We start from the raw sequence: 144179 nt of genomic DNA on the forward strand, positions 1-144179 counted from the left end.
ATTAAAAGTATAAAGAATGAATAAAGAAAAATCTTGTTATTGATTGGACAACAACATATCCTTTCTTAAAGGGATACTTCACCCATTTGCATTAATCTTTGTATCATTAGAAACCTGGTTGTATTTTTGAATGGTCGTGCATCCCACCCTTATTTTCCCCTGGGATGGGAAATCTTTAAGTATAAGTCTGAAAAGAAGCTTCCAGTGATGCAAAATGACTATTTCTGCGTCACTGGAAGCTGTTGCGGTTAGTGGGGTGAAACTATAATGCTAGTTCCTCATATTTTCGACCACTGAAGCTACAGACCAATCACAGATCAGTGGGTGGGAACTCACTCCCAGAATCGAAACTGAACGTCCACCATATTGCTTGGAAGCTATGCTAACAGGCTCAATGGAGAAAGCTGATAATGGCGAAAAAATATAAATATAGCGGCGAGACAGCTGCTGCGACAGGCCGGTCTTGTGCTTTGGCTGCTTTGGCCGCTGGCCACCGGGGCCACCACTTTCCGCAGCAGCCGAGAAACGAAACCGGCCTGTTGGCAGCAAGCGTCTCGGGGCTTTATTGCTATATTGCTGGCCCCTACCGGCCACTTCCAGCTCAGCAGCCGGGACATAAGGACTGCCTGTCCGCTGTGAGGACGAGGAGCCGGGGCCGGCTCGAGCTGGGGCGGACTGGTAGTGTCGGTGGACTCAGACATAGAGTCTGTTATCTGCCAGGAATTTCCAAGATGCTATCTGGAAGAAATCTCGGAATCAGTTGAGGAAACGGTCTTATGTGTTGAAGTAAACATGTCTGTAAACCTGACCTTAGTGGGAGTGGCCTGCGGTGCTGTGCATTCTGGGATTTGGTGTCTTTCATCAACATGAGCCAAAAAGACACTTTCTGCCTTTTCTTGGCCAAGAAGGCACCAACTTCAAAATGTATTTCACATTTCTAATACATATATGAACCAATGTCAATACAGATTCATGCTTCAACGGGTGAAGTATCCCTTTAAGCATGAACATGAAAGAAAAAAAGGACTGATTAAGAACAGAGAGACATGGACTCATATGAATTCTAACTGGACGGAGGAGAGCCACTGTTGGAAAGCACTGATGATCTCTTGACAGAGCGCTGCCTGCCAGCCTGCTGCTGCCTACTCAGAGAGACAAGTCAATTACTGCTTGTGGGATGGCACTTTGCCTCGAAACATTTCTTTAAAAAAATGTTATTTTCAAAATGCCTCAGCTATTCAACCACACTGCATTTGTGCAGTGCTCTGGATACAACCTATCCAAAATGTCACCACTAAACAAATTGAGCCGGGCTGACAGAGATGAATAAGGCTGCCGCAGGCGCTGTGTTCAGAGACACTGGGTTAATAAAGTACAAGTACATGTCTACCAACTGCACAAAAAATCATGTCTGCTTTTCAAACCAAACATGTACACCCACTGTGTAATGGATCCAATAACAAATCAGAAATGCTTTAATAATATGTTTCTCTTGCTGTGATAGACAAGTACAATTATATTATAAATTATATTTCATAGTTACTCTCATACACTTATAAACAGTACATGCCTTTAACAGACAATATTTGTTTTGTCTTTTAAAATCAGCTGCAGTAATTTGAACCTGTAAAACAGTGAAGATTATCCAAGACCCTCTTGTAAAAAATCTGCTTTTTTTTCTAGAATATGGCTTCATGTTGTTGCTGTCACCCTAAAGAGGAACAAGCCTATTTTCTCAGCATGAAATTGCAAATCATCTTACCTGCCTGTTCACAACTTACCTTAGAAGCATTATCCGAGCACTTGGTGTTAATTTGACCTGTCATGACGGATTAAAGAACAGTTTGATGTTAACAGATTCTAAATGTTCACTGATGCAGGATTGAAATTATTACTAGGGTGTATGTGAAAAAAAAACCTATAAGAATGACACAGCTTTCATAAAAAATAAAAAAAAATGTAGTGAATCATTTGGAGATTAATGAGATATGTTCTATGAACTTTCCTCTGCTGTGCTTGGTACTTAAAGGGATACTTCACCTGTTGAAACATGAAAGACAGCAGCCGCAGCAGCTGAGCCCGCTGTATTGTGGTTCATAGAGATAGCCACTAACATCCGATTCGACCACAAGACCTTCAAAATCCCCTTCATCCATATCAGTTTGAAGTTGAAACATACTTTTTTCCCCAATGTCGGTTCTTATCAGCTTTCTCCATTGAGTCTGTTAGCATAGCTTCCAAGCAATATGGCGGACGTTAAGTTTTGTTTCTGGGAGTGAGTTCCCACCCACTGATCTGTGATAGGTCTGTAGCTTCAATGGTCAAAAATACGAGGAACTAGTGATGTACTGTAGTTTCAGCCCTGCTAACTGCAACAGCCTCCAATGACGCAAAATGACGATTTTTGCGTCATCGTCGGAATTAAAAATACAAAGATTTCCCATCTGAGGGGAAAATGAGGGCGGGATGCACGACCATTCAAAAATACTACCAGGTTTCTAATGATACAAAGCTTAATGCAAATGGGTGAAGTATCCCTTTAAAGCAGCATTAATATTTTTTTGTCTACTAGGGGACATGAAGGAAATAACAAGGAAACAACAGAAGTTGACAGACACAAGACCGAGGCAAATTATTCTCTGATGAAATCGATACGTCAAACACAAATTAATCTTGTGGTTTAGTGTACACCATTTACCTAATTCTCTATGCATTCTCTCTCACTGATACCCGATAATGTATTTCAGGCTGTATCGGACACCAAAATGGATATTGGTATATGAATCATAACAACCCTAAATTGAATTGAATTTGAATTGAAGTTTATATTTCAAACATGTAAAATAAGATAAGAAAAGGAAACATACAACTAAGCAAACAGAAAAAGGTCATAGCTTATGTACAAACAATGAAAGGCATCATGTAAAAAAGCTTTCAATTCTTGATACTGTGAAACATGTCTGAAAAGTGGGAGGAAGTGCTAACTTATTTATTCCGAACCCTTCTCCATTAATCACAAATCATCCTGGCAGTTTATTATTTTTATACATAATGTAACGTTTCAGGGTAGCCAGACATGGAAGCTATGGACGAACGGAGAAGAGGCGAGGTACATGAGCTAGCTGAACTGACCCCAGTTTTTTTTTCCCTTGCCAAAGCAGCAGCTAACCCAAGGCTTTTTTTTCTTTTTTCTTTTTTTCACTGGTAACACAACAAAGCAGGGTGGCTAGCCTACTGACTCTCTGACTAAACTCTGTTTGAGAAAATGCCCTCCGTCCCTCAAGTCTGGCGTGAACCAGCCCTGATGCCCTCATCCACCCTGGAACTAACTTTCAGCTAATACCCACTACGGTATATATACTGCTCCCTCAATTAAAAACATCACAAGAACTTACCCAGCATTAACCTTCATATACAAACCCTTCATATTATTGCATTAATATATATATATATATATAAAACTCTAAAATGATAAGAATGAATTCAAAATGGTTGATATGAATGCTGTACTGATTTTCTTTCTTTTTCCGGTGATCACACTTCCTAGGTTCTTCCGAGGTAGTCCCCTTTGTTTCCTTTCATGTCCGCTATTATGTTTAGTCCTGGACGGGTTGTTAATAATGGGATTTGTGCTTGTTAACTGAAAACAGCTGCTTGCTTGTAGGGGAGAGGGGGTTGTTGAAATGAAGGGAATGAGTGTTACAAAAATGCCACAAAACAAGAATGACCAGAAAATGCAGCCCTGAAGGCTTTGTGACACTGCAGTACTGAATTATAATTCTCTGTGGGTTTTCTCTTCAAATGACCCTTTCATTTGAAAGGTGATTTTACTACATTTAACATGAAATGATTGGTTAATAAAGAGACTCAGACACTGTCATCCCTTCAGCCATCAGCCTGTTGAATGCTGAACAATTGTATGGACTGCTACTATACTCTTAGGTAACCTGTCAGGTCAATTCAGGTATGTATTTATTAGATACATTTCTGGCATTGTATTTATGAATTTCTAGATTTCTCATGTCATTTGGGTGACCTGTTCGTCTGTTGAAATGTTGTTGCTGACATGTGAATGTAATTGTCTGACTGTGTTTGTTTCCTTCATATTGTCTTGGCTTCTTTCGATGACTCGGTAGGCTGTGAAGATGAATTGCCTTCTGGGATTACTAAAGTTGTCTAAATCTGAATTATTTTTATGCTTTTTGAATTGTAAGTCTCCTTTCAAATATTATTGTGATCATTAGAAGTTACCACCCATATGGCTTAAAGACTTATGGTCATATGGCCGAATGGCTTTTTTTTCTTGTTGCAATAAATCATTAACCAGATAAAAACATTACGTCATGATTTACTCCCTGAAAAATCTCCAAATGTAAGGTTTCATCCCCTAAAGTCTCCAACTAGCCCCTGCATTAATTTAAGTGTGGTGCCATTCACTTTGAAGTTGTCTTTCCCTTCTACTAAGAATACCAATAGAACCGAAGTATTTGTTATTTTTAAACACCAGCATGTATGAATTTGAATTACACAGTTAGGCCGGAGCACTACTTAGCCTTCTACTTCAGATCAAAAGGAAAGGAAAATAAAATGCTTTGCTTGCAGGCAGCAGCTTTGATGTTGTTCTTCTACGTGCTCATTTGAGCCCAGGGCAATGAAGTACAGAGTGGACACAAACTCTACAGACAGCAAATGATTTTGTGTTTGGAATCTCAACGTCAGAGATCCTGATTGGCATTGGTCACATTTTTAAAAATGTTTTTGTTCTGCATTTGTTCTTATTCTTTAAAATGATAGTTTCAATTGTTCTCACATAAACACTGTAGTTATTCAACAGGTTGTGAACCTGTAAAGGTGTTACTTTGTTTTGTTTTGAATCATGAAGCTGGTTGAATGGTAATCGAGAGAGCCCACATGTGCCTTTGTCTTTTTAAGATCACTAAAGGGAGACAGAGCACAGTTCCCAGTGGTTGTGAAAAGCATGTAATTACATAGCTTTGAAATTCACCGAATCATAACTCACCGTCGAGTGCTGTTTTTTCAGAATGGGTCACTGACAAGCTATTCGCTTTGTCTGCCTTTAACAGGTACACAATGATAACAAAAGTAGAATAAATTGATATCATAACCATGGCATTTAAAGTTCCATCTTCAACTGAATCAGCACTGTGAACTAACGTTAACTAGCATCTTTGCACCTGTGAAACAGACACATTTACATGTCATTATCTTCTATTCATCCTGTTGGGGAGTACAATAAAACAGGAGCCCATTTAAGAGGAGGGTATATGGACTACTCAGTGCTTTCCCTTTACTCTGTATTGAGGCTATATTGGCCTTTTCAGGTCGTCAAAAAAAGAGTGCCACGAGGGACTAAACACAGGAGTGAAACTGTGACGCGCTGTCATTATGAATGACATCCAGATCCATCATTTATTCTTCCAAAAACACAACAAACTACAACCTCAGTTACCGGGTCGTAAAATCAACTTGAAATCGCAGTGAAGTGTGGCCTCACCCCCTCTCTCCATCTAAACCAAAACCAGATGACCAGGTGACTGCGGGCCCATATAATCACTGCCATCACCACGAGGTTTCCGGTGAACACACCCACCACCAGTAACAAGAAGATGGTGAACAATCAACAAATCAGTAAACAAGCCATGAGACCAACTACACAATCAACTTACATTGATGGCTCCTACACTGACTGTGCAGGATTACCATGGGCTGATGGTATCCTACAGACATATATAACAGACAAAGACTCCCTAATGATTCCTAAGAGACAACCATCACTCTCTCTAACTCCTCTCAAAACAGTATTCATTGTACAGTCAGTTTTTTTTCTATTATTTTTTGGAGGAGTGGGTATGGGGTGAGGGGTAGAACTTTTTTCTTTTTTTTACCAGAATAAGAAAGTTGCTGCTATTTGTGTTTTGTCTGCTTTACTGTTGTCTTTTCCTGCAAATCTACTAACTGATTGGCCCTGACTTTATATTTTGGGATTAGGACCCAACCATGACCTAAATAATCACCACTTATTCAAATTGCGAAAAACTGAATTAGTTGAAACCAAAGAAGTGTGTGAAATATTTTGGGACAAACTATTAATACTAAAAATCAAGAATATAACGATACGTTTAAGCACCTTACAGATATGTCAAAAAGTATTTGTGGGGTCTGTGGGTATCCAAGTCAGTTTGATTCAAGTTTAAGTAGGTAAGAATTCTAACATTTCACACAATTAGTCTTTCATTGGATTATTGTGCTGGGCAAAAGCTCTTCTGAGCAACAAGCCTAATGAGGCTACTTTACCGGCAGGAAACGCCAAACAGAGCATTTACCAGGGGGGTGGTTGAAAAACAAAACAAAAATTTTGTCTGAAGAAGGAAGGTAATTTCTGTGCTACACTATGCTGTGCGGTGTGAGGAGGGCAAATACCACAATACCTCTCCACAATTCCTCAGCACAAGGAGGGACAGTACCAAAGGAGCTGTGATGAATATTAGCTGGCTTTTGCAATGAGATTAAAAAACAGTCAATTGTATAAGGAATATAGCCTACTAAAACATATAGCAATACGGTAAAGTATCAAATATTGTGTTTATCTTCTAGGTATACATACAGTGTATGTTTTGATATATGTATGTGCATGTGATTCTATATGCTCTTATGATTACTCTGCAGTCCTTAATGAAGCGTGTTGTTTAATTGTTGGATCTTTTTTTAACAGTATGATGTTCCCTTTGTTGAAAACCACAAAAACACCACAACTGCTTTTGCTCAAACAGGATACTTCACCTTCATGTCATGTACCAAATACACGATACATAAGGTCACTACAAAGGACTGTGAGCCCCACTTGAAAATAGAAATTAGATTTTCGTCATCCAGCCCTTCATGCTGCATCTCAGTAAGTGGTTATAAAACACATGTCATATCGGCTGTAAAGTCTGGGAGGCTATGAGAGCATGTGGTAATTACAGTGTCACTGATTGAGTCTAGGCTGCTGCGAGAATCGAAAAACTACGTTGAGAGGGTCATATCGGGGAGTACTTCATCATTTGAACACGCAGTAGCCCTGTTGTGTTTTCACTATCAAACACTTAGGTCAGACTTTTACCCACTACTAACCAACACTTAACCTTATAGACTTATGATTGTTTTCACCTTTCCAACTTTCAGTAAGTACTGTATGCTACCTTCATATCACAGCATTGAAGGATTTTGGAGGAAGCGTGTAAATTATTATACACTGACATATACGACTGACATGTTTAACAGCCTGTGAGTCACTGAGGCATATGCCTCAACTTGTGACTAGGAATGAATAAGGACCACAAACTGCCATCAAATTTTCTAAATAATATATCTTTTTTATATAATTGCAAGGCTTTAGGACAAAACAATATTATATTATATTGTCTTATTTTTATTATTTTCAGTTGTATATTTTTGGTTCATAAATGAATGCTAAACTATTTATTTCTAATTCTTATTGCAGCACATTTATTCTTACTTTGTCGCCACTGAAGATTGAAAATGTTCAATGTCCAATTTGTATCATACTTAGTATTGTTCTTTGCCTGTTAACTCGAAACACAATCATATGGAATCAAGTGCAAAATAATAAGTCACATACTCAATCTAAAAACTGATGCATTTCTTTTTAAAGGCAGCATTGGGGGGAAAGAGGCAGGAATGCTGCTTGATTGGCTTTTGAAAAAGTGAAATGTGTCTGTATTTTCATGGTGCCTTTCACAAGTGCAACCCATTTATTTATTGTATATCTAAAGATATTTGAGTAAAAAAATGATAAAATATTTTTTAATTGAAATAAAAGTTGTAATACACATTTGTAATGGATGCATCAATTTTGGTGCCTTTGCATTGATAGTGATTTCTTTTTTTACAAAAGCGATTCAGAGTGATAACAATGTCAAACATTATATCCATGCTTTATTATTGACCCTTAAAGAAACATACATAAATACATACATTGTATAGATAAATAGATACATATATAATGAATATTTAAACAGCCACACTGTCTCAGTGAAGTCCATGGATGCTGAGTTTGACAGTTGTAGATGAGGTATGTACAGCTGAGGTCTACTACAGTTCATGAGGGAGAGGAGGCGTACAGTCGACACGCAGGTCCCGTTGCTTTTATTTGCATCGTGCTCTGTTAGCAGGAGGTGAACGTTTTCCAGAAGAAGTTTTTACAGGGGGCTTTGCGGTCACGCTGAGGCAGTGATAACCGGTTGTAGACAGCCCTCTCCTCCAGACGAGACTCCAGCGGCTCCTCCAGATCCATGTGGTTCACCTCATCCGGCAGCATGTTGGTGTCAAGAGCGCCGTCCAACAAGCCCGACACCAGCTTCAGGATCAGCTCTTTGCGCTCTTTGCTCAGCTCCTGAAGAAAAAAAAAGATAAGACAGAAAACATATTAAAAAGATGAGATCATTGGAAAATGTGACACTTCAACATCTTAAACTTAAATATTGAGTTTTCCTTCTTTTCTATATTGTATAAATTAAAAAGATGAATTGAAATGATTTTTGGGTATAAAATAAATGCAAATTCAATGAAATTCACTCTCTTCCCCCTCACAAGAATAGCCACTATTTTTGAAAATATAATTACGCTATGATAAAGTAATACAGATTTAACATATTAATAGCAAGCTAAATATGAAGAACTATTGTTCTTATTGTGAACAGCATGACATTTACACAATGAATTAAAACAAATATTTTAGGTGCAATGTATCAAATTTGATTTTCTTATTTCACAATCATTCTTTTGAAAATTATATTATTCCAACTTTTTTTTATTTTTATTTTTTTACTAAAGTCAACGTTAAAATTTTACAATAATAACATCTACAATAAAAATTATCCTGAAACTACATATGAACTATGAAAATCATCCTTCATACCCTGTTCACGTGGATGGGGCTCCTATCGTCCACAGGAAGCACGGATGCTGCCCTCACGCTGCACAGAACCCCCATGAGAGCTGCTAACACCACCAGGAGCTGCATGCTGTGACAGGAGAGCAGGTGACAGACCGGAGTTACAGTCACAAGAGCAGGAGACTCACAGACACAGGAGTGTGAGTGTGTGTGAGAGAGAGAGAGGCAGGAGAGTGGTGGAGAAAGTGCAGTGCACTTGTTTGGAGTCTGCTGGTCACAACTGATGTTTGATGCTGGAAACCACTGATGTTTCTTCTGCTCTACCTCCAAAGTCCCTCACTCTTTTATACGCCTCTCCCCCTTACTCCTCCACCACTGACGTAGAGGGTGGTGGGTGTACGTATGACGGACTGAGGTGGGCGTATGTGTCTACGTGAGTATGGAAGAGGAGGGGAGATGAAGGGTTCAGGACAGAACAAATGGAAACGTTCAACACTTAACCTTTTTGACAAATTGGGAGGTGGTTGAATTCATGCGATTCACCAGAGGCAACATCTGCAGCAGACAAGACGTCACAGGGCTAAAATCAGGTTCTGACATCAACATGGCACTAATGCATTGACTGTTAGGATGGATGATGTGGAACTAGACCCCCTGATGCAGGTTGACAAGCAATTCCTCAACTCATCACCTGTCAACTTAACACTCCTGTGGTAGCTATCAAAAACCACGGATAACAAACCAACTTATCACAAGATGACTTATCATTCATTTACCTTCCCATTGTTTGGCAGAGTACTTTTATCAGCATCTGATTCCTGTCACTATACTTTAATGCAGCTCCGACACCTGCAGATTAGAATTGAACAGTCTGACACTCACCATGACTTGAGGCAGTGTCTTTAGGAAATGCACTGCACCAATCGAGTGAGGTAAACATAGTCGTTAAAAAAGAAGAAGCTATTCTTCCCCAGCTATTCAGTGTGCGACAGAGAGCTTTGCTCTACGTTATGTGCAATAAAAACTACGTGTTTAGATCTATTCTCTCCCTCTATCCCACTTTTCAGCCCTCTCCATTGATGCAGATCGCTATCAACCATCAGTCTGTTTCTGCTCGAGGATTTTGAAAAAGGTCTTCCTTGCCCTGAGTGCTTTGATCATGGTGGATTAATGGGTCTTTGTAAATAATATAACCAAGAGTACAGTGTAGATGTCGGTGTTATGTGATAGTTTTTTTTCTTCCAATTTAGCACTATAATTGATTTATTGCTAGGATGATATTATCTGTTGTTCTATTTGTTACTTTAGTGTTCTTCTTCTTGTCTGTCTGATTGTTTGTCTTCATCTCTTTCTTTCTACCTCTCCCTCAGTGGAACTTTCTCTGCACAGTACATTTTAGAGGTTTCATCCTGTTCAAAATAAGTTTCTCCTTTTCACTGTTGTGTTTTTTTCTTGGTGGATTATGTTGGGTTCATCAACATAATTACAATAAGTCTGGCTATGATCTGCTCTTTCTGCCGTGTTTCATGAGACAGGCTTAACTTTTGCTGTGATTCTGAGCTACATCAGCAAACGTGGTTTGATTTTTTTTGTTAAATTTTATTTGATTGATTACTGTTTGGGATTGTTTATGTTTGACTTTATATTGTTTCCATTGATTTTGTTGACAACTTTCAAAGTTGAAGTCTCGTGAAGCACTTTGTGCTAATGTTCTATGGAACATGTGCTACAAAATACATTTTACCTATTGCGGCATTTGATTGTGGACAGCTGTTATGAGCAGGAAAAGACAAATGTGAGATTTCACCCAGAGGTCAAAAGCATGCTGCTTGTCAAACAAATAATTTTTTTCAAAGAGGTTAAACTATATCCCGACTCAGGGTATATACTGTATACATATATATATATATAAGTATACATTTAAAAAATGAATGGAAATCTATTTTGGGCATAAAATAATTGCAAATTCAATTAAATTCACTCTCTTCCCCCTCACAAGAATAGCAACTATTTTTGAAAATATAAGTACTGTATGATATAATAATACAGATTTAACATACTAATAGCAAGCTCAATATGAAGAACTATTGTTTTTATTGTAAACAGCATGACGTTTACACAATGAATGAAAACAAATATTTTAGGTGCAATGTATCAAATTCTCTTTTCTTATTTCACAAGCATTCTTTTGAAAATTATATTATTCCAACTTTAAAAGTCAACATTAAAATTTTACAATAACAACATCTACAATAAAAATGACCCTGAAACTACATATGAACTATAAAAATCATCCTTCATACCCTGTTCACGTGGATGGGGCTCCTATCGTCCACAGGAAGCACGGATGCTGCCCTCACGCTGCACAGAACCCCCATGCATGGGCGGTTCTAGGCAGGGGCCAACAGGGGCCTGTGCCCCTGTAACACTGAGCTTGGTGGCCACCCTTCCAAAAGGAAGAGACCCACTAATAACACATACACAGTATTTGACTCAACTTTCAAAGTTGAAGTCTCATGAAGCACTTTGTGCTATTGTTCTGTGGAACGTGTGCTACAAAATACATTTTACGTACTGTAGCCTTTGATACAGGACAGATGCTATGATCAGGAAAAGACAGAATGTGGGATTTCACCCAGAGGTCAAAAAGTATGCTGCTTGTCAAACAAATATTTTTTGTCAAAGTTGTTAAACTATATCCCGACTCAGGGTGCTGAATAAAGTTCAGTTAGTTGAGCGGGAGCCCCGTGATCAGTGGCTATAGCCCTCCTCTCACTGGTCCCAGGTTTAACTCCAGATCCTGACACTATTTGGTGCATGCCATCCCCAATTCTCTCTTCCCACATGTCCTGTCTATCTTCAGCTGTCCAAAAGCCCCTAAAGGAATCACAAAAACACTTTATCCCAACTCAATTCACAAAGAAACGAGACTCATAATGTTCTGTAGGGAATAATCAGTATGCAAGTAAAACCTGCTCCAGTTAGACATAATATCAGATTCAGGCTAAGCTGATTACATTCAGCTAGTTAGAAGTTAGAAGTGCACATTTTATAAAGACTTATTCATGTGTCTGAGTTCTAGATATTGAAGCCTTTTTTACATGTATAAAAATATCACTCAATGTAGCCCACAGCTTAAAACAGAGAGGTGTTATTGAGCTTCTCCTCAAGTACTACAAAACCAAATTAAAATGTTCTCAAGAGGTAAACTCCTTAGAAAAACTCATTATAGAGCACTGATTACAAACAAACTTTCAGAAGAAAATTGTTTCTAAAGTTTGCAAAGTTGCAATCAACCTCCAGGACAATCTCACTGAAAAAGCTGAAGTTATACAGAGTTACTTGTTGTTGTGATGTCTTTTAGATGGTGCCACTGGCAGGGAACATAAAGTTCTTTTACCCCAGTTGGTTTGGTTGATTCTAATGGATTTGTCGTGCCATCAATACAGTGTTTGAGTCATTTTCTTCATACACTGCTGATCTGAAGAAGGCCTTGAGCCAATCCAAAAATAAGCTGACTGTAGAAACGGCACACTTGGGGATTAAGTGTGTTTAAAGAATGTACAATAACAGGCCTCCTTAAAGAGGCATCATGCAGTCCAGCCTACAGAAGACTTGTAGATTTTTCCAGATTTAATACTAATGGGAATGGAAGTCTACATTTTGGCAAAACATTCTTTAAGTATGACCTCTAGCACAGCCTTTACAACTTTATAAAAGGTAACAGAGTTTAAAATCAACTGGTGACTTAGTGTGTAGTACTGAGGTATATCTGTATATTTACCTCCAAGCATTTCACTTGAACTTGAATATATATTAAATAGAGATAAGTGATACACTGCCCTAAAAGCTCTGTTGTAGCGTACACGTCATAGCAAAAATATAAATTAAATATTTATGGGAACTCCTTCTATGGGGTCATTGAAAAACATTCAATATCTGCGCTTTTTGTTGCACCAAACTGTGAAAAACAATGAATACTTACAACCTTGTAGCGCAAGGTCTGCTCACGTCACACACTGTGTAGGCGGTACAGGAATAATGTGCTGCATTGTGCTGCCTGTACACATTCTAATGTAAAACCAGTGACGACTGAGGTCTTCACAACAAGAAAGTTGATGCAACTGAGGGCAACAAGGACACTTCAAACAGCTGAATCATTGACCGACCTGAACAATGTAATAGAGCCGAGGGGCTTTTCATTCAATTTAAAAGGAAACCTCAAATACTGTAGTGAACAGTGGAGTTTAAAGGCATGCCTTCACACTTGTACAATCTAAGAAACTGGCTTTCATGTGTATAAGAGTTTAAAGGGTGCCACCTTGTGCCTGAATACAAAAACTGCACATGGAAGTGTTCATATGGTTAACCATGTGCAGGGAACAGCAGCTAAAACATCTACTGAAATAAATCACATATTAACCTTTGTTTGCGTGCACTTAGTACAGATAAAACCAAAAAAAGACGTTTTGGAAAAGGGGAGAAAGACCTTACAAAATGATAAACATATGACTCTTTCACAGCCCTTTAATAAGATAGTGAAGATATTTAAATTTCACTTACTAACACTGACCTGAAATTCAGTTCTGTACCTTGTTTGTTATAAAGAAGAAAAAGCCTGTGAGTAATAGATTAGACACCGATCTCAAATGAACTGTCTTATGTTACCAATTTATTACAGTTCTTATAAAAACACAAATCATCGCTCAGGTACGACACAATTTCTCAACAAACATTCAATGTGGATTGACAACGAAAGAGGTAACTTAAAGATTTTGACCGTGTAATGATTTCGGCATACATGCTTCCGACAGTACAAGCTCACTACTGGTAGTCAATAGACAATACTGAAAGTTCTGGTTGCATAATGAATTCACATTTTAAATACACTTTCTTGCATCGCCGAGCTCCAATGCTATACTTAATTTCATTATTAATATCATTACATTGAACTCTCCTGAATCAAAGTGATGGCCAAGAGAAGAGCCTCAACAGAATCATGAGTCAGAATTCCTTCATGTTCAGTTGGTGACAGCTCAGAGAGGTTATTTAATCAACTTGTTTTCCGAACACGCTGATAAGACACAGAGCAACTTTTCTTTATCAAGGAACAACCAATTTTAGGCACTATAGGGTTCATTTGTAGAGGACACATTATTTATCTGGATATACAGTCATAACAGATGGCATGTGTGTATTTTCCTATGACTAAAGGTTGCAATTAAACGTTACAAATAAAAGTACGGCAATAGATTACATATACAATCCCTATATAGTATGTAATATATTGCATAATACGTAGATGCAGTGAATCTAATAGACAGTACACAGTTTCAGTGTGAGGTCAGGTTTGACGGCAACGTTCTTCTCACTCAGCCCAGCTCATTAAACTGCTCTCCACAAAATGCTGATAAGACATTTACAGAGTAAAAATGACAAACCAAATACATCCTGTAAATAAATTAACACCCAGAGCATGTCAGACTGAAGGAAGAAAACATCTGAATGAACGGACACTTTCTCTTAATATATCGCCAAGCTCAAACTCACTGATTATTGTTTGCCCTCATTATAAAATCTTTAAGAGGCTTCTCTCGTCAGTGGCGCTGAACATGTTAAGGAGGTGCCGACGCCTCAGGACAGGGGGGGGGTTTGTCTGTGGTATCCGTGAACATCGAGGGCTGTGCATGGTCATGCATCATTCAGTACCTGTCATGGTAAAGAAGACGCAGCGTAAATAGAGGCAAAGCAGTTTTAATTTGCACTGTCGTACTAACTTAACAGAAGGGTAAATCTGAAAGAGTCAAACAACTTTTACCTTTCTTGCAAACTCAGGGAGAACGAACGATGCTTTGTGAATTTCAGGGTTGTAATATTTAAGGCTCATATTTTCCATTTCTGCTTTTGACAAGACGTTCACTGGCTCCTTGAAATTTGTCTCCTATTCAAAAAACAGAAGAGGCACATCAGTCATTTGATGGGCATTACCAATCAATGGGGTAAATGGTAAAGGTTATTGTGCTACAGAGTAGTTTTAAAATAAACCAGAGGCAATCTAACAGCAATCAGGTATGTAATGGGTGGCAAATAGACAATGACTGGCACACTTACAGGATTTTTACTGCACAGCATGAATCCAATTTGGCCACTGGGATAGGTTGGGATTGTGCCATAGGCATAATCCACCACAGGGAATAGGGTCTTGCAGAAGGTTTGCATCTCCTTTATCAGCTCCAAATGGAGCCACTGACACTCTCCTGAGAGATTGATTCAAGAGCAGAGAAAAGGGTACGTTCATTTCCTTTCTGATTTGTTCTGTTCTATCGACAATTGGCCGGGAGACGTACTGTAAAAATGAAAACATTACTCCTCAAAAAAATCCATGACTATTTCTCTTTTTTTTTTTGTAGACTTGAAAACAGCAGGTAACAGGTTAAATAGTTACAGGGTTGTTAATTCAGCTGCTAACACAATGATGTGATGTCAAAAGAAGCTACCCTGGGAACAAAGTATTCCATCGCTTCTCAGTGCTGCTTTCATCAGTTGATAGTAAGACTCCTTGAACAAACTCTCAGCAGGTCCTGCCGCAAAAAAAACAAAGTCAGAATAAGACTGCCTCAAGTTACAGCATGCAGAAAGTAACATGTTGAGTTGCACTTGCCAACGGGGTCTGAGGAATCCGTAATAATGATGTCAAAGGCATCCTGGTTCTGCTTCATGAATTCAAAACCGTCTCCAACATGGAGGGTGAGCTTGGGGCTGAAAAACCCTTTGGCCATCCCTGGGAGGTACTTCTTTGATACGTTGATGACATCCTACACAACAACAACAACAACAACATCAATACAATTTGACATTACTCAAAGCCAGGGTAGAGTGGGACTCTCATAAGAAGTTACATCTGTGTGTTCTGTACCTCGTCTATTTCACACATAACCACAGATTCCACCAGAGAATTCTTCACGACTTCCCTGAGCACACCACCGTCTCCTCCTCCAATAATCAGGACCTGTAAATGAGGAAATGTGCAGACTGTCAAGACTGTGTCATTCAGTGTGTGTGTGGCAATACTGCAGCTCTATGAACACACCCTACAACAGGACCTACCTTCTTGGGACATGGGTGGCTGAATAAGGGCAGGTTGGCAATCATCTCTTGATATGCAAACTCGTCTCGCTCTGTGCACTGGATCACTCCATCCAGCACCAACACATTGCCATAGGTTTTGCTGTGAAGAAGAGGCGCAGTGGCAAGCTTTAACGCCCTGCAGCTACATCGAGCCATGTCAACTTAGCCGAGTTACTAAATGTTGCCATGATTCCTTTTAACTTGTCAGTGAGAGCAAAATGTGTAATTCATCCCAGAGATGGCGCTTATCCTTCCAAAAACCTCATCATCCATGTCGTTCATTTGCTACCTAGCTAGTTTGGTTGTTAGCTCAAAACTTGAGGCAACAACTCAAGTCAGATGAAGAAACTTCTCATGACCCCACGAGATTCGGATTACTCATTCATTTTTTTTTTTTTTTTGTAACTCTACAACCGCGATAGCTAGCTACGTTAGCAAAGTTGTGATGCTAGAATTACTCACCTCTTGAAAACCATAACATCTTGAAATTTCGACTTCTTACGGTAGAGGACCTCTTCCACTTGGAGGCTCATTGCTTGCCCTGGCCATAACGTACACGTTTCTGTAAACCATCCATCTTTAATGTGGTCCATGTTGGCTACTAGCAGCCAAAAAGGAACCAGTAAGTGTGTGTACAAAGTGTGGCGATGAGGGCAACTTACGACAAAGATCTGACACTTCACCGTTTTCTAACAGCGAAACGTGATGTCTCATATGGTAACAAATGGCAGGCTGCTGACGTCGGTGACTGACTGTTGTTAGAGCCAATGGGGTGGCAGGACCTCCCGCATCGTGTATAGTTTGTTTGACTTTACACTCCCAGCGTAAGAGCATCGCCCCGCCTCTGAACGAGCCCCGTAGCTGGCTGTAGCCCACGTGAAACTTTAGCTAGACCACGTTAACGTAACGATGCGCATGCGCGAACTAGGAAACAAGGGCCGTATCCGAATTGCCAAGTACATACTCAATCTTTCAGTAGGCAGTAGGCAGTAGGCAGTACGTACTATCCGTGCTGTATACTGTTAGTACCTACTATTCAGTATGCACACACAGTAGGCAGATATTTGTGCCTACTTCGTCTGATTGATTCAGTATGGAAGTGACGTCATTTACGTTACCCGAATCGGCCGCATTCACCCGGTTTTTTTTGTTTAGCTTTATTCAAGAAGAGTAATGCGCGTATACAGTCAGGTAAAAAAAAAAAAAAAAAAACAATATTACAATGTAAATCAAGTAAAAGACAGATTAATTAACTAAATCACATACAGTACATAAAGAAAAGTACAAATGAAAGACAGTAAGATACGGAATATAAAGTAAAATAAACCAATAAAGACACATTTAAATAGTGAAATTATTATTTAAATAGAGAGGGAAAGGTTTTATAATAATGCAGACATTTGTTATATTTTCTGTTGTTAATTAAAAGTAGTGATTTCAGTCGGGACTTTAACTCTAGATTAAAAATGTATTCTATTAATCCACGCTCGTTTGTTTTCATTTGGAGGCGCACGTGACGTGCCGATTTACGTGAAATTTCGCACATCATTATGGGTGGTAAAACACAATTTATTTCCTGAAAGCACGCATCCAATCCATACTGCATGGATCCCGGAAGTTAGTATCCATACTGAAATGTTCAGTATACTGCGCGGACCCAAAAAATGCATACTGAATGACCACGAAAGTTCAGTATACTGAAACTCTATACTGAATAGTACGTACTGCATACTGAACTGTGACTATTCGGAAAGGGCCCAGAAGAGCTGGGGTACGTCATGAGTGGCGCTGCGTGGTGACCGACCAGACACTTTGCAAGTCTATAAACAAAAACAGGAAAAACAGAGAGCGTAGAGTCCCGTTATATTTACAAGATAAGCTTATCCTTTATGTTTCCCACAACGAAGACATTTATATATAGGCCTATGTTGAGTAGAACTTTTTATAAGTGCCATGGCTGTGAGTGAATAAAGTAAAACAAGCTTTTGCTACATGAAATCATGCAGTCATGGTTACAGAGAAGTTGCACAGTGCTGTCCCATTTGTATGTAACCACTGGAGCCCTAGCAGCCTGATGCACTCAATCACTTTCCAGGTGACGTTAATAAAGTCAGTAAGGATCAGGGCTCAGGGTTTAGGGCTCAGGGTTTAGGGCTCAGGGTTTAGGGAGGACATCGCGATTCAGCCAGTCATTTTTGCCATTTTTTAAAGATAACCTTCTATTTGAATTACTATAATACAGAGACATTTCAATTTCAGTTTGTGTAGTATGCACCACAGCCAGTGCAACTCACCATGCACCAGAATAACCACTTCATAAATAAGTATGCTGATTCTTTATTTAATTAATTTAGTATATTTCCTTTGAAAGTAGTACCATGTTGTGAAATGAATGTACTGTAAAGCCGACTACATTTTTTGCAAGTTAGTAACATTGTATTAATTAACCTTTAAGGACCGAAGTAAAAGTGATGTTGATACAAATGTGGTCGACAGTGACTGCACATTGCAAAAACATACTGATATTTTTTGGCAGAGCAAATGAGCTGTTTATTTTAATTGACTACATCTTCAAAATATTAAATGCTATTCTTTAAGTGATCATTTGGTTGTTTGGGAAAGTATAATTAAAATGCATTCCCTTAAGATCTGTCTACTGTGTAATAGTGATCCAACTATAGCAGTTTATTTGGTGCCATCTTGTGGCTGAATACAGAAGTTGCACTTGCACCTTGCTGGTATAATAACATCAATGCTCAAACTAACACCTGAAGAACCATGAGAAGGGTTGACTGTGTGAAATAGCAGCAAATGTAACTCTTGAATCACATCAGATACTAACATGTATTTGGTTGTTAAAGTGTAACTGGACAACTGTAATACACGTTTTCACAACAAAGAGTCAAGCACCAATTGAACAAATCATCACTGCGTTTTCCACATAACCTGAGTGGAACAACAAGAATCATTTTCCTGATGCAGTGGTTTTGTTTTTGTTTGAGTACCACTGTTGCCCTTGCAAAATAGCCTGTTGCAAGTTCCTTCTAAAGCTTGAACAGAGGTTTAGTCTCCGTGTAGGGATGCTGCTTGGTCATTCTCAATTGGTGTTTAAACTTACATTAGGCCTTTAAGTTTGATTGTCTGTAACTTTGTTAAAATAAACAAGTAAGAGCAGTGAACCATATTAAGCTAAAGACCGAATGGCTATCATTAAGAATATATGTACACAATATCTTTCTTGGCTTACCCTGGTTAGTACTGACCTGGTTAGTACAACTATTTAGTTCATCTCACTTTATTAACTTCAAAGTTATTTTAATCACAAAAAAGGAGGATTGCTGATTATAAGTCAAGTGTTATGTTGGCCCTTTTGGCTTTTATAACTCAAGGATAACATTTTACTAGGCCTTTACCTGGTAACAGTTCCTACTTAAATGAATTATGCTGCTTTAACAAGTATGACTTTAATCAATGTAAAAAATTCAGTAAACTCACTAAAGTGCCAAAGTACGTACAGAGCATGAGTACTGTATTCACAAATGGAAATACTGAAAAGGCTGGAAAAGCTAAATGCAAGAAGGAAGCTCTTAATGATGTAAAACCTGAAAGGACAATCAGCCCCCAGCTCATCAGCTCTGTAGATTGACAGGCCAACTGCCTCCAGTCACGCTCTTGTAAAACTGAGCAAAAGCATTCAACAAAACAGCGGCCTCTTAACATTTTAATGTTGGATAAGGAGGATCTAGCACTGAAACAGTGAGACAAGACACAAGGTCTTTTACAACCTGCTCTTTTGTAACATAACATAACAAAGGGGAAGGTCTTTTACCGGCTCTTTTGCAAGATAAAAAAGACAAATGCAATTTATTGTGCATTCCTCCCAGCCATATCAGCACATCTACATAAACAGTCATATCCTTTATAAGTCATTTCTACATAAATAACTGAAAGGTATGTTTACTCTTATCTATACTAGTGATCAATATTTTCACATCACAATGAATTATTTTGCTGTTTTTATATTTATCACTGTCATCATCTGTTTTTTCCCCTGCCTTTCTGAGCTGTTGGAACCATTCTTGACAATTCCTCCCTTCACCTCGGATTTTCCTTTTTTAACGTCACCAACTTTTACATATATTAAAATTTAAAACCAGAACTGGAAAAAATGCATTTAAAGCATATGACCTTTAAAAACAGTTGGTGGATTAATTAAAAGAAAAAAATAACCATAAAGGTATTACCAATGTATTACAGTTCTCATAAAAAAAATGAGGACTCAAGTATGACATTCAATGCAATGATTCACTTTACATGCTTACTATAGCACAAGATTACTACTGATAGTTAATACCCGGTACAGAGATCTCATGGATTGTTAACATAACAATACTTTATTTAGTATCTTATACATTGCATGATGTGTAGATGCAGTGAACCCATTCAGATTTAAAGAGCAAAGCTTTTTCTGAATCAGCACAGCCAATAAGTTTGTCATCACACAATGTTGGTAAGAGAAATAAAGAGTTTTTATTTAGACCAAAAACATCCCACAAATACTTTTAACATCCAGAGTACATAAGACTGGAAGGAGGGACTCTGCTGTCCTCAGTGGTGCTAGAGGACAGGTCTTTTAAAAAAAATCTGTGGTCTGTGGACTCGGGTAGATCATGAACATGCTGGGCTGTTGATGCTGTTCATTCGTCACTGAGTGCCTGTCAATGTTCAAGAAGAGATTGAGGGAAAAGTAGGAGTGTTAACATTTCTAGCCTCTTAAAGGAACTTAGTTCATACAAATCAAATGTCTTAAATTACTCAAACAACATTTACCTTTCTTGCAAACTCAGGGAGCACAAAAGAGGCTTTGTGGATATTAGAGTTGTAATATCTAAATGCCATGTCTTCCACTTCTTCTTTTGACAGGAATTCCTCTGGTTCCCTGAAATTTGTGTCCTGTATTAAAAATAGAGAAGGCACAATATTCATTTAACGGATATAACCGAGCACCAAGAAACACTGAACAAGTTAATGCACTACATGTCTTTTAGAATAAACCAGGGGCACTTAAAGGAACTCTGACCACAATCAGGTGCAATAGAGAATGACTGACACACTTACAGGATCTTTACTGCAGAGCATGAATCCAATTTGGCCACTGGAGTAACTGGGGACACATGTGTAGGCATAGTCCACCACCGGGAATAGCTTCTTGCAGAAGGTTTGCATCTCCTTAATCAGATCCAAATGGAGCCATTGACACTCTCCTGAGAGATTGATTCAAGAGCAGAGGAGAAGGCATATTAATTCCCTGTCAGTCCTTTTGGCCTTGGTAAGTTTTGGTTAATCAGTTATTCAAATCACCATTATTTATTCAAAACTGTGTTGGAATACAAAAAACAACATGATGTGTATATATCTAAATATCTTACCCTGTGAACAAAGAATCCCATCACTTTTCAGTGATGACTTCAGAAGCTCATAGTAAGGCTCCTGGAACAAACACTCAGCAGGTCCTACAACAAAAAAAGAGACCTCAGAATCGGTCCGTTTTACATTTCAGTTTGTCAAATAAAAATGTTATAACACAAAAGCACTTACCGATAGGGTCTGAGGAGTCCGTGATAATGACGTCAAAAGAATCCTGGTTCGCCATCATGAATTCAAAGCCGTCTCCAACATGCAGGGTGAGCTTGGGACTGTAAAACCCTTGGGCCATCCCTGGGAGGAAGTCCTTTGCTACATTGATAACATCCTTGATCAACAAACAAAATGTACATTAATACGAGCAAGCATTCAAATAAACAATGTTTGTAGCTTTCTGGAGAAAGATAAATCTAATCAGTTGTGTTTCTCGCACCTCATCTATCTCACACTGGACCACCGATTCAACCAGCGGATGTCTCGCAACTTCCCTTGCTACACCGCCATCTCCTCCGCCAATGATCAGCACCTGTGTAAAGGGAAAGGTTCTGGCAGTCAGGACAGAAAACATGACTCGCTGAGAGTGTTGTAATTCTGCAGATCCTTAAATGTAGAAAAATATCGATTTGTGTTTGATACCTTCTTGGGACATGGGTGGCTGTACAAGGGAAGGTTGGCAATCATCTCTTGATATGCAAACTCATCCCTCTCAGAGCACTGGATCACTCCATCCAGCACCAAGACATTGCCATATTGTTTACTGGAATAAAGACATTAAAGTGAAGTATGAGAGGTTCAATTGAAAGCATTTGCAACCTTGGGCTAAATAAACTCAATATACCTTATAATTCATATCTTAAGAGGATGCCACATCAGAAGCCAGACGAGTGTGCCACAAATATTACAAAACAGACAATGAGAAATTGCCGGATATAGTTAGTCTTCATAAAGCTATGCTCAAAATAACCACCTTGGATTTTAAATCGTTTTGGAAATTTATCTAAGTGATTTAATTGGTCAATTTGTTGCTTTTTGACACAGATATCTAATTTTAATGGAATGGTATCTTTCTTAGTCATTAAAAAGTCTAAAAACAGAAATCGTCAGGTGTCATCAGAGTTATAAAGTTGCTACAAACTCACCTCTTGAAGACCAGGACATCTTGATATTTGGATTTCTTGTGGTAGAGGAGCTCTTCCACTTCCAGGCTGGCCGCTTGCCCCGGCCATAACGGGGATAGTTCCGTAAACCATCCGTCTTTAATGAGATCCATGTTCGCTTCCAAGTAACAACGAAGATGCAACAATTGGCCGACGAACAACTTGACCCGAAGCTTCAATTTATAATCAACAGAAAGCTGCTGACGTCAGTTACTCATATTTACGCGAGCCAATGGGATGGCAGGATGTAGGAATACCTGTTTGTGTTGTTTGACTTGAAATTTGAATTTAGGCCTTGTATTGTTTAAGTAATAAAATGACATATGTTCCCAGCTGGAACGAGTTTCGCAAACAACTTTTTAAATGATCAGAACTCAAAATATTGTATAGATCCACTAGCCTACTTTATAGCCTACATTATTTCTTGAAGTGAATACTTAATTTCCCACTATTCCTTAAAATAATTTGAAATGACACGTGAAAAAAATGTGATGTCAAATCAAAAGAGACTATAAAAACATGAATGCAGTGAAAGTGATTGACAACTTAATTTTGTGTAGCCTACTTATCAAGGCAACATTTATCTTATTGTATATCTTAAGTTTTAAGCTGATTTGGACAAAAAGGCCCTGACATTTATATTTCAATGACAACTTGAAAAACCCAGAGTTGAAAATGATAATTTCCTTTATTGAAAACTAAAAGGTGATTGAAAAAGCAAAACAAGACTTTTAAATTTGTTTGTGTATTTTGTGGAAGTTGGTAAATGTTGACTTGTACACTTTATTACTAGTGTAGTTTTTAACACACTAATTCTGAATGCCACTCCATTGCCTTTAAGGTGGTTATATTCTATATTACACATTTACAGGTTTGTTTACATGATTTTTTTTCTTACTTACAAAGAGGCTGTTATGTCCAGGGGGTAAAGTAAGCAATAAGGTAAGTAAATTAGACAAAGTGGTAAGGGAAACGTGGCGCACATCTTTGCAGTAGAATGTAACAGTTAAGGGATGTGATCTTAAGGCCACATTTTCAGACAAATTCTGCTTTCATACAGCCACAGGTGTACTATTAGGAAGACTGGTTTTTGTACAATAATAACTGATTCAGGTGCAGTTGTAAAAAAATGCCAGTGGCAGTATATCTTTGAAAATAGTTATCTGGCTGTTATCCCCATCAATATCAAAACACATAAGCGACAACATTAAATCCAAACTGGAGTGCCCTGGTCTACTGTGTTGGGAAATAATTAACAAATAACAACTGTTAAGATGGTTTATTACAGCAACCAGTATCAGCTGAATAGTGATTTGTGCTATTTAATACACATTAATTGAGTTTTAACAAACTCTAAATACTCTCTCACTATGGATAAATCATTTTTGGTTATAACACCCCATTATACTGTATACATACATCGCGTTAAGGAGAAAAGTTTGGCTTAAAATGTGAATGTTTGTTCTTTTTTTGTTTGTCTGTTTACACAAGGCTGGGCTCAATGCTAACAGAAACCGTTCTAGAGGGGGACAATGTAAGCAAAGATGTAATTAAACTAGTCAAACTCTTCAGGGTAAAACAACAAGTACTTTAAAGGGAACATCTCCCTGCCATTCTCTACAACATTAAATAAATAGATGGTTCATCAACCTTTCATAGAGCAGACAGTTATAACACTGGTGGATGTCTGCAGTACACATCAATTTAAGATGCACATGATGACTCTATCTCTAACAGACATGGTTCTCTAATGCTGCTGTGCATGAAAAATAGGAGTTAAGAACCCATTTCAACGAGAACAAGGCAGTTAAGCCCTCTATTAGTAAGCTGTATAACAAGTCATTCTATTTCTGGAGAGAAACAATTCAACTAAAGTTCAGCCTATTGTAGTTTAATTTTTATAAACATTAACTCTAAAGCATGATATATTATAGAAAAAATTTAAAAAGTTTCACAAATATACTTAACATTTCACAAATGTTAAGTATAAAAGTACATGGTAGCATGACATCAAACTATGAAGTCAAACATGAAGTGAGAATTTAGCCAATAAATATGCATGCTTTTGGAATGTGACATTTGGCAATCACATTTGCATGTATGTAATAGTCTTATATCCACACACACACTTGTTCTGTGTGAACAGTGTTCATTCACTTCTGAGAATATTTTCACTTTATAGCACATATTCATCGTACTTCACATATCTCAAAGAGAATCTTTGCAATTTTTTGAAATTTTAGTAGTAAATACAAACTCACTCTTTGACAAACCTGAAAACATCTCAAGACATTCTGACATCTGTACATGGTGATATTTAGAAGTTTGAAAGTTAGCACTCCACATTTGTTATCCCTACTTATTACTCAGTGTGTTTAAGATATGACCTGAAGATCAGTGGTGATAAATGGTAAATGGACTTGAGCTTGTATAATTATTTTCTAGTCTTCTGACTACTCAAAGAGCTTTTACACCACAGGTCACACCTACACATTCACACCCATTCACACACTGATGGCAGAGGTTTCTATGTAAAGCGACCATCACTCATTAAAACCCTTTTTGGTTTGATTCAAACAAAATTGGCAAGAGCCTTTTCCTCTAAAATCATCTTTAATGAAGAGGCCAGTGTGTCCATATATTTACAGGCAAATGGTCCCACAGATAAAAAAAAAAAAGAAAAACCATTAAATCTTGAAATAACTCATTTCAATTGAAAATGAAGAAGGAGAATACTGTTTCTGTAGGATGAAAAAAAAGTAAAACAAGAAAGGAAAAGGGGATCAAAGAGTTTATCTTTTGGGCCAGTTATGCCGGAATCCTCTGTAAGAAAGAAAAACAAAGAATTTGTTTGACTTTGAAGAGGCAAACACATTTTTTATTCTTTACTAAATATGCTTACCTGTCAGATTTTCCAGCCATGTATGACATACTCCTGTTTCCAGCTGCAAAATTGGACTTTTGTCCCTTGTTGATTTTCTGTTTGATAAAAGATTGATTTTAACCAAGCACACATGAAATATATTTGTGTTTGACTGTCAAATGAATCAACTCTTTAATACCTTTTTCTTAAAATCTTGGGATTGCCGGTTTGGATCAAACTGTGTGTTGTCCTTTGCTTTGTTACCTGTACAAACAAACAATATGCAAATATTGATTTTAAATGTGAACACACATAGGATTATAAATGAATGATCTGCAAAGGAAGATGAGGAAAGAAATTGTATATGCATACCAGCAAAGACTTTGAGGTCTGACTGACTGTAGTCGAAGGGCTTGAAGCTGTCTTCGGGAGGTGATTCTGTTTTCTGGGGCTTCTCGGCAGATTTCATCAGCTTCTTACTCGGTTTGGGAGTTAACTCTCCAACCTCACCATCAACTCTCTCTCTTTTCTGTCCCACTCCTTTTGCAGATTCCTAAAGAAAGTCAGTGACATTTATTTCTGTGCAACACATGAATACATTTGCTTGAACTTTGTTAATGATACCGAATTTCCCTCTGGGGTCAAGAAAGTATTTCTGATTCTGATCCAGCAATAATAACAAATGGTGTCGGAATCAATGGGGATAATAAGTACCGGTATGTGTGTGCAGTTTTGTTTTACAAATGAGCATACAGATATGGTTCATACTTTAGTTCCTTAACCATACATATGGTGCACCATTAAATTGCATAAAAGAAAAGGACTGAAGAGAATTATAGAGATATTAACATTAATTCATGAAAAAGTATTTTTTTTGTTCGCTGCCTTTAAAGCCCCGTTATTGGCAGGCGATCTGGACAGCTGGGATCAGCGTCAGCCCCCTGTGACCCAAAATGAGATAAGCGGTATGGATTGAAGAAGAAATGTTTCTTTTTGCCTCACTCACCTACATACAGACCCTTCGATTGAATTAAAAAAATACTGTATGATCTCCTCAAGTCAACATTGTATTATCAGTTATTAAAAAGAGGGTTGTAGTTATCAGGCCAGCAGATGAGTGGTTTATGCTGCAGCTTCATGACAGTATTGATCAAACATCTTAACCAATGTTTTATCAAATACCTCTTTAAAGGGTCTCATTATTGTACTCTATCTACTGATATTATCTGAATATTAATTAACACCAGAGACAGGGTTTACTGAAGGCGTGTTGAGTCAAAATGCTTTCACATATAGCTTTAGAATCCCGGTGTAAAGGTGTTAGTGACGGTGTCTGCGTGACTCCCACATAGGTGTCACCTTCGTAATTGTAACGAGGCTTCAAAATGACATTTAATGGTCAAAACACATTTCCTTCTGTTGTAGTTTATACTCCTTTTATGTTCGTTTGATTAGAAGAAATGAACGATTCTTAATATGCACACGTTCTCATTAGCAGTTTTAATGTGCCGAAGAACCTTTATCATTGCACACTTTAAAATCATGTTTTCTTGCGATTTCACCTTTTTGAATTATTTATCTAACTTGCATAATTAGAACTTACTTATTATTACTTTTTTTTTTTAGTGCCTCTTGGTAAATATGAAGCAGGCAAAATAGAAAAACCTGATGAGGGTAGAGCCTGATCAAAGTCAACATCTTTTTTGATATGAATTCATGTTAGTGGAGTGAAAGCTTTTGAAAATCACAAATCTGTCTTTCAAACTGAAACAAGACGATAAAATGTGACTGCCAAAGTGCCGGCTGAAAGTGACAGCTAGCCAACAGAGCTGATATTTGCTACAGTTGGCAGCTGAGGTTGATGAGTGTTACTTTCAAGTGCTGCTGCCAACACTTCTGACTGTAATGCATGCCACTAATCAGACGCTGCCAACGTGCGTCATTTAAGCAGGGAGCGCCTCAAAAACCAAATTTCACTTAAGCCTTCATCATACAATGGATTACTGTGGTGAAAACCATTACTGTGTGCACTGCCGATTGATGGCTGAAGTCTCACACAGAAAGAGTCAAGAGGGGAAATGGTGCCACCTGCAGGGACAGTCACACCACGATGACCATTTTGCATGTTCTCTTTCAAGTTAATAGATGAATCACTGAGACTTTCGTCTAACTGAGCATTACAAAAAAAAAGTGAGGAAGCACCATATGGAGGCAAAAGCGTACATAAGAAATGGAGCAGGAGGGGTGCCAAGTGATACCCCAGAGAGATGGAGTGAGAAGAAGTGGGCTTTTGGGCAGACAGAAGCTTTTATTCTTCCCTCAGAGGAAAGAGAAGTGTTTGATGAGAGGAGGACATGTCTCTGATGCTTCAATCCCACGCGGTGCATCCTCCTTCCCCAGACACACCGCGAGACGGATAAAAATATTAAAAAGAGCACTTTCATGCTGCTCCTGCAGACTGGCAGCAGTGGTTCACTTGTGTGTGAGTCACTGTATTTATAAAGAGAAATATCTGCCATGTCTTGAGAAAATGGGGGGCATTGCAGAGGGTTAACATAGCTATTAAAGCACGGTCTTCAATATTCAGTACCAGGCTCTCGGGTGAATAAAACTCAAGATTTTCATGGATTTTTACTTTCCCTAACAGGTGCGTCAGCAGCGAGGTTGATAGGCTGCTGAACATGAAGCAGCAGGGAGGGAAAAAGCAGAACAAGAGGGCAAAATGACTCACCACTGCTTGCTGGCGAACTGTAGCAACGTTCTGAAGAGACTCCTGGTAGCTCTGTTTAGCCTTCTTTCTTTCCTCTGTACAAATCAACATTTAAATTCAACAAGTAACATGACTATAAAAAGTGGAACATGGTTTTGTCAAGACAGACTATTTTTACCTGACACTTTCTTGGCTCGTTCTTTTGCGTCTTGCTTGGCTTTCTTCTTCTCCTCCATCTCCTTCTGTTGCTGTTCTATACTCTGGAGCTTCCATCTTTTACTGATCTGTAAATTTGACAATTTTCCAATGTGAATAGTGAAACAAACGGTCAAGAGGACAAAAAAAAACAAAAAAAAGCTTTTAAAAACATGATTGTGTGGAGCGTTTTTGGTAACCTCGAAAATTTTGGAGGATGGGTCAAACTTGGCGTTCTTGCTGATGTGCACATCACTGGAGGGTAAATACTGAAATCACAGAAAAGCGGTTGAATACTATTTGTCTGGTTACATAAAATGTAATCTCATACATAAGTGGTCAGCTCGTACCATTCTGAATGGGTTTTCGAATGACTCGATGATACGTCTGGCTTTCATTTGAGGCACAGGGAGGGCCTCCTCATCAATGTGTGATTCCATCTCCTAAAAAAAAGAAAAGAACAATCTTAGGTATCATAAGCGAATAGAAACTGACAGGCAAATTAAAAAAAACATTCCATCCCTACCTCAAACAGTGTGATTTTAGCCAATGCCATGAGACCGCTTGTTTTCTGTACATCAACATCCATCCTGTGCTCATCGTCTGAAAAGAGCACCCCTTGTTTCACAGGTGGTTCTGAAAACAAAAAAAACAGGTCTTAAGGCCTCCACTATACAACCATTAAAATCAGCCTTACATCTATTATCATTAATAGACATATTACAGTGAATCTTAGAGCTGCTCATCTTCAACCTCTAACTAACATACTCAGTTGTTACTGCTAATACTACACATACTTTAACCATTATTACTGACATTGTAGCTAATAATCTATCTTATCTTCTGTAGTTATCTTATTCATTGTTGTTGCTCTGTTTGTCCCAATTCTTCTTCCTTCATCTCCCTCTATTTCACATTAAAACTCAACACAGATGGGGCAGATGTCTGTTCAACATGAGTCTGGTTCTGCCTCTTAAAGGAAGAATATGTGATTTTTCATACTTAAATGTAATAGAAATCAAGTATATCCTCTGAAAACAACTCTGTGAGTCATGACTGTCTACAATGGGTGTAACACCAGAGTCCCACTGTCTGTGATGCTTTCCAAGCTTTCCGAGCCGTAGCTACACTTTGTTTACATCGCCGGACGGCCAGCCGGCTCCTCCCCTCACGTATAAAAGTTGTTTAATGGAGGGACTAGAAAAAAGAAGAATAACATACTGTACTCACTGCTTAATTGAATGTCACGTAAGTTTTCTGGATCACGGTCATTTCGGGTAAACTGACACTGCAACTTGGCTAAATGTTGTTTAGTGCTCATGATTGATTAATGTTGGGTCTTTGTAGATTTTATAACTAAGAGTACAGTCTTTTACCTGCTTTCTGTAAAGTGTCTTGAGATAACATATGTTTTGAATTGGCACTATATAATCAAACATTGATAGATTGAGAATCATGATGAGAAGCATGAACGAGCATCAGGCTTACCATCAGTGGGAAAGGAGGGGAGGTCACTCTCAGAGACCCTGGATGTATCGTGAGGACCAAACAACGTGACTTCTGGCTGAAAAATTACAGAGGACCATATTTATTTTACTCCAGGCTTCTTCAAAAACTACTGAAGCAAAAAAAAAGAAAATAATCCATCTGGTATTGCAAGTGTTGAACCAACCTTTTTAACGGGTGTGAGTCCTTTCTTCTTTTGAGCTGCAATCTCCGCCTGTAAAGAAGAAAACACTGAAATAATGATTGAGTTCTGTGCCTCTATGTGATATACTATTTGTAAAGTTGTATTGTTCTTATCTATTTATTGATTTTAATTGTTTGTAATGTTGTGGGTTTTTTTTTTTTAGATCTTCCTGCACAAAGACAACATATGTTAATAAGCTTTAGAGTCAACTCTGGCCCAGCAGTTGTGTTGTTGAATAAACCAACTATAAACTAAACTTAACAACAGAAACATTGGAATTACATCTGTGACCAAAACAAATTAAAATCTGATGACACCTGTCTTTTCTCACCTTAAGGAGAGGCATTTCTCTGGCTTGCTGCACCAACAAATGGAGCTCATTGACCTGCTGCCTCACTAGGGGGGGTACAGGGTTACAGCAGGCAATGATGCCCTGAGGTTCTCTGAGTGGAGAAAGAAACAACTGTGAAATGGAGGCTCCATGATACCGGATACTGAAGTAGGAACACACAAATGAATTAGTGAGAAGTCTAATCCACTTACTTTGGCAGCTCCTCAGATACCTTGCTCATCATATGAGTAGGCAGCACATATCTAAACACACAAATAGGATAACATGTTAAGACAGATAACAAGAAGAGTATGACTGATTCTAAAAGTTGGGATACTGAAACAAAAACATATTGGTTACAAATTCTGGCTCATCACCAATTAAGAAAAAAAACCCAGCTAGAGCAGATTTCTCTGTCCATTTCCAAACAGCCTACCCGGTGCTTTCATCTTCCTGCCTGGCCAGCTTGTCCCTCCAGGCAAACAGCAGTCTGAAGGCAGCGAGCTGCTGGGTGTTAAAAGACCTTTTCTGCTTCCTCTGCAGCTCCAAATACGACTCCTCCGTGTATATGGGCTTCATATATTTCTGTATGAGAGAGGGGAGCGCATGGTGAACCATGAAAAATGTTGGAAAATGCAGTGGCTTATGGTGTGAAATTTGAAAAATATGAAAGGGAACCTCACCTTCAGGGAGATGTCCTTACTCTTGCTCCAGACACTTTGCAGCAGGCCAGGCTGGCCGTGGTTGAAGTCTAACAGCTGTGCCCGCATAGAGTCATAGATGTACAGGAGATAGTGGGTGTCTGTCCGAGCGTACTGCACCATCTCTTCTGGCAAGGGGCTACAGAGTCAGGACAAGAACATATTTAAATTCAACGGCCCAGAGTTCAGGATATTTAAAGAGGACTTTTGCAAACAATGTGTGCAAGCAATAGCGGAACTCCCACAGTCGAACCAAACAAATTCACTTCTGATTGAGCACCAAGAAGCCTGATCATGTCCGTACCGAATCCTCCAGTCGGCCAGCTGATAGCGCTTGTCTGAGTCCACACTGCAGAAGTGTTTGAGCAGGTGGTCGAGGGAATGTCTGGCCATGTTCAGAGCTCTGCTGGCCTGATGCGTGTCAAAAAGGTTGACGACGTACAAGCCGAAGTCTCTCTGGAGCCACTCGATGTCAGAGTCGGCGCCGTGAAATACCTGAATACAGGAAAGAAAGAGCATACAGCGGAGAGCCCCTCCAGTGAAGACCCAACTTATTATAAAAAGTAATTTGCTTGGATTCAGATAATATTGGAACCAAAAATATGAAAAGCTGGGGACACACCATGTGACATTTCTCAATTTGGCTTATTTTCACAGATCTCTCAGTGGTTCAATCCCACACACCACACATTTTCACAGGAATCCTACAGTGTGTGAGTCATAGTGGCTCCCACACAGCACAGGATACCGCTGACTTTATTAAACATGTTTGAAAACTCTGGGGCTCCGAGACACCTCAAAGACGGTCTGGCTCAGAGTTTTAGATCCTTACCAAGTTATTGTTACTAAAGTTTGTGAAGATGTTCTTGTATTCTTGTAGCTACTCATTCCAACAGAGGGCGATAAAAAGGTTTGGGTGTAATATGTTTATTAGAAAGCTTTAGCCATCTTCAATATCATCTGCTTGATTAAATAAAGATCTCCTTGAGGTCAGTTTAATTGTGAAATATGTTGATATGACGACACGGCTTTACAACTCAAACCAATCCAGTGTGAGGAACATGTGTTCACACAATCCGACCGTTTTTTCTTTAAAATATGCTCACTTTTATTTTACTTTTATTTATTTTATTTATAAAGCCAAGGGGATCGTCAAGTTCTGAAAAACACCTGTATGCACACAACTACCACATTTTCGGCTGCTAATGAGCTTTTACAACTGACATACTTGAACTTCGTCTTAGTTTTGTAACAAGTAGTTAAATTGATATGGGCTGTGGTGTATTTGCTTTGTGAATTTGACAATGGCGGAGACTGCGACACAAAACTAAAGTTGGACAAAGGTAAGCAAAGAAAAAAACAGCCACGAGAAAACAAGTCTGATCAGACACACTTACTCATCCTCTCTTTTAGACAGTGAAAGTAATAGAAAGGAAATGAGAACAAAAGCTTTGAGGAGTGGTCCTATTACCTTGACGATAGCTGGGTCAGTGAACGCCTCGTTCAGGACGTACAGCTCGCTGCGGAGCTCCAAGGTGTCGATGATGAAGTCCTCCTCTCTGGTGGAGATCTGCATCAGAGAAGTGAGGCCGAGGAAACTCCTGTAGGAATGGTGCTGAGATGGAAAACAGAGTGAAAATCACTTCATTTGCTCATTCGCAAGAACATACCGGTCTTAACAACATCATTTTTCCACAGAAATATGTCAATGCCTTTCTGATACAAAATGATTGGAATCAGAGGAACTTTTTCTATTCCCTTACCTCGAGGTCCACTGCAAATTCAGACAATTTGCACAGCTTCTCATTCAGAGCGACCAAATCCTCCAGTGAGTCGATGAAGGAGCACTTGGTATCAGCTATTGGTTTGTACATCTAAAAATAATCCCGAATGACACATTTAGTCGGGACCTGAATGCGTCTCAAACTCTTCCTATTACACAGAGGTGAAGCCAGCACAGCTGTCTATCATGATGTCACATCCCCATTCTCCTTCTCAGAGAAGTGAACACTTAAAATCAGCAAGATATGAACTTTCTTTAATGATGGAAACCATGTTGGAGAAAAATCACATGACCTGAACCCTGATATTATAGTCTGAACTATGTTCCATCTATTAACATGGAGGAGGCAGGGTAAAGACCAATACTGCAGCAAGACAGAAATGGGTGCTCTAAATGTTTTGGCTTCTTTTTTTTTTTTTAACAGTCTATAGGCTCAACCAACAGTTAGCAGGTCATATTTATATAATCACCATTACATACCTGGGGCTCTGGCTTAGTCAGAAGGCTCTCTGGAACTGTAAGATGATTCAGCTCATATTGGTATGGGTGTGCAAACCTACATGAATAAATAATAGAAGTTTTAAATGGACAATGAGACAAACATAAAGACAAACTTTTAAATATAAATACAGGAAAAGTCTTACATGTCTTCAACGTGCTCCTGAGTCCTTTGCTGGTGAATCAAATCAGCCAGGGCAGCTGGAACATCAAGATCCTCAGGTCTCTGCTTTCGGATTTGTTTGTTGGTGAAATCTACAATAGGAAAACAAAAAAGCAAAGTTTTACAAATGTCAATAGGTGGTTTGGTAGTAAGGTTATGAAAACAACAGCTGTAAAAAAAAAAAAAAAAAAAAAAAGAACATGAGTAGAAAAAGGATGTCTTACATGAAGGAAGAGGCTTCAGTGCATTGGGCTTGATAAAGATTTTTGGAATAAATGGTGTGTTGCTGTTGTCGATTTTTTCCTTGAATTTAAGCTGAGGCCTCGCAACATTCTTGGCGTGGAGCAGTCGGAACATCTCTGAACGACTGCCAGAGCCTAAACCCTGATCAATAAAGCAAAAGGCATGAAATACCAGTTAAACTATTTATCAACTGTTTGGAATAAAGAAAGCTTGAACTCAGGCCATAAAACTGGCATCTTCAGTATATGAGCTGACAGGTTAATTAGCCAACCTTGCGATTCCAGCTGGAAACAACGATTTTTGGAGGCTGAAACCCTGCAGGCATGACAGGCTGCTGGCTCCTGTTCACCCCATCAGCTTCATCAAGAAGAATCCCCTAGAACCAGGAAAAAAAAAGAAGAAGCTTGATTGGTTTGCAAAGGCCTTTTCATTATAAATTGGTATATCATCACAGCTGTTGGCCATACCGCTCTTTCTAGAATGACATCGTTTGAGTCCACAACCAAGTCAAACCGCTCCTCCACCCCTGTCAGCTTGTTCCGGTCTCTCATGTGGGATCTGCAGCCGTGGTGCTGCATTATCTGACTCATGCTAACACAGAGAAACAGGGAGAGGCATTCATTTATTGTATCACAGTGTGACAGATTATTCAGCAAACACAATCGTCTGTTTAAATGTTAAAATAAGGCTCTGTGAGGCTTGCTTTCAATATCACAAACCTGCCTTGCACTCAGCATCCAAACACATTTGTCTAGATTGTGACAGGTAAAAAAAAAGAAGTGAGACATCAGCAGAGACAGGCGTGAGTCTTACCAGAGTAAAAGCTTATCCCCTTGACTTTCACAGAACTCCTGGAAGCCGGGGAAGCTCCGATAGAAATCATATTCATCTCCAGCTTGTGGCAAGGCGGCGGACGCCTTAGTGGCAGATAACACAGCACCCAATCCATACTGCAGAGAAGACACAGGCTGATGTGTTAGTCATGCTTCTTAATCACATTTATGTAATAATTAGGATTTAAACAAATGAAAAAATTTTTAAAAAAAAATGCCAGTAACTACTCTTTAAAAGTAAATGTGAATACCACCAGGTTTAAAAATAGAAAACCCTGTTTTAAGTGATACATTGTGGTTATACAGTTGAACTTAGGTATAGGTATTCATCTTTAACAAATAAATAAGTATATAGTTAGCTGGATATCTTAAGAGAGTATTTTAAATACAGAAGTGTGCTTGCTCTTCTTCATTTGCAAGCTAACTAGCATAGATTGGGAGCAAGGAGCAATTTTAAATATCACTGACATAATATACAATATTTCGATATGTACCTTCTTATCTTCCTCTCTTACGACCCTTCATGAACTACCGACACACACATCTAACCGTGACATGCGCTCAAGTCAAATAAGTGCTCCACAGAAGCTCAAGTTTAGTGTCGCTGACCACAACCTTACCAATTACTGTGACAAACAAGAAGCGAGTCCGTAAGAAACAGATATATTCGCATGTTTTCTGTCGAATACCAAATTGAAATTGTGTCTGGGATTGTAATAAACACGCACGTCCACGTTGTCCAAGTGACTGCTAGCATGAACTACAAAAAAACTGCGTCCACTTTCAGGTTAGTTCACTCACTTTAACAAAGGCGTCTACGTCTTTGAAGCCGGGACACAGCTCGTTGTTCTCCTCGTCGTTGGTGTCTGCATTTGTATCTTTAAGGCTACTGATAGTGGAATCACTTTTCTTTACAGCAGCCATCATCTGGTTGTGTACATGTGAGACGCAGGAAGCGACACCTCCCCCCACCGTCCTCTCTCTCTCTCTCCTCAATGTTTTCTTTTGCTGCGATAGAAGCTGAGAGCACGACAGCGCCACCCAACGGTGAGGAGGAAACAGGTCGTATCAGGGGAGCAGGGCGGAATACATTTTCACCATGTTGAGATTTTATTAAAATATTACTGCAGGTTTAAAATACCAAAATGCACATCATAGCTAATTCCCAAAATGTCAACTTCAATTCTAGAAACCTGAGACATTTAATATTGTCTTTGTTTAATTCTGAGGGGTTTTTTTTTGGGTGTGAAATCAGATGTCGATTGATACCCAGATATGTCAAGAATGTTGCAAGTTTTCCAAAAACATGGCTGTGAATATCAATGTGCCCATTCAATGCAGTGTCACTGCAGACACCACCTTATAACCATTGGTTGGCTCACCCATGCAACCTGACCAGGGGGTTGCAACAGTTTGCTGATACCAGGAGGGGTCAGTATTGACATTTGCAACCTGCATCATTTAAGCTACAGCATCTGCACTTGTGTTGCGGAGAAATGTTCAGAGGTGATATACACCAATCATGTCGGAGGCTATATCTCTGTAGGAATCATCTTTATCCACAGAATTGAGCAGTTATCAGTAATAGAGATGTTTTTTTATACATAAATACCCTTCATTTAGAGTGTGGTGTTAAAAGAAGTTACAGTATCCTGGTGTGGTGATTCCGTGGTCAGAAGCATGTGAAGAGCCATTGCTGAAGTATTGACACAGCAGCTCATTATGGATGATCTGTGGTGTGTAGGGAGAAACCTCTCTTTTCTTCACTTCTCCTTCCTATTGATCTCTTCACAGGGTCCTCTCCCTCTTATTATCTTAAAAGCATCTCTGCAACACTGCCTCAATCAATATTTCACTGTAGCTTTCCATGTCATTCCGTTGTTTTAGAGGAGGGTATCTGAACTTCGGCAGATGCATGCTCTAATAATAATCCAAAGAAATACAGGTACAGTGCAAATTTCCTTTATGCTTGTTTTGGAACATTTGCGTTAAGTTTTCTTTTTTTTTTTTTAAAGCAAACTGCTTAAATCTTTGTAATGATAGCCTACTTATTATATAGCCTAATAAACCAATTAGTTCATGCAGCAAAAACCCTCTGCGAATGTGTTCTTCATCCACTAGATAGGACATTTATGCCTCATTTTGCTCTCATTTATGCAATTTCATAATGTTATGCATTTTATAGCTTTGATGGTGCCCCGAGGCGCCACTCAAATTCTTTCTGCGGTAAAAGACACTAAAACTGCTGATGCTGAAAATGACACAGTGGCACACATAATTCAAAAAAATCCAAAGGAGATTACATCCTCAGTGAATTGTTTTTATTAAGTCCCTCATTTAGAAAACACAAATGCACCAAACAATATCATACATGCACAGCTTCAGCATTTCAAGATCAGCTGATGACTTTTCAATGTGAAAACATTACTGCCACGATCTCACAGAGATCACCCGGACATCAAAATACTGAGGAGTCACAACAGAAAGGCCAAGCGTTGTCACCCAGAGCCCAATTGTATTTCTTTATCAATCGTAATAGAATCTTTAAATTTTTGTATTAATTTCTGATCGATTCTGCCTTTTCTTAGCTTGAAAGTAGCAAGAAAATTGTAAAGTTGAATTGGTAAAAAAGACAAAGAGTACTAGTAGATAGTAGCACTTGTATAATCTACTGTGCATTGGCTGACTACCTTGTAACAGGTAGTGTTTGTGTCACTGCACCAAAAGGCTGTGTGTGATAGCAGCTGCTAAGAAATGTTGCTCTCTGCTCATGTATTTTTCAGATTCTGGGTTTGACTGAGAATTACAATTGGGAAGTAGGACACCACAGTTCGGTCTCCCAGTCGCAGGTGTTGCTTCAAATCACAACAAAATACACACAGTATGTACAGAATACTGTATGAAGGCATGATAGATCTCACTGTACTGGCTTTTTGATTGGCCAATACTGGCTCTTGAGCATTATTTTAAAGCAACACTTGACCTTTGTGCAGCAGAGAAAAATTAAAATAAACAATCAGGATTCATATCAAACATTAAAAAAAGAAGAAAAAATCAATTCAAATTCTCCACAGTACTGATACATTACAAAACAAAGAGGTTGGCAATGCTTCTATGTACCAAAGACACAAAAAGCCTGTTGTAATGTAGTCTTTTTTCCGTTCATGAAATAGATAAATCAGCCAGAAAGATGCGTTTCCCGTGTAAACATTTGTTAGCTTAACAATGACATTCTGTGATGAAAGAATGAGTACAGATTAACCACAAGTAAAGCCACAAAAACAAGATTCAAAGACTGCTTTCAGACAGTTATTAACATTTCGTGGAGGACAACCTTTTATCGGATGCAAACTGTACTCTGCAAAGTGCACCTGACCTGGCCTTGGATTCTGGAGCGTTTGTCCTCTGTTTCCTTTGCACTTGCAATCTGATAATTTCATAGAAAAACAGCATTTTAACCTAAACTTATTTTATCTACCGCCAATATTAACCTTGTGTAACTCCTTTCAATGTCTGAGCATGGTTAGAAACTCAAAGCCCTCAACATGTTCAATTACAAAAAATGCATTTAAGCTTTTTTCCCCCTAAATAGCAGAATCATCCTGTTGAAGACAGTTTTCTATGACACACCACACGTGTGCACACACACACATCCTTAAATCTGCCTGGTTTCATCTCGATGACATTGTCCTGATTTAGTCTTTCCTAAATCCTGATGTATTAATCTTGGGTGGGCGTCATTAGTACCATTACTCCTATGCCCTTTCCCATAGAAGCCCCTCAGGCTACCTCTAATTTACTAAGATATTTTAATGTCTGCTTAATCATGGCACATTTCAGGCTTTCTATTCGTCAAGTCAGACGGTTAAATAGACCCTTAGGGCGTGCACCGACAGATTTGTGGTCTATCTGCTCTGACCTCTGTAGGGCTATCGAACAGTAGAGTGAAGCAGGTCTGAATACCTGAGCAGTGGGGTTTCACTGAAATACATAAATAAACAATGACAACACATAGCACATAAGAAAAGCCAATACAACTGACAAGAAAGGACAGATTCACAAAGTATTAAAACACAGCTGACCCAACATTTTGCCAAATAATGTCTAAGCTGGTGGCTAAATTTCAATTATCCGGCTGGCACAATTGGCAGCGCTTTAAGCCTCTTGTCTCGACTGCAATGGCTGATGATGCACATTAACTAGGGTGTTGCTCAGATGGATGTAGACTGAAACTGCCAATAATCATTACAAGTCGATCTAGCAATTCAAATGGAGAAAATATCGATTTTTTCTATTAGAGTGTCTTTTTTCAATCTAACCAACAACTGCTAAAAACAAACAAAAGATAATATACTATGTCAAAGAGAATTCTTGATTCTTATTGGATGGCATGTTGTTGTTTGGTAATTGGACAGATAACATGACATTCGTCACACTCCTCTTTATTTGCTATTATAAAAAATATGCACACACTTAAATAAATTGCTTGGCCAAAAGAAATCTCAACTCAATCTGAATTTAACATTCTGATTCTGATTATCTTTCCATTTTCCATCAGGTTATGATGTTTGCACACACAGTTGTGTTGGAGTTGTTGAGAGTAAAGCATGAAACATTGTTATCCATTACAAACTCAATTTACTGATGCTGATGAGGTTGAAAGCTCAGACTTCAGCTAGTAAATGAGCCCATTTTATGTTGTCAGACTATCGTTTCCAATGGCTAAAAATGACTGAAATCAAAGATTAAACTGCTTTTATCCACTTTATTTTACACTAGGATCTGACTTGTCTCATGTCTGTGCATCAACCGAGAAGACTTAGGACCAGGTTAAGGTAAAAATAAGCAGTTTGTAGACTAAGATGATATTGGACGGTGAGATTTTTAGACGATTCCAGAAGCCACAACAGAGGGTTATCAATGAAAGGTATTATTAAACTATGCTTATGTAAGAAATACATGAGTGAGCATAAGGAGGTGGTTATATCCCTGTTAACTCTCTCACATCAACACACCTGTCCAACAATCATGGCTTAAACTGGCTGTGATGGTCTGATTGTCTTTTTTAGGAAAGTTACAAAAATATTTAAACCGAAGCAGTTTGACCACCCAACACACACTTCTGATGAAGTATAATGGCGACTTACAGATCAAAGAAACAAGATACGAGCATTGAATATTGATTTTAAAGATGACTGCTGATCCATTTGTGAACTTCTAGACAGAGTCAGACTAGCTAGATTACCTGCTTCCGGTCTTTTAATGCAAAGCACCGACTACTGATACCTGCTCCAGGATGAATGCACAGATATGAAAGTGGTTTGCGATCTTATTATCAAACTGTACTTTATATTTCATGCCATAGGAAAGGTGAGATCAAACAAGTAACATAGGAAACTGAATAACTGATATCGTTAGTCTGTGGGGATGTGGCAGTGGTAAGATGTATGAATGGGATTCTTTGGAGGCAAAATGATTAGTGACAATAACATGCAAAACATCCACCTTGTTGAGAATGTTTTTGCCCCTTGATTATTGACTTAATTTGTTGTCGTATTATTTTCTGTCGATTGATGGTTCAAGAATATTGTGTTGAAAGAAATACTCTCAGTTGTATTACTCTCCCACTACTGCTGTGTGCAGACAGATGCCAGCAGTGTGAATGCAGTGTAAAGTCAGATCTATCAATCAACAGCCTATCACAATAACCAGTCTGAGGCCTAAAAAGCTGTAGGAGCCCTCATGGTACATTCAGCTCTCCACTATCAAAAGATAAAAGTGGCAAACACTGGCACTGTGAGCTTTTTTTTTTCTTTTTTTTTTTACGAGTCTCTACTTGGACACAACCAACTATTAAAGAAACACATAAAGAAGAAAGTTGGCTGCAGTATTTTTCGAAACACCAAGTATCATGGACTAGTGTCTATAAGTGATGGCGTTACAAGCATCTTCAAAGGCACAGGCACGGGTGAATGAACATGTTTTCCGACTCGCCAAATCAGACGTGGAGAGGAAAAAAAGGAGAAATATTCCAAAATACAACTTCTTAACTTCACCCTCTGCAAGATTCTCTGAGACATTCACTGATAAGAAACTGTGAGGAATAAAATGATGAAGAAAGCATGTAGCTATTTGCAATTACAACAAGAAGGCTGAAACTACTTTGGCACATGAATGGAAGTAAGGCATCTGTATCATTCGAAAAAAAAAGGGCTGAAATGGAGCATCGTTCCCAACCGGCAGATATGTCAAAACAGACCTATTAAAAAAAAAAAAAAAAAAAAAAAAAAAGCTCAAGCGTTTACCGTTAATAATAAGGTCTGACAGCACGCTCCACACTTGTGCTGCCTCATACCCGCAAACTTACACCTTCAAATACTATATTATCGCCTCCAAAAAAAAAACTGGAAAGAAAAAAAATCAGCAACTTTCACCAATTCAAGAAAAAATACCAATAGGAAGGTTGAAAAACAGTTTCTCATTGTGTCACGACGTTGACCTGAATGCTGATATTGCGACGGCAAGGAAAATGGAGAGGGGGCAGATGTCCACGCTCCAGGCTCTTGATCCACGGGCACTCATACCTGGAACAAGAAATACCACGTCAACCTTAAACCTGTTTGGAGGAGCAGACTCATGGCAGCAGTTTTCTGCATTTTAACACTGAAAACAAGTTGTCAAAATTCAGAATGACATTAAGACAAACATAATGAGTCTTAGAATAGATATTAAACTGGGTTTTTATTTTAAATCAATTCCTGCCATTCTTTTACGCCCACAAGAGAATGTTCCTGCATCTCTTGTCATTTCTTTCCCTTCTATGCACATGTTGGATGGTCTGCGTTTTTCACAAGTAGACTAAAACCCTGACATGTTCTCAATTATAAGTCTATTTCAGGTCTTTCGTATCTCTAAACCAACATCAAACAAATAGACCTATAGTTACTGCTGCTCCTTTTTCGAGGAACGAATGACAAAAAGACCTGTAATAACTTAATGAACTGGTCTCACTGGATGCTTTGACATCATTTTAAATGGCTAGCAGTGAGGCACATATGGCTGTAGATATTGTGATGTGTTTTTGATGTCAACACACATTTTCTGGTTTTCACCTGGTATATCATGCCTTTTGTTGTGTTGTAGTTATGCATCCTGAATAATTATTTCTGAGGGTTTATTTTGGGGCATTTTACAGCTTTATTTAGAGACAGGAATGTAGATAGAGTCAAAAATTGAGAGAGATAGAGAGAGAGAGAGAGAGAGAGAGAGCAAGAGAGAGAGAGAGAGAGAGTGGGGAATGACTTGCTTGAAAGGCGCCACAGATTGGATTTGAACCAGGGCCACCCGCTTTGAGAACTATAACTTCCATACATGTGGCACACACTCTAAACACTAGGCTACCAGCGCCCCTGCCCATCTTGAATTCTGTTTGTATGAATGGCTGATCTGTGTTTGTTGGAAAATGTGTCAACTTTGCTGCTGCCAGTCTTGACTAAGACACTCTTAAAAAAGAGAGTTCCAATCTTAACAAGCTTTTCCTGTTAAAAAACAATAAAAGTTACTCAAATTTCCAACATAAACTCCTTATATCTGCAACCGTCAGTGAAAGAGGTATGAAGGGAGCCAGTTGTGAAGGGGCAAGAAGCCGGATGAACAAGTTTCTCATGTATGATTTAAGAGAGTAAAAATAGCTCTTATAGATCACTTCATATTTTCCTGTTTGACAATATCCAATTATAAACCCTTTCCTGGAAAATACATTTATATTTATAATTGATGAGGGGAACAAAACTGCACCACCTTTAATGTTTTGCAGCTAGTAGCTTCTATAAACACAGCACTATGTTGTGCCTGCTAATGTGTTTTGCCCAAATCTTTTCTTAACGCTATCTCTAAAAAAAATATAGCAGCATTCTTTTTCAAACGATATTTAAAAGAAGTGCCAGCGCGGAATTCTATCTCTCTGAAGTGCTGTTTTCAGGGTTTCAACACAGAATATCAACAATGCAAATTAGCATTTAGAGCAGTAGAAGAGCCCCCCGCTGGAGTCCCACAGGACAGTAACAGCATCTAGTAAAAGTGGAAGTCAACCTCTGTGACAGAGACGGAGCGTGCTGCATATTTCAGCAAAATATATGTCGAGGAAAAGCCAAACAGGGATGGCTGGGGACATGGGTAATGGTGAGTCAACTGAGGACAAAATGTCTCTGTCAGGTTTAAGTGTGCTAAGTGACTTCATTTACAGGGTGAGTAAATAATTAAGACGTTCTGAGAGGCTGAGGTCCTGTTTGTCTGTGTTTCTCTTCAACAGCCTTGAATCAGCATTTTTCAACGGCTAAAGACTGTAAATTGTGAACGATGTTTTTTTCTTCCATTTCTTCCATGATAGCTTCCTTTATTAGCCACAAATACTCGTAAAACTGTCAGCAAGCTTACTTAGTTGGTGGATTCGTATAGGATCGGAGGCCGGGCCGAGCCCTCCTTCACTCAGCGTCCGAATGTGGATGATGTACTCGTCATCTTCTTCAGGGAGAGTCAGCTCAGCTGTTGAGTTGGCTGTTTTGAGAGTGTTCACCTCATTGTGTCTCTGTCTCCTGTATGACAACTGAATGGTTGGGTGACAAATTGGAAACACTTAATGTTACATTCTGACAGCTTACAGCGGACCCAAAAACAGGAAAGGTCTAAGCTTTCACTCAGACTGAAACCTGCTGCTGTGAGTCATAGTGAGGATGTAAAACTCACTTGGTATCCTGTAACTTCTGACTCAGATTCCATCGCCACCACAGGCTCCCAGAAGAGAGAAAGCTGAGAACCAACAAGGGTCCATTCTACATTCAGTGGGGGCTGCGCTGGGGCTGTATGATGTAAAGATAAATATACAACAATTAGTGCCTGATCTATGTGATTGGACAGGAGGCATTCCATTATTGCTGATATATAGAGTACATTATACAGATGTGTTTATATAGTAAAGGAAAGACGCTTTAAAGATACATGAGATATTTGTTTAAATAAACAAAATAACGTGATTACTGTATACTAATTTATATTGAAGAACTGTTGAATAAAGGCAATATCACACGTAAGGTAGAGCTGTAATACTGAGTACTTAGCACCCCTCTTATTTTCTTAAAACTAAATCCGATCTGTGCTGATATTCAGGACAACAGCACTCCCCCTACTGCTTCATTTATTAAGCATTTGGGTTTGCATCAATCTGAAGTTTCATCGTTTGAGTCGAAATCAAACACTTGGGCAGCAGATCATCTGGATGCAAAAACCTACGTGGCTTTTTGGTGGTGACATTGATTGCGGGGAGGAAGGGGCCGGTGCCAGCTGTGTTGAAGGCACTGACTGTCAGAAAGTACTGCGTGGTTCCCGCCAAGCCGCTCACTGTGACCGACGTCTGGTTCCAGGGCACCCTAACCTTCCCCATGGTCTCAGGTTTAGTGTCGTCTTCCCAGTACACCACCTGTTTGAGACAGAGAGCATATCATGTCGAATTGGATTTGAGCAAAAATGTCAACGTTAGAAGGACGAATTCTCTTGAAGGCAACACAAAAAGGAAGACAAGAACGCATTCTGTTTTTTTTTAAATCAAATTCAACACAACAGGGTATTTGTAGTTGTGTTTGATGTCTTGAGAGAAACGTGCTGTTGATAAATGATCACCTCTGGGTATATCCTCTTAAGTCAGATCACAGTTTTCTTTTATCTTTGTAGGACGATGTTTGATCTGATATCACAAAGCCTTTTGTTAACATGCTTTTACAACTCAGGATACTTTTACTTTAAAGCCAATACAAAAAGGAAGTCATGAATTATCTATTGCCAACATGATTAACAGTTTTCTTTTTAGCCATCTTAAAACAATGTCATTAAAATGCCAATAGTTGAAATAAATGGATGTTACAATTTCCAAAAGCCATCAACATTTGTCGAACCAGCAGTGGAAACACATGTATCCGTTTACAATCATATAAAAGGGAAAGCAGAAGAGGCTCACATGTTTGCAGTCAGCACCAGTTTTCTTTTAATTTTTGCTTGATTACTGAAACATTTCGTCAATTATCAAAATTAAAAGTCAAGACCTTTTTTTTTCCTGCTGGACTAATGGATTTCTTGTCTGATCGTTTCAGGACTTGCATGCATAAATCTATGTCGCCTCATAAAGCCTGTAATATCTATCGTTTGCTGATTAAAATCTAGCTTATTAAAATGCACTTTAAAAAAAAAAATGACATTACAGTTCAAACAGCGACTAAACATAGCATTCATAACATAAGGGACTATTTTGTTATCGCTCCTCATGACTGTCAAACTGCAAACATAAAACCTCAAAAATGACATCTATCCCCCTCCCATGCACCCTTCTGTCAACATTATAAAAGATCAGCTGGTGTTGGGATCCCTAATGCTACTTGGATATTTTACATATCCATTCCCAGATGGATATATTGAAGCAACGTTGCTTTTATTGATCAAAGGAACGACAACAGCATCGTACTTTAAAGCCCTTTGATCACCCTCATTACTCAGTGGAAAGTGTGCAGGTAAGGCAATCAGGCTGTCCCAGTTTTTGAGGGAAACATAGAATAAAATCAGCTTTAAGGGGTTGGAAATGTAATATTTTAATATTCATATTCTATTTAGGGAACAATTACAAGGCTGAAGATCGATTCCCACGATGCTGCAATGTAAGACTGTAAAAACAAACAACATTAGACCGTTTTTTGGTATAATCACAGTTTTTAGTTTCAAGAGGTCTGGTATGTTTTGCAGCACAGACTATCACGGAGCTCTGTATCATGATATCCTGTAACTGACAGCAACCTGAAAAGGCATGTGGACAGGCAATTTTCTTTTGTTCTCTTGAAAACGCTATGACATGTTTTCCTGTCGTGTTGGGACAAAGAACTGTATAATTTTGCCCATAACAGTTGCCCAACTGAAACAGCCATTACCATAGCGACGGTGAGTTTGGAAGTGTCAGCTTTGAGGTACGACAGGGGTGATGACTAGCATTTGAAGCCTGTTGTGTGTGTGTGTGATTTCAATTTCCATTTAAAAGGGTAAAAATGTACCTCATAGCCCAGAACCCTTTCAGGGGTGAAGGAGAGAGCCTGCCAATTCACCTCAATCTCTGAGGCTGAGACACTTCTGGCCCAAACTCCCGCTGGCATCCCACTTGGCTCTGAAAACAGACAACAGGAAACTGAGCAGTGCTGCTTTTCCTTCAACGGCACAGAGGCAAGCAGAACAAATCTCCTCACATTTTACATTTGTAACAGTGCGGCATTCTTGTTGATCTCTACATGGATGAATCATCACACACAGGTGCTGCTGGTAAATAGACCAGCACTACACTAAACACTGACCCCCTCTCAGCATGGCAAGAGGTAGCATAGATCTAAATGCCAAGCGATTTTCACTTTGGAGCAGCCGTTCAAGAGTGCTGATATTTGGAGGCAATCTGCCTCCCCTTGGATAAATTTGTCGCACTTTTACTCCCCATTTTTCTACCCTTTTTTAACATATGAATGATTTCCACAGATTTATTTTCCTGCATGTATCTTTTTTTTGTGATTCAAAAAGATAAAATACTGGGCTCTGGGTCTACAGGATGCAATAAAAAACTCTTTCATGATCTTTGTCCCTTTCAGAAACAGAAAAAGCTTTGTAGCCTTTGCAAAAGAAATCCCACGCATATTCACTCCCTTACCTATCTCTGCAGAGTAGATGGTGACCACAGGGCTAAAGGGACCCTGTCCTTTGCTGTTGTAAGTGCCAACCTTCACATGAAAAGGAGAGAAGGGCGCAATGCTGTCGTTGCGGTACACGTAGCGAGCCGCACCGGGCGCAGAGGTGGCCACGTGAGTCCAGCTTACATCTCCAAAGGCGCGGAAAGCAATGATGTAACCAAAGCTCTCACCATTCTGTAGTTCTTCGGGGACAGGCTGAGAGTGAAACACAAAACTATAGTGATATTAAAACATATACAAACCACTCGCATTCACCCCCGTCTGGGCAGACATCAACCACCATCCTGCTCTAAAAGGAACCACAAAAAAAAAAACATGTGTGACCCACAAATTGCTTCTGTGACCCACCTGACGAAATGAAATCAGCAGTAAAATGCCATTAAAAAAAAACTAAGCTCATTACAAAACGTCTGAGCAGCTTTTAGGATGAAAAGGTATTTCTAATTTTAATGAAATGAGAGAACTCAAATAATGAGAGAGCAGTAGCAAACTAATGACTTCTTGAATATCTACATTATTTTCTGCTACCTGACTGGTTTACTTCAGAGCTAGATATGAGCACAGTGGATTTGGCTGAAAAAAAGAAATTCAACCGCAGATCAAAGCCTTATTAATGACAATAACTGTCGGATTTAGTGTTGTGCTTGTGTGTGCTACATGGAGACACTTTAACTAAGAAATGACAGTGACTTCAGCTCCAGACTTAAATTAACCCCAAATTTATGACAACTTCACGCAAACAGAACTGGGGTCTAAGTTTAGTGCCCTCGCTCGAGTAGAGAAAAAAGATGAACTACGGGTACTTTGAATAACATACTAGAACATAAGACTGATGACTTACCTCCCATGTGATGACCAGCTCAGATCTGCTTCCACCTCCACCACCCACGTCACCTGGCGCTGCATCAGGAACTACAAAACACAGACCTTGTTCAGACCTCCATGAAAAAAAACCCCTTAAGGCCTCAGAGAGATGTAGAAGGAGTGATGGTGGTGGTATTTTTGCAGATCATAGTTGATATTTTCTATAGAGAAAGAAGGATTAAAACGGCTGAATGGTGGTACATTGTATACCTGCGTCCTCTGTCCTTGTCTTGACTGACACAGGGCTGGGTTCTCCAACACCCACACTGTTTCTGGCCAACACCCGAAACTCATATTCCACCCAGGCATTAAGGTCCACTATAGTGGCTGTGACTGTGTTTCCATCGATTATCTCAGGGACTGGATAGAAAAAGAGAAAATATGCAGTATATACTCATAAAAGCATATAAAGAACACATGGAGCAACTGTGTGCATGCAATAAAGTCAACAGGAAAAGCAAATGTATACACACTTCTGAAAAATTCAAACCAATCATGAAGACTAGAATTAGAAAGTCAGTCATTAAAGGTCACATATGATGCACAATACAATTTACCATGTTTTTCTAACACTGATATGTGTGCCTGTCTACAAACCCCCAATTATGAGAAAAGTTCATCCTCTCAGAAAATGTGTGCTCAAACAGACCGTTTGGAGATTTTCCCTTCATGACATCACAAAGGGCAGTAACCCCTCCCCCAGGTGGATGACACTCCCATTGGCTAGGTGTTTGTTCTGCCTTCTGAGTATGCCTTTCCACAGTAAACAATAGGACATGGTGCAAAAAAGTCCAAGCCACCCAAGCCCTTCCAGAGAGGGGCTTGTCAGACACAGCTCATTTACATTTAAAGCTACAGACACAGAAACAGCCTGTTCTGAGCAGGGCTGAAAAAGAGGGTTTTATATGCATAATAAAATACAGAGTCAGAGTGGACTTTTAGCAAGAAACTTCACAGACATGTTTTGGGGAGCTCTGAGACTAATTTAAACTCTTTGAAAAGGAGGATAATATGTGACCTTTAAAGACCATTTACAATTGTAAAGTTGTAATAACTTTAAGTTTCTTAACCTGATATCTCCTTGACCTTCCTAATGAAGATACCTTTAAGCAGCTACCACAAAGCTGAAACATTTTTTTGTATTTGACTGAAATGTTTGCCATAGACACTCCCTTCCTTACCTTGTGTTGTGACGTAAATTTGCAAAATAAACTCTGAGACAAAAGTGCATGTGAGGAGATGCTTCAAGCTGTAAAACCTCAGAAGAGGGCACTTGCTGTAAATGCTACTTGTGCTAAGTATGGGTGACATGCAGAGGACAAAAGGTAGGTTAAGTGGCTTAGCTGTGAGCACCTGCTGTCTGCAACAGTGACTTTTTTGACAGTTACACAGTGGGAGCCATTTTTTTTCAGCCACACTGGGGAAAAAGTCACACGCAACAAATAAGCAACATTTACAGATGATTATTTATCCTTTAAGTCTGAGCTGACCAGTTAGACTATTTTCACACATAAACAACTTGGAGCAGCAAAATAAGTCGTCTGGAGCCATATTGTCAGCTATCATGAATTTAAGTCTAGAACTTTCTCTTCTTTATTATCTCCGCGTTCGGTCTAAACTACCTCCTAAGGCAAAATCTGACTATTTAGCTGCAAAAAGCGCTTCCAAGATAACCAACCAGTGGCTTTTAGTTTCAAGGCCACACCCCAAGTATGATATTTTTTTCTGCCTTTTGTTGCTGTAGCCAAAACGCTTTTGGCAATAATGTGTGAAAGTGATAAATGGAGACCTTAAACCATATAACTAAAGATGAGAAAAGCTTGGGAGAGCGGGGGGCAACTGCTGAGTTGGCTGATAATTATCTTTGGGTTCATCATTACAAGCGACCTCTTTCACACAGTCATTTGATCCCTTGTTAATGAAAAATATTGATTATAGGAGCTTTAACTGGCTTTAACTTTTTCTTCTGCTTCTCTGTCTTACTTTCTTGCTCAGTAGCAGTTATAGCAAAACTGCTGTGTGACATATAGTGCTTTCACACTTGCAGAAAATTCCTGAAAAACTCCTGATATTTGCCGGAGGAGCTGTGTGTGAACTCAAACAGACACATTTTTCACACTGACTTCACCCAGAGTTTATCCTGCCAGCCCCCAAGTATTTTTTCCACAGCAAGTCCAAGTGGGCTGTTGTGAGAACGCAGCGGGATATTCTCCGGAGAATTCACCACGAGCGAGTGAGAGTGGGTGGTGACGTTTGTATCCTTTGACTGGAGTCATTGCATAGACTGTATGCATGCAACGGCTAAGATCTCAGTGCACGTAATTAAATGGCCGCATTGCATTTCCACAGTATGTTCTCCTCCGCTCTTTTGTCAATAATGTGATTCCGTAGCATTGATATGATGGCAAATATTCCCATTATAGCATTTTATAGTGGAATCCCTTCTTCCGCTACTTCAGCATCTTTTTTTATATGTCACATCTTACCTCAGGAGAACCCCCCTGCCCTCCCTCCCGTCTGACAGGGATAGTCTCCTGATGTGAGGTGTGCAGCCAGGTCAGGAGAATATCCAGGTCAGGAGAATATCTGGTGCAGTCCTCCTGAAATTTTCTAGATATTTTCAAGAACTATACTGTTCTTTTTAGATAGGGGAATGGGGGATGAAATGCACCCAATGGCTGTTTATTAGGAGTCGAACCAGTGATGAGTGCTGCAAGGACTGTGGCCTCTGCACAGGTGGAGTCTGCTCTCTGTATATATTATTCATTTGATCACAAATGAGAACAGTCCCTGTCAAATAATACATTAAAAATAATATATAAATTAATTTTTTCCCCCATTTTCCTGTTGCCCAAAGCAACTTGCAACACATTCAATCACTCTCAAAAGGAACAGGAGGTAAATATCATCCAAACTGACCTGACCTGAGAGGAAGAAAAGGATTTCAGCTGTGACCGAGGAAAGTGTAAAGGTCAAAGAAGTGGTTTTAAATGCGATCATATAAAAGCAGCACCCTCTAGTTCTCTCGAGTAAAACCCTGAATCCTTACCGTTTCCAGAGCCTTTTTTCTGTAGCTGACCCCACAATCTGACCTCCCAGCAGTGAGACAATTTCCCTGAGGGGATCCACAAATTATCTGACTAACATCACACGTGCTATTGGATGAAAATCCATCTCTAAGTGCTGCCTACCTGTGTTAACCCTCTGCCAGCCCACAGTGAAGGGAGTCCTGGTCTGGATGAGGTAATTGGTGATGGGGCTGCCGTTGTCTCTTCCGGGGCTCCACGCGAGCTGGGCTGTACTGTCTGTCACCTCCTCAACTGTCACAGAGTCTGGGGGGCTGGGGGGGCCTGTTACCATCACAGGAACACAGAACACTGTGAGGTAATTCCACATGCAGAGCCACAGACAGGACTACAGAATGTGTGTAGTCACAGAAACTGAGAGGAAAACATGAGAGTCAAATACATTTGCATAAAAAAAACATCCAGCACCGATATACTTCTACAAGACATTATGCTAACTTAAGATCCTCTATATTTGAAATAAACATTAGGAAGATTTTTTTTAAAGAGCTTTGAGTGTAAGCTTTGAGGAGAAGTTATGCCCTTCACAAGGAATTAAAAGTTAATTCAAGATTTATACTCCAATATTCACCCAACCTGTAATCCTTCCCTTTCATGCTCCTCCCGGTAATTGATCGTGGAAACAGCAGACGTAAGTAGGTGCAGAGGTTCGAATTAAAGGTAAAAGATGAAAAAGAACCTCACAGCCCTGAAGAAGCAGAGTTTTATCATTTATTTTCATTATCCCACCAATTAAGCTGTGTGATGTTTTACTTTACCCTCATCTGCTGCTTCCTGTTTCTAATGAATGTGTCAGCTCATCAGAAATAATAGACCACTGGAGAGCTAAGAGACACACCGCAGAATAATGACGCCTCGAGCTCTGCTTCACACTCCTGACTGGCTCTGAAGTGCTTTCTCATCTGAGGCAACATTTTCTAATTATTTAAATATTGAGCGATCATTTTAAAAAACAATCAAAACCATGATTATTTAATTACAGCTAATGCAGTGTTATCATACTGTATGTGCAAATGCATATATATACAGTATATATATATCAATATTTATCAGACTCTGCTTAACATGCATGCTATAAGTAGCTGAATTACATTTTTTCTCATTTACAGAAGCTGTAAATGAGCTGCCCACGTACATTTGGCCTTAAGACCCTGGCGTTAGAGGAATCGATCTTTGTAAAACTCATTAGCAGCTCTTGATAAAAAAAACCCAACTTTAATACACTGGCCTCATTAATACATATTAATGGAGCAGACAATCAAGGATCAATTCCTTATCCTCTTAATTATATTTCATTGGCTGAGGGAAGAGGGTGCTGTCAGTGACTTGAGTGTGTTCAAATAATCTGTTATTAATATGGACAGACTGTCTGGGCTTTTATTGTGAAGCTGGCAAAGGGCAAACTAATATTTGGGAATAAGTACTTATAGACACGGCCATTACAACACACATCATTTTGATTTAAACGTAATATTTTCTACATTTGTAATAAACGCTTACATTTCAGGAACTACAGGAATACACTGTTCAGTACTTGAAGTAGTCGTAGTGCCTGTGCTTTTGCCTACACACTGGCTCCTAGGATGATGATGATGATGATGATGATGATAATAATGATGATGATGATGCAACTGTCAAATAAGCCTGAGTGCTGAACAAGTGGTTTAAATGCTAATGACCATGATGTAATCCTTATAACATGACCTTCTACATAACCACAACCACCCAGTGGAGTGTGTGTGTGTGTGTGTGTTGGTGTGTGGCATTGTGGAGTGGCATCTGATTTTCTATTGTCACTGTAAAAAAAAAGAAGTGCAAGTGATCTTTGTGTCAGCAGCGATCATCATTGACCTTCAGTTATGGGAGGGGAGAGGAACGAGACAGGATCCGAAACAGCACCCTGCAAATGATTTTCAGCTGCTACTAATGGCTTATATTACACGATTGCAATAATGTGTTTAACGCATTTAACACCAATTATTGGTATCAGTGCCAGTATTCTAAATGTCTATGTGTGAAGCAATGATCACACTCATTTCAACCTTATCACGCTGACTCTACATCACCACTGTTAAATGAGTCATGCATCATTAAAACTGTTGTTTAACATTACAATTTTGATATTTAAAAATGTGGTGCAGCCACTGACTGAAGATTTTTTTAAATATCCACTATCTATCCAAGTATAAAGCTTTGTACACCGTTTTTGAGATTTCTGCTTCCATCCCAAACTAAATGTTAATAGAATTGTTTTTTTTGTTGTGACCTCAGCTTCAGAAAAACATTTAAAAAAAACAAAACAATCAGCAGCAAACTCTCTTTCCAGATTCCCTATTGCTTTGGGTTATACACACATCACAGGACAACTGTTCTGAAAGTAGTTCTGATCAATACAGCTTGTGCTTTGGATAATACAGACAGGATGAGAGCTTGTTTTCAGAAAAAAAATCTTATTGTCAAAAGTGGAAAGTCACTGATTCCATAAAGTATTGTAAAGTTTTGTATTTGAGCATCATTTTAAGACACATTTTGTTTTACTCCAGTGGTTCCCTTTAAAATGACTTTTATTTCAACTCCACAATAATTAAAAAGGATACTTTTAACTCCACTACATTTAACAAACTTGTAGGTTCACATTAATTATTACTACTCATTACTATTAGTATTATTGTATTATTTGTTATTGTATGCTTTGGCAACATATTTACACATTCATGCAGATGAAGCTTATTGAATTGAATTGAATAAAGCAGTGGTTTATACTTCATGTACAAGACAAAAACAAAACATAAAATAGCTCAGAAAATCCAGTACAATAGCTTAACATGAGTGTTCCCAAGATTTTCCGCTTGATATATCGACAACAAAACAGAAAGAACATTTTAAGACACCTTTAGTTGTTACTCCTAGGTTGAATCCCCACGGGACAAAAATAGCTAATGTAGTCATTTGGCTATATTTCAACCAGCAGCAGAAGTTGAATGCCTGTTCTGCATTGATGCATGAATAGTTAGCATCCTATAAATGACATATACTATAATATTTCTAACAGAGGCAACTCTTCTCTAGAACTAATACTTTTACTCTTGAACTGAGGATCTGAGGAGGAGATTAATTGTATTGACAGATTTTTGCACATTTAGATACCAAGAGAGGTAAATGAGAAAATGTGTGCGTGGGTTGAGGTCAGGTGTTGCAATTGAGGGAGCCAGTCAATGGTGGAGATACTATTGTTGTTTTTTTTCTCAATTCAAATAGCAAAAAAGAATACAACATAAGAACTTAAACATGAGGATGCAGTGAATTATCAAGTTACTGAACATTTGTGTCTGCTGAATCTGATCAAGCTCATTCGCTGCTGGAGAAGCTCAAGAGCCATAGCATCAGCTTTCTTTAATACTAATGCGATAAGAGATTTTTCCCATCGTCAGTCATCAGATTTTGTTGGGAGATTCAAAGGTCTCAACGGGGCAAAAAGAAGGAATAGGGATGTTAGCGGAACAGTAGCTGAGCATTGGCCAAGTACAATTATTAAAGTTTTTAAGCTGCAACAGGCAACCTGTGATTACAGGTTGAAAAAAAGTAACTCTGTGTGGCCTCAGGCCATCATTAATGACCCTACCTGGACTGGCTAGTTGCTATACTGGAAAATAATATTTGAAACAGCATGTTACAGCAGGTCTATATTATTGTATAAAGCCATTGTTTTCCCTCCATGACTGTTTTTCTCTCCAGCATCATTCTTTACCCCCTATGTTTGAAGCCATTTGATCCAAGCAATGAGACATCCATGACAGCTGCCGTGAGCAGGAAGTGTAAATAATGCACAATCTGAGTCATAGACAAGTTTCTCTCCAGTCAATACTGGGCCAATCAATTTCCATGGCCTTGATATTGCTTCTGCAGGAGAAACTGCCTTATTTTCACTTAGTTCTCAGTCATTTGGAAAGGAGTGCTTGTTAAGGGAATTAGCCTAGCAAATCTTCAACACGCCAAGCTGAAGCACTCATGTTTTTTTTTTTACAAGATAAAGACATGGATCAAACCATCTTAATATCAGACACCAAATTCATCAGTCACCTCATCTGACGATGAACATATTTAGTTAGTGTCAATATGCTTGGCTATTTGTTGTATGGATCAAAGCCAGAAACCCCCCTCCTCTCGCCCTGCACACAACATAAACCTGCTACTCACAGAAACAACAACAAACGTTGTTCTGTTTAGTTCTGCCCGATGCAGCTCCTGACAATTGTGTCTCTCTGGAGCTATACATACTGCATGAGTGAGCACAGAAAGGCATTCAAACATTCCACTGTCAAGTACATTGCTACAAAATTGAAAATTGGCCATTACCCACCCAGACAGAAAGAGAGAGACAAAGAAAATATTTCTGTAATTTTACACAGTTTTGTCAAGTTCTCTACTTCCACAAACATCACTGCATGCAATTTAAAAGAACAGCCAGCCTCTCTTAAACGATGTAATCAAGTGACTGCGACTAAAAAATAAGCAGAACATGAAAAACTTTGTGGTTTCTGATGACTTGCAGCATCATTTTATTGTGGATATGAGCAATTTTTGCTGCTCTTCAATCACAAGCTCAAGCAAACACTTTTGACTAAAAGAGCTTTGTGAATAAAATCCCTTCGCATTCTTTATATTTCAGTAATGCATATCCCTACGTTATCCCTATGTATTTTTCCTTCATGTTTTGCACCACAGCTTTTTTTGGCTACCCCTCGCACAGTACAGACATCTTTTTCACTCTGGGTCATTTTGCATCTATATTTATCACTCACTTTAAAGCTATTGTATGTCGAAGTGTCCTTGAGCAAGATACTGAACTTCAAGTTTCTCCCAATGGGCAGGCCATGCTGCTCAGCTGTCTTCAATGTGTTATTGTGTGTGTGTGTGTGTGTGTGTGTGTGTGTGTGAATGGAACGATGAAAGGCAAACTGAATAGTGCTTTGTAGGGTTAAGGTATAAAAGAGCTATGTAAGAATTGTCCATCCATTTACAATTTACAAAAGATTAGTGTGTAGGATAAAGTGGAAGGTAGCGGTGAGGTTGCAGTAAGCAAACAAATGATAATAACTTACTTAACCCTCCCTGTCAAGCACATACTATCGAATATCTATACACTGTGTATAGAAGTGGACTTAGCAACCATGATGTCACACATTGATAAGTTAACTCCTCTTTCTGTTTGGCATTTTGATTGATATCCTCTATGCTATTTGAAACCAGAAGTTACCTTTTATCGATGTCATGCTCGAAAGGCATTGCTATGTTTTCTTCCTGGTTCACAGCAGCCCAAGCAGAGACATGTCAATCACAGGTAGCCACTCCCTAAAGCACACCCTGCTTCATCGTCAATTTTCATTTAAGATGGAACCATCACTTTTAAAGTGAGTGTAACGTGGGGTTTGCAGAGCAGCTGAATCTAGCGGTTCCGACTCTAAACTCATTAAACCAAATGAAAAGTACAGCAGTGTTATTTTCTCATCTATAAATATGACATTGGACTTCTTTTTGCAGCTTGTGCAATCAATCCCTACTGGCTGTGATGAAGAAGGCAGACTTAAGGCTCTTCTGTTTTGGCTTCACTTTTGAAGCTTCGTGCTACTCTTTTATCAAGTGTATGAGAGAACCAACAGACGTTAAGTAACTCACAAAATTAAAAAAAAAGCTCTGTCTAAAGAAAATTAGCTCCTACATCTGTAGAAACATGGGTCTGCAACATGATGGAATCCATGAAAGAGTAAACTTTATACATATAAATAGCTCACTGTACTGTACCAAAAAAACAAACCAATATTACTTTCAGGGGAAAAAAACAACAAACACAAACTTATTATTACACCACTACCTTTTCTACGGATTGGTCAATTTAAATAGCACACATCAGTCCTTAAAGTGCACTTTATTCTCCTTTGAAAAAAACAGGAACCTTAAAACAATCAGGCTGTTTTAATGAGTGACTGCAGAGCCATAAGGAGGTTTCCTTACCTTTAACGATCAATACAGCCACGGCTGACAGGCTCTCCACGTCCGTGTCCACCACACAGATATATTTGCCGGCATGGTAAAGCTGAATGTTCCTGATCATCAGATCTCCTGCTGTTCTCTACCAAGGAGGAGAGAAAGTTTTATGTAGCATGAAAGATAACAGACTTTGTGACAGCTTATTAAAGGATGTAGTCAAGCATATATAAGGTGCAGTAAATAGCTGTGCCAAAAAACCTTCGCAGATCCTGCAGTTATTTAGTTGGGACTATGCGGGGGAAAATCAAGCCTGTTTCAAGGGAGAGTTATTACAAGGATCTTTTGACAGCTTTTTGCAGTCAAAGCCATGAAGGCAAACACACTGAAAACAAATCAGAAAATAAAAAGAACCTCTGAGTCACACTTTTCTGTCTATGAGGAAGATCAAGGCCAGAATTTTCTGAAATTGTGTACAGCAATATGAGTTTTTGTGTCCAACAAGGCCTCTGCTATTTCACATGCTTTTTGCAGGGCTCCTCAAAATGACCTTCAAGACCTGTGTCAAGAAACTAACAAATAAGCCATTACTACTGAGTTCAGCTGGTTTTTGCTCAATTGGAGATGAAAAAAAGACGCATTAGATTCTCATCGAGAGGACACCCGTAAGCAGCAAATGGTAAATTAGTGGGGAAATCTTCCCTTGGCATTGGCAAGGAAATGTGGCAGTAGAGCCAACATGGTTTAATTATGGAAATTAAATTCCTTGAAGCAGCAAAGTTAAGTTGATAATCTCTTTGGACTGGGGACATTCGAGGATTTCTGGGGAAGGAGTCTCTTCAGATAAGAACATTGTCAGTCAAACACACAGATGAAGAATGGTTAATCTCCAAAGGGGGGTGAGGGTGTTCGGAAAGTGTTTTGTCATCTGGGGCTCTGCCATGCTTTCATTCCTTTAAAAGACACCTCTAATGATGTGTATCCCCTTTCTGTTACAAGGGGCTGTGCAGCAGGCTATGTCAAAGTAGGATTTGAAAAGAAGGCAGGACCAGGCAAAGTATTAAAAAATAGATTACCTCAGAGGGCTGAGCTCTAGAAGGAGAAGTGTGCTCAAGAAGATGACAACCTGTCACAATGGCTGAGCAGCTAACGCATTACCTACATGGTGATTTTTATGTAGGAAGGGCATTTTGACATAGAAGCAACCACGTTTCCATTCACAAAAGTAGAATTGGCACTCTTAGCTGGGCAGAATGACCTAAAAGTGTTTCCTTCAAGAGAAATTCACATTCCCAAAGCATTTCTTGCCTTCAAGGAGATTTTTTACAATCGCAAAATAAGGATGCTATCACACCCATTGCAGTGACACAAGCCACAGTAAATCTCTCCAAGAAATCCCATGATGTCAAACCACAAGCTGTCTCTTTTAACGAACGGCTCGGATGAAGTGAAGCAAGATGGGGAAGAGGTGCCAACTGCCCATTCACACGTTCTGAAGAAGTACGACTGCGGGTCACTCACCCCGCCCACCAGCTCAAAGTGACCGTCTCCCTTGGCAATGAGCTGTCCGTTGAAGGCCCAGGAGAATGAAACGTCAAGGACGGGGTCACTGGTGACCTGACAAGGTAACACGATGCTCTCGCCCACAATGATCTCCATGTCCACTGGCCCCTGGATGATTCTGGTTGGATCTGCCCCAGAAATTGTATTTGAAAGATGGAGTCATTTTTGGGTGGGAGGGCTGCCAGTCTCACACAGAACATGACACATTTGCATGCAAAAGTATGATCAGTGTTTTGTTGATTTTTCTTCTAATAGCAGCTCTGTCAAACACCAAGTCACATGCAAAGCAGTATTATCTAGAGTAGAGTCTGACCGATTAATCAACCAGCCGATGATGTTGGCTGATATTATTAACATATTAAGTGAGTATCGGTTTCAACTAATTACGTCGCAGATAAGTGCTGATAATAATACATTTATTCACAAATCAAATAGCATTTTATTTGAGTTGAACTGTATTACACTAGCAGTTCCCTTTCACCAGCAGAGTGTACTTTATGGATTACAACAAGCATTAACACTCTCCAGAGCAGGGATGGGCAACTTTGGTAACAGCAAGGGCCACATTTAATTTAATTCCCACTGCCAGAGGGCCAAATTGTAGGATACTCTTAGGTGGACTTATTATTCAACCAAAGGAAGGAATACATAACTAAAACTGATTTTAAATTAAGACCAGTCAAGACCACCACCGATGCTCCTTTCTAAAAGAACAAATCACTTCAGTTCATTTGCAGTTTGATTTTTATCTCCCAGCTACGGCCACAACCTTCAGATTTTGTCATGTTTTCTTCATGTTTCCAATTAATTGATATGTAGAAATTGACCAAGCAGTGACACATCTACTGTACATGCGCAGTTACTTTCCAGCTGAGTGACCATCTTGTCTTTGTTATACTGTATATCTCTTGTGTTGGATAACTGCATTTAAGGGATCAACACAACAAACGTGTATATCTATATATCTACATCTATTTATCTCTACAGACCGAACATAGATCTAAGAAAGATATCAGCTGATATATCGGTATCTGATGTTTTTTTCTCCCAATTATGGATATCAGTATCTCCCCCAAAAATCCCATGTCGGCCCGGGCTCTAATCGTCCAAGTCGAATGATGTAGCATGACTACTTCAATGGTCTTATACTACAGGCTGACACAGCCGTAGCTCGAATAATCTTCTGAAGTCCTGATAACAATTACAATGCACTGCAGCTCAGATCAGATTTCATGTTATGGGCTGCTTGGTGCATTGTACATGGTTCAGAACATCAACATAAGCAGTAAGATAATGTTCAAGCCCACCACTAAAAAAAACCCACACTTGACGATGACAGTATCTGGAACACCTCCCCACTAACACTTACATTGCTTCCACATAATGGACTCTCATTTGTTGCACTAAATTGGTTGTTTTCGACTGCTTTGAGGAAAATAATGATGAAGTATTTTCTCAAACACCTTCCAAGAGCATTATTGCAGCTGCTGGGAAATGCAGCCCGACAAAACAACTCATTGAAATGAAACAAAAAGACTCAAATTCTTTTACTTTGGAGGTGCGTTTTCTTTTTTGTTTGACAATTACAGCCCGAAAAAACAACATAAGATATTAAACTACTGTTGGAAATGAATCTTACAGATACACATGAACAATTCTGTATGTTACTTAATCATGCAAAGACTTTATGTCGCGTGCCTCAAGGAAAACAACTTCCTCAAGTTTGCACAACCTCCTCAGATCTAAGCCTGAAGTTTGTTTATCTTCTCTACCCACAGTTATTGACTCAAGGTCTCATGGTATAGCACCTCTCTCTCCTCTTTTAATCCATACTGAGCAGTGAATTCTGCTTACTAAGTGGAAAAGCACAAACATAATGCTATTTAACAGCAGGGCTCACCAGTTACTAGGAGCCTTCCAGTTGTACTAGACATGCCAAATCTATTCCGGGCGAAGCACGTATAGCTGCCTGCATCAGACTTGCTCACGTTGGCAAGCCTCAGTGTTCCATCGGGGGAAAGTGAGATCCTGTGGCAGAGTTCAGAAAACAACAGTTTACAACCTACTTTGCAAAAACAAGGAATCATTTGTTGTTAGACAAAGTCCAATTCTAGATTTGTTTGGGTTTATGTGCAGCATGATCGTAGACATCAAGCAGTTTGTGTATATGTGCTAAGCTTTAATCAGTTAGACCAAACAAAGCTGAAAAAATGATGAAAAATACACCTGCTCTGATATCTTTACACAGATACACTGATTGGCTTATGTGTGCATAACTCGACTTTGACCAACCATCAATCTTTTGCTATGTGCATCACCAAAGTGGTTTCAAATGACACACAGAAAACTTTCATGTCAGTCCTCACCTGTCATTGGTGTGGATAGGCAGGTTTCCTTTCTTCCATAGGATGCTGGCGATAGGATAGGCCTGGGGTTTACACTCTAAAGTCACTGTAGTTCCTGCCTTGGCTTTGAGCAAAGCTCTGAGGACGTTCCCTGTGAAGTCTGGAGGAGAGGCTGATGGGAAACAGTAAACTGACTTTAGAAGACGACTGCATCATATTTCACAGGTTTTTTTTGAAGCATGCTTCAGTTTGATCCGTTAAAACCATGAAACGGAGCACTAACAGAGGCAGACAGGATAAATGTTTGTATTGGGAACCAAAACAAATAAGATCACATGTATTCACTTCTGTACATTTGTATTACATGTTCTTAAGTATAGATTTATGAACGAAAAATATTCTAACTTTTTAAATTCAACAATCGCATCATGCACAGGATAAGATCAATGTGATCTGTATATCACAAATGGGAAAAAAATATTTTAAAAATATGTATGACCCTACAATAACCTCCTCCCTGACCCCATTATCCGCAAATCCAGACAACCTTTAAGGATGACAGTAGGTTGACCTTTAAGATTCTTTGCCAACAATGATTGGAGGATTTAAGGGACAGATAAATGCCAGCCTACCTAAAACCATTAGTTCAGCAGCGAAATATATAACGCCGTGTTTATTCTCGGCCACACACTGGTACATGCCGGCGTCAGCGAGTGTCAGCACTGACACCGTCAGGACTCCATCCTCCACATGGATTCTGTCCTGTGAAGAAAAGGATGAAAGAAAGCAATTATTGCTTAAGACTTAAAGGTTGCTTCTGCTTTGCTCAGCACGCTCCAGCACAACTCAATAAGCATTGGATTGGGTTGGAGGCATTGTCAATGGGTGCAGATGAAATCAAGGTTACATTGTAGAGGATGAATCAGTCAGAGGAGAAACCCCATTTTTTATTTTAAATACATTCTTGTCCTTGCAATCTTGTTAAAAAGTCTTCATAGCTTTGCCATGTGGACCTGCTAACTGAAAACTGTATTCCAATAAATGCTTTAATGCAAGGTAAGTTTATTTATTTACCACTCCCTTGGCAATTCAAAATGCTTTACAGAGCGTAAGACAGAACATTAAACGAAATATGACATTAAGCAGAAATAATGAAGTACATGTGTAGCATCAAAAAATAAAAAAAATATGATATTTAGTAAAATTATCATGATTTCCTTTCTTGTTTTAGTTTGTCTCTTTTTTCCCTGGTGTTGCTTGTTCCCCTTGTGCGTTTATTTATTTCAATGTTTCCTAGTTTGGTCTTTAGTGTTTCCTATTTTAGTTTGTAAATCTTGTCCCCAGTGATTCTTGTCTTGGCCTCCCTCCATTTCGATTGGCCTGATTGTCTTCCCCTGTGTCGTTAGTCTCACATGTTTCTCAGTTGTGTCTTTTTAGTCTCAGTGGACCTTCCCTCTTGTATTCAGTTCTTACGTCCTCCTGCCCGAGTTCCTGTGTCATCTTTTTTGCTCCTTGTGGTTCCCTGAGAGTTGTTTTTCCTATATGTGATTTTTATTTGAAATTTTTGTTGCACTTGAAGTGTGTAAGCTTTTATTTTTGCTTTTTGCCTTTTTTGGTTAAATAATTTATTTATGTTAGTCTGGTGTTTTGCTTTTTACTAAAAGACAAAAACAAGACATTGAAACACAATATAGGAAGATACTGTTTCCTCCTTTTTCAACACAAGTATCCTGCAGTGAAAAACTAAGCTCGCACAATATGCTTATCATTATTCTGATGTAAAAGGTTTTTTTTTATTCTGCATTAATAAGCAGCATCAAACATTTACAGAAAATGCTTTATCCGCAAGATATTTTTATTTGATCTTTAACATGAAAGTGTTTTGCCTTCAACAACCTTACATAACACTAAGTCCAGTCTTATAATGTCTCTGTTTTGCCTTAAGAGGATTAAACTCAAACATTCATTGACAAACAGTCTGGTTATCTGAACCATATGTGGTGTAACTGAATGGAAACTATCATACTGAGATTATAAATCCCCTTTATGGGTGAACATTGCTAATAACTAATATAAATATATTCCATTAAATCAAAGACTGACTTTTAAAAAATGTCTTTCTAATATTAAAATCAGACATTTGAAGTTGAATTCTAAAGAAGAAGCTGCACCCTGAGAATTATTAAATGTTACTGAGGAAAAAAAAATCTCAGCCACATGTTAAAGTCAAGTCGATTTTAAAGCTGTGGATCTTGAAATACAGGAGACTGCATGAAATTCTCTGGTGGTCTGGAGTGAGGTGTGCTGCTATATACAGTATATTTCACAGGAGATTAAGCCCATTGTCCCTAAATCTGGAGGAGCTTAAACATGCACCATGAATAATGAAAAACAACCACTGACTCCATTCAGATTAAATGGAGCAATCTCCCAGGGACTACACTGATCCACTCTCTAAGACTGTGTAATCTGCCAAGGTAGAGCACAAGAAGAGACAGTTACATCCATGGCTCATCACTGGCACACCTCAGCAAGATGTTTACACTCTCCTCTCATCTCACTCTGAATTACTCTTGGAAAAAAAAAACCAGCCGTGTGCCTGGCACCCGGGCTCTCTGAAATGAAAGGATGAGCTGGAGCTGAAGATTAAGTCTTTAAAATGAAACATCGGGAAGTGGCAGAAGACGGGCAGTAATTTACCTCTGAGAGTAGCTGTTGGCCGTTCTTCAGCCACGTGTAGGAGGGTTTGGGCTTCCCATTGGCCCGGCACTCCCAGTACAGTCTCTCCTCGATGGCCAGTGCCGTGTCCTTCATGGCCTGGATCCACTGAGGCTTGGCTGAGGGAACAGAAATACACTCCAGTGAAAAATCAGACGGAAGCAGGAAGACGGAGCTGAATTACCACATTAAATATGCTGCATCCAGAGTAGTTCAAAGGGAAACAGGCGTAGATTGACAGCTCAAATAAGTGGGATCACTTTGAGAATGGGGTTGTCTTCAGAGAGGGGAGAAAAGAGGATGTAGGGTATCACTCAGTTTCATCACTTTATGTGTCAGCACCCTGTAGCAATTTAAGATTAGCACAAATGATGCACCACAAAGCAGGAAGCTCTCAGGATGGGGGATGAAGTGCACCAGTCTCCACCACTCACTCCAAACCTGTCACCTTAATTCTGTGTATAATAAACATCAATCCTGCCTGTACCCTACAACTCCCTGCATCTTAACTCTTCCATATTTAAAGACTTTCAGGAATTTCAATGGCTAGAGAGTGTTATTCTAAGCATAGCTCACTTCACAGGCACTGTACATACTGTCACATCTGATTTCACAGGTGTCATTTTGCCTCTCTCTCACAAACATTCGCAGCTGAGGTAAGCCAAGAGCCTAAAAATGTAATAACTGCAGTAAGATTAAAACCAACAGCGCTTATTATCCAGGGAAAATGTAATGACTTTTTCTCTGGCTGTGCATACAGTGATCGTTTCATCAAAAAATCCTCCCTTATAAACTTACAACAATTATTGATGCCACATTTGAAGAAGCATTAAATGGAATATACGTCCAATTCTGAGCTCAGACTACTTAAATCTGAACCCATTAAAATAGCACGCTGCCTCATGCACATAGGGAGAAACTTCAAAGATTTTTTTTTCTTTATCTCAATAATGAATACACTGTGATGTGAAAATACCTAATCACTGCAGGATACTTTTAGGTCTACCGCTTGTGCCAGAAAGTGCAACCTTCCGCCTAAGGTGGTCTCATATTATCTCTTGAGGAAGTAGATAAAAAACAACTGACTACAACCAGCTTTAGTGTTGCATCACTGTGAGCAAAAAAATTAAAGTAGAAGGCTCAACAAGCCAGGAAAAGGTTTAGGGACTACATCTCCGAAAACATGGCCATAAATGCTTTATGTAAACAGCAAAGCTTTCTTACTCAGCATGAGTGTATTTCAACTGTTGGATGGAGCCCTGAGTTTAATGGCAATGCTTTCACAACTTTTTGATGCAACCAGATGAAGCCTCAGCTAGCTATCAAATACTTTCAGATTAACTGATGCTAATTGAATAGCACAAAAAAGGCTGTTGGGTATTTGGGATTCAGCAGGGACTGGTAGAGTGTAAAACATAGAGTTATAGCTTATATGCATTCTTTAATCTTTAGTCTGCTGTCTGTATGATCATTTTGCTCAAAATACATTTCAAGTGATTGATTGATAATATTTGTTGATGTAATCCACTTTATATACTCATGCAATATTGAAAATGTAATCACACATTGGATATTTTTCTAATATCATTCATCCTTAATGACTATCCAGATTTATAACACTCAAAAAATTCATAACAGGCCTTATTTACTAAGATCCCATAATAGTACTTAATTGTGTGTTCACGCCGACAAATTGCACATTTGGTAGGTGTGTGTTTTGCAGGTGCTCAACAGCAAAATAGCATGAATGTTAACAGGTGCAAACCTTGTGGAGGCGATAGTACTGAAATGAGGCTTTCCCTTGTTTTACTGGTTTACAACATGGAGAGTTTGGACGGAAAGCTGAATGACTGAAAGAGCAAAATTAAACTCAGTAATTAGAGGTATTAGTGGAAGAGACGAATAAACAAATGTTCAAGTTACAGCGAAGAAATCTGAATATTACACAAAGAAATGCAATATGGGAGAGTAGAACGTCAATGGCGTTGGTAAAACAAAAAGAAAGCAGATGAAATTAAGAGAAGGTGGAGATATAAGGCGATGAACAGAAGAAAACTTCGGAATAAAACAGCGCCTGTCTTCTCTTCCTTTCATCTTCTGAACATCGATTGGCGTACATTGCCCAGGAGGTGCGCGCTGTAACCTCCACGGCGCGGGTGCTCAAGCGCGACACTCGTGCCATTGTTGCGCACATCAGTCAGCTGGTCAGCGCTGTGTTTGTTCTGACAATAGCCATAAATGCCCTGCTGGCAAGAGGGATTGAAGATAGGGTACAAGCAGTGGCGAGGTCTGCCAATCCAAACAGCCCACAGCGTAGCAGCCGGGGACTGTTGAGGAGGGAGACGAGCGCACTATGGAGAGGAGCGCACTGGACGAGACGGGCTGGGGCAGAGATGCCCATCCCTCGAAAGAGGCAATCCCAGTTAAAAATGTAATGTTGGCAAAAAAGAAGAAAAAAGGAAGACATGGATGTCAATCTTGATATTCTTCTTTAGTGTACAGTGGCTGTGAATGTTCAGATTCGTTTGGCTACAAAAAGGCTAACATCTTAATCATGGTGTTAAATGGTGATAAATTGATGCAATGTATTTTTGTATCATTCAAAACACGTTAACATGTATGGAAAAGGCGTTCTTTACGCCTTCTTTTATTGTGCCTATGTCTCCTCCTAACAACATAACAGCAGCCTGTTGTGCATAACACTGGGCTACTGGATTAGCACCTTCCTTACTAAGGTGTTAATTACAACTCAATTTTTACCAGGCGTGGTAAATCGTAAAATGTGTGTACTAAATTAACTCCTTTACATTTTCTCCTCCGAGGAGTTTGATCACTCCGGTGGAAACGCCCCATATTGCATATTAATTTAGTACTAAATGTACAATGTATGCTGTGTTGCACATTTAAAAGACCCAATCCTCAATAATGACCGATTAGAAGATCAGCTTGCACATTTGTTTGCCAGTGATATCAAGTTTAAACACGTTTTAACACACGCAAATCTTTAAAAACAGGCCCCCAATGGAACCTGAGCCTTTCCAAAGGTTTGGAGTGGATCCTTGAACCCTCGCATAATTAGATAATCTGGGCCAAGCATTGTTACCATCTAAGAGCCTCCACCGGATTTCTCCTCTGACAGTGTTTATGTAAATAAATACAATGAAAAAGACCTGTTAAATAAACCCGGGCCTTATTCAACATTGCAAAGATCTTCATTACTCCTCGTAATTATTTTACAATGAATACATTTTTTGTGTTGTCTTAGAAAGCCAAACAAAACCTGTTATTACCATAGAAGGCCAGTCTCCCCGTGGCTGTGTTCTTGCCCATCTTGTTCTCAGCCACACACTCATATCCTCCGGTGTCATCCTGCTGGAAACTAGGGATCTCCAGAACAGCATTGGAGTACTTCATTTTCACTTTGCTGGGGAAGGGAACGCCGTTAGCTCTCTTCCAGGTGATTTCTGGGACGGGGCTGAAAGACACAGGAGAGGTAAGCCTCAGCAGAGATTCCCATCCACGGGGCTTTGAAGTTTTTGAGATTGTTGCACAGGTTGTCTGTAATAATCCTGCAATAGAGTGAGCGATGGAGCTTAAGCCTATTCAGTGTATTTTTTTTTTTTTTTTTTTTAGTGGATGAAAGGTTTTCAAGTTAAGTCGATCCAGCAACAAAAAAAGCTATCTCCAATACTTTTCATACAAATCACAGCTTGATCATACACTTTGAGAAATATAATTGGCCCATTAACTTCACCACACAGAGATCCATAGGTTCCTCGTGTGGAGTGAAAGACAGCAGAAGATTGAAAACATGCTTGACTGAATCCAGCTTACTTCCCAAGGGCGAAACATTCCAGCGTAACTGTTGATCCTTTTGCAGCGGGTACATTGTCTGGGAAATTAACTTCTATTTTCGGCTCATATTCACCCATCACTCCTATGAAGAGCAAGCACAAGGAAACTTGTTCAGTCCTCCATTATTCATGACTCACACGCAATAAGGTTTGCATTATGCTCCAAACAATAGCACTGCAAAACTAACATGGGAGAAATAAAAGAAATGTGAGCAAACATTCTCTCATGGGGAAACCTCATAGTAGTACATCACTTAAGTGTGCAGTCACCAGAGTGCAGTGGAAAACCAGCGAGGAATAATTTAAACCTCTTCTTGGTGGAATGAATACTGTATATTCAAAATCCTGTTTTTGAAGCTAGTCTGGTTGTTTATCTATTATTTCAAAGCTTGACTGGGCAGCACCCAAACTCAACGGTTCTGTTGTTAATATCAGTATTCAGGGGAGACAGTCAAGACCGAGATCAGAAAGCGATGCGATAGGATTTAAATTTATGCAGCTACATGTACAGTACACTGAGTGGAAACTAACTGGTTGAGCCACCGGAACACTCAATGTAATGGTCCAATGACGTATGGCTTATGTTTTATTCATTCCAGAGGCAATCTTTATTCACTCTTTCTATGAAAGCATAACAGAGAAAAGAACAACAGACTGCCAGGGACCCGGGCCTGGGACTTCATGTGTGAGGCGCAAAGGGAGAGCTTTTAAAAGGGAATGCGAATTATAAGACAGCTAAGTCAGCAAAGGAGAGATTTGGGTGCTTTGTTTGCTGGCCTACATTGAGGAGCATTTATTTACTTACAGGCATTAGCACTCGGTGACTCAACTACAGCGAGGCACGACACGACAAAGAGCACTCACACTAGTATGATGATTAAAGCAACCTTGAAAGGAAAGGTCTTTAATATATGCCTGAAAGGCATACTTGTCACATTGTGGACGTAAGCTGCGTCTTACCATCTGTCCGGAGGATCAGAGACGTGGGAGAGCTTTGGACTTTGCCCTTTGTGATGCTGTTCATCACCACACAGGTGTAGTTACCCACATCAGAGGGCTCCACCTTGGCAATATAAAGGTTTCCCGTCTGCTGAGAGACGAAGCGGCGATTGTCTTGTTGAACAAAGTATGGGTACTCATTGAAGACCCATGCATATGTGAGATCTGGAAGACAAACAAGGACGAATATGAGCTAATCGTGGACACCGTATAAAGAGATGCTTAATGCGATTAAGAGTATTAAATGTGATTAAAAAAGGCTAATCAGCCGTGTCAAGATTATACTTTAATCCTGTAACAACACCGAAGATGAAGGCTAGAGAGTTTACCTCCTGAGGAAGTGGGCGTTCCACAAAGTAACACCACTCCCTGTCCCTCTCTCACAGACACTGCGCTTCTGGTGTGGACTTTGAAATGATCTAAGTCTGATGAAGGGTAAAAGAAATGAAAAGAAAGATCACCACAGGATCTCACATATCACAGTGTAGCAGAGCTGAGTAAAATCTTTGAGCAAGACACTGACACGAGCCTATAAGGAAGCTGCCATGAGAATAACACTTCTGCTACGCCTGAGAGAGCAAAAGAGACGGGGAGAGAGAAAAGAGCTCAAACATAGGAAGGGGTTTTCTTACTGTGAAAATACAAAGCAGAAATGTAAATCCAGGCCCTAAATGCAACGTAAATTACGAGGGATTTTGCTTGACATGAAAAGGGCTGTTTTGAACAGGTTTTGAACGGCTTTGTACACAAGGCTACAAAATATGTGTAAGCAAGCTTTGTGAAATTACTGTAAGTACTTTAAAGCGTTTGTAAATATTCATTAAAATAATACAAATGAATAAATAAAATAAACGTTAAGAGGCTCATTACCAAATCCATGATATTTTTTAAGTTAGAAAAAGTTGAGAGCTAGTACAAAACTCAGTTTAAAACAGCTAACTTTGCTGTTGAGAAAATGTGATCCCCCTTGTTGTTGCTTCACACACAACGGGACATGTGACAGTCGGCGTCGGCGTTATTACTCACTAAACTCTATGTCTAAGTCTTTTGAGTCAGAATCAGGAAGATTCAAAAGCCATGCTATCTGAAAAACATGTCATTATAACATTTTGCTGAAAGGTGAGTCACAATAGACCTCGCTGCCTACCTCACCTTCTTCTCAATGTTGTGAATGTATTGCCAGCTGATGTGTCTATTGAGTTGGCTGCTGCTCTATTGTAGAACTTAACTCTGATGAATGAACTTCAGGGACATTCTGCATCCACTATCAAAATCATTCATTAACTTACACTGAACAACCACAGCAGAAGATGTACTGCTGAATAGGAGCCATGTCACTTTTTTTTTCTTCAGGAAAATTGTAATTATTACGTCTTATTTGTAACTCTTATTACAAATACGTTTGTAGGTATTCAGTTGTTTTTTTTCTTCACCAGCAGTATGCAGTTTTATTTGCATGGGCTACACTGTATATCAGTTTAAATGCTAGTATCATGAAAAGCCTTGTGTTTCTTTTGAGCAATGCATGGTGGGACAGGCTGCAACCCAAAACCATACCACTACAAGAATATGTATAAAACATAAAACAGTGTGTTCATCAGTGTTTGAAGCACATACGTCTTCCATTGATGAGGACAAATAGACGTGTTTGATTGGTGGGTCTAACTTAAACTAGAATATATTAAACTAGTACCTATTATTATTCTATAATGTTAAATTAAAAACAAGGCAATCATTTTACCCTAATACTATAGCCATATAAGTCTGGAAAGGTCTCTCCAGTACAATTCACACACTTTCCTACAACCACTCTTCTATTGGTACTTCTTTTATTTAAAGGTGAAAAATAGCCAAATCTCTTATCAGCAAAGTGTGTAGATTATTCAGTGTAACATTATTCCAGCAAACGCTCATTGCTGTTGAGGTATTTTTTATTTAAATGTCATTGTTCCATTTTCTCAGCGCTGCATATCTCAAAAGCTTGACAAATAAAACCAAACATACCTGCATGGCCAGATGCCACCAGGAGAAGGTGTGAAAAGATGTTTTGTTGTGACATACATGAAAGAAGCCTTAATGAATAGCACACAAAAGGAAAACACTCATTTATTTCTTAATTTTAGATGTTTGCTGGTTTCACCAACAAGGATTATGTGATGGGGAAAAACACAACCTCTCTGCAGACGTAACACAAAGCAATGTTTCCACCGATTCCTCCATTTATTGGCATTACTCTTAAGTTCTTTTTGTACGACAGTTGTAGCATATTAAAGTAAACACAGCTTTCCTCAGGCATCAGGCCTTATTCACATACTCTTCATACACTGCTTAAGCAATATGGCTGACTACCGCTCCCCTGAGATCATCCAATAAAACACAAGATGGCTTTAGATCAAGCTAAGTAGTTATTCTTAGTTTGCATGTGCGATCATAAGTAAGGAACAGTTGTCACGCTCAGACTGCTCCCATTTTACTTCAACATTGAATGTAGCTTCAAAACAACCGTACAACACTGATAAATATTGCAAATAATGTCCACTCAGTTTGGTGTGCGTCTGCACTATTTGCTAAGTGCACTTTCACTTCCGTTCCATTTCTCAGTAAAAAGTAAGAAACACTGATTTCAACTTACAGGCAAACTGCAGACTGGCTCTCCTGCTGAGGATGGCTCCCACAGTGTTGAACGCCATACACTGGTACATCCCTACATCCTGGTAGCGGTCCAGACTGCTTATAATGAGGTTGCCCCCAGACAGACGCCGCCGGCGATCCAGGCCCAGATTTATGAGAGTCCCATTCAATGACCATCTGTGAGGGCAAAGACACCATCAGTCCCTGGCAAAATGCAGCGTCCATTTCTTTCTACCAACCAAGGTGGTCTGACAGGAGGTGAGCGGAGAACACAACTCACTGCAGTAACTCAACTTGAAGTAAGAATATACTGTGTGTTTGTGCTGGTGTATTCAGGATTTCACAGGACTGCATCTCGAAGCGCCAACAGCAGGAAGTTTACCATTAACTCTTTCCTGCTGAGCTTCAACTTTCCTGACAAACAAATAAAGTTTATACCCGAGTATTTTTGTTGCTTTCACTTCTTGTTATCTAACATTTTATAAACTGCAAGTTATTAGAAACTTCCTACCTTAAAATCAATTTTTGTTTAAAAATGGTTTCCCCTTGTTATTTATTTTATTTTTTTCGGTGGGGAATATAATCCAGAATTCTGCAATGCTCATATATGCTTTTCAAGTTATTGTAAGTGTGTTTTGTCTCTTCTACAGCTCATGTCCTGTTCCAAAGAAAAGATGCCATCCTAGATATTATCATGTATTCAACTAGGCTATATAAAAATATCTTCTCAGTCAAACTTTATTATCATAATGTGATATTATTCCACCTTTGACTTCTTATTAGAAAATATTACCACTTTGCAAGAAGTAACAATGGGCTGATGCAACAAATGATACATTTTATCCTCCTGTTTCATCTTCCCACACCTACCAGGCGTGGGAATTATAAGACAAAAAAAAAAAAAACTTTTTTGCTGAAGGCTCAGATTAAGAATCAGATAAATACAGCACCTGAAAGAACTCTTCAAACAAGTTCTGTTTTTAGCAAGAAGAGACTCATTTTTCCTGGCACTGCAACACTCCGTCTCTTTTATGTGCCATTGAAAAACGGAGCATTGATGGGTTCAAGGACACTTTTCAAGTAGGTTCCATAATTTTTCTCAAAGCATAGAAAATAAACTTTTTTTCATTCAGAGACCATTTTTATTCTTCTGTGTGCTCATGAGTAAATGAAAGACATGGAGGCCATATTGAGCAACTTTGCAAAAGCTTTCAAGATCAGCCTCTAAAAGAAAATCTGTTTTTCCAATCCAGGCACCAAATCCCTGCTGTCATATTCTAGACATTTTTTCTTGATACTAGTGTTCTCATATGTATTAAGGTGAACCTTTGCGACATGCTGGCATGTGTCCACTTGCATGAATTCAGCTTTTTATCCCCACGTCACAATCCTTCACCTCTTTTTGACCTACTCTCAAGAGCCTCTGCTGTTCAGTGATGCCCTCAACATTGTGCGGGTGATTGAACTCCAACTCCAAAGCTGAATTTCTCTGCTTGAGTCTCATCTTGTGAAGACATGTTGTCCAACCTGACCACAGAGAATCTTGAGTATTTCAGATGATTCTTCAGTGGAGAGCCACACGTTTCAACAAGCAGGTCAAGTAAAGGTTGGCCAAGTCACCCTGTGTTTTGATTTAAGAGAAAAATCCCACTGCATCACTTTTATAACCGGCAGTGAAGGAGAGATGTTTCTGTTTAAGACATGGCTTCCTTTCCTGGCTTTTTTTATGCTGCTATACAATGACCGTCTCATCTCTTTGTGAGTGACTGGCAGGGGAAAGAAGAAGAGGGGGGGAAAAAAAGAGGAGGAGGGAGCAGTGTGAGCCCATTTACACTTCAAGAGAGGAGCTAGAGAGGTGCTGAGGGCATGCAGAGCCAAGCACAGCCCGCTTGACAAGACACCACCTTAAACATGCTCATCTCACCTTTAATCAGTACATGGAAATACCTGGTCTCAGGCGGGGAACGTGAAAAGCCTGAAATAATGAGCGTACGTTTTCTACACCGCTTTCTTTCAGCTCGTCTGTGCCACACTAATTCCACTGTTGAACTCAAAATACTCGTGTAATCAATGCTAGCTGATGCCGACTGCTGACTGGCAACCTGCATGGTTTCGCAGTATTCTTTAAGACAGAAGAAACATTAAGATACATGTGCAGAGTTGGGCACACATCTGTTAATCTGTTAAGCGTTAATTTTGTCTGTTCATCTTTGTAATTCTTTTTTTTTTTTTTCTAAGATTTATTTTTGGGCTTTTTGTGTCTTTAATGTAGAGATAGGACAGTGGATAGAGATGGAAACCAGGGAGAGAGAGTAAAGGAATGACATGCGGGAAAGGAGCCACAAGTCGGATTTGAACGAGGGCCGCCTGCTTGGAGGACTATAGCCTCCAAACATGGGGCGCGCACTAACCACTGCGCCACCAGCGCCCCTAATTCATTTTGAACGTAGACGTTAATTTGAGAAAATGATTATTGGATCACTAAATTTCCGTTAAAGTTGGTTTCCATTAACGTCATTTTCGTTATTTGTATTCACTTTCACCATTTTGAGTCAGTTTACAGGACCTCACTTGTTCCAGACTCTCCGTAGAGACTAGACCGCTGACCCTGTTGTTATCCTCTTTATTAACTGACACATCGGTTAATGTGTAATGCAGCCACAGAGGGGAGAGAAAGTCCCGTTTCTACTCAGGCTCTTATTGGTTAAAGTAGCCAAGGAACAGTGAACGGAAGATGCTGATTAGTCAAATGAGATGTCACTCAAAAGTTCAGAGTTCACGAGTAAGTAGAAAATAGATGAACAGTGGCAGATATTTCAAACAAATCTGTGGATCTTTATGGATGTGAAGTGTTTGGAATAAATCTTTCACTGGATATGATTGTTTGAGGAGCCCTGTATATGCAGCAGGGATGTTTTTGTTGGATTATTATGACCAGAAGAGAACAGTAGACAGATGGTAAGAAAAATGAATCAGAAAGACTTGCTTGTTTGTCAGTGGTCTGACAGATGTGTAGATTGTGGCTGCTATGATGCTTGGATCTTGAAAGGATTTACATTAGTATCCTTTTCTAGGTAGTGACCCATCTTTGACTTCACAAAACTTTGGCGACCCCAGACATCCAAAACACACACAGCCTTTTGCTCAAATTAATTTGTTTTTAAATATGTATTAGTTTTTGTACTGTGTTGCAAGTGAACATCCATTTTAGACCTCACAAAGGCTTTTTCATGTCATTTTCTTGAGGAAGAAAGGCAGGGATAACACTTCTCCACAATGGATGACATACAGACACAGACTCTTCAAGTTTCTTGTTTTGGCATTGGATATGACACACAGTAGGCTGTGTTCTATATATAATTCATATATGAAATATATTTTAATTTACAATATTTTTTATTCTTCAATAAATACAAATTTCAGGCGACCCCATTTGAATTCCAGGCGATTCCAGGTGGGGTCGGGACGCCTGGAGCTTGGAAAAGCCTTGATTATATGGTTGAAGTCACAAGAAGTGCTTTCTAGTGACGTTGCGTGAGTGATATACACAGAACAGCAGTTGTTTAATTAACAGTGATATTCTGAAAACACACATACAAGTCAGGGGAGAGTTTACTAAGTCATAAAGGCCTTTTAAGAACTCAAATCTATTGACATAGCAAAAAGTTGATGTTGTTTTTGATGATACCATTAGCGTTCATTTTAACTTCAGTTAAATATTAACGGAATCAACAGATGAATTGATATAGAAGTATAGGTCTTTATAAAAGGATTAACGGTTAACAGAGTTACATTTTTAATTAACTGTGCCCGTCTCTGTACATGTGTTGGACCGAGGTAATATCTGGTAAGACTAGACGCAGGTTAGTTTTCTATTCAATCCTGGAATGAAAAAAAAAGCCATGTGATGTGAGTGTTTGTTTGCATTATAATTGAATTCAGAGGACATCAAAAAGAGAACAAGCACCTCCTCGTTCTATATTCCTTGTAACTCCTTATTTATATAATAAGGTGTAATTGTCTAAAATAGGGTTTATAAAACGGGAAGCTTCAATGCTAGCTAAAAAAAATGGTTTAATGTCCCCAGGCCCTAAAAGTAATGTCTTGCACTGATGATTGCCCTTTACATTAAAGATGGCTAAATGACATCTCAGAAAATGCTTACAGGGGATAATAGTAAGGTACGTTTAGGGAGATATGCTGAATATGGGCCCTTTGGAAAAGAAAGTAAAACAAACCGAAAACGGAATAAATTGCAATAACTGCTAATTACTACATAAAATCATGATGCTTTAATGATCCATTTTCAGACACATCTTTCATGCATCTCTCTTTTCAATGTGCTCTTACCTGTACTGAGGTGGGGGTATTCCCTTAGCATCACAAGTCAAAGTAGCTTCCTCTTCTATAGAGTCGACAGGAATAAACAAGTCACCTGGCTCCATCCTCCATCTTGGACCATGATACGATCCACTGTCCAGGCAATCTGTCAGAGAAAAACAGTAACAGCCTGAGTGTAGAAACGGAGGGAAAAAAGTGCCATTTTTTGATAGAGAGTCTGGCCTCCATAATTCCACATTCTTCTGGAGGAAATGGGATATTTAGGTCTAATGGGGAGGGCTCTTTCAAAAATGGGAGGTGGGACATTACTAAGCATGAGGAGGGACTCAATATGTTTCATATTATGTGGAGGTGATGAGAAGTGCTGATCCTTTTGCAAGAATAAAGTGGAGAAAATGGACAGCTGAGAATGTACAACTATGCCAGAAAGCCGATCCTGGCAGAGTGAGAGTTCAAATTTCAGCAGTTACCAACAGGAGCATTTTTAGAAAACACAAGAATTCTTAATGAATAATTGATAAACTGTTGCTTGTTATATGTTTAAGTTTACATTTTTGGCAAAATTTTGAGTCCCAATGATATGAAAAATGGGTGATCCCATAGTCAAATATTCAATGATTCGCTAAGCAGAACCACAGGCGAGTGCCAGTCTCACAGTTGAGCACAAGTATCATCTTCATAGATTTGCATGTTTTCTCCAAATAATTCATGGCTCATAGCCTATCTTGGTATTAATATCACCTTATTCCCCCTTATTGAATGCAGTTCTGAAAACCACTTAAATCTCCTTAGTGTGTGCATGAAGAAGTATTGATAGAAGCACACTATCCATGTTTTGAGAATTTCATTGGCTCCAAGAAATGTCAGTCAGCCGCACTGTCGTGTGAAATTGGCCGTCAAAACAGTGGGAAGGCACCTCTTTTCAACGAAGCCTCTCATTGGCTGTTATGAGATGTCAACAGACAGACAAACAGCAGAGGTAAATTTGGTAAGTGAATAGATGTTGTTTCTTTGTCGGTGGTCTGACAGATTCATAGATTGTGGCTGCTGTTGCGGTTGTCAGTGTCAAGTCCTATCATAGAATAAATTGTTTTTCCATGTCGAGAAGACAAATAGTTAAACAATGTGGTTAAACTCAAATGAGAGTATGCATTAATGAGCGAAAAAAAAAAACTGCAAAACATTTCAAGGATAAGTCGATGAAAGGCAAATGTCCAATCATGTTCGGTTATGTTAAGTCGGGGAAAGGCCTAGCTAAATGTTCATTAATCTGCCATTATCTGCCATATATATTTCAGTAAAGCGTTATCTGAGTTTTTTTTTTTTTCATACCTCGAAATAAGCAAATCTTCAGTTAAAACTTTTCAAATATCTGATGACTCATCCTGCACTCAGGGCCGTTTACTCGTTTTTCGACCAATTAAAAAGCTTTCTCGAAGCTAGAAATCCAATTCAAATCCATCCAAACATTATGTCCCACCTTCTTCTTTCTTGTGATACATTACATCCCGCATCAGTTGGAAATATGTCACGCCACGGCAGTGAGGTACTGTCCAAGTTCTGTTTCACGGTGACTTCAAAGGTGTTATCCTTGCTCTAAGTTCTTTGTTAGCGTAATTCCCAGTACATTTTCTTAATGTAAAAGAAGTAACAGTCTTTGCTCTGCATTTGTGTTGATTTTCTACTAATTGACCAGAACAACTGTGTCCACAACAAGAAAACAAAAGCCAATGTTTCTCCATCAGGCTACAATGACAGAGCAGTGAAGAGGAAGATTGAGAGTATTGTTTCTGTGATGCGAATGGAAGTCAATACTGAGGAGTGTTTCTTTAAACCAGAGCCATCCTATCATCGCTGACACTGACAGGATTTTCTTCTCTTCAGCCATCATCCCCGCAACTGTAAATGTCCAAATGCGAAAGAATCATTACTCATATAAAAAAAAAGGTGGTTTACCTGCCAGACAGTCGATGATTGATAACAGTAGAAGCTGTTTCCATGGCAACGTCATCTTTGGCAGCCAAGGGCAAATGAGAGTTTCATCCAATAAGCTTTAAAATGGCACTGGTGTTCTCCGAGAGAGGGGGTCTTGACCTGTTGGAGAGAGACTTTTGTTGTCAAACACCTAACTCAGCACACTCAAAACACTGCTTTTTCCAGCTTTCGACATTAAGCCTTTTAATCATTTAACAGGAAGTCATACAAATAGTAGTGGAAGTATGATTACAACTAAGTGAAATGGGGAGTCTAGTTCCTTCCGTCCATTATCACAAATCTAATCAGAGGATCCAGACAGTGTCACTTTGTGCCCTATTGTTTGGCCAACTTGCACCCGGAGATGTCTGAGGGTGATACCAGAGGCATATGGGAGGCAGCCCATGCCAATCTATTAAGGGAGCAACTAACGCCTAAGCTCATCCTTCACTTGGACGGATTCACTCTGGCTGCCTGAAGAAGACTTGGACCTGGGAATTGGGTGCCATCCAATCAATTAGATTCACCCACAGCAGCATGTGTCTCCCCACATGCTGGGGTGAATCAAGACAGCCTGATGAGGCAGCCATTTCACCCAGGTCCATAATCAAGGGCAAGTGTCTGTCTGCTCCTAGCATGTGTTGCAAATTGCGATGCACCCACTTCGTGCAGGAGGATACCGAGCGAGTAATGATGAAATTATGAAATGTCAAACATACACACAACAGAGAACCAGCAATAACACAACAGTCAAGCACACAAACACAAACACGCGCACGCACACACACACACACACACACACACACACACACACACACACACACACACACACACACACACACACACACACACACACACACACACACACACACACACACACTGACACATGTACAAGTGTTTAGAGTGTATGCAGAATTGTGTGGATCAGTGTGAACCTGCATGCATAAAATAAGCAGATCTGCAAACAGCCAAACCCCCTCAAAACACAGATTTCTTCAAGAGGTGTTTAAGATATAGTAAGGGCAGACACAGATAATAACACCAATCTGCTAAATGTCACACAACCCACACACACCTACACACCAAAACTCACTTTCACACCGTGTACAACACATATAATACCCTGCCTCCCCACACACACACACACACACACACACACACACACACACACACACACACACACACACACACACACACACACACACACACACACACACACACACACACACACACACACACACACTTTCCATTTAGAAGACATAAGCCACGACGAGCAGCTCATTTGTGGCCTAATCCCTGGGCGAGCCAGGTTCAGAGCGCTACTTATTGAGGGTCTAATTGTTTGTCAGCTGCCTGGATGTCAAATCACACATGTGGGGTCTCTGCCAGGAATTTTCTTTTCTGCCTTTCATGTTTGCTAGGTCCTTTTTTCTTTTCCCAAAGTCGACAAAATTGGATTGGTATGCTTCCTCTCTGGAAGAGTCCTGCATGCCATACCTCAGTGATAGGGCCCAAGTGATGCAAACTGCTGGCACCTCAGGACTGAGGATTGGTGTTTTGGAAGGTACAGAGGGTATTACACTACTGTCGACTTTGCATGTTATGGTTTGCATTTGTAATGGTTTTCTTTTTGTGTGTGTCAGGGATGGGAATTTGTAACAGCTGATGCAATGTGGCACTTTTTTGTGGGCACATTTAATAAATTATTTAAAAATGAAAAATAGTGAATTACACAAATGTGTCAGTGGTATTACAGAGAGCAGATCACTCAGTTATTCACACGTATGCACACACACTTGCACACAAGCACGTAGGTATCCACCCACATGCACAGACACACACATCACACACGTTCCCATGGATAATGGTGCTTACCACGACGGTGATAAAAGATGGTGAGGAAGCTTTACAGGGTGAATCATTCTCAATCAAAGAGGGTCCCTGCCTGTAACAACCCACCACTAGCTTCACTGACAACCCCCCAAAAAATAAATATATATATAACAATCATGGTATCTTCCACCTCCATCACACCCTGCCTGCATCCAAGTAACACGCTGGTTGAACAAATAGCCCAGCTGGCAGAGTGGGAGTGTACTTACTTTGAAGGCCTGAGCTGCATTCATCACAGATATTCCAGCTGACATCGTGGCATAGCAGTATGCAATTACTTGGTGAATGTTGCAGGATAGAAAAGGTGTGTGTGTGTGTGTATATGTGTGTGTGTGCACCTTATACACCAACTGTATCTCAGTGGCCATGAAGCCATTATTGACACTAGACTTCCCAAGGATTGTGGAAAGTATTTTTTTTACAGTTTGATACCTTTGATATAGGGTCCTTAGGAACACTTGAATATATTTATATTTGTTTTAATCTGCAAGTGCAATCTCCACCCAAGGCTGATTTGGCCCTGTAAAACGTGTTGGTGTGTGCATGTAGCAACACATTTTAGAGGGTGAGGTGAAGTGAATCCAGGTTGCGGTGTTGTGCATCACACCAGGTAGGAACCGCAGGAGCTTTTAGAGGCTATAACACCACCATGTGAGTAATGTAACAGCGGGTCTGCAGCAGTTTGACAAATAAAGAGCTACATAACAAGCCTTCATTAAAAAAAAAATATATATATATATATCAAGTGTGCCTGTGTCTGAGTGCATACCCCTCCAGAATGAGACTACTCGGTGTGTAGGAATTGGCTGCAGTTGGGAGGGCACGTCACGTTGCTCCAGCCTTACACAAAAAAAATGATCAAATTCATTGTACTTAGAACTGCCAATTCGGAATAGTAGCAAGACAGGCCGACATGTGAGGGTGGTACAAGTGAAAAATATATGTATTTTTTATTTTTTTTTAAACACTGCGTATAAAATGTAGATTTCTGTATTTGTGCACGCGCTCAATCGCTGAATATTTGTCTCATCATTATTTGATTGTCTTACCTCTTATCTTGAGATATCTTGCGACCAGCAGCTACCAAATTCAGCCCTCGCGGAAAAAGCGACAGATTGATCCTCCATGGAAACCTTGTTAGGAAAATTTCGGTCACAATCGCAAGGTCGTTCATACAGGTGAAAAAAAATGAGCCGGTCAAGTGAGAGATAACGGGGAGCGCAGGAGGCATAAACACACGCGTCTCATATCGCTGCTCTTCCCTTTACTCCACTCCCCACCAAAAAAAAAACAAAAAAACACACACACACATACACATACACACACACATACACACACACACATACACACACACACAACACCCACGTTGTTTGCTGCGCTGAATCACATTTGAAACCCACCCCAGTTAAAGAGGCTCGACTATCGCCTATGTTTACGCTCTCTTATCCAACGCGCGCGAGGCTCAAATTGGGGTTGAGAAGGAATCATGCAGAGATGATTTATTATGCGCATTAAGTCAGCTCCTCCTGCGAAGAAAAAACGAAGAAGAAGAAGAGGAGGAGGAGGAGGGCTGTACGACGGCTAGGAGGCGACGGAGAAACCAGAGCCAGCAGCAGCAGCAGCAGCAGCAGCAACAGCAGCGCTGAGATGGGAAGGTGCGGGAGGGAGGAAAGCGCACCTGGCGAGGAACCGCGCCCCCCTGCGGCAGACAGCAATGTTGCAACCAAACTGTGAGCCACAACAGCAGTGGAGATCCTACACCTGAGGGGCTCAAGGCAATAAAGGCACAACTGAGACCCCTAAGCCCTTTATTTATATATTTTTAAATGTATATTCTTGATCCACAACAATTGCCTTATCTTTTTGGAAAGAAGTAAAATTGTATTTTGAGCTTTTGCACTCGCCCATCTTACACATCTTATTGCACAGCAAATAAAAATCTTGCAACCTATCTCGAAAATAATCCATTTTTATTTTGAATGCACTAAATCACAAAAAGAAAGTTTACTGATCACACTTTTCATTGCATCCTCAATTCAAACTTTATTATCCCTCTTGGGGCAATTGGTTTGGAGCAGGGAAAGGGAATAGAACAAAGTAGAGATGAAAGCTCTGCTCGCCCATCTTGCACTGCAGTTACAACACAACTAGTTTAAACTAATTATCAGTCTGCAGGTTCTCATCCAAACTGGCTCTCCTCATCTTTACTTGAGAGGTTCTGTCTTCTTCAGAGTCTGAAGAGTCATCATCATCCCTTTTCCTCTTCGTAGGATGATCGACCAGAGTCACGGTTGGACAGGCTACCTCTGTGCTGCTGAAAAATTCTAATAAAAAGAAAGTTTTTATTGTACATCAAGCAGAATCTCAAAAATCTGATCCCATGTGTAAAAAATATTTACATATGGATGACAAAATCTGGGAATTGGTCAGTTATTTTTTGTCATTACTAAACACTGTAACATTTGAAAGAACAGAACAATCAGACATGAAATGACCGACCATAAGGTGAGCCACAGAGTGTGTTTGTGTTGCCATATATAGGTGAACTTACTGTTGACACTGTCCATCAGCTCTTGGTTGAGATTGACACTCCTCGTTTTCTTTGCCGGGGAGATGCAATCTGAGGTCAAGCATTCATCAGCTTCATCCCTCTTTCTTTTCTGCGGCATCACCTCTGGTGGGCTTTCTCGCTCACTTGTCTCAGCTAGCACGGGGTCCAGGCATTTCTTTGTCCTTTTCAAAGCAGGGGAGTCTGTGCTTCTTTGGAAATATCGTCTGAATCTGATGCATTTTAAATAGAAAGAATGATCATTTGTGGACATGTTCTACTTGCCAACACTTACATGAAATTATTTATGTGTTTAGGGCTTGTGGTTAGCAAGGAGCCTACTTTTTGACTGGGGTGGCCAAACTGGGGCATTGACATTGACATAACATAACATGTCCTAATATCATTTATTTATCATTTCTGTCTCCATCTATCATACTACATATTGGCATTATGCTTTTACAGATCTGATATTTTTGTGCATTTTTAACTTAAAAATTAGGGCTCATGTAGGTCCATAGTCACAGTTTGATCAAATAAAATGTTCCAAAATGAAGCTACTAACAACAGGCACTGCCAGCTTGTTGCAAAAAAGTCAACTACTTTATCTAATATAGATGACATAATCATTAAGTATTTCATACACTCACCTGTTGCCGGACTCTGAACAATTACTATCCCTTTCTCTCTTTTTTGATGGGCTATTTCCTTTGCTTGTGATGCTGCTCTGTGGCTCCCTGCTGTCACCCCACCCAGCATAGTGACCCTCATCAGAAAAACATAGGTAGTCCGAGCTGGCAGGGATGCCAGGGCTGTCGGAGTTTTTCTCAATCTCCTGATCCACACCCTCCCCTTCACCATAGCTCACATCCTGACAATTTTGCATCAGCTCCATGCTGTACTTCACACTGAAACATAACAAATCCCCCAGTCAAACATCAACAAACACAATTTTTGTATAAATGAGAAAAAATTAACACAGACACTAAATCTACACGTACTGGGAGCTGTTGCTGAATTGGCTAAGGTGGCTCATAGTTATAAAAGAATGCTGAAGAATTTCACTTGGTGTTATCCTTTCTGCAGCGTCTATCTTTAGAGTCTTTGTCAGCAAGTCAACAAAGCTTGCCCGGTCTCTCTCATCAGCTCTTGAATCTTCTCCTGAGAGATCTGGAGACACCTTGTACTGGATTAAAAAAAAAAAAAAAAAAAAAATCAGAAAGATAATTAAAGGTTTAGCTTTTGATTTTACATTTTGTCAAAAGTCTTAATGTTTGGGGTATAAAAACATGTTTTCCAAAAGAGTCATACTACCTCCAACAGATCACTCAGGTTGTTTATTGGGCCAGTGAAAGGAAATCTGTTTGCCTCATACACTGACTGTAGAGAGAAAATATTCCTTTTTGAGTGAATTCCAAATGCACAAAAACACAAAATATGTTGACAGATATAAACACAACTTTGTGCTGGGAATATGTAAATCAAAATGTTACCTTAAATCTCCAGGTTTGGTATCCTTCTTCAGTGAATCTTGCAGAGAAAAACTCTTTTGTGTATGCTCCACTGTTCAGCATGTGATCTGAAGGCTTTCCAATTGTGTCTATGATAAGTCTCATCTGTGGACACAACACATCCTGGGTTGTAGTAGTTATATAGTCCCTTTTCTTAGGGCAAAATGTGTAACATTTCACTTCTAGTTCAAAAATAAAGTTTTTATCTTAAAAAAAGCGTGAAGGTGACACTTTTTTTTAAGAAGGAAAAGGCTAAGTGATAATGCAGTCATATGGCTTATCTTTTGTTACCGTCACCCAATGTGGGGATTTTACAAAGTACAAAAAACACATTCTAGTTGAAATCGATTTCTTTTGTGTGTATGTTTTAAGTGGAACATTGTTACCAAGTAACACTGACCATATCATATTCATCGTCCCCAGGGAACAATGGGATGCCCATTAACAGTTCAGCAGCAATGCAGCCCAAAGACCAAACATCAATCGCCTGGTTGAAAGGAGCTCCCAGCAGGACCTCTGGAGATCTGAGACAAGTGAGGGAAACAGAAAAAAACATTGAACTATTGTTTACTGTGTATACTTATTTTTGCCTGTTCTTATATAAGTTTTTAGCCTGACTGAAAACTTGAGAAGCCAGTTTGCAGAGTTTTTATTGATTTGACATCAGACGAAGCTGTCCCACAAACAGATAAGTCACTTACCTGTACAACAGAGTCTGAACTTCTGCACCTGTCCATTGAGCAGGATTGTCACATGCCAGGCCGAAGTCAATGACCTTGACTCTTAGGGGCTTCCGTACATGGTCAACCATCATTATGTTTTCAGGCTTGAGATCTGCGTGCACAATCCCTGCCCTCTTCAAAAACGCCAACGCTGTAGCAAGCTGAAGTCACAAATAAAAGTTCAAATCATTCAAAGAAAAAAATTATAAATAAAGGCACATGTAAAAAGATGGATGTTCTTGCAAAAAAAAGAGAATAAAACTTTATAATTCACAACTTAAACAAACATTTAAAAAAAATAATAATTGTAAGAAGTACAGCAGAATAGGAAAGGCAAGGCAAGTTTATTCATAAAGCATCATTCACACATCAATTCAAAGAGCTTTACAGAGTTAGAAAAACATTTATGCCAATTAGAGCGTAACAAGAAATATGACATGTATAGAAAATAAGCCTTTAGAATACAAAATATACTGGAAAAATATATTAATAAAAGACTAAAATGATCTTAAGTGATTAGAAATGTAAGCAAAAATAACAACAAATACATTAAAAATATCCTTAATTCGTTTTTTCTCTTGTGTGCTTTAGTGTGTTTCACTTGTTGTGGTTTTCTTTGATGTGATGAGCGATTAAAGGTAAGTAATCGCCTATATGCATCTACCAGTGTTATAGTGCTCTGAAATTAGTGACTACAAAGTATGAAATCATCATCCAAGCTTTTTTCCTGAAATAGTTTTGAGTTAAGTAAAAGTAGTAGTAATAATAATAATAACTTTATTTATATAGCACCTTTTAAAAACACAGGTTTACAAAGTGCTTTGACAAACAGCAAGAACAAAGCAAACTAAACCAAACACAGAAGAACATTAACAACAGTAAGAATATAACAAATGCAAAATACTAAGAATAATTAAATACAATTCAACAGAAAAGAACCCAAAGTGCACGATACACAACCAGACATACAGTATATAAGCCGACCATCACAAGAACCATCATACGAACCCAGGCAACACAAGAGGCTTAAAAGTGCAAATTAAGCCTCAACTTGAAAGAACATAAAATAGATGTGAACTGCCTCTATACTCTTAAGTGATATCCATGTTTCTAATGTTACTATTTATATTACTCTGCAGGATTTACATAGTGTAAGTGCACCCTTAAGCACTTCCCTTAACCCCCAAAATGTCAATTCTCAATTTTCCTTCTAGATAAACAAACCTGTTGGATGATAGGGCGGATATTGACCAAATGTAAAGACTGAAAGGGACTCTTTTGCAAGTATTCCCAGAGACTTATATCAAGTTTTTCAAAATCCAGACAAAAACGTCCATGGAAAGTGAAGGACTCATTCCATCTGACAATGTTGAAATCGTCAGAGCTGAGGGCTTTCATTTTTTGAAGAGTCACCATCTGTTAAATATATAATATGTTAGAGAGAGATTTGGGGTGAATTCAATGTGAAATAAAACAAATTGAGGATTCATAGAATTTGAGTTGCACCTCATCTTTTGCACTGGCGATGCAGTTGCCCCTCTTGATGATTTTTAAAGCCACAGTTTCACCAGTGCCTAGTTTAATGCATTGGGCGACTTCTCCATAGGAGCCACTCCCAAGGAGAGCCTGCACCTCATAGATTGAGGAGGCGGAGGAGAGCTGTACTCCTGCAACTACCTTGAAGAAGCTGTTACCAGCCATGGTGCTGTATTATATCTGTGAATGATTTCTCACACCTGAGACGAGAGCAGAAAAGAAATAATTTAGACATCCAGTCATATCTCACATCTCAGGGCCTAATGGTATTGATATTTAAAGAACTACAATACATTTGATCTAAACATTGACCTGAAGCTGAAAATAAAAAAAAAATGACTTACTCTTAGCTCTACTTCTTAAAAGAGTTAATATTTAATGTAAACAAGATTAAAAAAGGAACCAAACTCTCCCCTCGACCCTTAATTTCCTGTCTGCTAAGTCATATTGTCTGCTCTCCAAAAACTACAATGAAGAATAAAAAAAAATGAGAATCTTAAAAATAGAGGAAAATAAAAGTGCCAATGACTCAAATAAAAACTGTCTGGCCCTTATATTAATGGACAAATTGGATTTTTTTTCCTGATTGGGCTTATTAACATTTAAGTCCTGCTCATCAATAGCACCTCAAAGATGACTGTATTATATGTGTAAACCACTGTATTATACTATATGTGTAAAAACACAATATTTAATTGTTAGCAGGCTTGAAATACTAATGGAAACTTTAATGTTCATGAATAAGCTTGAAAATAAACTAATGAGAGATAAGTTACAACCTATTTCTGGAAGTATCTGCAAAACATATTAATATTTTGTATCTGTATCATACAGTATAATTCCTACAAACAAGTGTAATAAATAGAGAGAGATAATGTGGTTTTATATCTACATTTCAACTATATTTTCATGAAAACTTTTTTTTTGTGTGTGTGTGAACAGATGGGTTTGGAGAATGTATCCAACTTACCAGAAGTTCAAAGCAACAGCGATGTCGATATTTCGGTCAAGTTTTCACTTTCGTTAAATAACTTTCTTTCTTTTTTTCAAGACTAAATGCTTTCAGATTGTTTTTGAGGTTATCAAGCCAGCAAACAGAGTTGAAATGACAAAAAGGATGAGGCTAAAGTCTTAAGAAAACTCTGTCCACTGTGACAGATGAGTGCTCCATCATTCTGATGTCACAATAGAATAGAATGGAACCTTAAACACATCATTCTGTTGTTTAGGTTTAAATTTCAGTTTTTTTTTTTTTAATTCATCAGTCTCTCAAAGTTCTTCTAGTCTGAAATATGGATGTATTGTATTTATATACACATAAAAAACAAAGCGTCTGCTAAGTAAATTGTGTAAATACATGTTATTTCTCCAAATAAAAAGGGAAGTTTGAATATGAAGATTACATTAAGTATTTTATCACCCAAATCAAACCACCCCCTATCTCCATTGGGGTCAAGGGTCAACACATACTGCAGAAATTGATTATTTCACAAAATAATACAATACAAAAACATATTTCTAGTAAATATCTGTATGCTCATATCTCACAAGTGGAATGGGAACACAAACACACTTTAAAAATCCTCACGGTGCCTGGAACACTTAAGCAGTGCCCAAAGAGTATTCAATAACAAAGCGATAAACTTGTTTCTCCCACTGGGACCGATAGTTAGGGTGATTGACAGTGTGATAGACGAGTCAGCTTGCCTGTAAGTTTCACTTAAAGAGTGGCGCATGACGCTGGCATTTTGCTGGCAATAATGAATCAATTATAAACAAAAGGACTGCAATGCTTTTGTCACTAAAAAACTGATGCAAATGAGATGAAAAGAAACCGTCTGAAAGCACATTCAAGGGATTAAAGGGAGAGTCAGTAGCTTTTTCCTCCAAAAATAACATTTAGACTTATAAAAAGTTATGCCACTCAATCATCACATATGTGTAGTGGTGACTGTGTCTGCAGAGAGCCTGTCCTCTGACTGGATTTTGATACTTTGGTTAGTTTAGGTTGACTCTGGATGTTTCTGGGAGCTGGTGTGTTTCCCAGAGCCAATGACAGGTGAGTTTAGGAGTCGCAAACAGTTCAGTGATTGGATGCAATTTCAAACAGGTGAATATGACGGAAGTGGACGTAGCGGCAAAGAAGAGAAAATCTAATAATAGTGAGGTGAAACGCCAAGTGGATAAAGCTTGTTCCAAAATGAGAGTGAAAATCGTGTTGGCTTTCACTCGCTGACTCGAGTTGGCCTGCTATCTGTTGGACAGACAGATGCCAAACAACAATGTTAGCTTGTGCTAGCGTGTGGTAGCTTGCAATGAAGGTACAAGCAGTAGGCTAAACGTACACGTAGTAGGATGTAGTGTCCTGCAGTGAGTGTGCACTTCTGGGAGCGATGAGCCCAGAAGGAGGGCTGCAGTTCAAAAGTTGAGTTTACAAGCTGCAACGTAAAAAATGCTACTGACTCCTCCTTTAAGAATACTCAAAATTGCGCATAGCGTCTCAGTATGGCAGTAATTACACTATTAAAATCTGCCGTTTCTGAGCTGTTGTTTCCCCTTTATAGGCAAATGAGCCACATTGCAAATAATGTCCAATTCAAAAACACCAGCACCAAAGGCCCTATGCAGTTTGTAATAAAATACATTACATTATCTTCAGAGACTGGGTTGTAGCAGTACTTATATCTAGAAGTGTTATCAAAATCTTGAAAAAAAATTACAAAAACTGATACAGTATCATAGGAAAATAGTGTTGAATTTCATGCAACCCTACAAATGTATCCTTGGCTTGAACATATTTATTCATAGACACGGAATATTAAAGCTACAATAAGCAATATTTGACCACTAGGGGCTATTTTCCAGACAAAAGTTACTGCCGTAGAGTTGTATTAGGCATCCAGGGTTCCTTAATTAGACCAAGAAGTCCTGTTAATTTGGCAGGGTTCCCTTGGCATGGATGAATTGAACCATCAGCAGGAAATTTGACAAAGCTATTGTACATGGAAACAATAGAAATCAATAGGTCTCAGAAAGGAAATTTCAATTAAGTCAGACTAGGTGGAGGCTGGATGAGCTTTACAGGAATCAGATATGACGGTATAAGCAGTTTAAATCAGTTTAATCTTGGATTTAAACTAATTGTTAATTATTTCTGTAGCAATGGTGGTGTGATACATTGTGAGTTGCAATGGTGAAGAGTGTGAATTTGAAGAGGCTGGGGCAGAGGAGAAAAAAGGTGACATCTCTTTCTGCCATGCATGATGCACCAATCAGGATTCAGCATTATTGAACCAAATCAAATGGCAATGGTTAGAAGCGTCAGCAGAGCTGAATTTATCATGGGTAAACCGATACTGTCTTACTTTCCCTAACTTTGTTTTGACTAATTTGGTAGTTCATATTAATTAAAAACATTAAAAGCTAAATAAACACACTTAATGAATTAACCTTTGAACCCACTAAAGCTAAATCTCACTGGGTGCCTGTCCACATTTTTAAATATTATTGCATTTTTAAATATTATTGCAAAATAGTGTTTTTCTTTAGAAAGACAGAAAAAATAAACTCTATGGAAGAAAAACTCATGATGAGATGAGATGAGATTCAACTTTATTGTCATTACACATATACAAGTATAGAGTAACGAAATGAGGTTTGGCATCTCACCAGAAGTGCAAATAAGCAGAAAGTGCAAGAGTCTGTGCTATGTACAGTAATGCTAGCTATAGAAACACACATCTGGGCTAAAAGGAGGGCAACCATGGCTAAAAGTGCTTCTCAAAAAAGGACATACTTAGCACACATTTTGACCTGTTGAAGAGTAACACCTCAATTAGTGATTAGACATAGTATTTCAAAAAGTTCCAACTCCACATCCGCTTGTCATTTGATTTAACTAATTTTTTTTAAGTATAAAAAGTAAAACAATTTCCATAATCATTTGGGTTAGCTTTCTTTTGTTATGTTAAAGGTCCCTAAGTCATACTTCTGAACAAAAAGAAGTTCCTTTGGTCATACTTTCCTCAACTCATTTATTTAAGCTGTCATTTCTAAGCAGACAGCTTAAAATCAGTGTGAGTTTATATAGTAGCAGCTGCTGGTTATGTGGGGTCACTGAGAGCCCACAGTGACTGAAGTGCATATGTACCAGAAAACCAAAATAGGCTATAATGAGCATCACAAGTGGCTGAAAACACAGAGCTGCAGAGTGGGGTGTTAGAATTACTCCAAAATGGGTGAGTGTTGCTGCTTTGTGTGCAAGTGGGGCATGCATGGGGGCTGAATGACATCAATCAAACTAGCTTCTGATTGAAAGGAGACTGAAGTGTTGCAGGGACAACAGAACCTGTTTTTCTTTGCAGCTGACTGCTCAGATTTTTGGGATTTCTTTGTGGGAAGCTAATGGAGCAGGTACTTGTGGTTAAAATGCACACATTCAAAATGAGTGCTGTTGATGATTCTGATATAAGTGACATTCCAGTTGTTGTTTTTTTATTCATTTTGTATTTACTGGAAATGTCACATTCGGCAAAAATACTGGGCTTTATAATTAAGCTTAATGAGGGTTGAATTTAATTTGGCTGCTTTTGTTTCAGATTCCAGTATTGAATAGAACAGCTTCACTGCAGTGTTTTTTATAAAAAAAAAAAAAACTATAATAACTGCAAAGACAATGGATTATTAGTGCCATTACCTGACATTAGGCTACAGGCACAGGATGTTTTAGCTGAAATTAGTATTCATGTTACAGTTAAGTAAATGATTTACATTATTTACGTTATCCTAAAACAGCTTTCTACTTATATACACCGGCATGTCTGTCATCACACATCAGTCCAGCCTACAAGAAGGATCCTTCCTCTCTTGTTCTTTTTGAGGTTTCTCTTTTTTTTTTCTCTTTGGCAAGATTGTTTTTCCTCCATTTTTCTGAACTGAGGGTCTGAGGATAAACAAAGGGCGTTGTATGATGTACAGACTGTAAATCCCTGAGAGACAAATTTGTGATGGGCTATATAAGGGGAAATTTACTTCACTTGACTTGACTATAATTCAAAACTGGATTCTCCAACGGAAAGAAATTGGCTTTAGTTGAAAAGGCTGACGCTTCACTGTTTTTTGATAAGCATCGGCTGACAGCTTTGGTTCATGTTGAATAGATGAATCTCCCATGACAAGACTGGAAAGTAACTGCCTTCTCTTCCAACACGCTTTCCCCCTCTTTTTCCCTCGTTCACACTCTCACTCAACTAGCCTTCATTAGCCTCCGTTGCTCGCACTCTTTGTTTATCTCTCTCTCTCAGACGCTGAATTCCTTTTCTTGACTACTACAGTCACGTTACCCTTGTGTACATCACCAGCAGCTCAATATCTGTGCTGTGCCTCAGTGAAGCCTAACTGCATTATGGTAGGTCCCGTAGTCCCTCGGTCTACTAGTAACCCCATTAAACCTACATTGATCATCCTCATTTCAGGCTTAGGTTCCTTTAACATGGCCGGGGCATCATTAATAATGCTCCATACAGCAGCCATTTGACATTTCCTTTAATTATGCCTGTAATTTATTCATGCACTTGATCCTAGGAGCTTGTTGTGAAAAGCTTCCTCCAGGAATATTTTATCCCGCTCCTCTCAGGGCCAACGGATTACCCATCTTAATAGCAAACCCCTGAAGGTATTACTTCCTTTACTGTCTGTCTGCGAGTGCGTCTGCATGACTGTGTGTGGGGCTCTGTGCATGTGTGCGCACACGAGGGATGTGTGTGTGTGTGTGTGTGTGTGTGTGTGTGTGTGTGTGTGTGTGTGTGTTAATGACAGTGTGATGACAGTGAGCATTGTGCCTTGAACTTGTGTGTTAAGCTGCAAAAGTCATTAGGTCTTATTTCTCAACCATTCAGACGACTCAATGTAAATTCTCCTGTATTACCAGCTTGTCTAATTTTGGGAGAGCACAAAGGAAAGTGCAAATGGTTGCAAGATCTGCGCTTATCGCACAATGCAGCGACCCCCATGTTTAACCCAGTTTTGCAGAGGAAAACATCGCCGCTTAATTTGCTCACTCTGCAGGTCGTTAACAGAGAGCGAAACACAGCAATTCCCCCGAAAGTGGCGAAGGAAATCTAAAATGCATGCTCTTCAAACGGGATTTAAGATGTTAATTATGATGTTTCTTGAGCACACTGTATTGCTCAACTCCTGACTGCACACCTGACAGAACTCTGCAGGCTGTGTGGGGGAAAGTATGTGCGTTTCAAGACCGGGAAGTGGAGGCTTTTACATTAAAAAAAAGAACACACACACTGACACACAAACAAAGGTAGACATTTGAGGACATTTGCCTCTTTTTAAATGGAGTGTAATTTGACAATTTGTCAATTTATCCGTAAAGGAGAAAACGCTACAAAGCCTCTTTACTATTTCATAAAAATGGAACAGCTACTGCTTTAAATATATAAGCTGACATCACTTTCAATTTCATTGTAATAATTTTTTACAAAACCATAAATCTTCCTTTTTTTCATAGCCTTTTTCACCGTTGTATAATACATCTGAACATAAAAAAACATCTCTCACCTACTAGCTTGTCAATCGTGTGCAGTTCACTTATATATATATCACACCAGATGCTCTTAATGATGCGCTCTCTTTCTGTCTCTCTTATTATACTAAGTCAGTTTCCCATGTTTTTTTCCCCAAAAACATTTCTGGTATCCTTAGTTCATTAGCCAGACTGTTTTCAACAGCCTCGCATAGAAGACTAATGGGCCAGCATACCTTTTATTGCATACTGCAGTTCTATGGCCGTGGAGGTCCATTACTTTAGAGGATCAAGAATTTACTCTCTCTTGCTGCTGATAGGGAGGCCTTGCGAGGGGCTAATGAAGGGATAGATCCACTTTGAAATAAATCCTCCTGTAGGTCAATAAAAATTTCACTTGGCGAAAGGAGAAAGCTGCTTGTGAGGTCTGACATGGAGTGAGTCAGGGAAACGGGTCTGTTTATGTCGATGGAATGTCATGTTTAAGCTGTATTTTATTTTCAAAATGTAACAATCATTGCATGCATGCATATAAAGGGTAAATGGTCTGCTTATGTTTTCCAATACATATCAAAACATAGCATTCAGTGCATTAACAAGCAATTTAGAGTTCAGTAACTAAGCCAAGGACACTTGGAATTACAGAAAAGGAGCTGCTTGTAGCTTTTCCCTATACATTAATTACAACTTACTTCAGATCTTTTGAGACATGTATTACACATAACCTGTACGAGCAAAGACCTGGCATACGTTGTTAGTCAATGTGTACAGGTATTCTGTATCAAACTGCATTTATGCCATTAAGAATTATCTTATGAAAGCATGGGTAGTACAATATCCGGACAGTATTCAGTGAATTAAAGCTTTTTTCAGCGTCAGATGTTGGTGTGAGTGGAAGTCCGACTATTCATTATCAGCTCTGATTCTTACTCTTTCATACAAGCTCATGCAGAGTGATGCTGTGGGGATCCTACAGTAGCCTTTGTTGAAGGAAGCACTATGGTTTATTGAAAACATGGTCATAATCTGGATCATAATTAACTCCCATTTACAATACATTGCTGTGCAGCAGAGGCTACTACTAATTATTTTGCCACAGCTCCATTAATTATATCAAGGTTACTCAAGTAATTAATTGTAACAATGATTATATACAGTATTGATCTATAAAATGCCACAGTAGCGCCTCTAGATGATATTTCCCTTCCTTTTTAGACACATTTGGGGACATAAAGACATGTTTTGTGCAGCTCATAATGGTCAGTTTGGCTACAGACTGTTAGATTCAACTCGATGAACCAATTCAGAGGCTTTAGTCTGTAGTGTTATTTAGCAAATGCCAGGTTAAGCGTTTTATTGTCAGTGTTTATGAGGGTCTACTTGTTACAAGTGTTTAATTTTCCATGAAGGGGTTTTCCTGAATGTGGCAAAGGATTATTAAGAAGTTCCCTTTGCTTGGTTTGATAATTACTCTGTTTTTGTGACCAATGTACCAGCAACATGACAACAGAAAAGCAGCTTCACACAAGTGAGTCAATTTGTGTCAGAGATCTTATAGTCACAGTTTTTACAATGAGTTTTAAAGTCAACATAAGGCAACTTTAAGGGGCACCACAAGGCTTGAATGTATCTTAATCTCAGCAGCAGTACCTTGCAGTAATTTGGGGTTAGTGACTTACTCAAGGGCTCCTAAGCAGTGTTTGTGGTCTGTAATAACAACCGCCTTGCACTTGATGGCAAATAAACTGGCCTCACCTGATACCAGGAGTCAACCTGATAGAGTATCTTACAGTAGTGTGCTGACAGCCTGTATCACTTCCTCAAGGCCAACCTTGAAGTTTTGACAAGATTAAAAAATTGCACTGACGTCATCTAGAGCGGATGCCTTTACAGCCATGGTAAAGAGACCCTAAATCCAAACTCACACAGAGTATCAGCCTTGCTGCCTACAGCCTTGCATTTCTGAGCAGAAAACATTGCAAAAAAAAAAAAAGAAAAAACAGGAGCAGGTGGCAGCACACACATTACTGCCCACGTCCTCATGCCAATCTGAACAGACATTTCCTGTGCCGCTCAGTTGTTTATGAATTCTGCCAATGGCTACACATAAAGTGTTAAAATAGTTAAAATTATTTTAATGCGTTCGTTTCAGTCAGGACAGGGGGAGGGGAGGTGTTAAGTGTGGTGAAAGATGGGGGAGAGGAGATTTTTTAAATGGAACAACTTGCCATGTGTCATGAATTTTCATACAGGGAGTCTGTCCTGTGCTAATATTCACAGCTACTATATTTCACAAAATGAGGGAAATTTGCAGATTTCTCTCATGCGCTTTATAACAATTCTTACTGTAATGTCCCGCATATACTCACCTAGACATCCTGAATGTTTAGGCTGTGTAGCTGTTTCTATTTTAATTTTTCTATCAATAAATATTTTAACAACTTCTAAATATTTTAGCCTTCAATTTTATTTATATTGATTCATTGTGCGTGTGTGTGTGTGTGAGTATTGTATGTTGTTTTCAGAGTTCAGGTTCTGGTATTAACTTGTCCGACATCTGTGATCAATAAAGCTACATTCCCTACAAGGTCAGCCTGATGCACATGGATTTTCTCTTATAAGAACCTGCATGTATCTACACTCAATGGACTTTGGGTGGTATGTTCTCTTCCTGGAGACCAGATGTAAACACAGAAGAAAGATTCAGTATTTGCTGCACCTTATTTCTCATAAGAAATAAACTGCACCAATAAGTAGGCCTATATGCATATTTATCACAATGCAGTTTCCAATAATATTATTTACTTGGTTATAAGAAGAAATCAATCAAATAACTTGCTGTCGGCCAACAGTTATTTATCTTGAAAAAGGGGTCCTTGTAACCATATTACAAGGACCCCTTCAAATAATCGATTACAGGCAGAATAAAAGGGTTTGAAAAATTCCACAGCATCAGCCAACTTGTGTAGCCCAACAGGTGATGCCTGACCCTGTAGTGTGCCTCCTTAAATGAAATGTTTGCCTCCTTCATGAGAAAACGAGGCAGTTGGGAGTTGTGTTTGCTTTCATTTTGAGAGTATTAGAGGCTTATACGTGAGTGAACCCTGCAGTATAATGGAACAAACAACAGAGATGTCACCCAAGTGGGTTCTCTCCCTTACTTTCTCTCTCCAGAGAGGGCTTCTGCACATAAACGCACATCATGGATGTTCAGCCTGGTTGCTTCTGGCATTTGTTTTTACACATTGTTCTCAAGTGTTCAATGAAAAGATCTATTTTAGGTGATGGGGCTCTGGATATATCAAGGTCCAAGGTGCAGACCACTGTATGGATTTTCAATAGTCTCCTCCTAATGAATGTTTTCAATCTTTTCTTGTCAATTAATGACCCGATGATCCCTCACACTTGGAATATATTAAAAACAACAAAAATATTAGCTTGTGTAAAAACTGTTTTAAATATAGATTTACAGATGCACTTTAGTTTTAATTAGACTCCAACATTAACACAACATGCAGAACACATAAAGGACCCATCAGCACACTCAAGAAAATGCACACAGACAATTGACATCAACAGCTGGTAACAAGCGACTCTGCACTTCCAAAGTGTTAACTTGCACATTTGTTGGTGACAAATGATGCAGAAATAGTGTGTAAAGGCAATGTTTTCTCATTATGGCCTCCGTGAACAGCAGCAGATCTGCTTGGGTCTCAAATTTTCATGGAAGATCATTAGCTGGTTAAGGGTGAACACATCTGTTTCCCACAGCCTTTCCCTAGTGTAGCATTCAGGATGTCAAACACATGAATTATTCAAACAGCTTGATTAACATTAAGGATCCCTTAATGGTCAGCATGCTGACTTATAAGTGTACATGAAATAGAAAGTCTATATCACAAGTGTTTTCAGGGCTTGACCTAGCTTATTCAGGGCCCAAGATAAGACCACCTCATGTGTTTACACACATGAACAAACTCCTGAAAAATTCCTGAAATATTTGGAAAGAGCTGCAGATGTGAACAAAAACAGCCAATTTTTTCATTCCAACTTTATCTGTAATAATTCCTGCTAGCCCCCTAAGTCAATTGGTCTGCCTGAAGTCATAATTAGCTGATATGGGAATGCTGCAGAGAGTATTCAGGAAAAATCACTTGGAGCGAGTGTAAGGGGATGATGACGTCAATATCTCACGACAGGCATTATATCAGTGCAATTTCCATACACGCAATGAAACTCTGTTTGCCAGTATGTTCGCCTCCGTTCTTTAGTTGATACCATGAACATGTCAAACTACACATAACATTTATATCAAGGCAAAATTTGTAATCATAAGCTGTTTTGTCAGATGCACTTTGAACATTGCTGGAGAATTTCCGGACGACTGCCAGTGAAATCCTTCTGATCTGTTTGTTCACACATGCACCTCACGGCAGGAGACTATCCCTGTCAGACAGACCGGAGGGAGAGCTATTTGTAGTTCAACAGCATCACATAATCAACAAAAGAGTGAAGAAGAACATACTGACAGAATGCAGCACTTAAATTGATGGAGATTGTAGTCGCGAGCATACATTCTATGGTTGTGCACCGATCAAAGGGAATAAACATCATCACCCCCTCCTATGTGCTCAAGATGAATTCTCCTGGTTATATCCTGATGTGTTCTCACATCAGCTGCCTCGGACCCTCTACAGAAAAATACTAGGGAGCTGGCAGGAGAAATTCCTCATATAGTCCATGTCAAAAATCCAGCTGTTTGTGTCACACATGCAGCTCACCCTGAGAACGTCAGGAGTTCTTCAGGTGTTTCTTTCAGGAGCACTAAAAGTGTCGGGCTCCGTTCTCCGTTCACCATTTCTACGTTGTTCTTTTTATGTAATGTCCTCACCCCCAGGCCCTCCACCCACCAATCTGACAGGGATAGCCTCCTGCTGTGAAGAGCACGTGTGAACAACCTACTCAGGAATATTTCAGGGGCTGTCTGCCTGAAAGTTATTGTGTGAAAACAGCGTATATAACTTTTTAACAATTTTACAGATAATAATGTTTTATTAAACATCTGAGCTTACAAACTGAATTCTTAAACAACAAACAAAACTCAATATGCAAATGTTTTATTAATGTATGCTTATTATTTGAGCCATAGGCATAAGAGTTATGCAATAGAATTTTGGTTGTGGTGTCCTCTGATTATATGTTGAATGGTTTGAAGTGGTTGATCAAAACCCCCAATTTTTTTCAATGTTGATATTTTTAGATGCTGATAAATTTATGTTTTACGAATACGAGAGTATTAGGTGACATAAAAATACTAAACTTTACTGATAAGCATTACAAAACTAGTAGACTACATAGATGTATGCGATGACAGAGGTATATTATTTGGCATTACTAAATCTCCAAATCTTTATTTGTGTAGCGCCCATTCATAACAAATGTTATCTCCTAACAAAAGAGCAGGTAAAAGACCTTACTCTTATTTTATGACAAACTGTCCGTACTTACATATAAGGTTAACAAAAATGTATTTTCTCAGTACAGTATAGTGGGGAAAGTACAACACAAAAATGCACGTTTGTACCCTCACATTTACAGGATGCCTAAAGGAGAGCACAACAACGCATAAATGCAGCCCTTAGTCACATATTCCCAGTGTGCACGTGTATTAAAGTCATTTAAAATTTCAATTTAAATATTTCCCTTGGGCACCAATAGTCTAGCGAGCTGCCTTTAACACTGCTAAGTAGTGATGATGTAACATCTCTTATTCCACTGCAACGCTGATATCACACACATTCTCAGACACACTGCCCCCCCACCCCTGTCTTTAGTCAATAAATGAAGGCAGCTGGCTTTGAATGCGCTTATCGTTCAAAATTTATTGCCAGTCCATCTCTATTTAGCAACAATCATGTTACTATGTTGGGCAACAATTTTGAGATAATCGATTGCTAGTACAACTGATATTTTCCATGTTCCCAGTATATTCTATTCAAAACGATCAGTTGGTATAACATGCATGCAGTGTAAGCATTCTCCTCCAATATGAGAATCATGCTATGTGTTCTTTGCAGCGCTCTTCCCTCAAGAGAGCATTGCTCAGCACAGCTTCGCCTCCTTTCTTTCCAAAACCTTTTCTTCCACTGTGCCACTCTTTTGACACTGTAAAGAAAGGCTGGTCAAATCAGATGCAAAAAAAAAAGAGAAAAGAATACACATAAAAAAACCCCACACATTCTTTTGCCAATGGATACAGAGAAAGATCTGACATCTTCAGGTCAATATGCCCACATGCTGGGCCTCAATACAAAGCAGCTCATAATTGGATGATTTCATACAGTGAGTAGTAGTTCACCCTTGTATTATGGATAATCCTTGAAGCGCCGCTGATATTCACAGTCTGATGATAGCCTTGCAATGGCAAAATGACAGACTGTCAAAAGTAGATAGCAGTGCAGAATTCCTTTGAAATGGTCCCTATGTGGCTTTAGAAACCTCACGAGGTGCGAAGCATAGAATTCTAATTCCATCCTAACAATTTTTACCAGGTACATTTATTTTGCATTATTCACAGATTTCTGTAATCTAGAGCCTGGACAAGACTCTTTTGTATTAATAACTCACTTAAATCACAGGCACTCTTCAGAGGGCTTCACATATACACAAAAAAAAGTGCATTCAAACAGCAGGCACCCACATCAATCAAACCTCACACTCACTTTGGCCACTTTTGTATCAACGAAAATGCGCCCTTTATCCTTTTAAAATAGGAAAAGTGGTCTAGTAGTATTGCTCTTTTTTTTAGTTTTTTCCCCTTGTCGTTTCTGATTTGAATTCAGCCTCGTTCTCCTTCTGGCAGAATGATCAGTCCGCATTTGGGATGGTAACATTTTGCTCAAGATTTCAAAATTCAATCTTTTACATTCAGGTTGAGACATCACTTAGCAAACAAATTGTTCATCAACGTTCAGTTCTTTTCAACTAATGCGGCCTAAGCTTGTGCTTGAAGAAAAATTGGCCGCCACATGCAAGATTGCAAGGTCAGGGCGAATGTATTTTTTGTATGAACAATGCACTATTTTCCTTAACTGCAAGGTCACTAAATCAATATATTATGCAAAAACTCTCTGCCTAGATTGCTGAATTAACTACACAGACAGCACAGTGGGAAGGGGAACTTACTCAGAAGCTCCCTCTGGTGTTTAACTCCAATAAATAAAATATTCCCTGTCAGCAGCAGTCCTTGCAGTAGAGACATCAGAAGAATATTTCTTGCCTAACGTAGTGACTAAAAAAATCCTCACAGATATTCCACATTGGACATAGTATGAAATGCTTAGAGAATCGGTTGTAGTGCAGCTTGCAGACACTTTGTCTCAAGCTCAAATGCACCTTGAAAACTAAGGCAATGTCCGTACTGCAGGAGATTGATAATGAAAAAAAAACATACAGCATAGGTGCACCTATTATTTTCTGTTGATCACAACTATATAATGCATGGTGAAATCCCTTCACAGTGTCTGAGCTTCTGGAGGAAGTCTGTGAAAAACTATTTCTGGATAGTGCTGCTGCCTACCTGGTGTGCAAGGCCACTTAAGATGTCACTAGGGGGCATTGTTATACCACAGCAGGAAAGACCTGCCACCTATAAAACATACATCTATTACTATGGCAACTAGATTCTCTTCACTCCCTCCTCTGTGGTTTCTTTTTGCAGTGTCTCTCTGCAGATCAAATACATAGGGCAGAGGTCAATGTGAACTAGATTAGAGCTGTACATATTGATAGAAATAAATTGCTATGAGTTGTCAGGCCCAACAGTGGAATACAGAGTGTTCAATTTGGGCAAAATGCTGTTTCACCCGTTATGATAGAGCTACTTCTATTAATACATACTGAGAATGAAACATCAATAGGAATCTATAGAGCTCACTTGTCAGCAGGGAAGTACTTCAAGCTAAAGAAATACACAACTTGAGGTCAAGATTACAGGTCAGCACCGCTCAATGGCCTTATAAAGGGTGAAGATGTGAGGTCTCCAAGCTTTGGTGTTGTGTCTCCCTCTATATAGAGGGTAATGTCAAGGTTCAGGACACAGTGTTCACTGCTGGTTCAAGTGGTAATTGGAATGTAAGCTTCTTCTCTATAGCCTTACAATTAAGTGAGAACCTTGTGGGAACAGAGCTTGGTATGGACAACCTGAGCTTTAGCTATGGTCCATACATGATGATGGAAGGCTTAATTGTTAGTGTGTATTTGCAAATCCCCAAAGCCTCAAATTCACATCATATGTTGACAAGACTATATAAACAAGATTCATACCTCATAAATAGTCTCTAATCAACTCTGAAGTAGAATATTAAGATTTGGATTTTTGTGAGGGATTTTTTTTCTAATTTACACTCAGAGTTTGAGATCATTTCTTTTGGAGATCATGTTCACAATATAGTGCACATTCATGTTTTGTAGCAATTGTGCTGCAAAGTAAGCACCAGTATATAAAGGACCTTACCACTGCATGTTTCCAAAGGCTTAACCTGCATGCCAAAGTGTATATGGAAATTAAAGTCTCAAATTTACAGTCATACTAAAAGTGTTAGTCAACTCAAGTCGATCTTTATGCAGGAGTTTACATGAGAAGGAAGCTCTTCAATTTGAATTTGAATTTCAATTCAATCCTCTGATGACACAGTGCCGGTGAGTAAAACATACAAATGAAATTCTTAGTCAGCTGTGCGGAGCTGACTCTCAATCAGATGCAATGCATGTTTTACTGTCCCTGAATAAGTTCAATTTGAGGTCTTGAATTTATTTCACCACAGCACTGTACACTTATGGTTTGCAATATCACTATCATGAAAGAATAATATATTCAACAACAACTTCTGTAAATAAATGCACACATATTCTTATTTCTAGTTTCCTTTGAATGTCAAAATATTGAAAGATATGCAAATTTAAATAATCACAAGTGATTGACAATCTTACTTGTTTTTTTCTCTGTACGTTTCAATCATAGAAGAAAACAGACTTAAAAATATTCATACATTACAAGTTAGAAAACGTTTTCTTCTGGATTTAAGCCTGCGCTTTAATGAGCCTTATTTACAAATGTGAATGTTTTGTTTAAAGATGGCAGTAATTTCTTCACCTGCATTTCACATTCCTTCAGACTCTTGAACTATACTTCAAGTGGCAGAATGTTTTTACTCTGGGCTGGTGAAAGGCAAACACTTTCCATTCTTGCTCAGTGTTAATGGTGATGGTTCACTCATTGAGCTGATGTGCTGCTCTGCTCTCTTGCAGCTGGAGTGCCAGAGTGAAATCAGAAGGATGTGAAAGTCTTTATAAGCACAGTTTTGTGTTTTCACCTACTTACTCTGAGTGTTGATGAGAGAAAGCTATTGAACTTGGAATTCTAAGCTATTTTTTTCACCTTTAAATGTGATCTGGTAAATACAACTGAGAAGAGTACAGTCACTCTGCACTGCAGTCATTTATCCTCTTTACTCTAGATACTCGGAAAGGGCATGAAGGGAAAAGGGATTGTCCTTTGAATGAGCAAATAACAAATGTATCTCACTTTTATCAGAAGTAGAAGTTTGTGGGTATGCTACGGGAAAAGAGATGATGCCTCTGACTTTCCTTTGATTTACTTTCGGCACGCGCGCGCTCACACACTATATTTCCCCAATCCCCGCGCTTTGTATTCGCACATATTTCAGCCATGAAGCCTATATGGGTACATTCCGCTTATAGTGTATGACAGCAGTCATTCCACACGCGGAGTCACTGCGTGTCCTTTGACCTCCCTCGTTTCTAAAATAGAGAAACGACCTTGTGGAGACTTGAGTCATAGTTACAGTTGCAGTTTTGGCCGTCCGTCAAAGATCTTTCTTACGTTGGGCGTCTGAAGTAAAAAAGCCAGCAGGAGTCAACACGTTTGTCACTCCATCAGCACTAACTTGTACCGCGGACTAAAAGTTGCCAAACGTTCACACTTGCGCGAGCTTCCCCTGAGGGATTTGAAGAAGAAACTTAAAAGACTTTTCATCTCTTCAGTTGCTCTTCTTATGGGTAAGCTATCTCTTTTGTCGTATTTTGTGTGACAGAAAGAAGATCATTTAGCTTAATCAGGAAGTAGGCCATATTTTGAAAAGAGAAGTTAGGTTAAAATCAAAAGTCGTATAAGGCATCATTCATAGCCCACCAGAGCGTCAGGCTGCTTAAAACCAAGAAGTCTAAAGAGTTATTTGGCTCCTGTGGAGCTCATGGTAGGCAATTCAACAAAAAAATAACACAGTTGGACATTGCAGGTTGTGAAAAAGTGCTTTTTTACATTGAAAATGGATAAGTCAGTAACAAAGCACTTGAAGTTTTGCCTTTTGTATCTGTTATTTATTGTCTGATCTGCTGATAATGAGCACCAGCCTCCCTCCAGAGATTAGACATTTTTATGTGTTTTTTGTTTTGTCCTTCTGACATTATTGCAAAACATTTATCCATTATTTCATAAAGCTGTTTTTTTTATTTTTTATTTTTTTTACAATAATTGGTAATCTCTTTCTCATGTTTAACATGTTGGGTCGCCAGCATTTTGCAGTTATTCCTGATACATTTTAATTGATTACACATTTTCAACCCTCTCAATGATTTCTTTTAAACATTTGAACAGTGTTTGTTTTAGTGGTCTCAAAATGATACTCTCAGAGTCACTTAATATTTTGTGTGACTTTAAAAACAACAGGCTGTGCTGGTTTCAGACGAGATGGTATCTGACTCCTCTTCCTCAAGTTCAAGCAGTATTCATCAGCACATATACCCAACAGCTGATTACATTACAATTTGAACTGGAGTATAGGTTTTATTGACGTTTCTATATGGAAGTCACACATTTTCAGATTTATACAAAGGTTGGTTATTTTCCTGCACAATCAGTCCAAACGCAGTTGCTTACATGCTTTTCTACCTCCTTCAGTAGTCAGAGCCAATTACATGAATGCAAATGTTTTACAGTGAGATCACATCTCTCTGCGTCTGTTCTTCTGTCCGGACACTCAGAGAGTGAAGAGGAGTGTTGGCGTCTGAGTCGCTCAGAGCTTTTGCCACACTCAGTCCTGTGTAGGCAGCCCATTCAAGCCCCTGCAGCTTTGTCATGGCCAAATGGGTCGAGTCTTCCTCTTTGTGTGACCCAACTTGACTGAAATGTGGTAATTGGGGGAATCCTGGGATCCTCAGCTCCTGTGGTGTTGTATTGGCCAGCCTTTCAATAAATTAATTTACAGTACAACAAGTTTTTACATGAGAAACAGGTCAGCTTTTAATCAAAACTTCCAGTTATGTGTTTATTCAGGCATGGTTGGCTCAGAGTCTCTCCCCCTCTGCTCATCTCATCTGAAATGTTGGCAAAGCCGGTATACTGTCTATCAAACTGTGAATACTTATACAGTTTATCAGTGACAAGCAAATTGCAAACATTAATATTCTACATGAATTAGTATAACTGAAGAAAAGCAAGTTGAGTAATTTGTTCACAAAAAACAAAGAGTTTTTATAGTAAAGTAGAAGGAATCTCTTGCGCTTCAGCCACTCCACAGTGGAGAAGGACTTAAGACGTACAAAAAATAATTCAGTGGATACCTTCTTCAAAACAGGAACCAAAAGAAAATACTGAAGCGCACAAATCACTCAAGGCAAAATGAGTAAAGTTGCAAAGGACTAACATTTGACGCATTGAGTCAAAACCTTAAAGTTTTTATAATTCTTCATCATTTCTGTTTACGACTGTTATATTTGAAGATTCCTGATTCTCCTCATTTTTAGTCACTGTGAATGGTTTGTGTTGCCAATGCGACAACAGCTCCATAATTAATGCTTTTGTCTGTGAAATATTAGAAGCAGTTCGCCGAGAACACAGATCGATGTCCTTAAATGTCATGTTTTGTGTGACTTCACTTTGCTGTCTTTTTTGGCAAAATGACTAAAAGCAGGATTCAGAAACATTTTACCTTGCCGATTGATTTTCTGTTGATTGTTGCGGCTCTGCTTGAATTCACCAGTCCACTGAAAATACACAGACAGCCGCACACTGCTCTGCCTTCTTCGGTGCACTGATTTAATTCATGCCTTCTCTCTGATAAACACTGTATTGTGCTGCTTGTTTTGACCAAGATTTTCTCCATAGAAAATAAATTGAATCATCCAAATTCGTTGCGCAAGGCATTTTCTGACTTATTAGAGACAGAAAAGGGATGATAAATTCTAAATGTCAGAGGCTGAGTGGTTTGTTTTAGTACACTTCATATGAAGCAGGTGCTTGTATGTAAACTGACAGTGGATTCATGCTGGAAATGTCATAGTGCTCTGACACTGTGAAATGAAAACTTCCCCGGGTAACTAGCTCCCCAATGGCAACAACAAGAGCACATAAAAATAAGTGTTCCGGTAAATCACTTTGTTCTGCCTTCTCAGAGGTTACACACAGTGTTAGCCCGGGACAGGTATATCTAGCGTGTGTTGCCACATGCCAGGCATGCTGTCTCCACCTATATCTACTTTGCCTTCCAGAGAAAAATACCAGATAATAGCTTCTCAGCAACCTCTGCAATTGTATAATTGAAGCCTGTCAGAGGCGTTTTACTGTATTTACTCAGCAATGCAGCTGTAAGTCAGTGCATTGCTTTTCAGAGGTGACAAACTGACAAAACACCCCCAAACCCTTACATTTTGGGATATGAATATCATATAAATACTGGATTATTATGATATTCTGAATGTAGCATATTTTGTTCTCAGTCTGTTGTTGTATTAGGTCTGAAATGCAGCCAAATCTTCAGTGACTGAATGTAGTATATTTAGCTGCTGTCAGCATCTGAGCAGCTCATTGTTATCCATTAGAAGAATCTCTGCAGTGTAAGAGCCTTACCAAGCAGGGGGCGAGTTTTCAGCCACTTAATCTGAGACGAGCTTGGGGGAGAAAAACTCAATCCCAGTCTCTGTTGCCAACAACATTATGCTATCAACATGGAGCCACTTTATGAAAGAATACAACCTGAGCTATGAATCTCAGAGTGATCTGTCTAGTTTGGAAATCATTTTGTTTTTTAATGTCACTTTGAGAGTGGTTTCAGATGGTTGTGTATTGGTCGTTAGCCACTACAAATCGATTTTCTGTGTTGGAGCTTTATCGACGTGGCGGACACGGTTGGAAATTCCCTTAATTACAAAGCAAAGGAAGGGAGGTGAACATGCATACCATATCAAAACATTTTACTTCTAGAATCAACTCATGAAATCATAAACAGTTAGCTGCATAGTTTTAAACCATTAAAAGGTAAAGCGTCCTTGGAAAATGATTCTAGTTGATCAGGCTTACAATGCCAAATGATTTCATCTGCAAAGATTTGCAGTAGTAAAAGAAAACTTGAAACGACACCACCACATTTATTTATATACTGCCACAATCAATATGTGGGAAACAAAACCACAAGATTGCTATTAAGTGCAGAAAAGGCTGCAAAATAACTTTATATTCCCAGGGCAAAGAATTATTTCAGAGAAAAGAAATGTGATTGCTTTTTTTTTTTTAGAGAGGCCCAATAATAACTTATTTTACATATCAATAGAGTGAGAGCAAGCTTTCATGTGGATTAACTGTTTAAGTACTGTTTAAGAAGATAATCTGCCAATACTGCATACATGCATAAATTTAGCAGTCTGCGTGTTTAGGAATGTGAGATAGCAGCTGTCAGAAAAATAGTATCATACTCTGTGTGTGCATGTTTAAATGGCCAAACTGAAATTGGCCTAGCATAATCTAACATTCCATCCATCATCTGCAACCGCCACCAAAATAAAAGTGAAGAATCTAACGCAAAATGTTTTGTTTTTTTTGATCAAGAATAGCAGGTGATTCGTCTGTGTCGTTCCCATGCTCTTTCCTGCTGTGAGTATTTAGGCTGTGTAGTAGTTCCCTGCTTCTGTGCCATAAAAGGACACACAGGAATCCCTTCTCCATCTCCTGCTCAATAATTTAATGATGCCTGGGTGGCTTTGATCAGAATGTGGCCATGAAAGAGAAACTAAATGGCTTGAGCACTGATGTGTGTATTTGGTGAGGGGGAATTTATTGCTCTCCTCCGACTCGAGGAGAGCCAGTCCCCATTCGGAATGCTTGTGAAATATTTACAGGAGTCACTGACACAGGAACTTGCTGCCATCAACGCTGTGGTTTAAAATAGAGGGATCGCTGTTGGAATGCGATTGTGTCTTCACACTGTCTGTCTTGTCTGCCTTTGTGCATTTATTGACATATTTGTTAACATGAAACCTTCACCATCATCCATTGAGGGATTAAGCTTTGTATCCTCTGGAAATGTTTTTAAGAATTCCCAGTAAGTCTCTCCAGCATGGATTCCAGCAGTCTTGTTACCATGGTGCCTGGCTTTCTGCCTCTCAGCTCTGGCACTTCCTAACAACCTAGAGCAAAGGTCGTGACCACTCCAGCCGACAACTGTTTGGTGAAATAAACGCCCCGAACAGGGGGCACAAATAACTTTGGACCCTGTCTGAATTGGAGGAGCTGAAGTTTCTACTGTGATCACAAGAAGACAGGGATGATCTGGCTTTGTGGGCGATCACATATGTTGTCCTCAGACTCCCTGCACCCCTTAAGCTGCACTTTCAGGAGCTTGTGCTCAAGTTCAACTGGGAATAGGTTCCTCAGCGGTTGAGAAACATGGTTTGCTGGCACTTGAAATGCTCTTCAAGACATTCATCTGGATGCCTTCTTTTGAACAGTGCCCTCACTGTTAAGTCCCCCTTTATCCAGGACAAAGCTTACTGTGACACAGAAACAGGAAAATAAGACGTGACATCTACAACCCATCCCCATGCTAACAGTTACAGAATGTCCCTGTTACCAGACTATGAAGTAAACATCCTCTCTGCATGTGGTCACCTCCTGCAAATTACTTAATGCACTATTGCAAATTCTATTTTGTATTTGGCCTGGAACCTGGAGGGATGGGATGACTTTAGGGCTTCTTTAAAATCAGGGCATGTCACGCAATCAACATGAAATCTGCCCCTACAGCCGGCACATGTGTGTGAAAACATAATGATAAGAGCTCTGCTGTGTTTGACAGGAGGAAAGAATTTGGGTATGACGCATGGTTCAATGTTCGAACATGTTCCCCTGCTTCAAGGCTGGGATGATCTACATGAGTAACGACAGATTCTCACTCCACTAATCCAAGGCTCTTTAAGTGTTCTGCCATGTTGCTTTACCTGTGCATATTGTCATATGATCGACAGCTGTAGAGGAGACGTGATAAACAGTTGAAGAGAAAGTATGTAGGTCCATAAAAGAGAAAATAATTCAGGTGTGTTTAATAACTAAAGTTATAAAAGGTACATTTATTTATTTTGCTCACCCATCATCTAGGGGTCTTTGTTCATAATAACCTTTAGTAGCAGCTGCTTTTCAAAGCTCAGTCTTTCTCCCATGTGGTGAGCCTGTTGCACATGTTTTACAAGTGTGTTGAATTCCTACAGTATGTTATTTTATCTTTACCATATTTAACCGTCACTCTCAAACCCTGAGCTATACTTTTGAAGCGTACCACCCGGGGATTCATGATGACCCTTGCACTCCGAGCACATTGATTTTGCCCATCTACTGCTGGTATTCCTAACAACAGGCTCTGAACTGAATGTCTGTCTTTTCCTGCTGCTGGAATTTGATTCATATGCTAATCAGCTGAATTCCCATGGATTTCTCTCTCCTGTGCCGTAGATATCAACCCAAATACTCTCTACCTCCCCCCTCTCCTCGCTGTCTGTTTTTGTCTCTCTCGCGCTCCCTAACTTTCATGCTTTCTCTGGGTCTCAACCTTGCTCACAGTAATCCTACACAGGATGCTTTATATGGTAGTATGCAGTTCTACCTTTTTGTCTATTGCCTTTAGGCCATGTAGAGGTTCAGCCAAATCAGCATGCTTCTCCCTGCTTCTCTCAGTGCTTCTTTCCAATGAACAGATAAAGAGAGAGAAGCCAGCTGGAAAGTGTCTGTTCAAATTACGCATACATACAGTGTATTTTCTAAAATAATGGCTATACAGTATTTTTTAACACAGTCATAGAGATTTGAATATAAGTATATGTTGCAGCTCTGAGGTCATAATCAGTAGTGGAGTTTTCTGGAGATAAATGACTATGACTAATGAAATGAAATGAAATGACTAACAATACCACTCTTAACTATGAACCCAAATCAATCATACATTTATTGAAAAGTAATTTACCTTTTAACAAAAACTGAACATATTTGATTTTATAAAAATAAAAAGTATGACAAATATTTGAAAGAAATTGTGGTCTTAGTGAGTAACAATTAGGGATGTTTGCGTTTAGTAGAATAAACGGTTTAACGCCATCACCCTGGCTAGTCTGCAGCAGAATTACTAGTCAGATCACAAATTATTAATATTTTGGCCCACATTGCCACATATGAATTGTATTTTAAGACTCCCTTGAAAATTAGATGATGCATCACAAGGGGCCACCCTTTCATGAATTCTAATAGTCAGTCACATGTTATGCTCAAACTGCAACACAGCCATCCCCCACTAGCGAGGGCTGTAGCTCCGGTTAAAGAGCTGTCCCGGCTCTACTACCTGGATGTAACCAAGGACAGTGTTAAACTGGCATATCGTCAAGATTGAATCCACTTATAGCATAGACATGTCATTGTGAACCTGCAGGAAGGATAGAAGGCTTAGGATGCTATAGGCAAACCAAATGGCATTGTTTACCAGCAGACAATTTTGGATAGATAATGCAAAATTGTCTCTGTTTCTCTTGTTTTAGCCTTTCACTTGTCAGTTAGTCCTTATTTAAATTTCTGTCCAACGGACTGGAATTTGGTATGCTAGCAACATCCTTGGTAAAAACTGGTGGCCATGACTTTGATCCAGATTCAGCGTCCATTCTCACTAAAACTCATTAACTGAGTGCAACAATACATTTCTTCTGATCCAGGAATGCCTTGCTTTAATCCTATAATGTTCCTCTATCTCTACGCACCAATTTTGAAAAAATTTGCATTCCGAAAATTATATTACTAACATTCTTTGCTGGCGAAGGTAATCAATTTCCAAGTTGGTTTACTGTTTGGCAAATAACACAACATAACACCTGCACAAAATCTGCATTTGAGCTTGTTTCGCTGAATGGTTGAAGCATTAAGTATTTCTTTGTATTTTAAGTTTTGAGACATGTTGGACTTCTAGTTTTACAGACCTGTGAGTGATGAACTGTGCATGGCTGGCAGACGATTTAGAATGTCCATAAACCTTCATATATGCCCAAAAGAAAGGCACTGAGTAAGTTCTACCAGTGTGATTGTAGATTTTTACTTGAATGAAAGGAGATTATTTCCTGTCCTTTAGCTTTTGGATTCATGTAATGAGTGGTTGTTACAAATACTTGGTCTTTATGTATTTCAAATTGTATTTTACATAACAAGAAGTGACGTTCATTTTCCTCCATATTTCTCAATGGTTGCACATTTTTTGGAAACCATTAGACTAAATTAATTTGTCATGGCTACAATCTTACTACTGTGTTTTTATGAATGCCCGTCTTACCCCTAGCAGTACCTTTGTGTGGAAAAACAAGGTATTTGATAATTGTTACTTGCCGGGGGGTAGTGTACTCTATGATTTACAGTAAACAGGCTTCAGCTGATAGTTGGCTCTGAATGTAAGACAGCCACCCTCAGATGAATCACAGCCTCTCAACATGTTCAGTTTCTGTGTTAAAAAGAAAGGTATGATACCTGACTGATGTCTTTGGTTGATAGCCAATCTGATCAAAGCTGAATTATGTCAAGCAGTCTATCATCTGCATACAGATTGACCAGGCCACCGCGTCCCTCAGAACATTTTTCTTTTGCTCTAGCACCCTCCTTCATACACCCGCTCCCAAACTTCCGACCCAACACAGTGGAACTCCTAAAACACTCTTTAATGGACCCTTTCAATAGGGAGCACAGACCAGAACAAACACTTTCATTCATGATGTTCCAAAAATGCAAATGAAGCAAGGTCCTGACACTTTCACAGGGGTACCCCTGTCATGGGCCTGTGTTAGACAGCAGTGAGGCTATCATGCATTCAGGGTAATTCAAGGTACAAGTCCTATGTTAACTGTCCAGAGAGTCATTTAGACCCACCAAGATGATGAGTCTCCTCAAGCGCCATTGACACTGAGCCGTAGCATAGCTGAAGCACCAACTGATTGGGGGAAAGCTAAATACTGGGCTGAAATAGGAAATTAGAGCTTATTGAATGATTTACAGAAGCTGCCATTAGTGCTATACTTATGGAAAAAGTTATACACTATTAGATAGTCATCAGTGCATTAGTGTGTCATCTACTGTTCGTTTAGACCACAACAGGTCATGTACATGAAACTGCCCCCCGCTCTCCCCACCAACAGGTTATGAACATGAATCTGCCCCCACCACTGATGTTTTAGAAAATGTCCTTTGTTAAATACTGTAGTTCTGATCCCTTGTCAGAGCTTGCTATCATGTGATAATGTTTGATGAACAGTTTTGAGGTGACTCATGAGCATTTCTCTCTTGACAAGTCAAAGCAGATTCTTCTTAGCCCATTGATGGCCAGCTCATCATCATAGACCAATTATTTTTTTTCTCACGAGTGTGCTGTATGACGATTTCATTAATACAGTAGTTTATTTGCTTTTGGGGTTTTTTTTAGCTTAAGAATTTGATATATGAAAAAAACAAACAAGTTTTCCTCTTCTATATATAAGGCTAATTTGCATATGAATGTGTGTTGTTACTGACGAAGCTGACAGTACTAATACATATCTTTTTTTTAAATCTGCCAAGATTAAGCTTGATACCTCTTAATGTGACACATGCTTGTGGTTTTAGAGCCATGGCTCAGACTCTTTTCATCCGGACAAGCAGCTGTTAAATGACCAATATCACTCCTCGTCCTTTTCTTTCTTGTTTGAGAAAAAAAACTAGGCCGCAGGTGCAGGCCGTTAAAAGTAAGTCCCAAATAAGTTTTTTAAAAAGTGACAAGAAAATCGCTCTTTTCTTTTCCTTTCATTGTAGTCTGCCTAGGGCTTGAGTAATGACATCCACAAACTGTGTTTTGGATGTTTTTAAAAGAAAGCTGGGGGAGAACACGTGGGAGAGTGAAAATGTGTTTACAATAGTGTGTGCGTGCTACAAGACCAGACAGGTCTCGTCCTGAAGTGATGCTTCACTTTTCTTTCTGTGTATGAGCACTTGGAGATGAATTTTAATCCCCAGGATCAAACTGTTATTCCTAAACACCAGAAAATGGCAATCATCACAGCTTGTCAGGATTTGCAACATAGTCTATGTAACTTCATGGGTGGCTGCTTGTCAAATCTTTTCACCAATAGGAGAAATACTGAAATATGAGGAGTTGAATGTGTCTGGTGTTATCACTGTCTTTTGTTTCATTTGGAAACAGAGAATGTACTGCTTTCATCATGGACATAAGAATTTGTTTTGGGTAGATATGTGCCATTGATACTACTGATTAACGTATGTTAAAAGCTAAATAAATAGCTAACGTTAGTTTATTTATTTAAAAAAAACTGAAAAATGTTTTTACTTATTCAAGTTTAGATGATTAAGACCCTTCACAGCTTTCTTGATCAGAAAAAAATGCAGAAAATGAAATGAACAAAGTTTGAACATTAGGGATTTCCGCTTTTAGGCCCCCGATCCCGATCCGATTTTTTAATATTGAGAATCTGCCAATACCGATTCCTGATCTGATACTTATATTTGTCTAGATAAGAGATGGTCCATGTTTTTTTTTATTACAAAAATAATGTTTATAAAAATCAAGTTACTACAAGATGTCTTCAGCTTATTACATTCAACTTAGTCCAGTTAGTATTGTTGTAAAACTCACATATAAAATCGACATTATACTCAGAATGATGTAAAAGCTTTGTTTAACTTCAATATTCAGTCGTAAAAAAATGACAAATTCACTTAGTGCTGTTTTATAATAAATAACAAGTAAACTTGAATGCACTAGAACACATCGCAAAGACTACAGCCAAAGGCCAACCAACACTTATGTTCTGCACATGCGTGAGAGACAATAACTCTCCATGCCAGCAGGTGCCGGTAGTCTGTAATCATCATTCCAAAAAGGGGAAACCGGAAGAGGACGAGGAAGAACTTGAATAAATAAACCGTTGTTGTGATACGAGAAGACAATTTTCTCACCACTGTTGCTCAACACTCGTAATAAAGATTCTTCTAATCGAGAATAATGTCTGATAAAAGGTGAAAATGGCGCTGGCAGCCCTTGGTCTTTTATTTGTGGAACAAGAATAGAAGAGGCGCTTCTGTAATTCTTCTCATGCACTGGCTCTCCTGTTTCGCTTAGCTTTACATCAGAGAGATTCCCACCCCCAACTGCGTCGGCTCACGGCGATTCAACAAGTAGAGTCGCCCAACTGGGGCCGACGGGTAGCGACAGAGCTGGACACACTGCAAAAACTAGGGTGACGAGTCTCCTTGGTGTGTGAATGACAGCTGACGTAGATGATCGGGATTAGCTTTTCTTCAAATTCCTGATCCCCGATTAGTTAAAAAATGCCAAAATCGGCTCCGATCCTGTACTTGAGATCGGGATCGGGACATCCCTATTGAAAATCAATGTAAACAAGCTCATGTATACAGACAAGTTCTCCTGTAAGACTGCTATTTTTTAAACTGAGTAAACTTTTAGTATTTTGTGCTGTTGGAGATAATGATTGATTGAACTTAATTGTCAAGTGAAGTCTGAAATGTGACTTGCATCACAGTGACTCTAAACAAATATTCAGAGGCCTTCGCCTTGCTTTGATCTGGGACTCAGCTCCAAATATTAACTTTAGGATTGAGTGGTTTACAGTGTTTCTATCTGACCTTATTCAAACATGGGACCCTGCATCTCAGTTTTGATGTTTCGATAATCCTGCACAGTTTATAAACCCTTTTTAAACCACAGGAACTTCTCCCCGGAACTAGTGACCTTTTGAGGAACTATTTGCATTTAGGGTCTAAATTTAGTTTTGGAGTAACTGATCTACCCTTAAAAAGACCTTGCTTGGGGGGGATTACTTTCCAAAGGTTCAGGTACCGTGGGGCAGCACTGAACGTCTCTGATTGGGCTTCTTTTTAGGCCACCCACTGTGTTTAAAAAGTCGAGCATTTCGAGGCATTTTGAATCCACTATGCTACCAGTGCTCATCACTCTTCCAGTATTGATTCAATGAATCTATTTGCAATGCAATAGAGCAATAGATCAGGAGCAGCACAAGCTAAACCTCTTCAATGCTAACTGTAGTTTCGCACAAATGATGCCAACAACTACTGGTCTGGAGGTATAGTGCAGTTACTTTATTTGCTTCTCCATATGCAGGGGTGTCAGCAGCATTTGAAATGTGGGGGTGACATTTTTTTGGCTGGTGTAGGGGTCATCCCACAGAAAATTCTGAATGCAGATGCAATTTCCCGCATTCTGATGCATTCTAACATGTTTTTAGGTTACTTGTCTCCCTCCTTCATTGTGTTTCCTTATATTAAACCCCAATGTTTTTCTTTGTTTGTTCTTCTTAGTCAATTGATTTCTAGAAATTAAACTTGTTTCGGGCTATGGAGCAAGCACTATTCTATGCTGAAAAAAACTGCCTGACACCTTTCAGCACTCACCTTAGCAACACAGCTGTCTCGACTGCCCCTGCATGCTGACCCTGACCCTGCCTCACTCTCAGCCTCAATCACCTATATCAGGAGACGTGGAGATGCATTGAGCATCCTTTCATATTGATAATTGAAATAAGCTTATATTGTAGATTGTTCATATGAAGATTTCTGTGCTTCAGCATATCAAATACACAGGTGGTATAGTAATACTAGGCCTATATTTACATTCAAAATGGGACATCTCCACAAAGCATGACATGAGGAGTTTGACAGTTCAGACATTGTTTAAATAAAAAACACAACATTCAGCCCCAGATTAAGCAAAAAAAACCATCAACAATACTGTTTTACTTGTAATAGCTAAAATAAATTATGGTCATTTATGACCTAGTTGACTAGCTCTAATGCTAGCAGATGGATCTTTGTGACTTTGACTAGTGCTAATGCTATAGCCATATCTATGAGTGCTAACATTGTTATCAGAAAAGCTGGCTGTTTGGCCATGGAAGAACTCAATTTAGCTGTTCGGCCACTAAAGGAAAAACTTGGGCAAGTCTGACTTACTTTCCTCTTCTTTGTAAAAAAACTCCTTATGTCCATCTCGTCCCCGGAACTATTGGAAACCAAGTGATAACGACGGAAGATGAAATAAACAACCTAGACTCAAAATAAAGCTTCCTGGTACGTTTTCATTGTTTTGTTGAAATTAACAATGTTCTAACATGACCTGACACTAAAATATAGGCTAAATATCTAAACAAGAATGCATTTTCAGCAAAAGCTGGACATTTTGACAATGACTGTCGCTGACGTTATGTCGTTGATCAAACTCTACAGAGGCTTGCTTCAGTGCGTGTGTGACTATGCATGCGTGCCGCGGGTGTGTGTGTAGGAAACCGGGAAAAACGCAGAGTGGATTTCTTTTAATGTGGGTATTCTCTTACTGATAAAGTGGAACAGATTTGATCGTGAAGCAATGGAAAGAGCGCTGGACAAATAGACCTGTCATGCACTAATGTTTTTGATGGCAAATGTGGAGGGGTCCAAACGACCCCCCCCCCCAAGATTATATGGTGGTGACGCCCATGTCTACACGTCATCGGAAAACTAACTTTGACTGCAAAAAACTGCTCCAATAAACAACAAACTAAAAGAGGACAGATTTAGAGAAATCATTTGCTTTAACTATTTAACCAACAGTACTGTCTAGGGCTGGGAATCTTTGGGTGTCTCACGATTCAATTTGATTTTCATTCTTCAATTCAGAATCTATTTTCGATTCAAAATTATTCTGGATTCATGACTCAAAGTCTATTTTTGAAATTAATACATACTTCAGGATCTCCTCCACTCATCTGTGAGACTGGCTGAATTAATGAATAAATAAATTTTTTCCCCACCTAGTACTGTCCCATGTGAATGTTTTTAAGGGAAACTTCTGCAAGCTCAGCTCAAACTCAAACTAAGTTCAAGGAATCAAAGAAGTGGACCTACACAAACAACCGTTTTGAAGCAAAATTTCTGGCATTTGTTGGATTCTAAAAAAAGACCTCATCAACCCAACTAAATACCACTCTATGCCAACAGGATTATCCCATAAAACTAATTACCAGCTTAGTTCAGACCACGGAGCACCGTACTGCTCCCTTTATCTGCCTCTCTGCCACACTGATCAACAATGTGTGAGTGTGAAGGAAGGTGTGAAGAGGTCTTCTTGTGGCCTTTTGGTGTTTGAAGGGAGGAAGTTGAGTGTGACTGCTTGTCTCCACACTGTCTCTACTTGTGCTGCTGGCTGTGGCAAACTGATTAAGTTGCTGAATGCCACTCTTTGTCACCCTTCACTTCTATAAGAGACATGTTTCAACAGTGATTCATGTTGTTTTCCAGTCCGTGTCATTCAAAAGCCTTACTTTTTCAAATGGGGATTCATTTAAATATTCTTGTTTTTTTCTGTAATGAAGAAACACCTTCTTTTTTTTTTTAAACGAGCCAAAGCAATAGAGAAGGAGGTCGTGAAAAAGAAATACCCAATCATGTGTTTGGTGATTTGGTATCAGGAATTTAAGATTAAAATAACATACAGTAGTGCCCTCTGATTGCGTGCCAGGCAAGCTTGTGTTTATGGAAGCAACTCTTCAAATGACTTTCCACAGAGCAATGTGTACCAGCACAGGCGCTACTTCAAGCTAGACGGCTTTTTAATGAGGCGAGACGCCTACCGTACTTCTAAGAAGCACATGTGCTCTGAAAAATATCATTTACATTAAAGAACAGTAAATGGTGTTCTTGCTTTAGCTGTTGAAGTGAATAAAAATGTTTTAATGATCTAAACCAATGTAGTGTTTACATATTGGATCAAACTTGCAGTAGGATTTGATCACAGTTAAAGAGTTGTGTGTTTAGATGAGCGGTTTCAAGTGCTAATGTATTTATCCATTAGGTTTCCACGTGCAAACACTTTACGATGTTTTTGTTGGAGTTAGTAAAAGGTTTCAAATATGAGCCACTAAACACTTTTGCTTTAAACCTGTTATGCATGTTTATGTTTACAATGTAGCAATTTAGAACTCCTGCCCCTTTACATAATACTGGAAGCACAGGTTTGATGTGGATCTGTTTGATGTGTGTCAGAGTTGTTTGCGTGAATTCCAGACCTGCATAATTACTAGTTGTTGAAGCGCTTGGGGGACTGAAACAGAGACAGTCGCACGTTTCTGTACCAACAAGTCATAAGAAGAAGTGTTGACCTTAGAGGTAAGGGGAGTTCTTTTGTTATGACCTTAGGTAACTTTTAGACTTGATGTGTTTAGAGGAAACACATTTAGGCTGTGAAGCTCATGTATGTCATTGAGGATTATAACACATCCCACTAGGCTTACAGAGCTAGCTGTGATTTAAAATATATTTAACTTTTCTTGGAGAAGTCCTCCTGACAAATTCCCCAGATAAAACAAGTAAGAGACAATAAACGTTCATGCTTATCTTTTTTTTTTTCATTTGTGTTTTTTGTTTAGAATTGATTACTTTCCTGATTGAGTTTCATAAACATAGAAAATATAGATGGCAACTTGGGATGTTATAATCATTTAAGTTGACAGTCGAGAGATCTTTTATGTACAGATAAGTAGGGCAATTGTGGAGTATTGTAAAAGAAGATAAAAAAAAGATAATACATTGTAGATGAAGAAATGGTATTCACCACTCCAAAAATAATTAGTCAACAGAGGCAGATGTCTTGTTTATTATGCCTATTGTTTTAAGTGTTGCTGTTTTTAAAGCCATCTCTTAAAATGATGTGAACCTAATGACACCAGGGATTGAAATAGTCAGGATGCACCCATAAGTTGTTTTCCAGAGGAGCAAGAAAATCATCCGAGTTACACTTTCTTTATCACATGTCTGTTAAAAAATCCTGAGTTTTAAGAATGAGACATCAACTAACCCAACCCACTCAGTTTTTAAGGGGTCGGCGTAGTTATGTACTTTGCTAAAACAAAGTTGACAGGGGAAAGTACTCCAGTATTTGTTCATGAATAGAGTCTGTCTGCAGGCTGCCTTCCTGTCTGTCAGTCCCAGCAGATGTTTGTGGTCGTCTGAACCCTCCTCTGTCACTGCTGTCATTGTCAGTGTTGTTGACAGCAAAGTTTGACATGATGCATCTCCCTTTGGTGCGTGCATTCTTATGTCTGCGTGTGTTAAGCTTGGGTTAACACCCACTGGACTCAAACAATGAGAATAAAATAGAATCATGAATGGGTTGTGACATTTGGATTCTGTTGTTATTGGTTTTAAATACTTTGGTGTGTCCAGGAAGCATTCCATCCTTTCTTAGATTATTCTCATTACACACATGCTCATGTGTAATGAGTATAATATTTTCACAGCTATTTAGGCCCAGCCATCTAATGTTGAGGTATGTCAAGCTTTTCTCAAGTTTGTTTGAAAGGTATTCTGTAACAACTATGTGTCTGTGAGCTTTGTGTAGAGACATAAGCAAAAGACTTGTAATTATCAGAAAGCACCAAAGACGAGGGCTGCTGAGGAGGAAATGCATCACTACAAAGGCACGGGGCAGGGCAACCTTTTCAGTTTGTCACCACAGGGGATTTAGATGTCGGTAGAGACGCAGAGTTGGAATTCACAAATGAGGGATGTCTCTGGTTTGTTTTAACGTTCCTGTTAATTAAACAAGCACAATGAAACTGGTCATGATCGGAGACCCCGAAAATACTTGGCAAAATCCATAGCATTCTCTTTTGTTTGTCATTATTCTGGCGCCTAGGTGTCATCCTACAAACTGTGAGTCATTGTTACAACAGTAATGCTCTGAATCTGAAATTGTAGCATAATCATTTTAGAGATTAATTTCATAAGGAGAAGAAAAAAATACCAAACCAGAAATCTATTATATAAAGTCATTTGTATATAAAGGGCTTCAACAAACAACTATGTTTTTATAGCAGTTAATCTGGAGATAAGAGTTGTGAGTACCAGTGGATTTGTAGTTTATACTTAATGTTCTTGATACATTGATCAACAGAAAATAGCAAATGTTTTTTGATGTCCATCAAAAAGGACACAGGGTCTTGTTTGTTTGACTATCATAAGACAGCAAAACATATCATTTTGACTGATTTAACAGGAAATTAGAGAAAAATCAAAACCTAGCACAAATTGGTATATTTGAATTGTAAAATAGTGAAGCAATTGGGCGCCGGATAGCCTACTGGTTTTATCATGGGCCTCACCGCATAGTCTCACCGCATGACCGTGGGTTTGAGTCCGGCCTCTGCCCTTTGCTGCATGTCATTCCCCTCTCTCTCCTCCCAAACGTTTCCTGTCTCTTTCAGCTGCCCAATCTAATAAAGTCAAAAGGCCCGAAAATATCATTAAAAAAAAAACACACAACAAACCTACTGAAACAAATAACTGATTATTAATATAGTTGCAGAGTATTTCTGTCAGCCGATTCATCAATTCATTGAAAAACACTCCGATTTGGAAATATACGGTGGAACAGGAATGTACGCATAACATAACAGGATATGTTTTACAAATTATTGTATTTTGTGTCATATATCTTATATATTATTTTTTTTATATATATGTTTTTTTCAATCTCATTTTCTTGAGCTCTTAGCTAATCCTAGCTCCAAAAACAGCCAGGTGACTCTGTGCATATATTTGCTTTGACCAGATCATGTATGTTTGGCCGTGCTACAGCTATTATCTTTTAATTTGCATGAATCTTTTGTGCACTTGGTTCCATGTCTACATAACATGTCAAGCTGTGAGTAAACAAGTAAGGCTGTTAGGCTTTGCCTCTAAGGTTCTTTCTCTCCCTGTTTACAGAGGCCCTGCTCCCTTAAACCATAGAAAAGGTCCATTAGAAGTGATGACAAACGGCTTAAATGGACTGCTTATGTCTCAGCCATCTGGACCTACAGTAAAGTGACTTTTGGTTCAGTTAAAGTAAAAAAAAAAAGTGGGACAGTACAAAAAAGTATTTGTTTCTTATTTAAATAAACATAAACACAGAAGCATGAGGGAATATTGGAAGACATATTCTTTTTTTGGCAGAGTAAATGCGGTTTAGATTGTTTCTCCCCCCCAGAGCCACTAATTAAAGCCATCTTTAAAATATTATATTGCAAGTAGAATAGCTCCTCTCATGGGTAAGGCTCACCCTACCTCATTTCAGGCTTTAAAATACTGAAGCTGTTAGTGTGAAATCTTTTTTTTTCCTGCTGGGTGTTTGACCCTGCAGGGCAGTACGAGCATTGCTTAGTCGTTGTGGTCATTATGTCTCCATTAGGCTTAGAAAATTATGTTGTAGATAAAATCTCCATTATTCCTACAGTGCAGATCAGGAAACAAATTGGAAAACACTTTAACTCAGTGCTGTGGCTGTTATGCTACCTATACTGCAAATCCCCTCTGTACTCCTTGGAATATAAATGAGTCTATTGAGAGAATTACAAACAGATAAGATCGCAGACCTCTGCATGAAGAGGGTGTTTAAGTTGTGTGAGAGAAATAAAGATTGATCACTCGTCTCTGGATAAAAAGCCGTACTTACATGATGAAAGAACTTTAAACGAGAAAAGCGAAATCATGTTGTTTAGATGGCCTAGTGCCCTGCTATCACAACATCATGTCTACTTCAGGCATGTTCTCCCATGCCTTCATCCATCAATACCCTGCAGCACCGTAAATGAGAGCACACATTTATAAAAGCTCCGGTCCTTTGGGAAAAGATGACTCCCTTCCCCTTTCAAAGGAGCTGAGACACATTGCATTAACATCATTCAGACAGGGACGGTTGTAAATGGGCGTGCGTAGTTTGTTGAAGGATGGAGGGATCTATGAAAGAGAGAGAGAGAGAGAAAGACATGCCTGTACTTCCTCTCCTCCCATTCTTTAAAGCTGTGTGAGTAGCCCCGCAGTGCAGGCTTTGTCCCAGTCATTGTCACAGGCTTAGCAAGCCTCTTTGCCAGTGAGAGGCTTTGGCGACATATGTCACTTCAGTGAGTCTCCTGTTAGCTGCTTGAGTGAAGGGGCGGGCAGGGAGGCGTGTCTGTGTGCCAGCAGAGGAGCAACGTGTGGTGGAGGAGGAAGGGCATGTCAGAGATGTTGGTTTAGAGAGAGTTGTAGGAATGATCCCTCGATAGTCTTGTCACAAAGTTTGTTGTTGTGTGTGGACTTGCCGTGCAGCTGCCTTGTGCCACTGCTAGGGGTGATTTGAGATGTGGAATAATTCAGAAACCAGTAAGTTTTGGTGACTTCATTTTGGACATATGCTGAAAGTAGTCCCTAACTCTGTGTTGCTTTTTATGTCTTTGAGTAGCAAAATGTGTACAGATAAATGTGCATTTATTTACTGGCTGTTTCTTTCTGTCTACATGTAAACAGTCTCTGTGTGGGTGCAGGTGGGTTGAGGGAAGTTGTAGTGAGTGTGAGCTTTAAGAAAGGGAGGGAGTCATGTATACAGTGTGTGTTTGCAGGGATTAGTCATGTAGTAGTCACAATCGTTGTGCCCCAGCCAACTATTGGCTTAGTGAACACAACCCCTGCAGATTTGTGGCTATGATCTGCCATGTGCTCAGGTAATAGATCCTTTACTCCCAAAACAAATGCCCTGCTATGTGTGTACACAGGACTCCACCCCATTTCACGCTTGAAAGATCATGCCTTTTAATGGGCTGTGACAGCCTTGTGTTAGTCATTATTACAGGGACATGGGTGCAGATCTCTCTGTGCATATAAGGCTTGGTAATTCAAAGTTTTCATCCTGCATCAGGCAGAGGATTTGTTGCACATGATTGAAAGTTGCCTGTTTGGTTGTTGCTGTGTTGACAGCATCAACACATGACACCCGTGGAGTTGTGGCCTCCTACCTAACAAGGGCTCTGGTTTGCTGTCTGTGATTTAAAGCAAAACACTGTCACTAAAGTTTTTATAGTGCTGTGGGTGGTCTCTAATGAAAAGCTGTGTCTTTGTGCAGCCTCTGTGAAATACTTAATACACAACTCCAGACGAAGAATGACAGCAGCTTACAGCTTTATCACAACGTGAAAATGTATGCTTACTCCACTGGAACAAACATCTAGCAGCTTTGTTTACCATCCAATTCAGTGGAAGATAATCACAATAAAGTCCTTATTGTAAATAATACTGTGCCACAATCTCTCAATTTGTTTAATTGATTCCAACCTCAAGCAGCTTAATCCTGCATCTACTGGCACAATTATCATATTAACCTTTCTCACTAAGAAGGGACAGCACATGCAGCTTTGTGTCCTTGGAAGAACTGTAAGTAGCACTCAGTCATTGTTAAGCAACGTACTGTATGACTGCTAGAACTCCCCTGCCTTCATTCTCTTGATAGTAGGATTAGCTGGGGGGGTTGAATCCATTTGGCAATGCGACCACGGTCTCAGCACTGTGAGAAGTAAGCCGTGAAATACTGACGAGCTTAGACCAATTTATAGTCTGCCATCTTGGATCTAGTGATCGTAGCAGAATGCAGCTTTGTGCCAGTAGGGTTTACTGTAAGCATGCCATGCGATGCCACCAGCCAAGCTTTACAGTTCAAAGGGTAATCTCCAGACAAGTGCTCTGCTGTGTTGTGCCACGACATCACAACAAAGAGGTACAACTGCATCTAAATGGGTAGTTTACTCAAACGGAGATTTTGCATGAATTAATCACAGAGTAGTTAAAAAAGAGAGACAACTTTTAATTCAAATCACTTATTAAATAGTGCTGAACTGGCTGAAATTAGTGTTGTGTAATTAAAGGAATTAATTGAATTCTTTATTTAATGAAAAATATTTTTTACTCAATTGTTAATAGTCTCTAGTGCTTTTCTGTGGCTGTCAGCCTTCAAGTGCTAAGCCTTTAAATTCATTGAAATAAATGCCCTTTGGGTAATCTGCATTTTGCTGCAAAACATCATGAAATATTTTTCTTACCCTGAGGCACAGCGTAATTAAAATGAAATCATCAAAACACTTGGTTGAATGGTTTTAGTTTTAGATTGTGATAGAAAAACACTGTAAAAAAGAATCTGGATTTGACATGCTGTTACCTTATCAGGTCGTCTTGTTATTTATGTATAGCCTTCTGGTTTTCACACTTTCTCTTAGCTCTGACTCAGCTCAGTCAGCCACATTTTATAAATTGCCTGATATCAGCATTGCTACCTGAAGCTGGACTATTAAGGGACAAACACATGATCTTCCTTCAACACTGCTCTCTGCTTTGCTCTCATGCTGTGGTCATGATCATAGCACGAATGAACCTTTATTTGACTGTGAAGTCTACTAATGACTTTGATTTTTGATCTTACCCTCCATCCTCAAGGTGCTCTGTGCCTTACACATTCCAAGTGATGCCAGTTGATCTGCATCGACACGTTCGCCTGATTGCTGCTGTCTCCATTGACCATTGGAGGGGGATGAGGTTGGAGGGTTGCCTGCAGTTTGTCCTGCTCATGGCCTTGACCTCCAGGGCTGCAGGTCTCAATATTCCTCTGGAAGGTAGGAGTACCATATAACACCTATTTAGGCAATGCCCAATTACTAGCTGTACAGAAAAAATGTAGAGTTGATTTACAATATTTGATAGTGGTGGAAGCAGAGATCTTTGTTGTTTTGGATTTTTCAAAATGTAATGTTTGCAAGTTGTGTACATTTAATTGCCTCACGTCTCCATGTGAGTAAGAAACCATTTCTCAAATATTTGTACTCATCATTTAAGAAGTTCCGTCTTGCGAGAGTATAACTGCTTTGTTATGACTAACAAATAAGTTAAAGTAAATTGTTTATGTCACCTGTGTTGCACCAGCGGTTGCTCTGTTTAGGACTGAGAATGCTTTGCAATCAAGTCCTGGTTTGCTGTTTCAGTTCCGTGTCTACATCAGGCACCTTATTTGTGCAGATAATCCAGAGTGTTAACATTCAACTTTTCATTTTCATGACTCATGTGCTTCATACAAGATGGAAAAAGTTGTATTATTTCTTGTCAGTTTTGTTTTGTAGCCATACCTGTATCACTAATATTAAGATGAGGCATTCTTGTGATCATTTTGCATGTTCTTGTCCTCATATCACAGTGGAGCAGCCTCCCACCATCATAACTAAAACATCTGGCACTGTTATTGCACTTCCTTATGACCTTACCATAACTTTGAAGTGTGAAGCAAAGGGAAACCCAACACCAGAGTAAGTAACACCACCTTCACCTCTGTTATGACCAAAAAGGCTATCACTGATTTAAGTGTCACAGAAGATCATTGCTTTCATACGTTGCACAAAATGAATGATAACCCGCTGTATATTTTGTCCCAACAGATACAGATGGACAAAAGACGGCAAAGATTTTATCCCTCCCCTTAACAGGACAGGCCACACAGGTGGCACTTTTGTGCTTCAAAACAAGCTTCTCGACGAATTCCAGGGTAAATACCGATGCTACGCTTCTAACAAGCATGGAACAGCCATGACGGAAGAGATCAAGCTGATAGTTGCGAGTGAGTATTCTTTACAAATGAAGCTTTTGAACAAGGTGCTTTTCAACATTACAATGTAAGTAATTTGTTTTTTCAGGTTTCACAATAAGGTTTTCATTTGCTGTGTGTCTTTTTTCCAAAGGTGTCCCCAAGTTTCCAAAGGAGACAGTGTCTCCTATTGTTGTTGATGAGGGAGACCCAGTCATCCTGCACTGTAACCCTCCTGAAGGCGCCACCGAACGTCAGATCTACTGGATGTCTCTTGGTAAGCCAAGAAGCAAAGGTTTCTATTTGTAGTTTTTCGGTTGAAAAGTGTAATAAATCAGCCTGAAATGTGGGTTATGTTCTTCTAATATTAAGACACTTCAAGGAAAGGCAACACTTTAACTTGTATTTCACTGAATAATTATTGTATTATGGAGGAAGGGAAAAATACTAGCCAACAACTACAGTCCTCTCCCTTCAAAACTATGGTTGGTGGATTCATCTGGTTTGACCATGCCTGTGTTTTCATGCTTAATAGTATTCCTGTTTTGAGACTTTGCCTGGTTGTGATCTTATTCAGGACACAATGTTTACATGGTACATGTGAATGACCCTTGTTCTTCATGTGTCTGTGTACATGATCTTCACAGGATATTCATTTCTTTTAACCTTGTGCAGTTATGTCTTCTCTCTATCTCAATACAACAGGTAGATTATGCTGGTTTCTCACAACCAGGATAAGGGCTTAAACCAGGATATGATGCACATGCAGGACACATACACAGGATACTTAACATAACATCACATTGTGAACATAGAAAAGCACTCTGTTTAAGTGAAGACAAGTGCAAAGGCTTAAGTATGTTTCAAATAAACTTTGTTGCCCAGCCATGTCTACATAAAGAGTTTATACCTTGATCAAACGCATTGGGACTAAAAGCACACTTTTGGATGGTTGACTCTTCAATGGAAATACAAGGTCATGAGTGTTTTGAGATATATTAAAAAAACAGACATTTAAAGAAAACCTTGGCAACTCATAAGTGATAAGCTGTTAAAGTATGGGTGTCATTGATTTAGAGCCTTGCAGAGTTTTAGAGATGGATAGTGAAGGCAGTGTGAGTGTTGAAAAGAGGCAGGTGGCTGTTCTCACTCTCCATTGGCATCGGTGATTTCAGCAGTGACTTTAAGGTGAACTTTCAGATAAAGGTACACACTTGAGGATACACATCAAGCCCCTTCTTCCCTCCCCTGCCAAAGGAAGTGATTCTGACTAAAGTGCTTTGTCAATAGGGGCGGAGTCTTTTTACTTACCTTTTGAGAACTGCTCAAGGTGCACCAACAAACCTGTCTGATGTGAGAAAGAGAAATATATGTCTTTTAGATGCTCAGAAGGACATGAGCTGGAGACCTGGGGCAGAGTGAATAAAACACTTGGGCACAAATTCTTGTTTTTCAGTTTTGAAAAAAGATCTGAATGAGTTAAAAAATATTGTTGCCTTATATGAGCAAGGGCCATGAAAGTTAACCCAGAAACAAATGTGTTGGTGTTTTTTTTTTTTTTTTTTTGATGTGCCTTGAAAAAACAGAAAAATGTCTTGGGGCCGTACTGTGAATGGGCTTACCAAGCAGTTACACACACCGTCACTGACCCGTGACATGAATAATGGTTCAATGTAAACCATTTATTCTGTTAAAGGGTGCATACAAGTTAAGGCTCTATTAAAGGAGACTCCATAAAGGCAATTCCATGGATATGAAGTGTATGTGGGGCTACCCTGTTTTGCAAATTGCATCATGTGACCTTCCTTTCATTATGAGACTGTTAAGAAAGAAATATGTTTTATTTTTATTTTGTTTTTACTCTTGAGCCTTTGGTGCACCTGATGGATTTATCTGAGGTTCTGCTCTGTGTAACTTCTGCTTTCTTACCAGCCAAATTGTATCGAAAAACAATTAGTAGGTTGCATTTGTATTTGAAGATTTGCATTGCTAGCATAGCTTTGATGCAATTATGCTCTTTTCCAGGCCTCCAGCACATTGAGCAGAATGAGAGGGTTTCCATGGGCATTGATGGAAACCTGTACTTCTCTAATGCCTTACAGAAAGACAGTCGGCAGGACTACTGTTGCTTTGCTGCCTTCAACAAAATACGCACCATCGTCCAGAAACCCGCCCTGACTGTCATGGTCAAGAGCTGTAGGTTGACTTTATCTCTTTATCTCAAACACATACAACTTTGAAATACTGAAGCACACAGCAGGTTTGTCATCACATCAAGGACAGAACATATTTCCAGATATTTTTACTGTCCAATTTAAGACGTTCCCAAACTGCATACCAAGACACAGGGCTTGTCTTGTCATGTTTTTGCTTTTAGAAGCTATGCTATAGGACTGGGCAAAGCAAGATATGTCAGCATAGATAAACCATCACTACCACTAGTATTGTTCTCCCTGTGTTTTATTTTCATTCCAGTGAAAAATGCCAATGATTGTATCACTACTATTCTCACTTTATGTTGTTTTTCATTTCAGTGAAACCTGACAATAATTCTGCTCTCAGCAGCAATACCAGTGAGTCATTTTTACACATCAAAGCCTTTACAGCATAAATCAACCAGTTTTTTTTATAATGTGATCGGCAACTTTTCTGTTTTCCATTTTGAAAAAGCTACAGAAAACATATATTATAAGCATGTCTGTCTATTATTTGACTAATTGATTTAAATAATATAAGATTGAGAAACACTATTCTTTCTGTGTTATGTAGCTCTGGCCCCCCCACTGAGGATGCCTGGCCTGCTGCTGCCCCCTAGTGTTCAGTCAGAGAAGGTTCTGTTGAAGGGACAGACTCTGGAGCTAGAGTGTATACCAGAGGGATAGTATGTATACATGCGGCATCATCACAACAAACTGCAATAACTTCATCACTATGTGTAGTCTATGATCTTCTTTATCTTCTATGACGGCTCACAAAATATCATTTTGTTTCTTGACACAGTCCCACTCCCAAGATTACATGGATGAAATTGGGGGACGAAATGCCTCGAAAGACAAAATTCAACAACTTTGGAAAACAGTTGACCATATCTGCTGTAGAAGAGACAGATGCAGGGAAATACATGTGTTCAGCCAAAAACTCTGCTGGAGAGGCTGTCCACTACTTTGATGTAATAGTTGAAGGTAGGTCAACACCAAGAGCTAATTATGTGTGTTCTTGTGGGTGCATTTGTGTTTGTGTCAAAGAGCAAACTGCTGACACAGAGAGGGCAGTTGTTTAGGTGTGTAGACCAATGCACCTCTTCTAACGTCTCCCAGAGCCTCCTAAGTGGCTGACAGAGCCTCCACAGAGCCAGCTGACTGTTATTGGGTCTGATGTTCACATCAAGTGCTCGGTCAGCGGAAAACCACCACCAGACATAACATGGAGGAGGAATAGTGAAGTTTTCAAAGGTAAGTTGGGAATCGTGCTGTGGTTTTATGCTTCTTTTGGCACTGGGCAGGAGGACTGTGCAACGAGCAGCTTTTTCAAAAGTTCAACCACAAGGCCCTGAGTTCAAGTCCACAAGCAGCTGATCTGCTAAATATCCTTCTACATAAGATGGAATTTTTAAAACAGATTACACTACATTGATGTAAATGTCTTGTTGCAGAAGTTTCTTTCAGGTCTACCGTTAATTTATCAATCCAAAGGTAATTGGCCAGTTCAGACTTATGATAGATATAATGGAGTGACATTTTAATTTAATGACAATACACCAAATGCAAAAATAAGCTGCAGTCCTCACTGTTAATGGTTTTATGCATGATTACAACTATTTGTCTGACTAATTACTTCCTTGATGAGAGTATTTCGTAGGTCTATACATTTTCAGTAGAGGAAATAATGTTCATCAGAGAGTCATACTTGATGTTACTGTTACTGTAGACCCTAAAGCAAAGAAATTATATTTACTCAAATGGAGCCGAGCAGCAAATCTTCACATTTATGGAGCTTAAACCAGACTTTTTTGATTGATTGCTTTGTTGATCAATCAGCCAATCCTTTCAGCTCTTCTTGTTATCTGATTTGTTTTAACGTTCAAACACAGGTGTTAGCGTTGGCTTAAAAAATCATGCTGTGAACTGTAGCATCTCCTTTGAAGTTGTTTTAGATTTCATGTATGTTCCTCTCTCTCAGATGACCCGTTGAGCAACAGACGAGTGCTTGATGACACTATAGTGCTCCATAACGCCACACCGGAGGACAGTGCCGTCTACCAGTGTGAAGCCTCCAACAATCATGGCAAGATTCTGGCCAACATCAACATCATGGTCAAGAGTGAGTGTATCAATAAATAATTAACCTGTCAGTGAGGAAATGGTTACCATCTGATGAAATCAATATGAAGTGCAACAGGGTTTGCTAAATGGTTCTGATCCCAAGTATTCTCATGTATTACTAGTATAAGAGTACTCGTGTACTATCTCATGTACTATTATGATCCCAGAAAAAATGGCCTTATGTTTCATTTTAACCATGAACAATAATGACATTGTCACCCTTTAATCAACCAATCTCTGCTGACATGCTTGCTGTTGTTTCTTTGTCCTTAATGGCTATCAGTAGCAGAGGCAGATCTTCTGCCACTATAAAGAAAAATAAATCAGACCCCCATCCAAACACCTGTGAGATTTTTCACATTTTCTAGCAATGTACATGTTACACTGCTTGTTTCTCTAAGCTCTTAGCTACTCATGAATGAGTGTCCGCCCTAAGCTGAAGTCAAAACTGGATCTTCTCTGCTTTTAAAAAGCACTTTTATCTGAAGCACTTCACAAACACACTCACACAAACAGAAAGAGTAATGCAAGACAAGTTAGCCACTGGGCTGACCACTGGGACCAATTAATGGACTCAAAGAAAGAGGTTTGACTGAGCAGTCCTTTCTTAGAATTTAAAGCTCCAAATATTTGTTGCAATCAATGTCTGCAAGGTTTACTCTCTGTTTATGAGTCACTCTCTAGAGGAGTAGATGTTTACCAAATAAAGACACCTATGTGAAAGCCGTTTACTAGCATATATAAGTCAATGAAATATCTCTTTAAGCATTTCTGAAATATAGGGGGTTTAAAGGCCACACAAAATTCTCATTTTCAACATGTTTGAATAAGTCTCGGAGCTCCCCGAAATATGTATGTGAAGTTTCTTTCTAAAAAGCCTCTCTGACTCTGTATTTGATCATGCCTATAAACCCCTCTATTTCAGCCTGCTCAGAACAGGCTGTTTCTGTGTCTATAGCTTTAAATGCAAGTGGGCTGTGTTCGACCACGCCCCTCTAGAAGGGCTTGGTTGGCTTGGGCCTTCTTGCACCATGTCCTATTGATTACAGTGAGAAGGCAGACTCAGAGGGCAGAACAAACACCTAGCTGTGGGAGTGTCACCCAACTGGAGGAGGGGTTACTGCCCTTTGTGATGTCATGAAGGGAAAATCTACAAACAGCCTGTTTGAGCACACATCTTCTGAAAAGTGGAGCAGGCAAAAGACGGAGAGGATGAACTTTTCTCATAATGAGCCTGTTAGACTAGGGGCACACATTTTAATTCTGTATCCTACCATAATTAATATCTACCATAGTAGTTGATATGTAAAATTGATGACTACGATACATTTATGTGAGAAAGTCCATGGAAAGGTGTGCACATTGTTTCATGCATATACAGGACACTCACATTCTCTAATGCAATAATGAATGAATTTGCTCTTAGATAAGATAAGTGACTTTATTGCCAAATTGTTCACACGTACGGGACATTCTGATTATTGAAATGCTGTTTTCCCAGACCCCAGTTTATCAGAAAAACATTAAACAACAAACACAATAGAAAAAAATAAATAAAAGAAAACTGTCAAATATAGCAGTTGTCAAAAATAGCAGCACTTAACATAATTTATGATGATGAAAGTCAGAAACGACTCCATCAGTCAGTTGTCTTAATACTCAGTTCATTTTCTATCATTTGACTCATTCTTTAATTGTCTCATTATTCCAGCTGTACTGTCATATTTGACCTATCCTTAGCCACTTAAAATGACTGAGTGGTTCAAGTCTGCTCAAAACAGAAAATATTAGATTTGTTTTAACTATGTTTAAAAAAAAATAAAATACTATTTTGTAGTGATGTGAAATTCACATGTCATATAGTTGTTCAACTTCATCTTCTTAAGTTATTTGTAGTATACGCTATAACAAATGTCATTTTAATTTTATTGACGTTTTCTTACTTTGGCATTTCAGCTTTCTATAAGAAGTTGTGACTATAGCAGTAACCTTCTTCTTGTTTGCTTTCCTCTTAGATTTGGCTCCGCAGATATTGACAAGAAACAACCATGATTATGCTGTAGTCCTAGGAGGTGACATCACCATGAACTGCAGTGTGTTCGGCTCTCCTTTACCCTCTGTCTCTTGGTAAGTGATAACCAGGATAGCAGGTATTCGTGTTGGGGACAGCTGAGAGTGAGAGGTTTCACAGAACATTTTTACACATATTGTCACTGTGCACACCTTTTTTTCTATGATGTTCTATCTTCCAGATACAAATGTGTGAATGTTCACCACCATATTATTCATTTCAGTGAATTTTGCAGATATCTGTGTCTTAGGTATAAACCAGAGAGAATACCGTACAGAAGTGAGTCATTATATAAATTCCACGCTGCTTCAGGTGTCTGCATGAAATACGGTGATGTTGACACCTATGTCTATTTAATTAGATAATCCCATTCCGTTCGTCCTAACTGGGCTAATTAAATCCCATTAACTACAATTGAGCAGTGTTATAGTTCTACAAAAGAGAAATAGTATCTTAAACAGAGCCTGACAACAAACTCTTAACTCTACAAACACCCTGACAAAATATATGATGTTCTACATACCCAAGATAATATAATGTATTGTAGAGAAATATTTTCTCGATTTATAACTATTTTAATTAGCCTTAATCTGGCGTACAACAAATATTTTAATAACTAAATATAACTCATTCTCTGTTGTTTTCACTCAAGTGGTTGAATAAGTTTTTTTGTGCTTTGTGTTATTGCCCAGCCAGTCTAAAAGAGACCTTTCTCTTCCAGGACCAGAGATGGGACTCAAGAAACTCTTGTCGGTGAACGTTTTTATGAATTGCAAAATGGGTCTTTGCAAATAACCAACGCAGAAAAAGACGACAGGGGGAATTATGTGTGTGTTGCAGTTAACACGGAGGGCAAGTCAGCTGCCATTGCTGTACTGGATGTGAAAGGTATCTAAACAACATGATTATTGCTTTCTTACATAGGGCTCGTACAAGTCTCTGCACAGGATTAGCCATTAAAAGGTTAATTATCCACACTTTACGATCTGTTTCCACATGATTTGTTTGGCTAGACCTAAGGTAGAGATTTTTAATTGATGTGAACTGATCCTTTAAAGTTAAAGTCAGTTTTGTCATAGTTTAACAATGCCAATTGAAAACACTTTCTCAGTGATTCCTGTGAAGACAGTGGCTAGGGTTAAATATACAGTAGGTCCTGACCAATATGGGATGTGTGGGGCAGATAAGGATATAGATAGATAGATAGATGCGTGACATGAAAAAAAAATCTGAATTCTGAAGAGATAGATTTATTTAAAGTTACACATTTATTACGCTGAGCCCTCAAATGCACTTATCAAACACTTGTGAGTACTGTAGGTGCATCACTGCTTGACACTGGAGATTGATAATGCTTGTTGTAAATCCATATATCACACTCAGCTGATGACAGACAACTGCTTGTGTAATAATTTTACAAAACGTCTTTCAGAATGTTTGCTTGTTGTATTGAGGTCGGATGGATCATTTCTGTTCTGTAGTCAAGAAATCTATAAGCTGATTGGCTTAGGTGACACAGCAAAGTAAATCAAGCAAATATGTTGCTCACATTAAAATGTATGTTCTATATTTGATTGTTAGCTGAAATTTTATGCAGATTTCTAGTGATGAGCGCCTGTTTGGCATTAGCATGGTTGCGTTTCACTTGCTATTGGTTTCCATTCGGACTGCTTTTCTTGCACACACCAAAGTCTGTTGATATGTACTTGGAATTTTTAGTTTGGTCCCTGTTCTCTTCTCCTCTTTGTAGAATCTGTAGCGATAAGGTCATTTGAAACATGCTTACGCTGAATGCCAAACAAATATGTTAGCATCTAGACTTTAGATTCACATCACGTCACGTTTAAATGTAACGTAATTAGATGTAATGTAATGTTTTCATGTACTTTTCTCAATGAAAATCTCCATGGAAGATTCCTGAGCGATATCAGGATATTAATATTTTGATTACTGCTATCACAAATTTAAAAGGCAGTTAATTCCTGAAGAACTATTGGATAATGTTAATTAATTGGTTAAACTTTAAATGTTTATGTCAGGGCCTTTACACCTGCCCCTTCTCATCTTTAGACCCCACCAGAATAATGAATCCACCTCAAGACATGCAGATCATCAGTGGGACCACAGCGCAGTTGATGTGCCAGGCAGAGTGTGATCAAAGCCTGCGCGGCACCTTTGAGGTGATATGGATGAAGGATGAGGAGGAGATCCCACTTTCCTTTGAGGGAAATTCAAGGTAGGAGGCTGCAGCCTAATCATGTTTCCATTAGTTTTCAACCATGCTTGTGTTTAAGACATGTTCAGTGTCTTTATCTCAATGCTTTTATCCTGATCGGTGGGGGAGCAAATACTTTTTCCCCAGCTAATTACTTGATCCATCACATCTTTTAAGGAGGTTACATTTTGATGTCTTTCTTTAATAATGCTACAGATTAAGAACAGCTGTTGGAAAAATAAGTATGGTGGGTAGAACCTTCTATTGCAATAAAATGAATGCAAAAACGTGAAATATAGAGGCGCCTGTTAGCGGAGTGGTTGGTGCGCACGCCCCATGTATGAAGGTTGTAGTCCTTCAGGTTGGCTGCCCGGGTTCAGGTTTCACCTGTGGCTCCTTTCCCGTATGCTGTTCTTTACTCTCTTTCTCCTAAATCTCTGGCGGTGTCCATCTTCCAGTCTCTCCAATGAAGGCACAAAAAGCCGCCCTCCCCGATGAACTTGTCACTCATTTTAGATGATTATTCCTTACATTTAAGTGAAGAGTATTGTAGAAAACTGGTAAGCCTTGGTAAAGTGATATATTTGCTCATTATGTACTTTCTGCCTGATTGTACTCATGTTCCAGTTATGTACTAACACATGTCTTTATAGGTTCAGACACGTTGTGGACGATGGGATGCTGCAGATCATGAATGTTAACCTGAGTGATCAGGGATTATATACATGCATTGCTAGAACCAGCCTAGATGAGGTCAATGCAACTGGTCTGCTCACCGTACTGGGTAAGAGTGTTTTCTAAATAATATAGCACTATATCATTTATTATTGATAGAACATTTCTTCAAAGGTCTCAGATCGGAAGTATACCGTTTAATATAGATAATGACATGAATAATTTAAAACAGTGTGTGAATCTCATTAACATGTGACTCCCTCCGTAAGGTGTGCTTTATAAATTGACTATTGCATCTGAACATCTCATTTTGTTGTATGTATTTTGTGTTACAGACGTTCCAGATGCTCCCAAAAATGTTGAGATATCTGAACTTACGGATCGGAGGAATGTTAGTCTGTCTTGGGTGCCTGGCAATGATCACAACAGCTCTGTAGCAGGTAAAAATGAATGCCGGTGTGGAAAACATGAAGTCTAAAATATGTTAGAGGTGGTAGTGGTGCTCCATAATGCAACAGAAAAAGACTCACTTAAAGATCATTATTATATGTAAAAAAAAAAAAAAAAAATTGTATTCAAAGTAAATTCACTTTACATTTTACTGCCTATATAATGATGTAACCATTATTTACTTAATTAGAAAAAAATTAAGAAACTGTTAAGGCTTGTCTGACCTGCCAACTTTTGCAAACCCTCAAAGATACCCTATTTGAGTAGAATAGAATAAAGTTTATTCAGACTTTATTGTACAACCTAAGCTAATTATTTACTGCCATCGTTGAACACACAATATAAATAATGGCCAATTAAAGCAACAATATGTAGCATTTCAGTTTGGTGGCCAGAATCTGTTGACTGACGGCAATGAGGTTGTGAGAAGCCAACCTGTAATAACCTGACCAGTATTTACTCAAGTCTGGCTCTTTGCTCAGTCACTCTCTCTTGTTCTCTTCTTACCTTTTTCTTCTCTTCTAACTGAAGGCTTGTGTGTGAACTAGTGGCATGAAGCTGTTTGCACTTCATGCGAGATGACTGGCCCGCTGCCAAATTTACATCGGGCTAATAGCAGATGACCTGGCTGTGCAGTGGACATGAGAGAGACTGTGTTCTCCCTGTTGAAAGTCATTGTACTATTAGATCGACTTTAATGCTACTATTTTAAGGTGGAGAACTTACACATTATTGCTTTAAAAGGACAAAAACATACCTATCTGCACACAAACTAGAAACTACCCTGGCAGGAACCTGACACGTTTTTGCCTGATTTGTTCCTGAATCAATTGGTGCTGTTATAATTAGAGATATTTTTTCATAAAATCAAATCACATTTATGTCTGTAAAATGTGTATATTTGGTTTTGATCTTGGATGTAAGGTCTGTACATCACTGAATAATATCATGTCTCCTCTGTTGTGTAGATCAGCATGTACAGACACAGTGGCTGTGATCACTGTTTAGTGCTTACTTAAGTTCTTTAACAAGTGATGGCTGCAAATAGCAATGAAGCTGTGAAGTGCTGATGATCCTGGCAGGGAAGCTCGTGTCTCATTTGTGCTTTAGAAAAGGACTGAATTATTTTTGGAACTAAGTGATGATAAGATTTCAGTGGAAAGATATATCCTCTTGTAGGCTTGTAATGTCTCTGAAAATAAATAAGAAGAGACATGCTGGATGAAGATCCTTTTTTAGACTCAAATATGAAGTTGTTTTATTTGTTTAGTTGAACATCTCAGTAATCAGACATCTGTTTTAAGGCCTGCTCTAAGGATCACACAGGGAATGGCCAACAGCTCTGGCTGTAATGGAAATCATCAATTGATTATTCCTTACATGATCCTTACATTATTCCAAAAACATTCCCTATCAACATCCTTTACCTTTAAGGCTAACTTTACTCGCTCCTGACTCCAGCTCAACTTAACAAAAAGATATGAGAGTGGTATCAGTTCTTTCATTTAACCCACAGGAAATACATATTTTGTAACAGAATATTGAAGTACTCCTTGATTGGTTTTATAAGGGTGCTCAGCCTGTATGTAATTTAGATGATCCAGCAATGATTTCAGTGTAACTACACAAAATGAAACACACAAGAAATCTAATTCTTTTCCTCAAGTTCCTCTATTTGCTGTTGTGATTGTAACTCATATGTTGATAAGTAAATGTGTTTGTCTCCTCTCTCCTCCATGAGCACAGAGTTTATAGTCGAATTTGAGGAGAGCCAATGGGAGCCTGGCAGGTGGAAGGAGCTACAAAAAGTCCCTGGTAACCAGGCAACAGCTGAGCTGGCACTACAGGGGCACCTTAACTATCAGTTCAGAGTGTATGCTGTTAATGCTGTTGGACCTGGACCCCCTAGTGAGCCCACTGAGAGATACAAAACACCCCCTGCCGGTGAGACTCACTCCCTTTAATTAACATTTCTGCAGTGGTTATTGTTGATTATGAGAGCATGCAAAGTTTAACATTTCCCTTGAAATATTTAGAGAGATGTCATGTGGATAGGCTTTGGCCATAGAAGTGTTTTATTGTAGGTTTTGGGGATACCTTTTCAACCTTTAACCCTACTTGTACTTTATTTTACAAAGATTCTGTCAACAACCAGAAAATATTGATGAATATTTACATTTTAGCATTCAAAGATCCTTATTTTTTCATTTGTAAATGTGTAATTATGCCAAATCTCTTCAAAGCTCCTGATAGGAACCCACAAAATATCAAAATTCACGGCCATCTTCCTGATCAAATGGAAATCAGCTGGGAGGTAAGAGAAATATCCTACTGTACAATGTTGTACTCATTATCCAAGATTTCTAAGTCTTCTGAACTGTGCTCTGTTGTAGCCCCTGCTACCAATCGAACACAATGGCCCAGGCCTTGAGTACAAGGTGAGCTACAGGAGAACCGGGGTGGGAGATGACTGGAGCTGGAATCTGGAAAAAAGACATTCGTTCAATGTAAAGAACACGTCCACTTATGTCCCATACGAGATTAAAATTCAGAGCAGGAACAGCCACGGCTGGGGACCAGAACCTAAAGTTGTTACTGGTTACTCGGGAGAAGATGGTGAGTTACAGACTTACTACTTCCTCTACTATATGTATTCATGTATATACTGTATGTTAATATGCAACTTGCTTAAAATCTGTTAAACATACCTTAAGGCTGAAGTAGCGCATATAACAGTTTCTGTTTGTGACTTCATGTGAACTTTTTGTGTTATTGTATCCCACACTGCCTTCAGTCGTCTTTTGGCATTGTCTGCGGGAAAATGTGTCAGGTTAAGTTTTTTCCTTTTTTTTCCACCACCCGTGATTTTTGAACCTGTGCACTTGTGAAGTAGAGACTTCTCTTCCCTTCTGGAAACAAGAACAAAAAGAGAAACACTGTTGCTAAATCCAGCAGGTGGTAGATAACCTTTGTGGAGCCAGTGGATGTCAAATCTCCACTTCTGTCTGACGCTGTGGGAGATTTGATGGACCACCAGAAACTTTGTCATTTAGTCCTACTGAGGCACAATGTTCACTCCTCTCTCTAGTGTGTGTGTGGTGCTTCTTACCTTTCCTTCTGCCAGTAAAGTAACTTTTAGAGCAAAGTATATAAAGAGCATTACCAATTTGTGTTTGGTATTACGACTATTTTTGCTGAGAAAAGAAAAGAAAAAACAGCTTTGAAAAAAGCTGCTTTATTTGCTATACCGCTGAGGGTACATTTGTGCACATTTATACTGATCTGCTAGCAACAGGATTTTATTCACAGATCTTAAAAATCAAAAGAATGGGCTTGTGATAAGGCTGCTTTTGTTTTAGAGGGGGGAAAGGATTGTTTTACTCACTGTTTGTCTTTAGTTTAATCATTCTTCATATGTTTTTGTGTATGTTTAAGAGTCTCTGCAAAGTTGGCCTTTGTTGTTGCAGAATGTCTGTATTCCTGACCTTCCTCTGTGTGTTATTCAGTCCCTACTTCAGCCCCGCGGGATGTAGCAGTGGAGGTGATCAACACAACTGTTCTGAGAGTTAGCTGGACCCCAGTTCCACAAGCCACTGTGAGAGGTCATCTCAGGGGCTACAATGTAAGTTTTCATTGTCCTGAAGAATTTCGTCTTTCAGCCTACACTCTATAATTTTATAAAAAACTTAAAGACAATGGAGGAATTTGAGACAGTGAAACAATCTGCAAGTTGAAGCACAACATTGCTTATCTACTTGAAATAGGTACAAAGAGACAATTAGAGTTAATATCATGAGATAACATGTAACAAGATATGCCATACCAGAAACTTCCACATAGTTAGGTACTGTCAGCACCATGGATTTGCTCCGTCATATGCGCCATGCACCCTTCCCCACTGGGTCTGTTTCTGGATCATGAGCACAGCGTAGCGCATCCATCAGCAGCTGTACACATGGTTTCACAAGATCAAAGGAGAACTACAAGATCACGCGGGAATAAAGAGAACAATGTGCAAACAACATATTACTTAAGTCTTTCTGAGGTTGATTTGCTGTTTATTCGATGCCTGTTTTGATGTAATGTTGAAAGTGATTGAGTATACAATCGGGAGTCTTTATATTGTGTTTTATTTGTCTTCCTGTCCAGATCGATCTCTTCTGTTCAGCTTGATGTGCGTTTGCAGCGAGTCAAAAAAATACTCAGTGCATATTTATAACAGAGTAGAGCGGAGTGGCGCCGCTGGTGGAAACACAATCGTTGTCTAGAGTGGAAGCCAACAGCGTCGTAGTACGAGGCTCTGACGGATAGGGCACCCAACGACTGCGTGGAAATTGCAGATTAGTCAGTTAGTATTAACTTGACCCATACAGAAATCCATTTTAAAGCTTATTACCTGCCATTATTTATTAGATGTTCATTTTTTTTTTACATCATCATAAATGAGTATTATATCTCTAAGACTTATTATATGAGAACATTTCTCGTTTCACTAAAAAGACGTAAAAAAGAAACATTTTAATTAGACAGAACACAAACGTGTTCATTTTACAAGTTAACATTGTAGTTCTTAACCCATCTCTCAGCATCAATCCTAATGTAAATGTTTTTCAAGGAAAGCTTCTGTAGTCAGCCCAGCCATTTTGGTGCCCTAGGCGAGATTAGTATTTAGCGCAAAGTTTGTGGTTTGTTGTTCCTGATTTTTTTTCACTTTCTGTAATCCAAACTCCACTAAAGACCTCAGCTGAGTTGGGCGTTTCTTTGCTGATGTATTGGTATTGATATTAGTTGGCAAAGAAACCGCAAGGCATCATCTGCTTAGTATGGAATAATGACATTTTATGAAATTACCTCTCTGTTGAAGTAGAAAATGATGGTAAAATACAGGTAATATTGTGTAACATACTCCTCTCTGGCCAGCCTGACGGTACGTCTGTAATCCCAGCATTTAACCTCTTTTATCGCCTTCAGGGAACAGAAATTGTGGACAGGAAATTTTTTCCCTTCAAGAAAATCCCCTCTGTAAAACATTATGGGACATGTATTCACCAATGATCAGCTAGGCCACCATAGTCAGACTTCAAGCATGCTAATGCACCATCTGTCAGGAAAAGGGGCAGAATGTACCACCAGGGGCTGTCAAATCCACATGACAAAAACAGGAAAAAAAGTTGGTCCAATGTTGAACTGGCAGTAGAACAGATATATCACTTAAGGTTAGGCTTAAGTGATATGGCCTTAAAAAAAGTGATGTTGCTTTTTGAATGTTCCCTCCAATGACAGACGGCTGCTGCTCAAAGCCAGGGAGATGGCCTCCATTATCCAGGTGCTGTTTAGACATGTGTTTACCATTACCTGGATTACCAAATAGACAAATAGCTGATCACATAAACAAATACTCTGAATGCACTGCAGTGTATGTAGGTGTGCACTCCTAGGAAAAGCATCCACCTCCACTTCTCAGATACAAAAGTAAAGGGCAAATGCTCAAGATTAAAAGACATGGAGTGAAAGGCTATAAGGATAATCTCAGGCAAACGCAGTGTTCAGACTTAATGTTACATCTGAGGTGAGAACATGTGGGATGCACAAACAAAGCATGGCTGCTGCCAGCAGCTTTTTGGCGGTCAAGTTAGAAATCTGTGCAGTTATGTATAACATCAAATTCATATCAATAGACTCAATGGGTCAAAAGCAATACCATATAGCGTCTACAAAAACGCCAAATCTCATGAAGGGACACTGGTTTTTATACTTGCCTCAGCTAGCAGGCTACCTTTAAAAACATGTTTTAAGAGGTTGAGTGCATCCATCAGACCTCATGTGTCCAGTATGTCGCAACCAAAAAGACCTTAAATGGGCTATATCTAACTTTTTACATGTATAAATAGTTAACGGTTAACTGATGTGAAAAAGTAGATGTTCACTGTCTATCAGTGTTGCCTGTATACATTTTTTCCCCGGGTCGTATTTTCCGCAAAAGCTCCAGGAAGTGACATTTTATGCACGTTCTCAACATCCTCCTCACTCCGCTCCGCTTACAGAGATCAACAGTACAACACATCACACACTCCCGCTACAGCCAGAGACCGCCTTCACTTACCTCCTCTGTAAACATTATGCCGGTAAATATCCAGTGTTTCGCGGCTGATGATGATGCTTGTTTGTGTACGTACGAGCACGTATGACGAGCACACGAGGGAGAGCGAGCAACAGGTTACTGGTGCAGTTCGCCTAACAGCCATGCGATATCGCTACAAACGCAGTATTTTTGAAAGTTACATATAGCCCCTTTAATCGTGCAGAAAGGAGTAACTTTCATCCATCAGCTCCTGAGGAAATGATAAAACGTCCACGATAGAAAACCAAAGCAGGAGTAGGCTTATAGTTGTGTAGTGAGTGGAGGGTGCCACTTAGACTTTGGATCATTGCTACCAACACTTGCAAACTGTTAGCCTGTAAATTTGACCAATAGGCCTGCAGCTTTGGCAGTGCTGGGTGCAGATAATTCACCTCATCTCCTGTTGGAGAGGAGGTCCCTGTTAAGGGGAAGCTGCCAGCGCCTATCTGCCAGCAGAATGACTATCTCTGCATACCATGCGTTCTCCAGACACTCAGGGGCTATCAGGACCAGGGACCGATTCCACAGGCAGTGTCATTTTCACTTTGGAAAAAGTGTTTCAGGCCATCCATTCCAAAAGGTGTGTTCTGGTCTATTATGGTAAAGGACAAGGGGTAGTGGGTATTTGCCCCAGAGTAAAAGGGATCATATTTCCCCCTGCCCAAATGTTCCCATATTCTCTCTCAGTAGTTAGACTGTCTTCCCTAAAGGTTCAGACAGCCTGGGACATGGGGCAATCTAAGAGACTTAAAAAAGCCACTGTACCACAGCAACAGACAGAAAGAGAGTTTTAACAGGGGGAGCAGACAAATTCAACCAGCTTGCTTATACGTGGAAAATCTGTCTCATTGAGCACAATCAGCCTATCAGAGCGTATAAGAGTTTAAAAAGAGTTTTTTTTTTTAAAAGTCACTGGTAGCTCCATGCCATTGATGTGATGTTTGCATTGGCCAGGTATTCATAAGCATCACATTCTCTCATGTACATTGCTTTGGATCAAAGCGTCCTCTAAATCCTATCACATCCAAGAATGATGTTGCACAGAGTTTTTAGAGTTGTGTTTTTCAGCTAAACATCTCCAGGGACCAGGTAGCTACCAAACAAGCCCTCTGCTGAAATAAGCTCATTCAAGTAAATGGTGCTGTCTCTGTCAGGAGAGTCAGATAGTGTCAGCCAAAGAGCCCCACTAACCTGAGCAGTAGCAGTGGCTAAAAACAGCAAACACTGCTAGGAATATTTTAAGCTAGCTGTAGCCTGGCAAAGAATGACGCTAACTAGCTGAAGCTTGCTGGTCTCCTCAAAAAAGTTGTTCTTATTGAGATGAAAAGCGTTGGAACTTACAGTTTGATGGAGGTTTTATACGCAGGTGGGCTATCACATAACTCACCACAGATTCTGCCCTTTTAGTAAGAATGGAAGGGTCCCCATTCAGGCCGTATTAGTGCATGATGTCCCATACTTTATGTGATGTACTGAGTTAATTTATTGAAAGAGAACTTTTTAGGGTCATGTTTCCTCAGTTTATTCTTTCACCTGTTAAGATATTGTCATTAAAATAATGTATCTGGCAAAATGATTGTGTGAAACAGCAATTTATAACACACTGTCACTTGAGATGATAGGTATAACATTCTTAGATTTAAATTTGATGTTTGATTTCAGATGAGCCTCATTAAAGGGGAAAGCAGGCTTAACTTGCTGCTCTTTAATAGTATGTTTTACTGCTGTCTTCCTCTCAATCCTCTGTTTCTCCCTCCTCTCTGTGACCTGTTCAGACTTGTCATCATTCTCCTATTTTTTCTATCTCACAGGTTCACTGGGTGAGAAAACAGAGTCTGCTGAATCCCAGTAAAATTTTAGATGAGCGCCACTCCCTCTCTTTTCCTGGAAAGAGGAATCATGCCATTGTGCCACAACTTGAACCATTCTCCGAGTACAGACTCACTGTAAATGTTTACAACAAGAAGGGCAATGGGCCCAACAGTGACCCGGTCACCTTCAACACCCCAGAAGGAGGTGAGGTGACACAAGCTCACTTTTTTATTTACAATGACATTCCAGCCTGCTCAAAAATGTGTTTGGCCTGTAGTTACTTGACTCCCATGTTTGTGCTTCACTGTGCGGAATAAGAAATGAGCAGAGTTTGACAATTGAAGGCTGGAACATCTTTTGCGCTCAGAATAAATCTGAGTTTTCAGGGTTGTATTTGTAAGAATGATTCATGATGTCAGAAGGAGTTTAGGAATCAGTCATTTCTCAGTGTGATTTGGACACTTACTATACTATACAAACTATACAATCAAACACATCTACTATGTTGTTCATAGACTATGGATTTTTAAAAGAGGAAGAAGAAATACATTGAATTAAAAGGATCTTGTTGAAAAAACATTTCAGAAACAAATTATAATTCAGCACTTTGTTTTTAATTCATCTTTAACATGATTGGAGAGGTAAGGAAAGTGTTGCGCCTCAAGAATCAATCAATAAATCTATCAATATTTATTTGTATAGCGCCAATTCATAAAAAACTTTTATTTCAAGACACTTTAGAACAGGATAAAAAGAAGAAGTCATCAAAGTTAGTGTGATTTATACAAGTCCTTTGTAGACTGCTCTGTGCTGCAGCCTTGTGCAGCGACAAGGACACCTCGAACAAGCACTCAGCAAATGTGACAGCAGTGTGATTATCATCTTTTTAAAGGCTCGGCATGGAGTGAAAAAAAATCTACAGAAATAATACAAGTGCAGACATGTATCTAGACAGAGATATAGATTTATTTGGTTTTTAAAAAAAAGTTATTCCGACATCACTGACACAGCAAGCTGCAAGAGAAGTTTCTTTATACATGCATTCAAACATTTACATGAGTGTTATTTTCATAGTTCCCAGGCAGGTGCCCATCCTGACTGCTTCCAATGCCCGGAAAGACTCCATTCTGCTGGTTTGGGGTCCACCACTGGAAACAAATGGCATCCTGACTGGTTATCTACTGCAGTACCACCTCCGTATGTATACACACCATGAATACATACTCATTGACTGTAGTGTAGACCTTTGTATCCATGTTAGATATTTCATTAATAGATTTTTCTCTGCTGTATCACAGTTTTTGTAGTATGAGGCATTGTGGGCGAAGTGTGAGCAAAATTGTAGCAGTGTTATTGAAGAGTAGGTGAGTAAAGATCAGGTTGGAAACAGGTTGAAGAAAAAAAACATAGAGGGTGCTGATGTGGATTTGATTAACCTGTAAACAGAGTTCATACACTAGCTTCTGCTTCTTTCCCTTTACTCTATTTTTTGTGTTATCATAGCAGACACTAGGTTGCACTGTTTGACACTGAACCCTGCACAGTAGTCTGAAACAGCATGATTGTGCAGGCTACTTATGATTGTGCTTTGATAGTTTCCTCAGTGTTTCTTATCTGGTATCGTCCTGGACTGCAGTTTTTTTCTGAAAGGGGATCATTTACACCAGTGCTGTTACTACCTCTACAAATTTCTTTTTGCGTTTATCTCTTAGAAGAATTGCTTTTAGCAAAAAAAAAAAAAAATGCCCCTTCTTTTATGCTGGAGAACATGTAGGGCGAATAAGTGAGTGAGGGGCTTTCATTACGTTTCCTCTGTTTTCAAAGCCTACACTCTCAGTTGGCTGACATTTCTGAAATCTTTTGTGTAAAATGTGAAGGCAGAGACAGTCCTTTGCCGCCTCCACCAGCACCCACAGAGTCTGGCCGGCTCTTCAATACACTCTGTCCCCCTTTCCATTCTGCCTTTCCCATATCAGATGTCAGGCTTTACACAGATATTCCCACACAATGCAGGCTGTGGGTGTTAGAGATTTTTTGGACTGAACTGATTCACCATGAAACTTGAGTATATTTGAAATAGAGCTCTCAGTTAATGCTGTATAAGCACAGAATGAACATACAGTTGAGTCAGGAAACGGTTGTGTTATAAGTCAATGTATAATCTGCTGATGTACAAATACAAGTGAAATATTTAGTCTTCTTCTGCGCTGCAAACAAACACCAATTTCCAAAGTGGCACAACAGGCTTGGCACACATTCAGTTCTTACCTTCATTTCAACATCCACACAATAATGGCATACACCAGAGGGGGCTGCAGGAGGGGTGTGTTCGTTTCTACAGTCTGTACACACACTGTACTTTGATCTATTATGCACGTTTGATGATACATTATCCTGCTTGTGATGTAAGTCATCTGAGTTCCCACTTCTGCTCCAGCCTTGTTTTCTTTTCTTTTGTCTCTTCGTGTTACTTCTGCCTTTCCCACCTGTTTGTGTAAATTTTCTACTTTTCAAGTTGTCTTTTTTACCTTTTCCCTCATCATATCTCCTTCAATTCCTCCTCCTCAGTTTTTTTCTTTTACCTACTCTTTACCTCCTCCTCCTCCTCTTCCTCTTTTCATCCATTGCTTCTTGTTTACACTCTTCCTCCTCCCCCTCCCCCTGAGCTCTCTATCTCCTCCTTTCATCTCCTCTCGCCTCTCTCCATAATGTATTCCTCCTCAGCTCACCTGTCACGACTTGTATCTGCTCCGTTCACTTTCTGCATGAGCTAGCATGACAACCCTTCATCTTCTCCCTCCCTCAGCCATTGACCCTCATTATAGCTGTGTTCTATTAACATACAACATGAGCCAACAGTGATGACTTTTTCTGTGTCTCTCCTTCGGGGGGGTCACTCATGCCTCCTGAACTGACCTGACATCCTTCTCCTTTCTCCATAGTTAATGAGACCACACTGGAGGTGGTTGATTCCCAGGAGATAAACATCTCTGGGGCTGACACCTCCCAGTGGCGTCTCCAGGGCTTAAAGGATGGCAGCCTCTACCGCTTCCAACTCAGTGCGTGCACTCAAGCAGGTTGTGGACCTCCACTGGCCCAGGAGAGCAGCACCGTTGAACAAGCCCGTGAGTAGATCAAATCGATGTTCCTGTCCTGGTTTTGTGCCAAGAAAGATATCATTTTGTTAAGATAAGAAAAACCTGCCCAGAGTTTCTGTATCATA

General features: G+C 39.2%; 7 protein-coding genes across 21 annotated transcripts in view; 1 reads left to right on the plus strand and 6 right to left on the minus strand.

Annotated features, from left to right (window-relative positions):
• Positions 1-7939: 7939 nt before the first annotated feature.
• On the minus strand, positions 7940-9240 carry sst7 (somatostatin family member 7). The gene is made up of 2 exons (XM_020632327.3): positions 8942-9240; positions 7940-8416 (listed from the first exon to the last, which is right to left on the minus strand). Exons 1-2 carry the CDS (start codon positions 9044-9046, stop codon positions 8189-8191), a joined length of 333 nt encoding a protein of 110 aa, XP_020487983.1. The 5' UTR covers positions 9047-9240; the 3' UTR covers positions 7940-8188.
• Positions 9241-13569: 4329 nt separating this feature from the next.
• srm (spermidine synthase) lies at positions 13570-16770 on the minus strand. The gene is made up of 8 exons (XM_020632288.3): positions 16508-16770; positions 16025-16145; positions 15834-15926; positions 15579-15732; positions 15415-15498; positions 15029-15174; positions 14736-14858; positions 13570-14626 (listed from the first exon to the last, which is right to left on the minus strand). The coding sequence occupies exons 1-8, from the start codon at positions 16636-16638 to the stop codon at positions 14609-14611; spliced, it is 870 nt and encodes a 289-aa protein (XP_020487944.1). The 5' UTR covers positions 16639-16770; the 3' UTR covers positions 13570-14608.
• Positions 16771-20556: 3786 nt separating this feature from the next.
• On the minus strand, positions 20557-22788 carry LOC109982875 (spermidine synthase). Its single transcript, XM_020632316.3, has 8 exons — positions 22609-22788; positions 22106-22226; positions 21903-21995; positions 21644-21797; positions 21475-21558; positions 21164-21309; positions 20876-20998; positions 20557-20760 (listed from the first exon to the last, which is right to left on the minus strand). Exons 1-8 carry the CDS (start codon positions 22737-22739, stop codon positions 20743-20745), a joined length of 870 nt encoding a protein of 289 aa, XP_020487972.1. The 5' UTR covers positions 22740-22788; the 3' UTR covers positions 20557-20742.
• Positions 22789-23890: 1102 nt separating this feature from the next.
• Positions 23891-35606, minus strand: exosc10 (exosome component 10). The gene is made up of 25 exons (XM_020632315.3): positions 35438-35606; positions 34617-34753; positions 34271-34394; positions 34075-34179; positions 33785-33944; positions 33544-33652; positions 33380-33455; positions 32880-32990; positions 32588-32731; positions 31421-31611; positions 31099-31255; positions 30852-31000; positions 30628-30678; positions 30416-30527; positions 30067-30114; positions 29883-29958; positions 28921-29030; positions 28745-28837; positions 28595-28663; positions 28378-28483; positions 28221-28294; positions 25862-26042; positions 25689-25753; positions 25529-25605; positions 23891-25449 (listed from the first exon to the last, which is right to left on the minus strand). Exons 1-25 carry the CDS (start codon positions 35561-35563, stop codon positions 25419-25421), a joined length of 2682 nt encoding a protein of 893 aa, XP_020487971.1. The 5' UTR covers positions 35564-35606; the 3' UTR covers positions 23891-25418.
• A 1336-nt stretch (positions 35607-36942) lies between these two features.
• On the minus strand, positions 36943-80289 carry cntn3a.2 (contactin 3a, tandem duplicate 2). 2 transcript variants are annotated; one of them, XM_065961480.1, is made up of 23 exons: positions 79704-80289; positions 76744-76881; positions 74797-74932; positions 70448-70623; positions 68145-68240; positions 67777-67980; positions 66797-66899; positions 66253-66437; positions 62945-63081; positions 60877-61006; positions 60266-60416; positions 59800-59927; positions 57858-58027; positions 56364-56481; positions 50457-50615; positions 47476-47625; positions 47243-47313; positions 46362-46596; positions 45724-45833; positions 43925-44111; positions 43382-43494; positions 43073-43241; positions 36943-41220 (listed from the first exon to the last, which is right to left on the minus strand). In XM_065961480.1, the coding sequence occupies exons 2-23, from the start codon at positions 76796-76798 to the stop codon at positions 41123-41125; spliced, it is 3081 nt and encodes a 1026-aa protein (XP_065817552.1). In that variant the 5' UTR covers positions 76799-76881; positions 79704-80289; the 3' UTR covers positions 36943-41122. The 2 variants fall into 2 exon arrangements, with proteins under 2 accessions (XP_065817552.1, XP_065817551.1); XM_065961479.1 differs by having other exon boundaries at positions 76744-79494.
• Positions 80290-80624: 335 nt separating this feature from the next.
• On the minus strand, positions 80625-82373 carry LOC136181183 (uncharacterized). Its single transcript, XM_065961763.1, has 3 exons — positions 81853-82373; positions 81206-81435; positions 80625-80978 (listed from the first exon to the last, which is right to left on the minus strand). Exons 1-3 carry the CDS (start codon positions 82095-82097, stop codon positions 80812-80814), a joined length of 642 nt encoding a protein of 213 aa, XP_065817835.1. The 5' UTR covers positions 82098-82373; the 3' UTR covers positions 80625-80811.
• Positions 82374-101273: 18900 nt separating this feature from the next.
• The window catches only part of LOC109982891 (neural cell adhesion molecule L1-like protein), a 59722-nt gene continuing 16816 nt past the window's right edge, over positions 101274-144179 (plus strand). For 3 of the 14 annotated variants that reach the window (XM_065961509.1, XM_065961508.1, XM_065961510.1), the window contains exons 1-23: positions 101274-101589; positions 122156-122331; positions 122907-123015; positions 123145-123323; positions 123445-123567; positions 125316-125486; positions 125825-125863; positions 126060-126171; positions 126291-126472; positions 126608-126742; positions 127470-127610; positions 129628-129739; positions 130405-130571; positions 131754-131919; positions 132552-132682; positions 132909-133013; positions 134770-134967; positions 135267-135337; positions 135417-135639; positions 136530-136645; positions 140956-141160; positions 142031-142153; positions 143899-144081. In XM_065961509.1, the coding sequence (XP_065817581.1) occupies positions 122184-122331; positions 122907-123015; positions 123145-123323; positions 123445-123567; positions 125316-125486; positions 125825-125863; positions 126060-126171; positions 126291-126472; positions 126608-126742; positions 127470-127610; positions 129628-129739; positions 130405-130571; positions 131754-131919; positions 132552-132682; positions 132909-133013; positions 134770-134967; positions 135267-135337; positions 135417-135639; positions 136530-136645; positions 140956-141160; positions 142031-142153; positions 143899-144081 (3139 nt within the window). In that variant the 5' untranslated portion in view covers positions 101274-101589; positions 122156-122183. Of the gene's footprint in view, positions 101590-115957; positions 116045-119905; positions 120059-122155; positions 122332-122906; positions 123016-123144; positions 123324-123444; positions 123568-125315; positions 125487-125824; positions 125864-126059; positions 126172-126290; positions 126473-126607; positions 126743-127469; positions 127611-129627; positions 129740-130404; positions 130572-131753; positions 131920-132551; positions 132683-132908; positions 133014-134769; positions 134968-135266; positions 135338-135416; positions 135640-136529; positions 136646-140955; positions 141161-142030; positions 142154-143898; positions 144082-144179 lie in introns of those variants that run through there. The other 11 variants (XM_065961504.1, XM_065961506.1, XM_065961507.1 and 8 more) reach the window with 8 other exon arrangements.

The sequence above is a fragment of the Labrus bergylta genome, chromosome 12 (assembly GCF_963930695.1).
Source record: "Labrus bergylta chromosome 12, fLabBer1.1, whole genome shotgun sequence".
In the NCBI taxonomy this organism is placed as follows: Eukaryota; Metazoa; Chordata; class Actinopteri; order Labriformes; family Labridae; genus Labrus; species Labrus bergylta.

What these genes read in the sequence shown, in the direction of transcription:
- LOC109982875 (XM_020632316.3), bottom strand. Translation starts at nt 22,739, where the DNA reads ATGGATCTCATTAAAGACGGATGGTTTACGGAACTATCCCCGTTATGG. An exon ending in GATGTCCTGGTCTTCAAGAG is followed by an intron (nt 22,227 to 22,608) that starts GTGAGTTTGTAG and finishes TCTTTATTCCAG; the next exon opens with TAAACAATATGGCAATGTCT. An exon ending in TGGGATTCTTTGTTCACAGG is followed by an intron (nt 21,310 to 21,474) that starts GTAAGATATTTA and finishes TCAATCTCTCAG; the next exon opens with GAGAGTGTCAATGGCTCCAT.
- cntn3a.2 (XM_065961480.1), bottom strand. Translation starts at nt 76,798, where the DNA reads ATGACGTTGCCATGGAAACAGCTTCTACTGTTATCAATCATCGACTGT. An exon ending in CCTATCCACACCAATGACAG is followed by an intron (nt 59,928 to 60,265) that starts GTGAGGACTGAC and finishes ACTCTGCCACAG; the next exon opens with GATCTCACTTTCCCCCGATG. An exon ending in TATACGAATCCACCAACTAA is followed by an intron (nt 41,221 to 43,072) that starts GTAAGCTTGCTG and finishes TTCTTGTTCCAG; the next exon opens with GTATGAGTGCCCGTGGATCA.
- exosc10 (XM_020632315.3), bottom strand. Translation starts at nt 35,563, where the DNA reads ATGATGGCTGCTGTAAAGAAAAGTGATTCCACTATCAGTAGCCTTAAA. An exon ending in TCGAAAACCCATTCAGAATG is followed by an intron (nt 28,664 to 28,744) that starts GTACGAGCTGAC and finishes CTGTGATTTCAG; the next exon opens with TATTTACCCTCCAGTGATGT. An exon ending in CCCAAGATTTTAAGAAAAAG is followed by an intron (nt 25,606 to 25,688) that starts GTATTAAAGAGT and finishes TTTATCAAACAG; the next exon opens with AAAATCAACAAGGGACAAAA.
- srm (XM_020632288.3), bottom strand. Translation starts at nt 16,638, where the DNA reads ATGGACCACATTAAAGATGGATGGTTTACAGAAACGTGTACGTTATGG. An exon ending in GCCACCCATGTCCCAAGAAG is followed by an intron (nt 15,927 to 16,024) that starts GTAGGTCCTGTT and finishes CCTCATTTACAG; the next exon opens with GTCCTGATTATTGGAGGAGG. An exon ending in TTATGTGTGAAATAGACGAG is followed by an intron (nt 15,733 to 15,833) that starts GTACAGAACACA and finishes GTTGTTGTGTAG; the next exon opens with GATGTCATCAACGTATCAAA.
- LOC136181183 (XM_065961763.1), bottom strand. Translation starts at nt 82,097, where the DNA reads ATGGAGCTGATGCAAAATTGTCAGGATGTGAGCTATGGTGAAGGGGAG. An exon ending in TGTTCAGAGTCCGGCAACAG is followed by an intron (nt 81,436 to 81,852) that starts GTGAGTGTATGA and finishes AAAATGCATCAG; the next exon opens with ATTCAGACGATATTTCCAAA. An exon ending in GCTGATGGACAGTGTCAACA is followed by an intron (nt 80,979 to 81,205) that starts GTAAGTTCACCT and finishes TCTTTTTATTAG; the next exon opens with AATTTTTCAGCAGCACAGAG.
- sst7 (XM_020632327.3), bottom strand. Translation starts at nt 9,046, where the DNA reads ATGCAGCTCCTGGTGGTGTTAGCAGCTCTCATGGGGGTTCTGTGCAGC. An exon ending in GCCCCATCCACGTGAACAGG is followed by an intron (nt 8,417 to 8,941) that starts GTATGAAGGATG and finishes TTTTTTCTTCAG; the next exon opens with GAGCTGAGCAAAGAGCGCAA.